This window comes from Cavia porcellus, unplaced genomic scaffold (assembly GCF_034190915.1).
Source record: "Cavia porcellus strain 051 isolate PalLab524CR breed Dunkin Hartley unplaced genomic scaffold, mCavPor4.1 scaffold_6, whole genome shotgun sequence".
Taxonomy (NCBI): Eukaryota; Metazoa; Chordata; class Mammalia; order Rodentia; family Caviidae; genus Cavia; species Cavia porcellus.
The window spans coordinates 72,584,633-72,728,811 of NW_026947489.1; the positions used below are offsets into that span (position 1 = coordinate 72,584,633).

At 39.5% G+C, this 144,179-nt stretch overlaps 1 protein-coding gene and 1 long non-coding RNA gene across 2 annotated transcripts; both read right to left on the reverse strand.

Moving 5' to 3' along the window:
- Positions 1–33,391: 33,391 nt before the first annotated feature.
- On the reverse strand, positions 33,392–66,718 carry Nlrp1 (NLR family pyrin domain containing 1). Its single transcript, XM_013152006.2, has 8 exons — positions 66,696–66,718; positions 63,097–63,196; positions 61,574–61,797; positions 41,493–41,755; positions 40,885–41,010; positions 36,372–36,513; positions 34,465–34,509; positions 33,392–34,063 (listed from the first exon to the last, which is right to left on the reverse strand). The coding sequence occupies exons 2-8, from the start codon at positions 63,183–63,185 to the stop codon at positions 33,741–33,743; spliced, it is 1,212 nt and encodes a 403-aa protein (XP_013007460.2). The 5' UTR covers positions 63,186–63,196; positions 66,696–66,718; the 3' UTR covers positions 33,392–33,740.
- Positions 66,719–82,738: 16,020 nt separating this feature from the next.
- On the reverse strand, positions 82,739–93,412 carry LOC134476489 (uncharacterized). The gene is made up of 3 exons (XR_010048191.1): positions 93,196–93,412; positions 91,160–91,254; positions 82,739–83,899 (listed from the first exon to the last, which is right to left on the reverse strand). It is a non-coding gene; the product is annotated as an uncharacterized LOC134476489 (long non-coding RNA).
- Between the last annotated feature and the right edge of the window lie 50,767 nt (positions 93,413–144,179).

Below are 144,179 nucleotides of genomic sequence, written 5' to 3' on the forward strand. Positions count from 1 at the left end.
CTACTATGTTCTGAGTGTTGACTTTGTATCCAGTATGCTACTGAATTTGTTTATTACATCTAGTAGTCTTTTAATGGAAATTTTTTGTATCTTCTATGTAAATTATCATATCATCTGCAAATAATGATGTTTTAACTTCTTCCTTTCCTATCTCTATTTCTTTTACTTCTCTCTCTTGTCTGATTGCTATGGATAATATTTTCAGAACTATGTTGAATAGGAATGGTGACAGTGGACATCCTTGTCTTGTTCCTGACTTTAGAGTGAAGGTTTTCAGTGTTTTTTTCCACTTAGTGTAATGTTGATTGTTGGTGTGTCGTGAATGGCCTTTATGAGATTGAGGTAGGTACCATTTATTGTGAGTTTCTGTAGGGTTTTTATTATGAACAAGTGTTCAACTTTATCAAAAGTTTTTCTGCATCTATTGAGGTGATAATGTGATTTTTATTTTGGCTCTGTTGATGTAGTGTATTATATTTATTGATTTGCATATTTTAAACAACATCTGCATTCCTGGAATAAATCCCACTGGTCATTGTGTGTAATCTCCCTGATGTTTTGCTGTATTCTATTTGCCATTATTTTATTGAGAATCTTTGCATCAATGTTCATTAGTGAGATTGGCCTATGGTTCTCCTTTTTGGTTGTCTCTTTCTCTGGTTTTAGTATCAGAGTGATAATTGCCTCTAGGAATGAGTTAGGGAGGATTGCTTCTTTTTCAATTTCATTGAAGAGTTTAAGGAGTATCAGAATCAAATCTTCTCTAAATTTCTTGTAGAATTCAGCCATGAATACATCAGGACTGGGCTTTTCTTTTTTAGTATGTTTTTAACCACATTTTCAATTTCAGTAGCTGATATTGGGTTATTCAAATTTGTTATATCTTCTTGATTGAAATTTGGTAGTTCAGATGTTTCTAGAAATCTGTCCATTTCCTCCATGGTTTCCATCCTATGTGAGTAGAGATTGTCAAAGTAGGTGTCGATGATCTTTTGAATTTCCATGGGATCTGTAGTAATTTCTTTCTTTTCTGTCTTTATTGAATAAACTGATGGTTTCTTTGTTTATCTTCTTGATAAGGCTGGCTAGAGGTTTATCAATTTTATTTATTCTCTCTAGAAACCAGCTCTTTGAGTCATTAATTCTTTTTTTAGTTCAATTGCATTAATTTCTGCTCTGATCTTTACAATTTCTCTCCTCTGTGCGCTCTGGGTTTGGCTTGCTCTTTCTTTTCTAGAAGCTTGAGATGTAACATTACGTTGTTTATTTGTGCTCATCCTGTTTTCTTGATGTGACAGTTTCTTGCTATATATTTCCTTCTTATGATTGCTTTCATTGTATCCCACAGGTTAAGGTACGAAGAGTTTAAGGAGTATCCAGTATGCTACTGAATTTGTTTATTACATCTAGTAGTCTTTTAATGGAAGTTCTTTGTATCTTCTATATAAATTATCATATCATCTGCAAATAGTGATGTTTTAACTTCTAAGGTATGTTATCTGCATTTTCATTGAATTGTAGATGTTGCTTTATTTCTTTAATATCACGTGTAGTTCACTGGTTGTTGATAAGGTTGTTATTTAATTTCTATACATTTATGCAGGTTTTGCAATTCCTTTTGTCATTAATTTCCAATATCAGTGTGCTATGGTCAGATATTACCATGGGATAATTTCAATCCTTTTGCATTTAGGTACAAATATTTTATGGGTTAACAGATGGCCTATTTTGGTGAATGTCCCATGTGCAGCAGAAAAGAATGTATATTCTTATGTGGTTGGGTGGAACACATTGTCAACATCTACTAAGTCCATTTGCTCACAGGTTCTATTATTTCTTTGCTGACCTTTGGTCTAGTTGATCTATCTCTTTGTGAAAATAGGACATTAAGGTCCCCTATTACAATTGTATTCATGTGTATTTGGTTTTCCATGTCCATTAGTATTTGTCTTATATAGTTGAGTGCTCCTGTATTTTGTGCATATGTATTTATAATGTTAGCTCTTCTTTTTTAATTTTTCCACTAATTAGTATCTCTTTTACTCATTTTAGGTTTGAAGCTCACATTGTCTGCAAACAGAATAGTTAGCTATCCCTGCCTTTTTCTGGGATCCTGTTGCATGAAATATTGTTTTGCATCCTTTGACTTTTAATCTGTAAATTTCTTTTAGAGTCAGATGTGTTTCTGGTGTACAGCATAGTGTGTGATCCTCTTTCTTGATGCACTCTGTCAACCAATTTCTTTCAATAGGTGAGGCCATTTACATTTATGGATATAACTGATATGTACTGGCTCGACTTTATCATGTTGTGTTCCTGTTGTTTGTTTTCTGCTTTCCCCCCTTGTTTAATTGCTTGCTCTGTCTGGTGGTTTCTGCCTGTTGTTGTTCTGGAGTTTGTGGTCATATTTATGTCTATCTTGCATGTCTTTCAATACTCTTTCTAGGGTTGGTTTGGTGGACATGAATTTCATCAATTGTTCTTTGTCATGGTGGTATCTTGTTTCTCCATTAAATTTGAAAGACAGTTTTTCTGGGTACATCTGTCTGGTTGAAAATTGTTTTCTTTCAGGGCTTGAAATACTTCATTCCAGGCTTGTATTAAGGGTTTGTGCTGAAAAGTCTGTCATGATTCTGATGGGTTTTCCTTGATAGGAGAATTGTGTCTTTTCTCTAATAGCTTTTAGTATTCTGTTTTTATGTTGTATGTCTGGGATCCTAACTATTATATGTCTGGTTGTAGACTTACGTTGGTTGTGACTGGCATCCTATATGCTTCATTTATCTCTATTTCTGACTTTTCCCCATGTTTGGGAAATTTTCTGCTATTATTTCTATGAATAGTTTACCTATGTCATTCACATTGACTCCTGCATCTTCATTGATGGCTATTAGTCTTACATTGTTTCTATTAGTGTCATCCTGAAGCTGCTAGATTGTCATTTCATGCTGCCTTGTTGTTTTTAAAATATCTATTCATTCATGGTCACTAACTGCATTCCTGTCTTCAAGGTCTGAAATTCTATCCTCAGCTTCATTTAAATGGTATTTCCATCTTTCAATCAAATTTTTTGTTTCTTAGATATCTCTTTGAATTTATTTCATGGATTCTGTTTGTTTTCTATATTATTGATTCAAGGTTTCCATCAATTTCCCATATTCCTGTATTTCTTTATCTATTTCTTCTCTGGTTATGTTGAGCAACTCCTTTACTAAGGTTGTTGTTTCCTTGAAGTGGGAAATTATTTCTAATTTGATTTCCTCTGTGGCTTCATGGACTTCTTTCTTTATTTCATTTGCTATCTTTTTGGAGATTTCTGGGGTATAACATTTACAGTTCTCTACTTCAGTGTTGCCTGTACTTGCTCCTGGTAGACTAGATGTTTGAGATTTTGTTTTGCTTTTTTGTTTTGTCATTTTCACCTTTTAAGCTAATATTTGGTCTTTCAATCCTGCTAGTCTCAACTGTCAATAGTTTGTATGTTAGAGTCTTGCTGTGTGGCTGATGTTTGTCCAATTGCTGGGTACCACAAAGAAGAGGAAGTCTGGCCCCAGAATTCCTCCTGAAGGGCCTGTTAGGAAAGTCCTATATTCTTCCTGGGCTGACTAGCATTGGAGTATTGGTGTAAGTCAACCCTTAGTTCCTTCTGTTACTATGCCTTTAGGTTGTATCTGGCCACCAAATCCCTCTGTCTGCAGTGTTTTTGCTAGATTGGTTTCTCATAAGCCCTTTTAATTTTCTTCAAGTTGAGGGAGGCATTCTTGGACACTCCTCAACCTGTCTGATGCTCTCTGTGTGGAGGCTGGGATCACTCACACTCTTGCCAAGCTCGCCAAGTCCTACAGCATGAAGGAGCATCACCACTGCTCCTATTTACCCACTGAAGACCTCTATTTTAGGGGAAAACTCGCCACACTGAATGGAGCCTGCTGGGCTCTTCTGTTTGGGTGAGAGGTTACTGAGTCTCCCATCAACACATTAATCCACTGCACCATTAATCCACTGCAATCCAAGGTTTTGGGAGAAGGGGTGTGAGCTGAAGCTCAACAGCAGTACTAGGTCTAGGAGGTGGGGTGTCCCCAGGGCTAACAGGCCAATGGCAGTCTGGTGGCAGCAGGGCACACAGGAAACATGCCACCTGAAAAAGCAAAGTATACTACAATTTCAGAAGAACATGCTGCACAATATAAAGCTATGTTAAGTTTAACCAGAGGTTCTCTCTCTATTCATGTGTGCTGTACACCATCTGCTGTTTTGTCTCTAAATTGGATGATGATGAACATCTATTAACTGCCTGATAATTGACTTGAACACTAAAAGTCATGACTACCACAAATCATCTATAGTTTTACATTTATGGAAGGGAAAATACAACAATCATAAATGTTACAGAATCTTTTTGTACTGGACCTGGACCTAGAGTCTTTCTTTAGGCAACTGTTTTGACAATGAGCTATGTCTTTAGGTTTATATTTCTTTTAATTTTATTTTGAGATGAAATGAAAAGAAAATTCATAGGATAACAAAAAATTTTAGTGAACAGTCCCTCAGACAAAAGACTTATTTCTAAACATATAAAGAATTGAAAAACATCAAGTTCCCCAAATTCAAAGACCCAATCCAAAAATGGGCATCTAAGAAGAAAATACATTTCTCAGATCAAGAAATACAAATGACAAATAAACACATGAAGAAATGTTCAACATCAATGGTCATTCAAGAAATTCATACTAAAATAACATTGAGATTTCATCTCACTTCATAAATAATGGTAGCCATCAAGAAATCACAAATAACAAAGGAATAACAAATGTTTTCAGGGCTGTGAGGTAAAAGGAACTCTTCTCCACTGTTGGTTGGAGTGTGGACTGGTATAGTCAGTGTGGAGATTCCTTAAAAAACTAGGATTGGAGATCCCATTCTGGAGATCCCTTCTGGGTATCATCCCAGAAGAATTGAAAACATTTGCCACATACCAAGAGTGCATCCCTGCCAGTCACATGGGTTCTGGAGGATCTGAACTCCACCCAACCAGGTTAAATGCCCCCATTCCATACTCTGAGGAAACATCCCAGGTAGTTGCATGGAGTAACCAAGCTCTACCCAGCCCAGAATCACAGCACAATCCACTGGGGAAAGGCTCAGATAACCACACAAGTCCAGAGATACTAAGCCTTACCCAAGCCAGAACCCCAGAGCCATTCATCAGGGAACAACCAGCCTAGGGAATTCTAGAGATTTTGAGCTCTGCATATTACAGAGTGTCTTAATCTGAGGGTCCACCATGGCTAGCCATGCAGGTTTTGGAAGTTCCAAATTCTGCCCAATTCAGCATCCTAGTATAATCCATTGATAAGGTGCATGGACAACTGTACAGGTCCCAGAGGTAAATAACAAACTGAAAGTGCAACATGCAGTCTCAGACTTCAAGCCCACTGAAATTAAACCTAGGAGACTCTGAAATGGAAGGCACTGGAAATCACACAACTAAACTTTCTGAAACAGCTACTGAAGTAAAGAAAGAACTTCATGAAGCTACAGAGGAATTAAGATCAGAAATAATCTCTCAGGTAAAAAAGGAAATGACAAATATTATGAAAGAAATGCTGATTATATTTAAAGAAGAGCTAGATTAAAAAAGGGAAACTTAAGAAAATGATGGAAATGAATGAACAATATAAGACAGAATGAGAATGCATGAAACAGATTCAAAGATATATTCAGGAAATTATATATTCAGGAAAATTTCATTGAAAGTTGACAAAACTGCTTAAATGAAGCTGAAGTGAGACTCAGACCTTGAAGACAGGATGGAAGCTAATAATAGGCTCTCAGACCTTGAAGACAGGATGGGAGCTAATGATCATGAAAGAAAAGATCTTTTAAAAATAACAGGCAACAAGAAAACAACAGTTCAACAACTGCAAGATGATGCAAAGAGAAACAATATGATTAATAGGTGTCAACGCAAAAAGCAGGAGGCAACACAAATGGTGTAAGAAGATTAAAGGAAAAATAGCCAAAAATTTTCCAAGCATGGGGAAAGAATCTGATATACAGGTAAGTGAGGCATATAAAAATCCAATTAGTAATAATCATAATAAATCTCACCAAAATATATAATTATGATTCCAGAAATTCAGCATAAGAACAGAATACTAAAAGCTGTCAGAGAAGAGAAACATATCACCTAGGAAGGAAAACCTATCAGAATCATGACAGACTTCTCAACAAAAAAGAGCTTGGAATGAAGTAGTTCAAGTCCTGAAAGAGAACAGCTTTCAAACCTGAAAACATGTCTTTCAAAATTAATGGAGAAATCATATACTTCCATCACAAAGGACAGCTGAAGAAATTAATAACTACTCAACCAACACTACAAGAGTACTGAAAGATACTCTGGAAAGTGATAAAGATGATTATAATTCCAAGAACAACAGCTGGAGGAAATCACCAATCAGGGCAAACAATTAAACAGAGAAAAAAGGAGAGAACAGCAACAGAAAGATAATATGACAAAGATACTTGAGTACATATGAGTTATATCCATTAATGCAAAAGGTCTCATCTAACCAATAAAAAGAAACAGGCTGGCAGAGTGAATTAAGAAACAAATCTAACAACATGCTGTATACAAAAAACACATTTAACTGAAACGAGTTTCATAGACTCAAAGTCAAAGGGTGGAAAACAATATTTTATGTGACAGGAACCACCCAAAAAGTGGGCATAGCTATTCTGTTTGCAGGCAACATGAACTTCAAACAAAGAATGATCAAAAGAGATAAAAGAAGGTCACTACATACTTGTTACGGGAAAACTTCAAGAGGAATACATTAAATCACAAATATATATGCATCAAATATGGGAGTACACAAATATATAAGACAAATCTTAACAGACATAAAAGAAACAAATAAGCCACAATACAGTTATAATGGGGGACCTTAACATTTCTTTGTCACAGACACAAATCAATCAAACCAAAATTAAGCAAAGAAGTAACAGAACTATATCAAGCCAATAATCAAATGGACCTAGTAAATGTGTACAGTGTTCCACCCAACAACATCAGAATGCACATGCTTTTTGGCTACACAAGGGTCATTCTCTAAAATAGACCACAGAATGTGCTTAAGTAAATGCAGTAGAACTGAAATAATCCCATAAACATTATGTGACCAATGTACAATAAAAATGGAAAGTAATGACAAAAGAAACCACAAAGATCACATAAACACATGGAAATTAAATAACTGTCTTCTAAACAATCAGTGGGTAACAGAAGAAACTAAGGAAGAAATGAAACAATATCTACAATTGAACAAAATGCAAATACACCTTCCTGGACACAGTAACAGTGGGACACAATAAAAACATTCCTCAGAGGGAAATTTATAGTAGTAAATTCCCACATCAGGGAAATGGAACCAATACAAATAACCTAATGGTGTATTTCAATCTTCTAGAAAAAGAAGAGTAAATCAAGCCAAAAGCCTAATGAAAGGAGGAAATAATAGAGGTCAGAGAATGTCAATGCAACTGAAACTAAGAAAACAATACAAAGAATTAATAAATCAAAAACTGGTTCTTTGAAAGACTAATTAAAATTGATAATATCCTAGCCAAAAATATCAAAAAGAGGGAAGAAAAAACTCAAATCCATGAAATAAGAAATGAAAAATGTGAAATGAGTTCAGACCACAGGAAAATACAGAAGATCATCAATATCTGCTTCAAAAACTTTCACTCCAATAGGATGAAAAACACAAAGAGATGAATAGATTTGTAGCAACATACAAATTGCCAGACCTGGATGAAGAAGCTGTAAAACTGCTGTACAACCCAATTTCATTTAATGAAGTTGAAAATGTAATTAGAATCTTAACAACAAAGAAAATGTAATTAGAATCTTAACAACATCAGTCCCGATGGATTTATTACTGAGTTCTACAAGAAATTTAGGGAAGATTTAATGCCAATGTTCCTCAAACACTTCATTGAAACTGGAAGGAAAGCAAGTCTCCCTAACTCATTCCTGGAAGCAAGCATTACTATAATACACAAACCAGAGAAAGACTTAACCAAAAAGGAGAATTACAAGACAATTTCCCTAATGAACTTAGATGCAAAAATCCTCAATAAAATACTGGCAATCAATGCAGCAAGTCATCAAGAAGACTATATACCATGAATAAGTGGGATTCGTCTCAGGAATGCCAGGTGGCTCAGAAAATCAATAAACATAATATACCATATCAACAGAGCCAAATATAAGAATCACATGATCATCTCATTAGATGCATAAAAAACTTTTGACAAAATCCAGCACTCATTCATGGTAAAAGTTCTACAGAAAATCAGAATAGATGATCTTTATCTCAATCTGATAAAAGCCACATATGATAAACAGCCAACATCTTACTAAATAGACAAAAATTTAAAACTTTCAACCAAAAATCACGAACAAGACATGGATGTCAATTATCACTACTCCTATTCAATATAGTTCTGGAAACATCAGATGAAGCAATTAGACAAGAAAAAAATAAAGGGAGTAAGAATAGGAAAGAAAGAAGTTCAATTATCATTATTTGCAGATGACGTGATACTCAACTTACAAGTCTCCTGAAACTACATTGAGAGATTTCTAGATGTAATAACAAAATTCATTAATGTAGTTAGATACACAGTCAACACTCAAAAATCAATAGCATGCCTTTGGAGAAAATAAGGGAAATCACACCTTTCACAATAGCATCCAGAAAATGAAATGCTTAGGAAGAAGCAATCTAATGAAGAAAGTGAGAGATCTATACATTGAAAATTACTGTACTCTGAAAAAAGAAATTGAAGAGGATTTCAGAAAATGTAGACATTCCTCTTTCATGGGTAGGAAGAACAAACACTGGGAAAATGGCCATTCTCCCAAATTTGTTACACAGAGTTAATACAATTCTAATCAAAATATAATTAGCGTCTCACAGATCTAGAGAAATCATTCCTTAAAGTCATTTAGAACCAGAAGAGACCTTGAATAGCAAAGGCAATTCTGGGCAGCAAAGACAAAAGAAGAGGTATCACAATCCCCAACTTGAAATTATACTACAAAGTTACTGTGATAAAATCAGCATAGTACTGGCATAAAATAGATATTTTATCTTTTAATATTAAAAGATATGACAACTAAAGAACACACTGAACCACCTTATGTTTAACAAAGGGGCCAAATATGTTCAATGGAAGAAAGATTGCCTCTTTTAAATGGTGCTGGAAAAACTACCTTCCCATGTACTCAAAATTAAACTAGGCCCATATCAATCATCATCCTCTAAATTGAAGTCAAAATGGATCAAAGATCTAAATATTAAAACAGAAATACTAAATTTGTGGAAGACAATGTACAAAAAATTCTTGATGATATAGGGGTAGGCAGAAAGTTCATGAACAAAAATCAAACTGCATGAGTTCCCAGAATCAACAACTGGCATCTCATCTTACTAAAAAGCTTTTGTATGTCAAAAGAAACCTCCAACAGAGTGAAAATAAAACCCACGAATTGAGAAACTATCTTAGTTAACTGTCCCTCAGAGAAAGTTTCTATCTAGAACATAGAAAGAAATTTTTTTCTAAAAACCAGGTTTCCCAAATTCAAAGATTCAATACAAAAATGGGCATGAGATGAATACATACCTCTCAGATGAAGACACAAAAATGGCAAATAAATATAAAAATGTTCAGCATCATTATTCTTTCAAGAAATGCAATTTTAAACACACTGAGATTCCATCTCACTGTGGAACAAATGGCCAGCATCAAGAATCAACCAATTACAAATGTTGGAAGGCTGTGTTGTAGTTAGGAGTTGCAAACAAAGAACAATTAGGATCAGGACATGGAGTTTATAATATAATTTTTATAATGGTCACCAGGAGTTATTGCAGGGAGTAATCCACAACACTAAAGACATAGAATATTTAGTCAAGGGCCTAAATCACACAGCAATGTCCCATATGAGTTCAGATAAAACCCAGAGCTCATGGCTATGCCTCCCACGAGTCCAACTGGAGGTCCAGAGCCAACAAGAAGGACTCACACCAGTCTCTTTTATGGATCCGTGCCGGGAAAGCCCAAGGGTCAGGGGTAGAAGCCAGAAAGTCTATGCCAAGAGGATGAAGGAGTTGTGATAGTGGGTTGAGGGTTCTACACTGGAGCCAAGAAGTCACACTCACAACAAAGACCAGGCCTGTCCTGAAAGGCACCACGCTCATCCTCAGCGACACAGAGGCCCCGAGCTCCTCCAATGACAAGCACAGTTGGGTACATGTCAGGAAGCAGCATGACAAGTTCATCCCGGAGACCAAGCGGCACATGTCTTTCCCTCTGGAGCCAGGAAGCCATGCTCAAGGACCAAAGCTTCTCTAGGAGAATCAACTGCTCACAGCAACATGTGGGAGAACCCACAATGCTACAACGCCTTTAGTGCCTCAACCCTCAACACCTCCCTTTTTCTCCACCTATTTATCCTGGCAACTTTCCTCAGGTGGAGCATCTTTGCTCAATGCCATGCTGCTTAATCCAGCTGGCATTAAATTGACCACCAGTTCTTAATCCATAACAGGCTGTGGGGAAAAGGGAACTCTTCTTGACTGATTTTGGGAGTGTATACTTGTGGAAATTAGTGTAGAGTTGCCTCAGAAAGCTAGGATTAGAGGTTCTATTTGACCCAGCTATCCTGCTTCTGGCCATATGCCCAGAAGAACTGAAAACATCACACCACAGTGACAAATGTACACCCATGCTTGTAACAGCACAGTTTGTAATAGCTAAATCTTGGAAACAACCCAAATGCCTATTAATTGAGGAGTGGATAAAAAAGTTGTAATATTTTTGTATGATGGAATACTACTCAGATACAAAGAAAGATTGCATTGAGGCTTTTATATATAATAGGATTTGATTAGAGACTATACTCATGAGTGAAATAAATTAAAACCACATGTGTAAATGCCATAATGTTTCCCTATTGAAAGAAATTGAAAAAGTAAATAAGATCAAAAACCTACAATACATATTGTATAAGAGTAAGAAACAGCTCAAAGAGGAAAAGCAACAGGCAAAAGGAGGAAAGACAAGGGAAAAATAAAAAGATACAAATTTGTATGTATACATAAGACAGCTAAGATTTACTATACTATGAATTCTATCATTTCTTGGAAAAGAACAGTTAATAATCATATGATCACATCAATTTTGCATGTCTACATTTGTAAAACAACTCTTTTGAAGATAACAATATGCAATATAACAACTATTGTTAAATTCCTGTCATTTTGTTTTGAAAACCTATATCATTATTGCTTTGGTATTGTTTATTTGTCCCTTTTGCTTTTTGTTTTTCTTTTCTGTTTTTCTCTTTTAAATAAAAATATTGCAAAAAAAAGAAAGCATCATGTCACAGTGATATATGTGCACCCATGTTTATAGCAACACAATTTGTAACAATTAAATCTTGGAAATAATCTAAACGCCTATCAACCATGGAATGGATAAAAAGATTGTGGTATTTTTATACAATAGCATGTTAGCTATAAAGAAGGACAAATTGGAGACATTTATAGGTAAGTTGATGCAACTTGAGATCATACTTGCAAGTGAAATAAATTAAACTCATTTATAAATATCATATTGTCTGTATAATAAAAGCTGAAAGAGAAATAAGATCCCAAATGTACAGTAGATATTGTGAAAGTGAAAGGGAAAGAAAATGTTCAAGAAGAAAGAATAATTGAAATAGGAGAAAAGATAAAAGGAAGAAAGGAAAAGATTGTATGTATACATATATATTATATATATACAAGATACATAACTATACTATTAATCTCTGTAAATTCATAATAAGGAACAGTTTGTGCTCTCATTGTTTGATCTTTTTTATGCCTAAGACTTGTAACCTGAACAGCTACTTCTAAGATAATAATATGTGATATATTGACTAGTGTTAATTTCTTATATTTTAACTTCTGTATCATTTCTACATTGTTTTTATTTTTAAAATTTAAAAAAATGTTTAAAAAACCAAAAAGAATAGAGAAAAAAATCTTTACAGTTGTGTATGTTGGTGAAGCAGGCTGGAACTTGAATTATCACCCAGAAGTTGGCAAGAATTTTACAACAAATATGTGATTTTCACAGACAGGAACCTTGGATATTCAAAATTGGGGTAATGTAGGAGAAAATTTAAAGTGATCTCAGGGCAGAGGAGAAACTGTTTCTCCTGAAATCTTCTCAGCTTGTATCTTGTTAAAATCCATTTTAGAATCATTAAGTACTAATACCCCTAGTGTTTCTGTTTTAGAATAGGACAAGGAAGAACAACAGAAAGAAAAAAAAATCTGCCCACTTTGTGGCTGGGTCCTGGGGAAGACCCAGAGCTGGGTGAGAATTTTAAAGAAACTCCTCACCTTGTGAATCCAAGCTACTGAAAGATAAAACATCCTGGACCTTGTATGTCTAAATATCATCAGGCTGTTAAAATGGCAGTGCAAGGAGTTGTTGTTGGACCTTATTGATTCCTAATGGTGATTAATGATCTTAATAATCAAAATCAGATGAACACTGGGTTTTGATTTGGAACTTCTATTTCACAACTAGAGTTGTATTGTAAAAAAGAGAAAAAATGATCAAATTTGCCTCATGTTCAAACTTTCTGTGCACTAAAGAACTAACCCTTACTTGTGTTCAAATGTAAATTTGAGTCACAGGATCAGGCACTAATAAAGTCATAATTAAAGCCTCCATGAGACTTAGCTGATTTTGTTCAAACTCATCAAGGACAGTATCCCTTATAGAATGTAAATAATGAACTAAAATCTATCCATGTATGTGTCTTTTTCTCTGTAATCTAATACAGACCAGGTGAGATCTAGGATCCTGATAAGTACATTTCTTTATTTTTTATTTAAAGAAAAAAAAACAGTATAGGGGTACAAGTAACACAGAATTTCAAAAAAAATGTAAGAAATCACTAGTTAATAGATTGCATATTGTCATCTTAGAAATAGTTGTTCAAGTTACAGGATTAAAGCATACAAAGTGGACATTCAAACAGTGAGACTGCAAACAGTTGTGTTCAATGATCCAACAAAAACTTAATAATATGGTCATCTATCTTAACACACCTAAACACATTTGCAGTTTTATCCTTTAGAACACTTTTTTTCCTCTCTTTTTTACAACAACATTTACACATTTTGGGTTTTATTACTCCCATAGTTCTTATTACTTTTTTGGAAGAAAATAAAACCAAATATGACAAAACAAAGCAGTCAGTCAAAACAAAGGATAGACATAGCACAAGATGTAAAAACAGAATACAAGATAATCAACCATGGTTACCATAATGCCTCTTGCTGCCTAAAAATTGCCTATATCATTAGGTATAATAAAATTGAACAAAACAGTACAGAACAAGACCAATAAAAGCTAAACATTAGAGACATTACAAGACTTCAAAAAAAGATATTAGTCAAACCAGAATGGGTGTCATAGTGAATCTTATTGCCTTCAAAGTAGTTGCCTATACCCTCAAACTTGATACTATCAAACAGAACAAAACAGAGTAAAATCAGTAAAAACAAGATGGTGGGAGCAATACAGGAGTACATTTCTTTCAGTCATTGAAATGAGACCACTTACACTGATGGTTATAACAGACACGTATATTTTCATATTATGTTCCCTGCTTTCTCCTCTGTTTATTTACTTGGCTTTCCCTTCTGTGTAATCGTTTGCCCTGCCTGGTGGCTTATTTTGTCACTGGTGTTCTTGTGCCTGTGACCTTCATTTTCTCTTACTAATATATCCTTCAGAGCATTCTTCAGGAGAACTTGTTTGGTGGGCATGAATTTTTCAGTTATTCTTTGCCATGGAAATACCTTATTTTCAACTGACTTTGAAACATAGTTTTGTTAGGTACATCAATCTGGTTTAGAGGTTGTTTTCTTTTTTGAAATACCTCATCTACCAACAGTGGAAAAGTGTTCCTTTTTCCCCGCAGCCTTGCCAACATTTGTTATCAGTTGATTTTCTTGATGGCAGCCATGCTTTCTGGGGTGAGATGAAATCTCAGTGCTGTTTTAATTTGCATTTCTCAAATGATCAGTGATGATGAACATTTCTTCAGGTATGTATTTGCCATTTGTATATCCTCATCTGAGAACTGTGTCCTCATCTCAGATGCCCATTTTTGGACTGGGTCTTTGAATTTGGGGGGCTTGATCTTTCTTTAATTCTTTATATATTCTGGATATAAGTCCTATGTCTGAAGGAATACTGGCTAAATTTTTTTTACCATTCTGTTGGCTTTCTTTTCACCTTGTTGGTGACTTTTTTGAAGTGCAAAAACTTTTTAATAAGATGAGATCCCAGTTGTTGATTCTTTGAAGTATTTCCCTTGCAGTTTGTGTTTTGTTCATGAATTTTTCCCTACCCCATGTTACCAAGATTTCTACCTACCTTGTCTTCCAGTAGATTTAGTGTTGCTGTTTTAATATTTAGGTCTTTAATCCATTTTGACTTTAGTGCATGATGATAGACATGGGTCTAGTTTCAGTCTTCAGCATGTGGAAAGCCAATTTTTCTAGCACAATTTATTAAAGAGACTTCTCCCAGTGAACATATGGCTGAGTGTCTTTGTAGTTGTGTTTGCATCTTCTAATATGTTCCATTGATTCTCATGTCTATTTTTTTGCCAATACTATACTGATTTTATCATTGTAGCTTTGTGTGTTTAAGAAATTGAGATGTCTCCTGCATTGCCTTTGCTATTCTAGGTTTCTTCTGTTTCCAAATGAATTTTCAGAATGTTTTCTCCACATCTGTAAGGTATGCTAATGGTGTTTTGATTGGGATTTCATTAAATTTGTACAACTGGTTCAACCACTGTGAAAATCAGTATAGAGATTCCTAAGAAAACTAGGCTTGGAAGTTCCATTCAATCCAGCTATTCTCCACCCCTGATATTTTCCCAGAACAATTCAAATGGTCATGTCACAGCAATATATGTGTATCCATGTTTATAGCAGCACAATTTGTAATAGCCAAATATCGAAAACAAACAAAATGTCCATCAACCACAGAATAGATGAAAAAGATGTGGTACTTTTATACAATTAAATATTACTCAGCTATAAAAAATGATGATCATAGGTAAGTGGAGGCAACTTGACCTGTCTTCGTAAGTGTAAGAAATCAGACTCACATTTATAAATATTGTGTCATCTCTCTAGGATAAAAAATAATAATAATAAATGGAAAGAGTAATAAGGCCAAAATGTATAATAGATATTATAGTAATATAAGGGAAAGAAAGTCCTCTAAAGGATGTAACTGTATGTATGTTTAAGTGTGTAAGATAGATAACCATATTACTAAATTGTTCTTAATTTATCCAAACAGAATAGTTTGTACTCTCATTGCTTGATTGTCTACTTTTTATGCTTTAATTTTGTAACTTGAAAAACTACTCCTAAGACAATAGGTGATTTATCAACTAGTGATTTCCTACTGTGATTTTTTTGAAATTCTGTATTATTTCTACCCTTTTTCTGTCCTGCTTTTTTTCGAAATAAAGAAAAATAAAGCAAAGGAAATAAATACTCAAATTCAAAAAAAAAACTTTATATAACTGATATGTAAAATCAAGACTCCTGAATAAAACTGAATTAAATCATTGATTGTCTGAAAAAAATGAAAAAAGAAAAAAATAGAAACACCTCACTCCAGTGTTCCTTGTTTTGAGGGTTTATGTTAAGAAGTTTGCTGTGATTTTAATGAGCTTTCCTTTAAGGGTGATCTATTTCTTTTATTTAATATTTTAAATATTCTTTTTTTGCACTGAATTTCTACAATCTTTATTATTATATACCTTGTGCAGATTTATTTTTGTTGTGGTTGTTTATGGTTGCTTCATGTATTTGTATGTCAAATTGTTTATCCACGTTTGGGAAATTTTCTGCCCTTATTTCTGTGAATAAATATTTTATGGCCTTTGTGTTGCCTCCAGCTTTCTTACTGATTCCAATTAATCAGTTGTTCTTTTAGCTTTATCTTATAGTTTTTGGATTGAGTTTTTCATAGTCTATTTAGACTTTTACGATATTGTTCTTTTCATGTTTGCAAGATGAAATCTTGTCTTGTAAATTTGAAATTCTATTCAATCTGTTGAACATAATTTTGATGGATTTCTGTTTAGATCTGTTTCATGGACTCAAATTATCTTCTATATTGGGCATCACTTCCTATGTTGTTCTTTCATTTTCCTAAATTATTTTATTTTTTAAATGTGTGTCTGCCTTATTATCTTTCATTTTGATTGTCATCTCTTTTTGTTCCTGAGATAGTATTTTTTTCTATGGCCTCTTCCATTTGTTTTTCCATTTTTGTTGCTGTAATTTCAGAAAGTTCCAGTGTTTGGACCCCTATTTCTTTTATCTCTTTGAGCTCTGCAGTTGTCCATTGTGGGCTGAGCATCTCAGTTGCATTTTGATCTTGTGTCTTGTCATTTTCTATTCTATTTTATTTCATTTCACTTTATATGTTTATGTTTGTGATTTCTCATTCAAGATAGCTTTATCACTAATATTGATTTTCTCTAGGAAATATCTGTTCCTCAGAGATGTTTTCTAGATATAGGTGGTTCTTATTCTTTATATTTATCCCAAGAACCTACTTCCCCATCTATTAAGGATGAAAAGCTGCTATTTAGCTCATTGTCAATTTTTTTGGTACTGTACTATCATGATGTTTATTATCCTATATAATCACAGTGTTATCATATGAGGAAGAAAATCAGACTATACTATATAAGACATTCTGAATAAAGTAGTACAGTTAGCAGCAACAAAACCATTAAGTACAGCCTAGCTACTGACAAACTTTGGTAACTATTAACTTGACAAATCTAAGCATAGGATCAAAGTCTACACTTGTATAACGAAGTCCAACATGTACCACAAACTAGTGTGTAAAGAATTTCCCCTTAGTGAAGTGATTTTCCCTGTTGCCAGGGTGATGGGCATTTAAGAGGGATAAGGCCACAAGATATAAAGTGAATGAAGTCAAATACAGTATAAGTAAGACTAGAGGTCAAAAGATGACCACACACATTTTGGGAAACTATAGGACACAGGAGAGAAAGAATGAAAGATAAAATGCAAGAGTAGTGAAGTGAACCAGAAAAAAAAGAGATAATGTTCATATAAAATACCTTAAAATCAAGAGATAGTTGAAGAAAGAGAGAAAGAATATGAGTAGGAGGAAAACAAGAAAAATAGGAAACCTAAATAGTGAAAAAAACAAAGAAGAAGAGGAAGAGGGAGGAGAAGGAAGAAAAAGGGAGGAAAAAAAGGAAGGAGGAGGAGGAGGGGGAGACAGAACAAAAATAACTACAAAATACAAGAGAAAACAAAGGAAAAATAACTCAAACAAGACAGACCAAAAAATAACTAATCAGACAAACAAAGAAAAATAAAAGTGGTAAAATTCCTCTTTTGTCCACAGTTTGTGGTATTGTCCGTATCAGATCCCTGAAATAGTCTGTGCTACAGCCAAGTTTGCAATGTGATTTATGCTGGTTATGAGGTTGATCTTGGCCTCTGTATTTGAATATTGGTCTTTTGTTGCTCATTTCTCCCAGAGCCCTTTGATATAGAATGGGAGCCCCACCTATTTCTGTTCCATGTGACTGGGTTTCACAGCACAAGGCTGTTCATCTAACTTACCAACTGCTGGCTCATATTGTTACTACTTCTTTGGAATTTTCCATGCTTCTGATCCCACAAAACTAGCATGAGTGCCTGTTCCTGCCATTTGTGGTCGTGCCTGAGCTGCCACGTGTGCCCATGCCTTGGCATTATTTTTATCCTTTATTGACTTAAAAACGTTGATATGTCAATCATTTAAGAAAAGTCAATAGCACAAATTTCATTAGCCTTAGATTTACCTATTTTACCTAATTCCCCTTCAAGATGAATAATACCAAGATAAGCGTAACTAAAGAGTAACTAAAGGAAGTTTTTGGATTCACAGGAACATCTGATTGTTGATTTTTACACTGTACAATTCCAAATCATGCCACATTAGAGCCAGCCCTAAACATCTCCAATCGTGAATTATTAGTCTCCCTGGGTTCCAGTAAAAATAGAACTGAAACTGCCACAAAGAGAGATGATCACTTAATGGGAATGGAATCACCCCAAAAGATGCAGATGAAATCAGGACTAAAATAATAATCGGCCAGACCCTACTCCACTGCAGTACATTATAAAATTTGTCCCTTCTCCTTGTTCAGGGGTCAGTGTGATCCTCATCTAAGAATGTGGTTCATTCAGCTACCACTTAAACTAGACTCCTTTCTTTATCTTCTGATATCCTTCATCTAAAGCTTGTGCCTATAAATTCATGCTGTCATTTTAGTTTTAATTTCCATTATCACTAAAGAAAAGTCCTGTGTTAGCCATACCCAGTGACACTTGGATTCTAGTCAAATCAGAGCTCGTCTGACAAACCTCCTCATGATGAACAATCTCACACTGAAACAGTTACTGAACAGTTACTTCAGAATGGAACTGACATGTCTTGCTAAGAAAGAGCAATTGTATCACAGAATGGATTACCTCACATGTGAAGGAATTTCTCTGTAATCACTTTGCAGAACCAATACTGACATAAAGATGAAGCAGAGTACAACCAGATTAAGACTGCATAGTTACACATACCTCTCAACCTCTTACCCAAATTCATCTGCTGTTTATGTGTTCAGCTCCTCATGGCAGTCCCAGATAGAACACTTGATCATCCTTCTGTTCATATTATACATGTATTGATGATATTTCTTTCCTCACTTGCAACATTACTTTTTTAAAAATTGTATTATAAAGAAAATAAAAACAATCAAAATAAAACAGAAAAGAAACAATAAAAATGAAACAATAAAAATGATGCAGGACTTCAAAATAGGATAATAGGAAATAAACAATAGTTACCATAATGCCACTTCTTATCCTCAAAATTGCCACCCATGTAATTGTACATAATAAAATCAAACAAAATAGAACAGAACAAATCTGATCAAACCAGAACACTGATGAAAACAAAACAATAAATGAACAAAATACAATGCTGAAAACAATACTAGATGTCTTAAACAAGACAGAAGGAAATTCCCCATAGTTTCTATATTGAATATTGTTACTCTCTAAATAGACACTCAGATTACCAACTTTAGACCTTAAAAGTCAATCAAAGAACACAAGAATTAGGGGCTGGGGGTTTATCTCAGTGGCCTAAGTGCCTGCCTTGCAAGCACGTGATTATGAGTTCAATCCCTGGTACTGTTAATAAAAAAAAACATAAGAATTAAATTATTTTTAGCTAGGTGTGGTGGTTCACTCCTGTAATCCCATTCCATGCTGCGCAACTCATGGAAGTTCCCCAAAAGTCATGACTAGAATACTTGATCATCCTTCTCTTTGTATTATAGCTATATTGATTATATTTCTTTCCTCACTTGCAACACTGCTTTTTAAAAAATCTTATTTTAAAGAAAATAAAAACATCCCTGCAATGTCATTCCCTGCCATGTGAGGCTGAGGCATCAGGATAATTATGAGTATGAGACCAGCCTGGACTACAAAGTGAGCTCAAGGCCAGACTGAACTGCATAGAGAGATCCTGCCTCAAAAATACCAGAAAGAAGGAAAGAAAGGAAAGAACAAAGAAAGAAAGAAAGAAAGAAAGAAAGAAAGAAAGAAAGAAAGAAAGAAAGATTAGGTTGTTTATTTACCTCAGTTGCTATTAACTTATCCTGTGATACTCCAAATCAGCCAGTTGATTATATTTGTGGGAGTGGAGGCACTTGTCCTCCATGCTGCATGCTGACAGGCTCACAGGAAGGATGAACTTGGTATTATTCTCATCCTGGCACTGCATGGCCACTGCTCAACACTACATTCTCTTTTTGCCTTCTGTAATGAGTGGCTGGACCAAATTTTTGGAGACTTAAAGTTAATTCTTATGGCTTTAAGACTCATCGGTGTTGTTTACTTACATTTGTCCTTGGAATCTCATTCAGCTCACTGAGATCCCAAGGCTGGTTGCAAGCTGGATGTTGGGAGGGAAATTTGGGAATGAAAATAGAAGGGACACAGATTTTATAGCTCATGTTTTTAGATATTCAATATTCTATAATATTTTGATTTGGGTAAACATTCTCTATTGATATGTAGATTTGCTCTCTGCACCTGTCATTTATATTTTGTTCTCCCATGAGTAAAGAATAATCAATGACTGATTAATGAGATCACAGAAAAAGATGTAATTTGTACTTGGAAATTATTTTCTTTTTTTAAGCTTTATTTTAAAGAGAGTAAAACTAAACATAATAAAGCAGGACAAAGCAGATCAGAACAAAACACTGTAAGTGGCACAGATTTCAAAGCAAGACAACAGGAGGTCTACAGTGGCTACCATAATATCTCTTGTTTTCTTGTAAATAGTTGTCCATATCTTCACACACAATGAATTCATACAAAACAGAATAGTATTAAACTGATCAGAACAGAATGATAAAGGCATTATAGGCCTTCAACAAAGCCAGACAATAGGAAAATCAACAATGACTGACGTAATGTCTCTTGTTCTCATTCAAATTAGCCATCCATACTTTCATGTATGTTGAAATTAAACAATACAAAACAGACTAAAATGACTCTGAACAAAGAATAATAGCATTACTGGATTTCACAACATGACAATACAGAATCAGCAATGGATACCGTAATGTCTCTTTTTTGTCAAAGTAGCTGTTCATTTCCTCATGCATTATGTAATCGATTCTCATAAACTGTTTAAGAGTTCTATGCATGTATATATCTCTACATATATAACTATCCTTTCTGTAGTAGAGGGAAAAAGTGAGACAAAAAACAAAACAAAATGGATTACTAGAAAAACATGAAACAAAAAAGACAAATAACAATAGCAAAGAGTCCAAAATGCTGATGATATAGGTCTTCAAAACATGGTGGTAGAAGCATGATTAGGGTTGTTATTTTACATAATGATCTTCAAGAGTTACTCAGATCACTGTACAATAATATGCACAATTGTTCCAGTCCTATGACTGTTAACTATTTTGTTCCAAGAACTTCTAGAGTTTATAGCGCAATCATCTTAGGTATCCTAAGTGTGTTTATGTAATTTAGATATTTTTCTTTTCCCTGCCTTTTTCTTTTCCTCATTTTCCCTGAGATATTTTCCCTTTTAAGCAGATTCTTAGCATTTCACTGTAAGTATTGAGTTTTTTGTATCTTATGTACTATTACCATTTCTTATACTAGGGAGACTCTACAGTATTCACACATGTGAGTTTGATTTATTTCACTTATGAATATGATCTGGAGTTGCATCCATTTACTTATAAATATCTCAATGTGATCATTCTTTATAGCAGAGTAGTACCCCATTGTATAAAACTACCACATCTTTTTCATCCATTCCTCACTTGATGGGCATTTAGGCTCTTCCTAAGATCTGGCTATTACAAATTGTGCTGCTATGAACATAGGTGCACACATATCACTGTGGTATGATGTTTTCAGTTCTTTTGGGAATATGTCCAGAAGTGGAATAGCTGGGTCAAATGGGACCTCCAGTCCCAGTTTTTTAAGGAGTCTCCAGACAGACCTCCATAGTGGTTGCACCAGTCTATACTCCCACTAACAGGGCAGAAGAGTTCCTTTTGTCCCACAACCTCTCCAGCATTTGTTGTTGGTAGTTTTCTTTATCCTGGCTATTCTTTCTAGAGTGAGATGGAATCTCAGTGTTGTTTTAATTTGCATTTCTCTAATGACCACTGATGCTGAACATTTTTTCATGTATTTATTTGCCATTTGTATTTCTTCACCTGAAAACTGTGTATTAATCTCAGATGCCCATTTTTGGAATGAGTCTTTGAATTTCAGGGATCTGATTTTTTTTTAATTCTTTATATGTTCTGGACAGAAATTCCTTTGGCTGAGAGATCATACACTAAGAATTTTTTTCCCAATTTGTGGGTTTTCTTTTCACTATGCTGGAGATTTCTTTGACATGCAGAAACTCTTTAATAAAACTTGTTCCCAGTTATTGGTTCTGTGAAATATATTGCATACAGTTTTATTCTTGTTCATGATTTCTCTACCTACCACTATGTCTTCAAGGTTTCTACCTACTTTTTCTTCTAACAGTTTTAGTGTTTCTGTTTTAATATTTAAATCTTTGATCCATTTATACTTTAGTTTATTACATGGTGATAGGCATGGGTCTAGTTTTGGTTTTCCACATATGGAGAGCCAATTTTTCCAGCACCATTTATTGAACAGATTATCTTTCTTCCAGTGGACAGGTTTGGCTTCATCAAAGATAAGGTGGCTGAATATTTGTAGTTGTATCTTCTAATCTATTACATTGATCTTCAGATCTGTTTTTATTTTAGTACCATGCAGATTTTATTACAATAGCTTTTATTACAACTTTAAGTCACAGATTGTGAAGCCTCTGTCTTGCCTTTGTTGCTTACAATTGCCTTTGGTATTCTAGGTCTCTTCTCGTTACAGGTGAATTTTAGAAATGAATTCTCTAGATCTGTGAGGTATCATAGTGGTATTTTGATTGGAATTGCATTAAATCTGTATAACAGTTTTTGGGAGAATGGCCATTTTCCCAATGTTTATTCTTCCTCTCCATGAACAAGGTATGTCTTTCCTTTTTCTGAGGTCCTCTTCAATTTCTTTTCTTAGGGTATTATAATTTTCCCTGAATAGATCTTTTACTTCTTTTGTTAGATTAATTCCTAAGTATTTCATTTTGTTGGATGCTATTGTAAAGGATGTGGCTTCTCTTACTTCTCTCTCACTGTTTTTGTTGTTAGTGTATAGGAATGCTATTGATTGTTGAGTATTGATTTTTTATCCAGCTACATTACTGAACTTACTTATTATACCTTAGTAGTCTTTAAATGGAGTTTGGGGGGTCTTCTATGTAGAGTATCATGTCATCTGCAAATAATGATACTTTAACTTCTTCTTTTCCTATCCTTACTCCTTTTATTTCTCTGTCTTGTCTAATTGCTCTTGCTAGTATTTCCAGTATTATGAATAGGAGTGGTGATTAGGGACATTCTTGTCTTGTTCCTGATTTTAAGGTAAAGGTTTTCAGTTTTTGGCCATTTAATATGATGCTGGTTGTTGGTTTGTCATAGAGGACTATTATCATATTGAAGTAAATACCAACTATTTCAATTTTCTGTAAGGTTTTTACCATGAATGAGTGTTAGATCTTATCAAAAGCTTTTTTTGCATCTTTAGAAATGATCATGTAGTTCTTGTTTTGGGCTCTATTGATATGGTGGATTACATTTATTGATTTGCATGTGGTGAGACATCCCTGCATTCCTGACATGAATCCCACTTGGTCATGGTGTTTAATCTTCTGGAAGATTTGCTGTATTCTGTTTGCCAAAATTTTATTGAGTATTTTTGCACCTATGTTCATTAGGGAGATTACCCTGAAGTTCTCTTTTTTGGTTGGACCTTTCTTAGGTTTTGGTATTAGAGTAATGTTTGCCTCCAGAAATGAGTTAGGGAGAATTTCTTCCCTTTCAATTTCATTGAAGACTCATTGACATTAAGCCTTTGAATTTCTTGTAGAATTCCAAAGAGGAACTAGACTCTAGTAGAATTCCACAGTGGACCTAGAATCTTGTAGAACCCTTCTGGATCTAGGCTTTTCTTTGCTGGTAAAGATTTAATTATATGTTCAGTTTCATTAATTGACATTAGGTTATTCAGCAGTTTCACATCTTCTTGACCCAGCTTTGTTAATTCATATGTTTCTAAGAAGCTGTTCATTTCAAGCCTGTGAAAGTATAGGTTTTTGAAATAGGTATTGATGATCTTCTGTATTTCCACAGGGTCTGTAGTAGATTTCTGTTGTACACTAGAAAAAAGAGTTTGTTATATTTGTATTATACCAAAATACCTGTAACTTGGCCATACTGTATATGTGTTTTCTTTCCCCCTCTAGGTGACCTAATTGATATGTTAATCAATGCTCTCCTCTGCCCAATTGATATGTTAACCATTGTTGCCCTCTAAAAATAACAGATGTGGTGGTAAAATAAGGCAACAGGGGTTGTTAATTACTGTTAGACTGCTCTGTTCTCTCCTAAGAAAAACAAAGGTCTTCCTCATTAACAGTTTTCCCAATCCATTGCCATGACCCCTTACTTTGTAAATTGTGGTATGTACTTAAAAGTGGCAACTATAGAGGAGCAACACACACAGCTTTTGCAATCTCCAATTACACTATGTTTCTGGGGCCAGGATAAAATAAATCAGTGCTGCTTTTTAAAATATGTTTTTGCCTCATTTTTTGAATTCAAGTTTGGGGGCTCGTTTGTAGATTACAAGATTTCCCCTTTTAATTCTTATTGCATGAATTTAAATTTTTTTCTTTCCTTTTTAAAATAAGGTTGGCTAGGGGATTATCAATTTTATTTATTCATTCAAAGAATCAACTTTTTGATTCATTGATTCTTTGTATTGTTTTCTTAATCTCTATTGCATTGATTTCTGCTCTGACCTTTATAATTTCCTTCCTTTTTTGGCTTTGGGCTTGCCTTGCTCTTCTTTTTCTAGATGTTTGAAGTGTAGCATCAGGTTGTTTATTTGTGTTTGTTCTGTCTTCCTGATGTGGGATTTCAGCACAATAAATTTTCCCCAAGAACTGCTTTCATTGTGTCCCACAGGTTCCAGTAAGATGTGTTTGTAATAGAATTGTGGTACAGCTGAAAAGATAAGAAGTATGAAATATAAATGACCTTTACTTTAAGAATGTGGGGAGAAACCCTCCCGACCCCCTGGGGTCTGGCATCTCCATGGGGTCATGGATCTCGCCATCAGACACGTGGAGTGGGGGCATACATGTATCTTAGGTTTGGGGTGGAGCCTGAGGGGCATTAGGGATGCACAGGTATCTCATTGGTATTCACTTCACAACAGACACAAATTCCTAAGGGTGGGAAAGATATAGCCACAGGTAAATTCCTAGGGGTGGGGGAGACAGAGCTCCTGGGTTCTGCCTCTAAGGCTTCACTGGCTACAGTGTCCTGTCTGGGCCAAAAGCCTTCCATTCCCATCTTATGATTATTATTATTAGGAAAAGAGGCAGAGATTTCTTTTTTTTTTTTTACTGATTTCTGCTGGAAAGGGGCACTGTACTGAGGTTTATGGGAGTCGATGGGATGACAGTTGATGCCCATGTAGAAGCTAGTGCCAGGTGTTTTAGCCAGGACAACTTTATCATTGATGAATGCAAGTATGTTAGACTGGAAAAACAAAGAGACAAGATGTTATGAGGAGGCATGGCACTGTCTTATTTAAGGACCCAGGTAAGGTAAAAAGAAAGGTGCCTTTGATTTTGATATGTCATTATGTCAGGACCACATTGAGGTAGAATCATTTCCACAGTAAGGTAGAATTCTAAAAATAAATGTGGGGTTAGGAGGAGTGAAGCTATGAGAGGTGATTACTCCCCTATCTGAAAGGGTAAAAGTTAAGAGGGTAGGTAAGGCTACGTAAGACTTGTCTCTGGTATGTATGATGTGGGAGTCTTTAGGAAATACTGTTGAGAGTCCTGCTGTAAAAAAGGATAAGAAATTAGAAACCAAATTGGATAACAAAAACATGACAGCCTGAGAGTTGTAGCTGTGAGGCCTTGGTAGGGTAGAGATGAGTAGGCAAAAGGATGGTTAGATCTAAGGCTGGAAGGGCACCACTTAGCCTGAGTTATGTGAAACCAGGATAGCAGTCTAGCAACTTTGATCACTGTTGAGGTTACCAAGAATATCAGGTATGGGTTGCTCTAACCTGGTTGTAATCTTTGTGATGATTTGCTGTAACAGGACTTTAGTAAGTATATCAGCAGTTACCCTGGTTATGGGAAAGGCTTTTATGTATCCTAAAAAAGTATAAACAAAGGTGAGAAGGCAAAATTTATCTGTGAGACTTGACCAGGGTTATGTCTGAGAAATTGGTGAGGAGGAAAGGAAGGGGGTGGTCTGTATCACTGAGGAGAGGTTATTTATGACTTTTAGTAATGACTTCCCATAAGGAGGACAAGGTCCAGAGAATTTTAGGAACTGACATGTTATTTATGTCATATTTACCTTTTTATTTAGGAAAGAAATCAGCTACAGTGTTGTTTAATATCAGTTGAATATCACCTTTGTTTATACTTTTTTAGGATACATAAAAGCCTTTCCCATAACCAGGGTAACTGCTGATATACTTACTAAAGTCCTGTTACAGCAAATCATCACAAGGACTACAACCAGGTTAGAGCAACCCATACCTGATATTCTTGGTAACCTCAACAGTGATCAAAGTTGCTAGACTGCTATCAGGCTGGGAAAGTTTTAAGTTTGGCTTCTGCCACAGTGTTGGTTTTGTTGTTTTGTACATATATAACACTTGTTTTGGAAAAGAGCTAGTGGTTTCCAGCAAAAGGAATTTTTAATTTCAGTTGTTAAACTGTTAGGAGATTGGTAACAGTACAGTATAATATGTACAGTAAAATATAAGCAGTAAACTTAACATGGAACGTTACTAGTGGTTTACAACAAAAGGAATTTATAATCATTTCTTAATTTTGGCTGTTAAACATTTAGGAGATTGGTAATAGTACAGTATAATATAGGCAGTAAGCTTAACATAAAACAAGAAATTTGTGAAACATCTCTAAGCATATATCTGTATCTGAAAGAAAACATTTGTCATGGCTGAACACAAGAAAAAGGCAGCAGAAACAATCTGAATTTTACATCTAAAAACACAAATACAGCATCAGATCAGCAACAATTAATTGTCTTAGTTATATGAACTTTAGTTGAGGTATCTCATATAAGGCTATGGAGATTAGTGAAGGCTTTAATTGACAAACAAGGCTGGTAAAATTAGCAGGTGGCCACTTCCCCTTTATCAGTCAAAGACTATTGCTGGCTCATTTAACCTAAATAAATCTTGATTAAATGGTTTGAGAATGTTAAAAAAAAAGGCTGGTGTGGACCAAGAAATAGCATCTCTGAGCCAAGCTGCCATGCTGAATGAGTGCTGGGACTGTTTGGGAGACGTGCATTGCCTAAGGTAGGAAGGAGCTCTGAGGGTGGGCAGGGCATGCCCAAGATGGGGGCAGTGCATGCAGAGTGGGTGAGGCGAATGCTGGAGCTTGCAGCGTGTGGGGCAGGGCGGGAACTGCCCTGGAAATGCATGCAGGGTGGGGGCAGAGTAAGCAGAGTGGGCCGGGTAGTGGGCCTGCAGCGATGGCACTGATGGCAGAAGCCAGAACTGTTGTGAAGACGGGCAGGGTAGGGGGTGGAGCACGGAAATGGGTTTACAGCAGGAAGCTGGGGCTGCTTGAGGAGGTGCAGCTGGTAGCAGGGACCGACACAGAGCTGGGCCACCACTTGGAGCTGGGACTGTTCGTGGGGTGCACAGAGTAGGGTGAGGCAGGAGAGCTGGACCCCGCATGGAGCCGGGGCATGGCATGAGAGCTTAAAGCAGCCCACACTACCTCTCAACACTGTTTGGGTGCACCTCCCCCATCTCGGTGGGGAATGTGTCGGCATGCATGGCAGGGCCGGGGAGGATGGAGGGGAAGCAGGGAGGAAAGGAGACACTGAGAAAGCTTTGAAAGGCTATAAAGATGCTATTATCTCTTTAAAGTGCAGGGAGGGGGAGGGATCCTGGAAGAAAAGGAAAGGACACACACTCCCAAAACAAAGGTTTAAAGACAGAGAGTTTTGTTAACTTGTCATCAGTGTGATAAGCTATAAATAGGTATGGTTTTGGGGGGGACAGGAAGTGTTCCCCAAAATAAAATCTGGTGTAGGACCTGGCCCACGGAGTTATAGCCAGATGAGGCAACAGACCGTGGTCTACCAAGTTTAAGTTGTCACCTATACTTGTTTTAGACAGAGCGGCAGTATTTTGGTTCCAAAGCTCATAATAACTGGCCATTACCAATATATATAAAGTGGATTTTTCTGTGGATTTTAGTAACAGCTCTGCCTGTGGGAACTTAAAAGCTCTAAAGGACATGAGAGTTTCTCAGTGTGGGGCTGGCCCAGAAAAACTCTGCCTTGGGCTGTCTAAGGATGTGAGAGCATCACGCGAATCCAGGGAAATGGGGAGAAAACCTGTGTGAGGCCTGGTCCAGCATCAATCTCTGGGGGTTGCTCACCTGTGATAAATTGGGCTGGTATTGTTTTTAAGCCAGCAGCCACAAGCTTAACAGTTCCCGTGTTGAGAAGTGAGTAATTAATCCAGCACACAATCCAGTCTGCAAACAGTGGGGGACTCAGACTGGGAAGGTCCCAGGAGTCTCTTGTCTGCCATTCCCAGTCAGGGAACCATATGATAGAATTGTGTCATGACTGAAAATATAAGAAATATGAAATATAAATGACCTTTACTTTAAGAATGTGGGGAGAAACCCTTCCGACCCCCTGGGGTCTGGCATCTCCTCAGGGTCAGTGATCTCCCTGTCAGACACGTGGAGTGGGGGCATACATGTATCTTAGGTTTGGGGTAGAGCCTGAGGGGCATTAGGGATGCACAGGTATCTCAATGGTATTCACTTCCCGACAGATGCAAATTCCTAGGGGTGGGGAAGATAGAGCCACAGGTAAATTCCTAGGGGTGGGGGAGATGGAGCTCCTTGGTTCTGCCTCTAAGGCTTCACTGGTTACAGTGTCCTGCCTGGGCCAAAAGCTTTTCAGTTTATATTTTTGTTTGCCGGTAAATATTGTTTAATTTCCTCTGTGAACCACTGATTGCTCAGGAGTGTATTATTCAATTTCTACATGTTTGTGGGGCTTTTGCAGTTTCTTTTGTCATTAATTACAAGTTTCATGGTCTATGATCTGATAGCATGCATGGGATAATTTCAATTCTTTTGCATTTACTTAGGTATGTTCTGTGGGCTAGTATATGACCTATTTTAGAGAACGTTCCATGTGCTGCTGAGAAGAATACATATTCTGATGTTGGGTGGAACACTCTATATACATCTATCAAGTCCATTTGTTCACAGATATGATTCACTTCTGTTATTTCTTTGCTGATTTTTCATGTAGTTGATCTGTCCCTTTGTGTCAATGGTGTGTTCATGTCTCTTGTTATAACTGTGTTATGGCTTATTTGATTTTTCATTTCTGAGATCTTTTATAGCTTCCCAGAGTCATTTCTTTACTTCAGTTACTATCATTTCAGGGGTTTCATGTCTCCTAGGCTTGCTTAGGATGGGCTAGAGGTTTGAGATTGCATTTTGCTCTTTCATTTTGTCATTTTCCTATATTTCTGGGTTTTGAGTGATGATTCTCAGCTTCCCTCATGCTGGGAATCACTTCATGCACTTTTGGCTTCTAGGGCAGAATGTAGACAACTCCTAGCCACTTGGATATTGCTGTGCCTGGCCCAGTTAGGCCTATGTGGACTTCCCACGTGCAGTCTCTGCTGATGCTGATTAGGATGCTGGGTAGGATCTTACTGGCTGGGTATGATGTTCCAAAGCTTCCCCGGTGTACTAGGAATCACCTAACACACCTTTGGCTTGCAGGGTGGAATGTGAGCAACTGTGATCTGCTTGGAGGTTGCTGGGCATGGCCCAGTTAGGCCTGCAGGGACCTGCCATGCATCCCTTGGTGATTTGTGGCACTATAAATGGTCTTACTGGCTGGGAGTGATGTTCCAAGGCTTCCTCCATTTACTGGCAATCACCTCACATACTTTTGGCTCCTGGGGAAATTATTTTCAAACATTATTAAGCGTCTTGAGGAATCTTATTGACACAATCAGAGACCATCATTGTAAAAGAGGACAAAACAAAATAAAATAAAATAAACACCACCACCCCCAACTCCTGGACCCTTAACCTGTCAGGAATTCAAAGCATGATTTGTGTTGCATGCTGAGGCAACCAGGAATTTAAAAGTGGATTGAGCAAAAGCAACACTAGGGCCACAGATATTTAATAAATAAGAAACTTTCACAAAATTTGTGTCATTCGTTGCCTTAAAGTTTTGGATATAAGTATATTAATAATTTAGAAAAAATTGGCAAACCAAGGTTTATGAACCCTAAATACCTAGTCTATTTCATTCCTCTTCAAGATTGAGGACATTGAGGTAAGGATATCCAAGGTAGCTCAGAATATTTGTGGCAATAGCCAGGTATGGTGGTGAACACTCAGGAGGCTGGGACAGGAGGATCAGAGTGAGTTCAAGGCCAAGATGGACTGTATAGTGAATTCAAGACAAGCCCAACCTATCATGTCTCAGAAACAGAAACAAGAAACAAGATTTGCAGGGCTATGAAGCGAACAGCTTTTTACAACATCCACTTGCAGATTACCTGGGCTCCAACCCCATTCCCACAATACTATCTGGCTGTGTGAGAGACTCCATACATTCTCTTATATCTATAGTCATATGGATTCTAAGAAAAGTAGGATTTCAGCGATTACCCCAAACTATGAGATCATATTTCCCAGCAAGAACAGTCAAGACTGTGATAATGATTAGCAGATGCCATCCTATCATGGCAACTCATGAAATAGATTCTTTTTCTTTTATTAGATGAGCCAGTCTGAGCCTCTTTATCAGAGTGTGCCCTCTTGAATTGGTCAAACTGGAATATTTTCCTTGTTTTCTCTTGCTTTCCATGTTAAGGGGTCAGGTCAGTCCTTTTCAGCTCCCTAAGCTGAAGTACCTTTCTATATTTTAAAAACTTAATTTTAGTCTAGTTTTATCACATGTGTGCAGTACATAATATATATATATATTCCTTGTGAGAAGGGCATAAATGTAAATAACACATTTTAATTCCTTTTTCATCTCCTTTCTCTTTCTTCCATCAGTCTTTCACTTGTGATTTGTAGCTTCTGATGAAGATAGATGTTATCTAAGGTTCATAAAATTATATGAATAATTATAGATATCAGCTTAGGAGGAGAAACAAAATCAGTTTAATGGAATGAGAAGAGAAACAGGAAGACAGATAGCCCCGTTTTTAAAGTAAGGTAGGAAGCCTGGATCTGGTGCTAGAGAGTTTTTGTTCTTAGCCTCTTTTGTTACATGCAAGGAAGGAATTCTCTCCTTTGAGAATCACTATAACTCGATTGGGTATTTTAGGTTCTAAGACCCCGATACAACCACTGCCCAGTTGTGCTGTCTAGGTGAACACTTTCGGATAAGCTTTATTTGGTCTCATTTTGTCAAGGTGGTATTTGTGAGAATCTCATGTTCAGGACTGAGTTAGCAAAAATATACATGTGCACATTAAGGTATTGATATGGTTAGAAAATAAGAAAATATATATTCATGATGGGAGTGTGAGTGTCCAGGTGTGAGTATGTATTATAAACTAAGTGAGCTTTCTATAATATAATCTTTCTCCTCACTTTGTCTTCTGTACTTGACTAGAGGATGAGAGGAGTGAATTTGGGCCCTGGCACCAAGGAAGAAGACATGTTTATCAATTCTTCCTCCTTTTTAGAATTGCTCTTTAGCAAGATTTTAAGACTTTGGAATCAGGATTTATGAGAAATCTCAGTAAGCCCCTTAACTTATCCTGCTGATGTCTCAACTTTTCCTACACCTTTTCTGTTACTTTCCAATTAACGCCATTTTACTTACAACTTTGTACCTCAGTTTTTACTGCCATTTTAATTGAAGCAAGGACTACTGTTCATCAGGGATACTTTATTGTGTTGAAATGTTTTTGTGCATTTGGGGACACTTCCTTGCACCATTCAAAGTGTTTGTTGTTCTACCGTGAAGAGGATATAGGAGGTAGGACTGTAGCTCTCCAGCTGTTCTTTGAAGAAAGCTTGTTTTGGAATCCTTGTGTTAAATTCTCACTTCCTGGCCACTTTGAAGAGTGGATCTAAGCAATGGATTTAGAAAGCCTGGGACATAGAGATGTTCTCTGTCCCCCCTGGGTCATGGGAGTGTCAGTGTCCCTCTTTTGTTTTTTCATACTCTGGAGTTCATCGGTGGGCTCTGGACTTTCTGTAGAATGACCCAGATCCCAGGATCCCATGGAGACTGAACACTATGACCCAGGATAAATTGGAGCTTTGTGACATTACATTACCCTCAGGATGAGCCAATGAGCCTCAGAGCAAGTATGGGATGAGGGAGGACTCAGTACACAGCAGGTATGACTTGAGTGCATGGCACAGTGAGTGGTTTTTGTTTAGGTGTCAGGATTAATTCCCAGATGTTTGGACTCGTGTAGGATTTCCAGGTGCAGAACTCCTTAGCTGTAAGCCGAGAGCCAGTGTGCTGAGCAGAATGAGACTCTGGGAGTCATGACTTGAGGCAATGGGAAGGCCATCCTGTAGGACTCTGGCAGCAAACATATAGGTACATGAGAAAGAGACTGGAGGCTGAAATCTGGGGAATTTGTTTCCCAGTAAAATAGTTCACATTAAAAGTGTTAAAGAAAGAGAATGACTATGCGCATGGAGTGGTAGATGCACCACATATCAAAAACAAGAGTGAGTGTGTGGGAGGATAGAGGTGGGGGACAACTTCAACAACTTTTAAAGACTATTGGCATTTAAGAATTCATGATTTTCAGCAAATATCTTTGAGCTTGTGGCTATAGTAGCATCAGATGCAAGCATGCACATGTACAGGTGTGTGTCTGCCTATATTAAAGTAATAGGAACATATTTGTTATGATTTGTGTTTAGCTGTACCCCTAAAGCCTCATGTGCTAAGGGGGTTGGGATTTCAGAGGTGGATGAATCTAGAGTTTGTGAGTGGCTCATGGTCTAGTGCTGAGACTGGAGTGCTGGAACTTGCCATTGGATAGGTAGGCTTGGTACAATATAAGGCAGAGAGAGAGGCTTGTTTCCTTGCTCTTTTTTGTTCTTGTTTCTTTTGCTATCTTCTAGTTCTTGAATGGTGACCTTTCTGCCATGTGCTACTCTACCTTGGAGCCATCAGATTATGGACTGAAACCTCCACAACGTGGGAGCTAAATCAACCAGTTCTTCTTGAACTTTGAGTGTCAGGTTACTTGTCCCAGATGAGAGAAAAGTAACTAATACACTTCTGTTTTGACCAGGATGGTGGATGTAGGGATACCAGAAGATGATCCCTTGAATAACTAATGGTGCTAAAGAGAATCCTCAATGAATACATGTGATACTGCTCCACTTAAGGTTTTCAGGCAAGTCCAGGTTTGATTTCATATTTTTCTCTTGTATATGTTTTTTAAATTTTATTTAAAGAAAAAAAAAAAACAAAACAGTAAAAGGGTACAAGTAATACAGAATTTCCAAAAAATAAACAGTAAGAAATCACTAGTTAATAGATTCTCTCCATGCAGATGAACACCTTCATATTCCTCTTACTCCTGTCTGCATCCACATGGGATGGGGAGGGTTCTGGCTTGGTGCTTGTGAAGCATCCCTGGGCATGGGCGAATAGTCACGAACAGGCATATCTAATGTTAGAGGTAGTGGGCAACTCAGATGGCAATTTTTGTAGGTGACGAAATGGAGGCCCACAGAAGAGTCATGCAGTCATGCAGTCAACCAGGGCCCAAAGGCACATGCTCAGACCTCAGCTACTGAGATGTTAAGTCACCTGACTGATTGCTACACCCTTCCCAGAGTTCCATGATCAGATGCGGATGGATCTCCTTAAGGGCTTCATAAAGTTTGTCTTTGCAGGCCGAATTCCAGGATGGGCTGAAGCTGAACAGCTGCCGCATCTGGTCTGGCTTGGTGACCTCAGCCCGCACACTTGCATACTGTTCTTCACTCAGCACGCGTCCACTCAGAAGCTTGTCTAAGACAGAGTCCACTAAAGTCACTCGGGACACCAGCTGCTCTCGATGCTGGTCCACAAAGTGCAAAAAGGCTGGAGCATTTGGAGGCAGTGCAGAGGCTGCAATGAGCAAAGAAAGGTTTCATCAGGGGCCCTCCTTCTGATCCCTTACATGTCTGTCTTTCCAGTTACCTCATCTGCATCTTTGATTCCCTTCTCTCTTTGGAAGAGCATTTAACCACCAAAAGGCACCAATATCTTTACTTACGGCAACATAGTCTTACACTTTCTTAGTGGGAATGGGGGGAGCATAATGGGGACATGAGGCAATGTATAGGGGACTATGTTCCCATGGGCGGATGTAAAGATCATGAAGAGGAATTCTACAAGAACTCCTCCAGCCTGACCTCTGTTGAGGTTTACAATGAGAGTGCTTCCTGTGTTTTTTCTTTCCTCCAGGACCAGGCAGAATGCCCCAGGAATGCCACTGTCACCTGTGTGCTCTGACAAATGTTACTGACCTGTGACAGGTGGAGGGAATGGAGAGACTGCAGGTCTCAAGTCTCCTGGAGGAAAGGAAAGATGAAGATATCAATGAGAGTGCTGGTTATGAGAATATCTGACATACCTTGAAATTCCACCCCTTCTGATTTTCTTGGTTCTGAATGCAAACAGCAAATTCTGACAGACTCTGGAATTAGGACTAAAAGACCATTTAGAATTTATCTAGACAAATGACTTGCTCCTGTATATGGGAAAAATTGAGGCACAGAGCCTATCATCATAAACTTATAAAGGGAGGGCACACATGAAAGTAACCCATAGTAATTTCTCACACAACTTCTGAGACATGTGTTTTTTTCTTTCTTGTTTTTTAACTGAATATTGGTGGAGAAATAACTGAATGCCTTGTCAAATACCTGAAACTGTTCCACATCTTATTCTGAGCAGAACTGATTTCCTTCTCCTTTTCTGTTCTTCCACATTAACAGAGCAAATATTTGTATTAAGGATTTGAATGTCAGAATCATGATCAAACAAATGTTAGCATGTGGGGATAATGAGTGAATTTAAAAAGAAATGATAACTTTTTAAATGATTGAATAATGAGTGAATCAGCAGTGATGAGAACAGCAACAACAAATGAAGGGTTTTAAACAACTATTTACATAGCAGAGGAGGGTTCTCAGCATCTCATTTGAACAAGGACTGAGACTGTGAGCAGACTTTAAGTTCACTATGACCTCATACTGTTATGTAGAGAAGGCAAAAGTATTCAGAAGATATTACTGTCACCACAGATACATGAAGAGAGCAGTGTTCCTCATGTTTCATTTTACTAAAAGGATTTGGGGAGAATACCAATTCAGGCATAGACTGGAACATCTGCTAAAGAAGGTAACTGGCCATGAAATTGTAAAAAACCAAATATGAGGAGAAATGAAAGAACTGGGGATGTTTGATTTGCAGCAGGAGAGACATAAGGGAAGCCATGATCCAAGTGTTGCAGTAAATGAAGGGGGAAAAATGAGACTTTCATAGACTTTAAGAGGTGGAACTACGATGGATAGGATTTGTAGGGTGGCTTCACACAAGGAAAATGAATATTTTTGGTACTATTTATCAAGAATCGTTGCATGAAGCATTTGCAGACATCATTTTATATAACAATCCCAATAATTATCCCCCTATTATGAACCCAGTCTTTCAGATGAGGAACCCCAGTCCTAAAGAAGAACAGTAATTTTCCTAGAACACCACCTAATGCTGGAGTGGATTTCAACCCCAAGTCTGATGGTGGCCTGGTCAGTTCATTTTCTGTGGTTGCTCCCAAGCCAAGGCTAAGGAGAGCTCATCCACCTTTGATCAAATGGTAAAAGCTGTCGAAACTAAGAAGCTGAAGTTCTTACAATCTAATCACTGAGTAGGCTGGTTGACTCTACTAGGGGACTGACCAGGGAATTTTGTTTTTGGGATGCTTTGATATTGGACTTAGAAAGGATAAAGTATTTCTACTCCCGAAATTTTATTGTTTTACTGTTGTATATCTTGAAAATAATAACTGATACAAGAGTGAATATATGATGTTGGCCAAACTAGTCTAATCCATTATACATACAAGCCTGTAGTACTTTCTCTTTCATTTCATACTCAAATCATGAGACACTGTGCCAATGAGCTTCTATATTAAAAAAATATGTTAACTGAAGGATAGTGTTGAGATACCACATTGCATAGGAGAAGAAATGGGGCTTAGAATCTACATAACGAGTTTAATCTCTGATCATATCAGCTGTTAAATAATTTGAAAAATCCATATATGTTGTCTACGGTTTTTGTTTTCATTACTAAATTGTCACAACCCATTTACACAGACACTTGCACATACACTTTCATTTTCCAAGTTCCAGACTTGTCCTGGTTTTACCTGGTTTTAACAAGGCCTCCCATACAACTGTCCCTTCTTGCTTGTTTCTCATTTCCAGCCGGATTCCTGACCCCAAGGAGCCAACATAGATCTCACAGAAGTGCTGATGTTCTCCTGGTCTTTGATAGCAGAGCTCTAGTTCCTGAATAGAAAAAGCAAGCTCTGTTTCTAGTAACTTGAGACCTTCTTGATGCACCTTCCACCCCCAATAAATTCTTGCCTTTCTTAACCTTATTTGGGCAGTGATCCTCTTCTTCATTGACATCAGTCACAAACTTCACATCACAAATAAAAACTCAGAAGTATAAGGACACAGTGAGTGCCCCACAGATGAGTCAGGGCTCTTATTAAAAGTGTTGTTCACATATCTTAAGGCAGCATTTTTCTTTCCATTTTCACCTATATCGCCTGTCTTCCAACTGCTTAGCTTGAAGTTCTCTTTTTTTTTTTTAACCCAATTTGTGGTTTCTAACTTCAATACATTTTTCTAATGGACAGAAAATTTACATTCATCTCTTTTCCCAAATAAAATCTAAAGCAGACCTCTCTCCAAACATGTTTATCTCCATTTTCTTCAATTTCAGTAAGTAACAATACTATCTATGGAGCAGTAAGTTTCCAAATTTAGGTATTATGTTATCTCCGCCTTTCTCTCCACCTGTACAACCAATTTAGCAAGTGCTGGTGTCTCTACCTCAAAGTAGATTTCATGACATGTTATACAGACTAATACTCCTGTTGGTTTTGCTAATTGCCTTCTTTCAGTTGTTGTGAATCCATCAGTTTTTCTCCATCTCTGTTGCTACTCTTAGTCACATCATCATGAACTTTCATCTGTGACATTGCAATACTCTTTGATTTATCTCTCTGCTTTCACTCTTGCCTGCTTATCATCACATCTTTATGAAAGTGTGTTATGAATTGTATCTCCACATGTCAGAAACTCCAAGGGCTTCTCATTGGCTTGGAAAAATTCCAAACTCCACATCAAGGCCAAGCTGACTGTGGGCACAGGCAGACTGATGCTGCTTTGATCTCACCTTTAGGTGCATGTACTGCTCTCTGTCATACTGGCCTGCTTTCCATCATTTGCTGGTGCCAAATTTGTGTGCACCTTGATGAATCTATATACATTCTTCTGTCTTGCACATGCCACATGCAATTTTGTCATTGAAGTCTTAACTCAGGTGGCATCTTGTTGGACATATTTTGTCTGATGATACATTCTAACGAATCCTGAGACAGTTTCATGGTGCTGTTTCCACACAGTAATTAATATTATTGTGCTTGTTCTCTATTTCTTTACTTCTTTCTACAGTTCTCATCTGCCAGGAAGATTCCCTTGAGAAACAATTTGTCTGTGAGATCCACTGAACTAACTATACTAAAGCATATACCCAATATTGGGTTAATATTTGTTGAGTAATCCAACAGTGTCTGTCTCTTTCACCCCAAACAGCAATTGATATGGCAGAAAAATGCAAAAGTGTTTATCATCAGAAACATGTTACTACAGAATGGAAGAAATGAATATTACTTGTTGTTAATTACGGGACATATGGTCTGTCCAGAAACTTTAAATAAGTTCATGAGGAACACTTCAGAGGTTGGTAGTGTCTGTCTAAGACATCACAACAAGTTGCTTTTCTGACTTTTCACTAAGCTTTTTCACCCTGTTACTTTCATATGAAATTTTATCTACCTTTCTTCTTTGACATTCTCTGAAACACAAATATGAAGTCTTTTATCTTTACTTTGTTTGCTTTGACTTTGTTTGTTTTCCTCCTATGACTTAAGAAAAAAAAAAAAACCCTTGCACAGTTTCCCACATTGTAGCTCTTCCCCTGATTGTTGCATCTATCATCCTTTACCTTCCTTGCATATAAAAATAAAATTTTGATGCAGGAAAATTTTCACTATAGCAAATATTTTCCCTTGTGGTTTTTACTTGGTGAAAATGTGACAATTTTTGACTTTAGAAAGGGAGAAAAGTAGATTATCATTTTGTCTTTAAAAATACCAGTTAAATTCTGCATGCCCTAATCTGGCCTTCTGTTTTGAGGCTTGTCCTGCCAGCTATCATAGTTTTCTGTGTTACTGTTGACTAATGCATCCTGTTCTGGGTCTTACATGATGCTATACAAGCATCGTCATACATATGACTCAAAGCATGCACCTCACACTCTTCTAACCTTATTCAAATGTGCAGAGCTATAGAGTGCCTATTTCTCTAATCTGAAGTAGCAAATATGGGTGATGATGACATTCAGATATCACAGATTATCAATGCCTCAGTCTATCTAACTCTGTCAAAAGAAGAAGACACTAAAAAGGGCCCAAGTGTGCTCCTGTATCAAGAAATGACTCTCAAGGTCACAGCTAGATACCAGTCTCAGTACGAACTGATCATGTTTTATAGGTAAGACATGTTCTTTAGCATCTGGTAAAGAGTCAAATATATCCCATTACCTCACTCTAAATGAGTGAGTACTGTATCTTGGAAAGTTCAGCTATATGCTTGGTTTAATCTGCTCTCTGTAGAGATCCGATTTTCCAAGTTTCCAAACAATCATAGAATTGTTTCTATTTACCTCTTTGAAGTCTTTCTTCCTCTTCCTCTTCTTTTCTTCTTCTTCTTCTCCTTCTCCTTTTCTTTCTCCTTCTCCTTCCCTTTCTCCTCTTCTTCTTTCTCCTTCTTCTTCTTTCTCCTTCTTCTTCTTCTTCTTCTTCTTCTTCTTCTTCTTCTTCTTCTGCTTCTTCTTCATCTTCTTCTTCTTCTTCTTCTTCTTTTTCTTTTTTTTTTTTTTGAGATAAGTTTCAGTATGTAATTCATGCAAGCCTTGAGCTCACTAAGTGGCTCAGGCTAATCTTGAACTCTTCATGATCCTCTTGCTTCAATCTCCTAAATGTTGGGATGCAGGTGTGTTCCACCATGCTTTGCTATTGCTGCATTCTTTTCTTTTCCTTTCTCTCTCTCTCTCTTTTTTTTTTTTATCTTTTTAAGACAGGGTCTCATTATGCAGTTCACATTGGCCATGAGCTCACTTTGTAGCCCAAAGTGGTCTCAAACTTGCAACAATCCTCCTAACTTAGCCTTCTGGGTGCTGGGATTATAGGCATGTCCCACCACGATCTGCTTTTTTTTTAAAGAGGGTAAAAGTAAACATAACAAAACAGAACAAAGCAGATCAGAAGAAAACAATGTAAGTGACACAGATTTCAAAGCAAGACAACAAGAGATCTACACTGGCTACCATAATGTCTCTTCTAATTAGTTTCTTCTAAGTAGTTGTCTATATCTTTACTCACAAAGAATTCATACAAAACAGAACAGTATAAAACATCAAAACAGAGTAATGTGTTAAAGGCCTTCGAAATCAGATAATAGGAAAATCAACAATGGCTGCCATAATGTCTCTTGTTCTCTTCAAAATAGCTGCCCATACCTTCATGTATGTTGAAATTAAATAATACAAAACAGACTAAAATCACTGTAAACAAAGAATAAAAGTATTACTGGACTTAATGGCTACCATAATATCTCTTTTGCTTCAAAGTAGCTGTTCATTTCATCATACATAATATAATAAATTCTCATAAACTGTTTAGGAAAAGTTCTAGACATCTTTAAGCCACTATTAGTATATTTATCCTTTATGTATTAGAGGGAAAAACAAAACAAAACAAAACAAAGCTGATGACTAGTAAACATGAAACACACACAAAAAAATAAATTACAATAGCAAAGAGCCCAAAACAATAACATGGGCCTTCAAAACAAGATGTTAAGAGCATAGATAGGATTGTTATTTTACATAATGATCTTCAAGACTTCCTCGGATCACCAGATACAAACTTGCCAGATTGTTCCAAACCTATGACTGTTAATTGTTTCATTCCAAGAACTTATAGAATTTATAGTACAATCATCTTAGCTATCTTAAGTGTGTTTATACAATTTTAGATATTTTTTATTTTCCCTCCCTTTCTCTTTTTCCTTCTTTTTCCTTTGATATTATATTTTTTCCTCTGCTAGTGCTACATTCTGAAAATACCCATTCTAGAGCAATTCTGTTTTCTTAGACCTTCCATGACATTGCCAAATAGGCCCAAATTCTACAGTGGTTTTTCCAACACCTTTTTCCTCCAATGACCCAAGATTCCCCATTTGTGGACTATTCTGCAATATGTGTTACGAATCCAGTGTGTTTGACTACAAGTACGTTGCTGATGCAATTTGACAGGAAGATATCAACAACCTTAGAACAAGCACTTCCCAGTTCTTTCAAATGAAATCCTATTATTCTCTCTATCCTCAGTGTGATTTTTCCTCTCCCTGACTGCCTTTGTTCTAACCTTTGAATCACTGCTGATCACCTGATCATTCCTGAGAGCCCAGTAGCTTTCTCCTTTCTCTAATTAATCCAGTCCCTAGGAATTATCTGAGGCCTTCCCCAGTTTTCTCTACGCACGACTTCTGACCAAGAGACTAGGCAGACATGCTGCTGCTCACCTGGGGCATGATCTCCAGTGTCTCTGAACCAGACACAGTATAACGGGTTCCCACGTAAAGAGGGCTGAGAGGAGGTGGCTTGTGTATTCGCACAAATTGAAACTTCTTTTCTTCATCATCTATGGCCTAAGGGACATAGAGAACAATGATTATTTGAAGCTTTTGTCCTTGGGAATCAGATCTGAGTAAGTTTGGATGATGTGTCTGTGTGGGTAAAGAGGCCTGCATCCCTCTCCCCTCATGTTCTGCCACACAAGATCCCTCACACTTGTACCCTGTTATGTGTGGGGTGGGAATAGGATCTCTTCAAGAGAAGGAAAAGTAATCAGGAAAAGCTACAGTTTGGTGTATGCTGTCATTCCATGCTTTTAACTACTGGCAAGAGGCTGCAAAAGCTTTTCTAGTGACCAGTGATGCAGCAGTGAATGCCTTTAAGAGAGATTTGGGTTGTCACAGGGGCCAGTCTCTAGATGACCACAGGGCACAATTCCTCATCAACACCAAGGTTTCCGTTTAAAGAGGCCCATCCTTATTTCCAGTTGAGAATCTCTTGAGATAGTTCCCTCTTGAGATGAGTTCTTTTGGATTTTCTGGTTCTTAGTGTTCACCTGCTGAATGGTGCAGTCACTGGGGATCAGGTAGAGGTGGAGTTTGATTTCCTCAGCATGGATGCAATGATAGAGCAATGTGGTGGAGTAGATGCGGATGAAGCGCTGGGCAGCAGGGACTACTTTTAGGAGAACTCCCATAAGGGAGAAGTTAGGGTTTTCCAGGACAGTGCAATGAGTCTCCACACTGGTTGGCTTCTCTAGGAGCATCCCCTTCTCTTTAAAGTGGGCCACTTGGAACAGAGATCTGTTCACATGTTTTCCTGTGAAAAAATAAATTTGAGAGGCATTGATTTAGTGTTTTCACTGGGTGAAGCTTGGATTGAGTAGTAGGATCTCAGGGATGAGGCTAAGAAATATCCCTGTGGAACCCAGTGTGATGATTTGAATGCTTGGGTCCACCCAAAATTTGTATGTTGAAATCTTCCCATTCTGAGTGATATCATTATGGGTGGAATTTTTTGACAGGTAATAAATCACTTTGGCTGAACCCTTATAAATAGCATTACTGCACTCATGAAACTGACCCCCAAAACTTGCTTCTTCCCTGGCAGAGCACAGCTGTAAGGTGAAATCTGGGGATAAGGGAATACTTACCATACAGTGAATGTAGTCTCACCTTAACCTTTGACCAGTCATAAGGAAAATAAGGAATACATTTGCTATTTATAGACTATTCAGTATACAGTATTTTATTATATTGGGTCCAATGGACTAAGACATTTAACAGGGAATGAGAACGCATATACTGTTGGCTGGATATTCTTCAGGGGCTGTAGGCATTACTCCCACTAGGGTAGGGGCACCACTCAAATCCTAAACCTTGTGCCAAACTTGGCCAAATCTAGCCCCGGCCCTAAAGCTGGGAAACATACTGAACCTATGGCTAGCTGTGCTGCTGCTGGCTATTTTCTCCCTGTGAGAACATTTTTAGTTCAGTTTAGTTAAGGTTATTGGTACACTCTAGGTACACATAGTGATTACAGTCATTACAGGAATTCATACCTGCACATGATATAACTTGATTGCTCTCTTTGTCCCCATTCCTATTCCCTGTCTTCAAATATTCTTCCCCTTTCCATTAATGAAGCTCTGTTTTTATTTTACCCTTCTTTTCTAATTTTTCTTTTCCTTCCTTTCTTTCTCTTCCCCTCTCTAATCCCTTTTGAACAGTTTTTTTTCCTATTTTACAGTATCTATTATACATTTTATTTCTTATTTACATTTTCAATTCCTCACAGTAGAGACATAATGTGGCATTTAGCCGTGTAAATCTGGTTTATTTCACTTATGATTATAGTCTCAAGACGTATCCATTTAGTTCTAAAGTCTCAATTTTATCTTTCTTTATGGTTGAGCAATAGTCTATTATATATATATATATATATTATATATATACTATTATATATATTATATATTTTAATATATATTATATATATATATATTAAAAACACATCTTTTATTCACTCATCTGTTTATGGGCATTTGGGTTGCTTCCAAATTTAGCTATTACAACCTGAGACACTACAAACATGGTGCATATATATCTCTAGGGTATGATGCTTTCCGTTCTTCCAGGAAGATATACAGAAGAGAAGTAACTATTTCAAATAGAACCTGTAGTTTTAGTTTTTCAAGGAATTTTCACACTGATTTTCACAGTGAATGCACTAGTCTACACTTCCACCATAGTGGAGAAGGGTTCCTTTTTCCCCACAATCCCTCCAGTATTTGATATTGGTTGATTACTTTATAATAGTCATTCTTTCTATGGAAAGATGGAATTTCAGTGTTTTAATTTGCATCTCTTGAATGACCAGTGATGTTGAACATTTTTTCACATATTTGCCATTTGTAGTTTTTATTCTGAGAAGTGTGTATTTATCTTAGATGCTCATTTTTGGATTGGGTCTTTCAATTTGGAGCTAACTTTTTTTCAGTTCTTTATATATTTCTGATATTAGTCCTTTGTTAAAGAATAGCTGGTAAAATTTTTTCTCACTCCTTGCATTGTCTTTTCACTTCATTGATGATTTTGTTTTTTTAAAGAACTAGTTTTAATTAATTTACTTATTCATTTATTGTCTTTTTGAAACAGGGTCTTAATATGCAATTCAGGCTGGCCTTGAGCTCACTTTGTAGCCCAGGCTGGTCTCAAACTCAAAACAATCCTCCTGCCTCAGGCTTCCAAGTGCCGGGATTATAGCCATGTACCACCATGCTGTTTATTGGTGGTTTCTTTGCTATGCAAAATTTTTAAATGAGATGGGATCTCCCTTGTTGATTCTTTCTGATAATTTCTGTGTGCTTGGAGTTTTGTTCATAAAGTCCTTGCCTACACCTATGACTTCCACAATTCTCTTTCTTCATTTTTTATATTATTTTAAAGAGGATAAAGCCAAGGAAAATAAAACAGAATAAAACCAATCAAAATAAACCATTATAAGTGATACAAGACTTCAAAACCTTATGAAACCAACAACAGTTACCATAATGCCTTTTGTTGTCTTCCAAATAGCTTCAGATACTTTCAGACATAGTAAAAATTGAACAGAAAACAACAGAATAGAAACAATAAAACCAAAATAGTGAATGCAATAAGGACTTTCAAAACACGCTATCAGTAAATCCAGAATGGCCACCATAATATGACTTGTTATTTTTCAAATAGCTGCTTGTGTCATCAGATTCAACATAGTCAAACAAAACAAAAAAGAATAAAACGGAACCCAACAAAACAATGAAAATGATACGATTTCCTGGCCGTGATCACTTTCTGGTGAGGCCTGGATCAGGACACTGTGCCCCCAGTTACGGAAATGGAACTGACTTGCTAGGCGTGAGTGTGGTTGTCTTCATTTTAGCACTGGTTTCTAAGTGGGGTCACCTCCTGGTGAGGCTCCTGGTTTGCTTCCGCTGCAGTCCATTAATGGCACAGATTCTATCTTCCACAGTTCTATATTCTAGTTGATTTAATATTTCTGTTTTAATATTTAGATCTTGGATCCATTTTAATTTTAGATTAGTGCATGGTGATAAATCTGGATCTAATTTTAGTGTTTGGCATGTGGAAATCCAGGTTTGCCAACACCATTTATTAAAAGAGACTTCTTCCAGTGAATATGTTTGGCTCTGTTGTAAAAGATAAAGTGTTTTAGTGTGTTTGGAATTGTTTTTGGGTCTTTTAATCTGTTCCATTGGTCCTCAGGTATGTTTTGTTCTGTTTTGTTCTGCTTTTTTCATTTGTTTTTTGCCCGTACAATCATGTTTTTATCACAGTTAATTTGCAGTAAACATTCAAGTCAGGAATTGTAACGTTCACTATCTCACATTTTTTGTATGCAATTGTTTTTGGTATTCTAGGTCTCTTCTGTTTCCAAATAAATTTTAGGAATGTCTTATATAGTTCTGTTAGGTATTCTGCTGGTATTTTGATTGCAATTGCATTAAATCGCTACAGCAATGGCCATTTTCAATATGTTGGTTCTACCTAAAGGGAAGGGATAATTTTCCATTTTCTGATGTCCTCTTTGATCTTTTTAGAGTACTATAGTTTTCACTGTAGACTTATTTTATTTCCTTTTTAGATTGATTCCTAAGTATTCATCTTTTTGAAGTAGTCATTTGTTGTGAAGAGTGGTGTTTTACTAAATCTCTCTGTGAATTCATGATTTTTGTACAGAATTACTATTGATTTCTGAGTGTGGACTTTGTATCCAGTTATGCTGCTGAATCTGTCTTTTGGTGGAGTTTTTGGGATCTCCCATGTAGAGTATCATGTCATATGCAAGTAATGACACTTTAAATTCTTCCTTTCCTGTCATTATTCCTTTTCATTCTTTCTCATATCTAATTGCTCTGAGTACCGTTTCCAGAACTGTATTGAATAGGAGTGATAGTGGACACTTTTGTTTTTTTCCTGATTTTAAAGTGAAAATTTGAGGACATTTTGAATGATGCAGGTAATTTAGACTATAAACATGTAGAGCAAAACTACAAGAAGTGGAGTGAAGGGAAGCATACACCGATTAAATGTTTGGTAGCACTTAAATTCTTCATTTGGAGAATAATTCCTTCCTATAACATTGCAGGCCCTTGTCAGGAGACAAACTGAACTTCCTTCTCAAGATGAGCTACTTCCTGGTAGCAATAACACATATGAGGAATCAAGATTTCGCTAAGAGGTACCACTAACTTTACCCTTCATCCTAGGGGACTGATCCTCAGATGAAGAGACAACTGGAGTTAATCTTGGCAGTAGCATGGCATTGCAGAGTCCAGTGGTCCCCATGGCAGTGGCAGCATCTGCATCAGGGGTCTCTCTGCCTCTTGGTTTGAACATGGCTATGTCCTTGGTGGTGCCAGCATTGTTTTACTGACTTGTTTTTTCTCCTTTATTTGTTGCACGTCTTTGGGTTATGTCTGTGACTACTCAAGAATATCTCAATATATTTCTCTTTGGTCTATATAAATCAGAATTAGTTTCTTTGATTGTAGTCTACAATTAGTGCTACAAGAGGAGACATTGAAGCCACAAAAAAGGGGCTAAGGAATGAATGCTAGTAGTGGAAAGGATGCTGACACCAAGACACCAGGACTCCTGGCTCCATTCCTGTGTTGCTGGGAAACCACTGCAACGCAGTTGGTTTCTAGGAAGCAAGACATCCATCTGCCAGGCAAGACTGTTAGGTAGCCTGGGCATTGATCAGAACACTACTGAGTGGCATTAATCCTATCACAGGCCATGAAGACCACTACGTAAGTGTTCTCACATTAATTGCATTTTTTCAGGGAGGGAATTATGTTAATATTGTATATGCCACCTGAAAAAATGAGGATCATTTCACCCATCAGTTGTAGTAATCGAAAACCAGACTATTATACCTATTATTCCATTTTCTGGTACTGTCATTCTCAGCAGCAACACATTTGCACATTTCCATACTAGTTTAGATAACATTTTCTCTTCTCTTTCTATATCCATTCAGATTGTGGTAAGTGAAATGGTTGTTGACCCAGACCGGACACTGTAGCCAGAAAAAGCCTCAGCCAGAATTAGGGAGCTCCTGTCTCCCCTACCCCTAGAGATTTACCTGTAACCCTATACCCCCCCCCACCCTTCAGAATCTGCCCCTGGTGCCAAACGTGTGCCAATGAAATACCTGTGCATCTCTAATGGCCTTAGGGCACTGCCCTAAGCTTAGGCTACTTATATTCCCCCACGCCACCTGTTTGCATGAGATCACCAGATTTCAGTGGCTGGCATGCCAGTCCTCTTTCTCCGTGTTCCCAGAATAAAGGCCTCTTTTGATTTATACTCCTCATCTTTTGGGAATGTTTTTCATCTTCTGGAAATAATCCTATCATTTGGTGCCATGTGACTCAATCAGCAGGCGATTGACTCTTGGGACATACACACCCAGTTGGGTCCCTGGCTGATTCATGAACCGGTAACATCCTGGCTTGATTCTGCACTTTTCTTTCTGCCAAGATGCATTTCACCTCTCACCGGCTGCCTCCACGCACCACCAACCAGATTGATTTAAGGTGAGCACACTCTGGAAGACTCGTGGCACTGGGCCAGGCCCCAGTGGACTGGTCTCCCCTGTTTGTGTGGGTCTCTAGCATTTTCACGTCCCTAGAACAGCCCTGAGTGTTTTTTTTTTTTTTCTGAGCTAGCCTGTGTCCACACTAAAATTTCTCACATTCTTTGGGTTCTGATAGTACAAAGCAGAAATTTTTGGACCGCCCACATTGAAAAATACCTCACTTTCCTTAAAAGCCTCGCACTTTCACTGGCAAAGCTGCTACTGACCTTGCGCAAACTCCACTTGTACATTTCTCAGTGATGACTAGAATCTACGAGTTTTGGAACCTTAGCCCTGCCATGTGGCACCATAGAATCAGTGATGGCTTATTCTCTGGGCCACCGGGTTTTACTTGCCTAAATCAACAATGGGAAATTTACTTCCTAACTCCCAAAAAATGCCATTACAATGCTTAATTTCCAATTTACGTACATTAAAAATTAAAAGTACCATAAAAACTAAATGATTAACTTTTTACTGCCAGGAAGTTTGGCCTACGTACCCACTCCTCGGCAAGCACTGGCCTAGGGAAGGGACATTTGATGTTTCCATTCTACAAACACTGCATGATTTCTGTCAAGCCAGTGACAGAGTGATAGAGCTCCCGTACATAGAAGTGTTTTTGGTTCTGAGAATGCGTCCGTCTCTCATTAAGTCTTGTAATCCCACTCAAATACTCCTAGCTAGCTCTCCTGTGACCCAACCTGTTTCATCCTGTCCCCAAGATATGCTTGAGGATGTTCCATCGATTTATCCTTGAGCTCCACCGTACCCCCAAATTAATTCTTCACCCTTATCTCTCTCGCCACTGGAGCCCCCTCTCCCCACTTCTGTTCCCTCTGCACCAAAATTACCTCTCACTGTGCGACCCTCTCTCCCTCTGCCTTCCGAGAGACAGGTCTCTCCCAGTGGCTCTGCTCTGCCCTCTGATACCTTCTCACTGCCCGCCTACCACACTAGGTCATGTTCATTGTGCCCTTCCGGCAAGCAGTGTGATTTTTCTAGCTTGCACCATAAACAGCTGCCATGCTCCCCATGTTCAGGCAGCTGCGGCGGCAATGCAGCACCATCATGTTCCAGCAGCTCAGGCGGGTCACATGGCGACGGAGCTCCACCATGTTCAGATAGCTGCTATGGAGAACGGCCATGCTCAGAGGGGTCACGTAGGGTGCCGCCATATTCCTTCGGTTACCATGGTGACAGGGTGCCGCCATGTTCATTCTGGTCTCGCAGTCAATGGACGCCCTCTTGTGGCTCCTCTTGTGAACAGAAACAGCCACCTTGCGGTCCACATGGTGACAGCCCACAACAATCCTCTCGTTTCAAGGCATGCAGTGCAATGCCAACTGCCTGTGTTTCCTTGTCCCAGGGTGTGTGATAGCCGCTCTATAGCCACTCTTCAGATAATTACTCACACGCATCTACCGGGCAGATAGCTGCCCAATGGCACTTTCCTCCACATTCTTCTCCTCAGGCTCTGCTGCCACTTCAGGAGCAAGCTGGCCCCGAAGGACTTGTTACTATACATGTGACATTTTCTCTTTCTGATCTGTCTCAGATTACCCATAAATTAGGCAGCTTCTCTGTTGACCCACAGAATTATATCAGGCAATTTGAATTTATCACCAGTTGTTATGATTTACATTTTAAAGATGTTTATGTGATTTTAAATACCATCCTTAGCTTGCAAGACTGAAATCAGCTGTGGCAAGCAGCCTAAGAAGAAGCTGACCGCAGGCACAGGGCAAATACTACTGACAATGACCCTGGGCCTGTAGCTGTGCCAGAGAAAGACCCTAACTGGAACTATCAAAATGGACAAGGTTCAACAAAATTACGTAAGATGATTGAGTGTCTGATTGTGGATCTTAATAAGATCGCTCACAAACACACTAATTATAACAAGCTTTTAGAACAGGTCCAGGAGGCTAATGAAAACCTGGCTGTGTTTCTAAATCGGCTTTGGGAAACCTTAATTAAATATACCAATGTAAATCCATACTCCCATGAAGGGATGATTGTTGTTAACTCCTATTTTATTTCACAGTCTGCTCCTGATATTCATGCAAAATTACAAAAGGTTGAACATGGCCCTTAAACTTCACAAGGAGATCTACTTAAATTAGCCTTCCATATCTTCAACAATAGAGAGAAGCTTCAGAAAGAGGAAAAGCAAGCTCAAAAATTAAAGTTTTCTAAATATCAGTCTGACCTCTTAGCAGTGGCACTCAGAGCTCCCAAGACAAAAAATACACAACAAGGTGTAGTTGCCCAAGTCCCACCCAGACTATGATTCAAATGCAGCAAACATGGACACTGGGCAAGAGACTGCCCTAACCCTGGCATTCCTCCTGAGCCCTGCCCATACTGCAAAGATAAAGGGCATTGGAAAAGTGACTGTCCTAAGCACCAGTGAGTGACTAGGCCATCCTCTAATCCCTTGCCCTCACAGGAGACTTTGTCAATGCCAGATTCATCACTGACTGACCTGCTCAGACTTGCTGCGGAAGATTGATGAGGCTTGGGACTCATAACCCCCACTCCAGTCACCTTGACAGAGCTCCGAGTCTCACTGGAAGTCTCAGGCAAAATAATATCTCTTCTTGTGGATATGGGGGCGACTTATAGTGTACTTCCGGAATTTTCAGGACCCTGTACTAAGTCTCTGATTTCTGTTGTGGGCATTGATGGCCAGCCAAATCAACCTTTGCAGACTGGGCCTGTCCATGCAGATTCCAGACTCTTTTCTTTACCCATAGCTTCCTAGTAATCCCAACATGTCCCACACCACTTTTAGGTAGAGACCTTCTTCAAAAGCTTAATTTTTCCTTCACTTTCTCTGTCCTCACAGCCCTAATCCTCCAAACAGCCTCACAATGCATGGCAAAGCCATTCCCCCCTCTTCCTCCTCCTCTGGTTGACCCCATGGTTTGGGACACATCCAATCCCACTCTGGCTACACATGCCACACCTGTTTTAATCTGTCTCAAGGATCCTTCAATTTTTCCCTGTGTTCACCAATACCCCATAGCTCCCCAACATTTAAGGAGACTTAAACCCATAATTAAGTGGCTTTTAGACAATGGTTTTCTTAAACCTACCCACTCACCCCACAATACTCCCATTCTCCCAGTACTCAAGACTGATGGGTCCTATCGCCTGGTACAGGACCTTAGGGTAATTAACAGTGCTGTTACCCCAACTTACCCAGTGGTACCAAACCCTTATACCATGCTCTCTCATATCCCTCCCTCCACTACTCACTTTACAGTTATAGATCTTAAAGATGCCTTCTTCACTATCCCCCTATACCCTGATTGCCAGAACCTCTTTGCGTTTATATGGACTGATGCAGACACTTTCAGGTATCAACAACTTACTTGGACAGTGCTCCCCCAGGGGTTCAGGGATAGTCCCCACTTCTTTCGTCAGGCTCTCGCTACCGACCTCACAGAACTTGATCTCAAACCTAGTGTTCTTCTTCAATACATAGACGACCTCTTATTATGTTCTCTATCCCATATGTTAGCCATACACCAATCAGCCAGTCTTCTTAATTTCCATGCTAAGTCATGGATACAGGGTGTCTCCTGCCAAAGCCCAGATAGCCTCCCCAAAAGTCAAATATCTAGGTCTCGCTCTCACCCCACCACTTGCTCCATCACCTCAGATCGTAAGGCAATTCTTCATGATCTCCGAGTGCCCACAACTAAACGGCAGGTTACATCTTTCTTAGGTTTAGCTAATTTCTTTCATCTCTGGATTCCTAACTTTGCAGCCCTAGCTTAACCCCTCTACAAGGCCACTAAGGGTCCCTTGTCAGAACCCCTGTACCTTACTATGCCCATACATGCCTCCTTTTAAAAATTAGAAGAGGCTCTCCTAAAAGCTCCAGCTCTTACCCTTCCTGATCCCACCCAACCTTTCATCCTATACACTACTTGTCAGGGCCACAGCACTATAGATGTACTAGGACACAAAAAAGGACCTTCTTTTCAAGCAGTAGCCTACTTGTCAAAACAGTTATATCACACAGTAAAAGGATGGGCTCCTTGTCTCCAAGCTCTTGCAGCTGCAGCCCTCCTGACACAGGAAGCTAAAAAGTTTACATTAGGACAATCTATTACAGTACACTCACCTCATCACCTCCATGACCTTATCTCACATAAGGTACTCCCTGCCCTAATGACCCCTTCTAACCTTCAACAGGTACATTTAGCTCTCTCTCAAGACCCTTGCATCTCTATTGCAACTAGTGGTCCTCTTAATATAGCCACCTTACTTCCCACCTCAGAGGGCCATCCTCACTATGACTGCGTAGAGTTTTTACGGATGACTCCCACTCCTTTCCCTCACATCAGTAGCACACCTCTCTCCTTGGCCTTTCACACATGGTTCATAGATGGCAGTTCAACAAACACAATCAAAAGAAGGCAGGATATGCAATAGTTAACCAGTCAAAAGTTATAGAGGCAAATCCACTGCCACCTGGGGCCTCTTCCCAGAGGGCAGAACTTATTGCCCTTACAAGGGCCCTTACACTAGCAAAAGACAAGATTATAAATATATACACTGACTCAAAGTATACATTTAGCATTTTACACTCTCATGCCTCTATCTGGCAAGAACAGGGTTTTATTTCCACTCAGGGAACCCCATTAATGCTCCCCTTATCCTTAAGCTTCTAGACGCAGCCCAACTTCCAAAGCAGGCAGCAGTTATCATTGCAGAGGACACCAAAACTCTACAGATGCTATTGCTCAAGGCAATGCCTTTGCAGACTCACAAGCCAAGTTAGCTGCACAAAGGCCCTGTCCTTCTCATCTTCTCCCGTTAGTCCCAAACAGTCTACCTCAGCCCAATTATTCACCAGCATAGTTACAGCTACTTCATAAACCAGGTTACACACAAAACACTCAGGGATGGATTTTTCAGGGGTCTAAACTTGTTCTCCCACATCAACAGGCCTCAGACATCATCACTGACTTACACAACTGTTTTCATATAGGATCACAGGCCCTATACAAACTCTTAGCCCCAATAGTCACATACCCTTCTCTAAAAGCTATGATTCTTAACATTACTCACACCTGTGATCTCTGTACCAGGACCTCTCCTCAGGGATGCATGGCACCCCCTTCCTTTCCTATCCATCAGTTTCGGGGACACACCCCTGGTCAGGACTGCCAGGTAGATTTTACACACATGCCCTGCCACAAGACTCTCAAATATCTTCTCACCTTTGTTTGTACCTTTTCAGGATGGATAGAAGCCTTTCCCACAACCAGGGAAACTGCTGATGTAGTTACCAAAATCATATTACAAGAAATCATTCCAAGGTTTGGTCTACCTCAGAATATTCAGTCAGATAATAGTCCCGCCTTTATTTCTCAGATCACTCAACAGGTATCCTCAAGCTTGCACATCACCTGGCACCTACACATCCCATACCATCTGCAATCCTCAGGAAAAGTAGAAAAGGCAAATGGCCTCATAAAGACACACCTTACAAAACTCACTTTAGAACTACACCAACCTTGGCCTCAACTTTTGCCCTTAGCCTTAGCCAAGCTCAGGGCACTTCCCGGGCTCCTACTTTCTTAAGTCCTTTTGAACTTATGTATGGCAGGCCATTCTTACTTCACAATCTTCCTGCTCCCCAAAATCTCCCTCCCCTGGCTGACTATGTCCCAGTCCTCTCCTTCCTCCAACACCTGTTGTGACATCTCTGCCTTCCACAACCCTCTGGAGAGCCAAACCAGATCCTCCCATGTCCCCAGGAGATCTAATTTATCTCAAATGTTCTAAATCCACATGACTACAACCACGGTGGAGTGGCCCTTACCTGGTCTACTTGGCTACCCCTACAGTGGTCAAAGTTGCTGGACTCCCATCCTGGTTTCACATCACTCAGGCTAAGAGGTGCCCTCCCAGCCCTAAATCTGATCACTCTGAGTGGTCATTTCATCTTCTGTCACCCACCCGTCTCCATTTTACGAAGGCCTCACAGCCACAGTTAACAGGCTGAGTCATGTTTTGTTATCCAATTTGGTTCCTAATCTCTTACATTCTATTAATGATCATTTTTACAGCAGGACTCTTGACAGTCTTTCCTAGAGACTCCCACATCATGCGTAAAATCATCTTCATAATGTTCTATGTGATAACTGTCATGGTTCTTTCTATCCTCTGCTGTCTGGTTAAAGGTGACATCCCTGAAAGCCTAAGCCCTTACCTTCCCTATACTGGTACAGCCACCGTCTCCCCTACTCCCCCTATTTTTTCCAGCTCAACCCTAGACCAGAGACAAGTTTTACACACCTACCCTCCTAAGTTTTATGCTTTCAGATGGGGGAGTAATCACCTCTCATAATTTCACTCCTTCTAACCTCACACTTATTTTTCAGAATTCTACCTCACCATGATAATGATCCTACCTCAACGTCATCCTAATAAAATAACATGTCTAAATCCTTTCTACCTCACCTGGTTCCTTAAATATGACAGTGCCATGTATCCTAATAACATCATGTCTCTTTGTTTTTCCAGTCTGACATACGTACATTCACCAGTGAAGTTGTCCTGGCTAAAACACCTGGCGTCAGCGTCTACCTGGGCATCAACCGTCATCCTGTCAACTCCCCTAGGCTCCAGTACAGTGCCCCCTGCCAGCAGGAAGTAGTTAAAGAGAGAAATCTTCACCCCTTTTCATAATAATCATATGATGGGATATGAAAGGGTTGTTGACCCAGACTGGACACTGTAGCCAGAAAAAGCCTCAGCCAGAATTAGGGAGCTCCTGTCTCCCCCACCCCTAGAGATTTACCTGTAACCCTATATGCCCCCCACCCTTCAGAATCTGCCCCTGGTGCCAAACGTGTGCCAATGAAATACCTGTGCATCTCTAATGGCCTTAGGGCACTGCCCTAAGCTTAGGCTACTCATATTCCCCAATGCCACATGTCCGTGTGAGAGAGATCGCCAGATTTCAGTGGCCGGCATGCCTGTCCTCTCTCTCCATGTTCTCAGAATAAAGGCCTCTTTTGATTTATACTCCTCATCTTTTGGGAATATTTTTCACCTTCTGGAAATAATCCTATCAGTAAGTATCTGATTATTCTCATGACTGTGGCATGCAATCTGTGGTAGTGTGTGTAGCATTCTGTATTTAGCATCCGCCACCATTTCAATGGTGTTTACTGCCAATTTTTCACCATGATAATATTGCTGAAATGCACTATTTCTGTAGACAGCTTTCCACTTCTCTAGGATTATTACATTGGGGCCATCAAGTACCAAGGAATGAGAAAACAATGTGAAAAATTATAACCTTTTAAACCCTTTCAAATTGCTTCTCTAAGATGTGGTACCTTTTGGTACTGCCTTCAGTAGCACAAGATAGAACACCTCACATGGACCTCCATAGTACTACATGGTTCTCAGCAAAACAGGTGGAGACCTGAAACTCTGGGGTTGGATAAGAGTGCTTGCTCCAGACACACAGCAGGAACAACACTAAAGTCAGATTCTGACACTTCAACAAGGTGTGTTGGTTTTATAGATTTTCTGTCATGCTAATTTTGGGTCAATTCTGGAAGGTTCTGTGCCTCTACATCATATCTTCTTGCTAGGGTGACCACCTTTACAGCTGCCGCAGGAATAAGAGCATTCCAAGATGCAAGAATTTCTGCCCTAAAACTTGAAAGACATTGGACTATCTAAGATGATTTGGTCACTCTTGTAATCAAAAATTGTCCTTAAATGTCTCATGTTTTTGGAAGATGACTGAATTATGGGGCATTATAGCTGGCCTACTGAGATTTTTGGGGTCAGATTGATAGAGGAAAGTCACTCTGGGCATGATATGAAAAGGTTTATCTCTCTTCCTGTTTCCTCCCTTGACATAGTCTGCTTCCTTCCTGCCATGACATGATTATCTTTCCTTTCTGCAGGCTTTTCCAACTTATGCCAGTCATGAAAGGACCAAAGCTTCTATAAAATGAGCCTATGAAAGCTCTCTTCCTTCAAGTTACAGATGTTAAGTGTTTGTCTCATTGAAAGGAAAATAATTAAGACATATTTTTCTATCAAAGAGATGAGGTAATTGATGTGATTCCCTAACCCTGCAGTTTAGAACTCTTTGGAACTGGTTCATGGAATGACTTTGGAAAGGTTTGAAGATGGCAGAGAAACAGTCCTGTAATGCTGTGAGTCAAGCTTGATATGACATTCTGGTCACAGATCAGATGATTGGTATGCTGATAAAAAGTAAATGGAAAAGCACAGGCTTGGGTATTTTCAGTTGGGAACAAGGATTCCATTGGCAGTTGGACTGAAGGTCAAGTTTGTTCCACTTTAGCAGAAAATTTGTCTCCATTTTGCACATGTCCTTAGACTTTTCAGAAGACTGAGATTAAGGGAGGCAAATTAGTTAATCTGGCAAAAAATTTCAAAGCAATTCAGGTTACAATAGGGGCTGTCAGGTTGTTCTTTATTAAGAATCAAAAGCAAATGACTCAGTTGGTTTATCTTAAAAGTCTTGAGGTTTACCAGAAATGAATCTACTAGAAATCCAGGTATGTAATGTTCCTGTCAAAGAGCAATTGTTGCTGAAAATATTTTTAAAAAATGAGCCAAGTACTTTTGACTTAGTAAAAAAAGAAAGATGCTCTTAGGGCATTCTGGAAACAGAAAGACACTTCCCTTCATCCTGCAAAAGTGAAACACAGTTTGGAGAAACAAGCCCCAATGCATCCTGCTCAAAAATAGCATCCTATGCAATTGGTTTTCTGAGAGTTGCTTCTCAGTGTTCAGACATCCAGGCACTTGGAGCCTCCTGCACCCACCATTGATGGGGTTAGCTGCAAAGTTTGAGCTGCAAAGAGATCTTCACATTTTGTATATGGTACTGATTTTACAGCTATCCAAAAATGCAAGAGTTGTGAGAACAGGGAGGCTTTTACTCAGATTTAAGAAGACTTGGCAGGCCAGTCACTGCCTCTGAGAAGGCATAGTGTGAACTTGTGAAAATGAAGCCAAAAGTACAGTGGAGAGCCCACGACATATGAGAAATGTGGAACATCTACTGAGCAAAGTGCACAGAGTGATCAAAGTCAGCCTACTAGAGGAAACGTAGCAGATGATGCAGTAGGGTCAGGGCTATCCAAAACACTGGATGCTTGAATTTCACCAAATCTTGTCCTATGTGATGGCCATGAAACTATGCAATGTGATTCTGCACTACGGGCCTTTGGTCTCGCTTTCAAGTAAAAGTCACTGTGAAGTTGTTTGATTTCTCCCTCTCTCTCAGTTCTCCCCTCTTCAAATGGGTTTACCCCATGGCATTACATCTCAGTAGCTTTAATTTCTTTTGTTTTTTTAAGTGCTCAAACCTTGGAGTTTGCCTTGTGTCTCAGAGGAGACTTTGGACTTGTACCTTTCATAGTGCTGAAACTTTTAGGACTCTGGAAATTCTTAAAGATGGACTAAACACATTTTGTTTGAAGAGATTTTCATAAGTGGGCCACGCAGAATGTTGTTGGTTTAGATCCAAAATTGCTCTCAAAGTCTCATGAGTTTGGAAGGTGACTGCATTATTGCAAATGTGCTGTTAGGTGGTGGTGTCTGGTAACAAGAGAAAGGTCAGTTGGGAGTGAATTGAAAAGGTTCATGTTCCTTCACAGCTTCATTCTCGGCTCTTTGATTCCTGGTCATCATTATAAGAGCATCTTTTCTCCACCCAATCTCTTGCACCATTCTGAGTGCCATGCAAGGTCTGAAACTTCCAAAGTGTCAAGTCCTTCTTCAAGCGGTAGATGTTGGTCATTTTCCCCAGAAACAAGGAAAGTAACTATGACAGTCACTTTCCCCTATTGATCTTTCTATAGACTGTGGTAGAATCACCTTCTGCTAGTCTCCTAACACTGTAAGCTGATGGAATGGCAAGAACAGAAAAGCAGCAGGGAATACCAGAGTCTAAAGGGGAAGAAGTTTTACTGGTGACTAGGACAAAAATCACTGGCAGGAAGTCCAGGACCTTGTCTCAGAATTGCCTTTATCTGAACTCATTAGACATATTTAGAAAACCGAAAGGGCATAGTGTGTTTATGTGGTTGTGTCTTCATTGTGGAATCTCATATGTGTTTATGGGTGCCCTGTGGACATAGCTGTCACCTTGGATACACAAGCATGGCTTATGGCCAAGAGAGAAAACAGCCATTGAGCTGAACACAGCCCAGAGCACTGTGAGTGTTCTGAGTCAGGAAAGCCTCTTGGCTGCCCCCCTTCTGAGCTTGGGTGCCCAATCTTTTCTCCAATCTTTTCTTTGGCTTTTTTTCCTCTTATCTCTAAGAGAACAGTCTCCTTTGGATACTGCTCTTGTGCCTATGGCTGATTCTAACCTGGCCCTGGTCTCCTACTGAGTGACCTGGCAGTGTGTTCTAGGTTCTGGTCCAAGAGGGACAATGGGACCCACATCATACACGAGTGAGGCTCTGACAAATCACAAAGGGTGGGAACTACCTGGCCTTGATTATTCATTGAAATTCCTTGCCAGCTGCACAACTCTGAACAAGTTACTTAACCTCTTTGTGAATCACCAACAAGCATGTGCATACCTCCTCTTGCCGTTGTGAAGACTGAGTTTCTCACAGTAAAGCACTCTGTAGCATAGGCTCTCCCTTATCAGGCATGAAACACAGCTTGACCAACCACATTAACACTTGTGTCTTCTTCAAACACTTGGCTCAGTCTTCCTGGTAACCCTTGTGGTCTGTGAAGAAAAATGTGGCTGAACCTGAGTGTTTTCAGGTCTCTTTATGATGCACTCAGAAGAAGTAGGTTCCAAAGAATGAACAGCTTCATATCATGTGTGACATCATTGTGGTTCCTGGCAATCTAGTATGGGTTCAGCTCCTGGACTGGTTATAGACCAGTGAATACAATAGCAATGAGGGGATCCCTGCTGGGTCCTAGCACAGGCCCTTTACTGTTATCCTGATGCCATGGAGTCGGTCCAAATCAATTCAGATGAGAAAACTAAGGTCCTCAGACATACAGTAAATTACACAAGGTCACATCATCTGGGGAGTGATGAGGCAAGATGTGGACCTGGGCATTTTGGCTTCCACGACTGTGCACTTAACCTCAGTGCTGTAATGCTGCTCTGGACCTCAGTTCCTTTATTTGCAGAAGGAACTTTTCTCATGATGTTGACATGGAGAAGCCTCACTCACCGTGGTCATAGAGATACAGGCCACAGAGACCAAGTCCCCTGCCCATGGGTACAAGCTCTGTGACTGTTGCTGTAAGTGTCTGTCCTGAACCAAGACATTTCTAAATTCCCCTAAGGCTGTGCACCACACTGCCCTGTAAGTGCCTGCAGACCATGCAGAGGAAGAGGTAGAGGTGAAGCCAAAGCAGGAAACTGAAGCCAAGGGAGAAGAAACCAGTGGGGATAAAGTGTTGGGCTCAGCGGCAAAGCCTAGGCCCTAATGTGCTCACTGTGCCCCCAAGCCTGCAAGTTAACACCCGAGCTCTGCAGCCACCAGAGCAATCACATGGGAGAGAAGCCCTTCCCTTCTTCACACTACAGTCGCCGCTTCATGTAGCCCATGTGCCTGTGAGTACTCTTGGCCTCACATGTGGGAGAGTTGTCCTAGTGTGCACTGCCCCAACCCCTCTCCCCAAGCTCAGGATCCACAGGGGTGGGCAGTCATATGGGCACGGGTTCTGTCCCTACACTGACTGTAGCAAGAGCTTCGCAGATCTTTTGGTGTATGGCAGGCATCGGAGCGTGATGTGGAACTGTGGCCCTAAGGCTCCACGCGAGTGCTGCGGCAAGGTAAGCAAAGTGTCGAGCTCTAGGACCTGTGAAACCACTAGCAGTCCCACACCTGGGAGTGCCCCTTCCTCTCCTCTGAGTGCAAGAAGAGCTTCATCTGCTCTTCATCCCTCACCTGCCACCAGCCCATCCATGTAGCACAGAAGCCCTATCACTGCCCAGCCTGAGGTAAGGGCTTCACACAGCTCAGCTCCTACTGTAGCCACAGTTGCATGCATTCCATGGAGAAGCCTCTCCTGTGCACTCTCCTATATGAGTGTTCTCTGAGCCCTGTAGCTTCCGGTGCACTAGCATGCACACAAGAACATAAAACCCTAGTGCTGTGACAAGGGCAGCAAGGACCTCCATCAGTCAGTGGACCTGGTCATGCACTGGCATTTGCACATGGGCAACCAGTTCTTCAAGTACCTGCAGTGCAACAAGACATGTGTGGCATCCTAGGACCCCAAGTGGTATGCCCTGGTGCACTCGAGTCAGTGACCCTTCTGCTCTAGAAGTGTGGGTGTGCCTTTGCTGAGTGTGCCAGCCTGACCAAACATATCCAAGTGCATTTCGGCCAGTGCCTGTTCCATTGTGGCACCTACTGAGGGTCTTTAGTGATGTCGTCCAGCCTCTGGAAGCATGAGTGGACACACTGGAGCAGCGAGGCTGCCCCACCAGAGCTGATGGTCAGGTTGGCACTTCCAGTGCCAGTGAGACAGGTGAGAGTCCACCCATCCCAAGTACAGCTATGGGCCTCAGGGACCCTCTGGCTGGGCTGCTGGCGCTGCCCACCAAGTCCAGCCTGATGATGGTCACACAGTGGCAAGTGGTAGGAATGCCAATGGAGCATGTGGAGTGCCAGGCTCCAGGCATCAGGATGGATCCAGATCCCTTAGGATTGACTGGGTTGAGGAGGTCGATGAGAAGCCATCAGAGTTTACTTGTAGTGAGTTCCAAGAGACCTTCCTCACACTGCCCTTAATATGCTGACACTAACACGAAAGCTCACAGCCTGAGTGATAGCTTTCCCTACATGCAGTGTGGCGAGAGTTTCTCAGGCAGCGCAAGCTATGCAAACATAGCTGCACTCAGCTTCATGCGCCCACATGCCTGTCCTCACTGCCTCAAGGCTTTCCTAAGTACCAGTGACCTGTACAAGCAGGAGCACACTCACCCTGTGCCTGTAGGGACCTCATACAGCTGGAGCTGCTGTGGCTTTGCCAGGAGTACCTGAAGAGGGGCCAGCCTCAACTTTTCCTTTTTCCTGCTTTGGATTTTGGGGATTTCTCATTCCAAAAAGTCTCATATTTTTCAGCAATTCTAGAAATGTCTCAGCAGCTATCTCTTTGAATATTTATCCTTTCTGTTGTATCTTTCATATTGTTCTATAAGTCCAATGAGATGTAGATGAGGCTTATATGTTAATTAAGCTTTTGAAAAATGCTTTTTCGTGTATTCTGCCAGGTTAATTTGTTCAAAATTTATCATTTTAATGATCTTTTGCTTCTTACTCATATTTTTAAGAGCACACATTTATCTCAGTGTATTATACACTGTTAGGGAGCACAAATTATTAACTGAGGCTAAAGAATGGAGGACTTAATGGCCGGCAAGGCCATGGAGCTCTTAGAGAAGGATGAGGTCTGCTGAGAAAGACAGAGGGAGGCCAAGTACAGAGGTGATGGGATGGAGCTTAGCTTGTTTCTTTGTGATGCAAAACTCATTTCTCTTTCTACTTCATTGCTATTTCAGGAAAAGTACCCTCCCTTTCCCCCTGCACTTCTTCTTGGAAAAAAGAACAGTGGGTCTATGAAATAGGTCTTTTGTCCTTGCACATGTGGAAGCACTGACCTTATAGCCCACCTTCTCTAAATTATTAAATTTATCTCTGTTTCTAGTTCATCCTTCACTGTACCCCTCATCCAGGCAGTTGAAGATCTGCCTCATATAGCAGTCAGGTCTCTGAGAATACACTTTTCAGCCCTGTTTCTGATAATTCAGTCTCTGAAGCTTTTAAGGGGCTCATATGATATGTGAGATTCCCACTGGCTGTCATGTATGGTACACTATATAAGCTTTCTGAGATTTATGGTTGTAAGCTTATGTTTTCTGAACTTTATCTATGGTATTTCTTTGGAAGTAACAGATGCTGGGCTACTTCATGATTACTCTCTTGTGCTACGGAGCCCATTTTGCTGGTTGCAGCACAAAATGGAGTGTGATAATTTGTTCTCACTCTTTGCCTTTAAGAGCTATAAAGCCTTCTTATTTGTGAATGACTCATGATACTAAAATTCACTGTTAGTTCTCTTATCCTTGTTTTGTATATAGTCCTGTCTGAAAATCCATCCAAATATCTCAGTGAGCCTATCACTTGTTTCCTGATGGGTTCCTGAGAGACAGTATGTTGCTTAATTGTGTTATTAAGGTCACTTTCCACTTAGGGAAATTTTCAAGTAAGCTCAGGGGAAAAAGCAATTATAAGAACTAGAAGCATGTGCTTTAGAAAAGATATGTGCAGAAAGAAAACCAAAAACATTTTTAGTGTCCACATCCAAAACTCTCTCTGTCTTTCTAAAGAAGCTACGATGTCTCTCCCCACCCTCCCATACCCTATACCTCTTTCATGCCTGTTTCATCAGTACCCTTCCCTTCCTTTTATGATTTACCTTTGACAACCACAAAATGAGGGAGGTGCACAGCAGCTATAGTTCCCTGCTCAGCCTTGATGTCGAAGAGAGGTCCTGCCACCATCCAGGTGTCCTGTAGATTATGTGTGCTCAGAAAGTGATCCCACGCACAGAATCCAATCTCAACAGTCACTTCCTTTCTCACCACAAAGCCAAGATGAGTTTTGGACCAGTGGTAGTGGCCAGCGACAGGGAAGTGAACACTGGAGGAAAAGAAAGAGGTAGACGCTGAGATTTTTCAGACTCACTGTAGGGATTTGTGGATCAGTGGGGAGGTTTCAGTCCAACTACAGAGCCACAAGATTTGGATTTAGGTCCTGGCTCCTGTTCGCAAATGTGAATCCTGGGGGAAGTGATTGCACATCCTTAATCTTAGTTTTGTTGTAGGTAAACAGGAGTAACATCAGCACTCATATCACAGAGTTTTAAATTGTGAGTGAACCAATGTAAAGTGACAGCTTAATGTATGTTGGTAGTAGTGAGTTATTACTAGTGTGATGACAATTAAAAGAAGGATATGGAATACGAAAGGTTATGAATTTGAGTCCTGATACCAAAATAAATAGAAAAAAGCACTTGTTTATCCTTGCAATATTAGTGGTATTCCTTGGAGTTGAAAACAATGCTTTTCAGAGTTATTAAGGAGGTGAGGTAGATAGATTTTGATTTCTGCAAGTAGTCAGTAAGAGTATGCTTATCTCCTGGAGGAGACAGGGGCTGTGATAGCCTGGTATGTGGTAATGTGTTACATAAGAAATTGTGATTATAATTATGGAAATGTATCACTTAGAAACTGATCCCTTGTGGGGTAGATCTACCACATACATGTTAGTGTTCCCAATTATTATGAGGGTTTTGTGAACTAGTAGGGTTCATAGTAGCTGTTACTGAATCAAAGGCATATTCATTTTGGGAAATTTAAATGAGAGTTAAGAGACAAAGTAAATATAACAATGAACTTCATTGTACATGAGTACAATGGATCATTAAGCAGAGCACATTACTTAGAATTGAACAAATGTGAACAGACAGTAGGTTTAGAAGATATGAAAAATATCAGCCTTTTTAGTTGTCAAATTAAGTATGTATATAAGAAAACCTATTTTTATATTTTGAGATGCATAATAAACTATTTAAGTATAAACTCATCTGATACCATGGGCTGAAACAAAATACTGTTAAAAGAAGGAAGAAGGCCAGAGAACAGTTGAAATGAATTGAGTGGTATCATGGCTAAATCTGGTTATGGGGAGTTCCTTATACTTTCTGTGTATACTTAAAATTTTTTATTAGAAAACATAGTTCTCAATATTAAAAGCACCAAGCCAGTATCTCACTTTTGTCTGTTCTTCCTGATTTGTCATCTCACTTTTGTCTGTTCTTACTGATTTGTCAAGAGGAGAGGAACAACGGGAGGGATTGTGGGTAGTTGTCTGTGGGGACCCAATGTGGGGAATGTGGAGGGTGAGGCCAAGTTTGGGCAGGCAAAACCTCACACTTACCGCCACAATCTCCTTCCTTTGTTAACTATCTCCTTGGCGAGACACTTTTGAGGGCCCCAGAAGTCATTTTCAATGTCCAGAGTCTCCATGTGCAGGTCACCTAGAGAGTCAGGAAAAGACATATGGAAAGATTCCTCCTGAGTTATCTGAGGAGATGCTCTCTGGGACAGATAGGGACAAGGTCAGTTCTGAGTTCTCCTGCCTGGTCTCCCACATTACATCCATGGCGAGACTTGTCCTGAGGCTGGCCAGCCTGACCATGGCAAAGTGTATGCCTACATCCTCTGACTCTGCTCCTGAGGCAGCAGGCTGTCTGCAAACATCCTTTGCTCATCCACAATTCATTCCCACAAGGTCCAGAAGTGTCATTCTTCTCAGCATGTGCCAAGTTAATGAGTTGAGAGGAGAACTTGGCTCAGAAGCAAATGGTCATCCAGGTGAAGTGATACATGCAAGTCTATAATCCCAGAACTCAGAAGGCTGAGGCAGGAGGATTACTGTGAGTTTGAGGCAAGTCTACATAGTGAGCTCAGACCAGCCTGAACTGCATAGCCAGACTCTGTCTCAAAAGAGCAAATAAAATGAGAGAGAGAGAGAGAGAGAGAGAGAGAGAGAGAGAGAGAGAGACAGACAGACAGACACAGACAGAAAGGAAGGAAGAGACACAGTGAGAAAAAGGGAGAGAGGCAGACAGATATAGAAGGGGATCGTCAGGCCTCAGCAGCCCAGAAGGGAAGAACAAGATCATGGTGCAGTCTGGTACAAGCCACAGACATAAGCTTGGTCAGCACCTTCAGCTCCTGTGGCAGGAAGAGAGAGCCAGAAATCCTTCTGAGGTAAGTGAGAAGTAATAAAGTACAGGCAGTAAGGAGAAAAGAAAATCATACTAAAAACTGTTCTTTCAAAAACACTGAAAATTCCATGACTCAGTTAAAAGCACTCGAGGTGATCCATAACAGCATTCGTTTGATTAAACTCAGGATCTACTCCTTCCAGACCCATCACACCTAGAATTTCTCAGGAATACTGAAAATCCATACTTTGGCTTGAGAAAGTACAGAACAAGAATTCAATTTTAAGATAAAATAACAAGTGGAAAAAATTCAAAAAATGGCTACACTGTCCTTCTAGAAAAAAGAAACTGGAGCTATGTCTATAGCATGCGCTGGTACTCTTTTCCAATGGCACACTTTCCTCGTGTTTCCACTCTCTCAAGGGAAGGAACAGTGACACCAGCACCACACAGACACAATGCAGACCACCAGCCCTACCCAGACTGACCTCAAACCATGGTAGCACAGGGGCTGTGCTCATTAGAGAGTGTGACAAACACTCAAGCCAAGGCAAGTACCTGAGTGCCTCAGAGAGTGAAGCCCGCAGACTTCTATGCTTCTGACTGAGTTCAGTACAGAGTTGTAGACTGGAGGGAGTGGCTGTTACAACCAAGCAGCCTGCTGCTGGCATGTCTCTGCATGCTCTTCAGACCTGACCCTTTAAGCAAACCACCACTGATGGGTCTGAGTTCTGGCCACAGAGCACACAACTGCCAGCCACACTGCCTTCCCTAGCCAGAGCTCCTGGAGTTCCCTGCTGTATAAACTTCTCAGTAGGCCTGTGACGTACCCTCTCTCTTTTTACTGTGGTAACCCCAGCCTGTCTTCTACACAGTCACTGCAGCAGGGTATCCTAAGGGACCTACAATTATGATTGTTCCATGTTTTCTGATCTCTAGAATCACCAGGTCTCAAATAAGAGGCACCCTCTCAAGATGGCTCCTGGTTATAGTCATCCAAAATACAGCAAATGCTGCAATTGATTTTTTTTTCCAAAGCTAGCTTGCCATCAAGGATGAATCACTGTTCAAGTAAATCTCAGTGAAACTAAAGCATCTAAGAACCAGGGCTTTACTTCTGAAGCTAGGTTTGCCAGTCTGTTATCATAGGGCTCACCTTGAACTTGTAGAATAGGCTTCCACTCCTCCTGAGAAGTGAGTTTGAAGATGCAATTCACTTTGTACTTTTTTTTCTATTTATTTGTGCTTGTATCTCTCCCACCACCTATTTCTAAATTCTGAGGTCTTATGATGGACACTTTTATTCCATCATCTTACCATGAAGCCAGACACTTAAACCATTCATTTCAGAGCCAAGTCTACATATGCCAAAGTGTAATCAAAAACAGGATAAAGCTTGGTGTATATGTATGTATCTTCATTTATATCTGCCTTCTTTATTACCTTAAAACTTTGAGTCATATCTCTACATGTAGGCATATTAATCAATTGAGGAATCTGTAAGGTTCAACTTGGACCTGACTCACAACCCCTAACCTGCTTGCCAGCACAAACACTACTCTCCATAGAATTCAGCTCAGCACAGGAGACTGTCATTGGCAAGCACAGGACCTGTAATGCTTTCATTCTCTTGAGAGGTTTTACACTGTCTTGTTATGTTTGATCTATCGTATATGAAGGTATACTCAAATATTTCAAGAAAAAAGACACTATGGTAACTAATGTTATGTCAGGTTATCTTGTGGTGAAACACTATGTTGCTTAAGTTGTTCTAACCTGTGTTGTTATGTTCTCTTTTATCTTAGTCTCTTTTTTTAAAAAAATAAAAATTAAAAAAAAAGAAAGTAGATAGGACAGGAGAAGAAATTTTGCAGATCTTGGGAACATCTGGGGAGAATTTACTTCGGACACATCAAGGACTTTTCCCGCTGAGGCATTAGACTGCCAGAGAACTTTGACTACAGATTTCACTGGGATCTTTCTGCCTAATACCCTCTGCTTTCTCTTCATCCCTATAAAAGTTACACACTTCTCTTTGTTTGGGGCAGCAGGTCTTATGATCTTATGAAGATTTCTACCTACATCCAGGCACAATAAATTCCAGGCCACGTTGCCTTTATGCAAGCCTGATCCCTCTGCTGGTCCTCTGACATCATCTATTATATATGATACAAAATCTCTAACTAAAAATGGATAATAAACTTCATATTAGTGCTAATTTTACCTAACCTATCTTGTCCCTTTTGAAGAAGGAAGACACTAAGATAAAATTAATATTTTTTCAAAATTTTTAGGGACATTAATTTGCAAAGCAGTCAGCTCATAGAAACTAGATTGCCCTTGAAGTAACAAGTATGGTAACTACCCATTGGCAACAAAGGAGTTAAAATACTTAGCAGCACTACTCCTCCCCTGAGCTCACCCTGCCCAGCAAATATAGAGGAATCATAGGAAAATACAATACCTTCCCTAAAAGTTTATAGACATAGAGTTTATAAGTATCCCTATCTAAAACTAAAAGTCTCTCTGTGAGTCTGGAGGAAATTGTCTTGTTAAATTTCAACTGTCAAAATAAAACTTTAGATACAGTGCTTGAATTATTGGTAAATCTACAAGGATGACACATTCTTGGTATAATTAAATTTGCTGTTCAAATCTCTTCCCAAGTCTTCACAACTTAATTAAAACTGCATAGTGAGAGCCCTGGTAGAATGATTGTTTCCTTTAAACCTCAACCACAGTCTTCCTTGAAAGTGTTTTTTAAGTCTAATAGTCTTATCTTTTACTCATATTCTTGGTACCTTACCTTTCTTGGTCTCTCTTCTCTCAGGAGGTTGTGACTTTTTGGGAGACCAGTCCAATGGCAGCTAAAGTTTCTTGCCTGGGGTTGCTTACTGTGGGATCCAAAAGCCTCTGAGCTTACATCCAAGCCACCTTATTGGGTATGAGCTAAGCAACCACTTTCAGTTCCCTGTGGAAATCTCTACTTCCTGTTCTACTTCTTTAGTTCCCTGTGGAAATCTCTACTTCTTGTTGTTCTACTTCTTCAGTTCCCTGTGGAAATCGCTACTGACAGATTCTGCTCTGGGCCACTCATCTGTGGGACTTCAAGGCAGACAAAAAACAGGAAGGTGGGCATGGCCTTTATGACTACAGGGCTACTTTTCTTTTCTAAGTCTCTGTGCACTGTACAACTGGAGCAGAAACTCATCAAGGAGGTATTTACTTATATTGTAAGCACTTCCCCTTAACAATGTCAATGCCCTTTGCTGACTGTAGCTTTCCTCTGGCAACTGAATTTCCAGATACAGATGACTCCTTAGTGACCAGATATCCCATCTCTGGAGGATAGTAAGGACCCCCCCCCCCATCCATTTCTTCTTGTATCTATCAGTGAATAGGATCTGTTCACAAGTTCTTCTCTTTGGTCCCATTCAATCCTACCAATGGGACATAGTGGTGTATGCACCACTCAATGCAGACTGTGAAATACGTCACTTTCACGGATCAGAGGTAGTCTTTTCCAGGGAAACAGCTCCGATAAGAGCACATCTGGAGTGCCCCTGGGAGGGTGGTTTGTCACCATTAAAGGGCACTTTCTGGTGGATGCAGCATTTCAATGGGACACACGATGAAGGCCTTGTGTCCTTAATTTTTCTGACTAAACCTTTGGCTCTATTATTTTTTTAAAATTTTTAATTCTGAAGGGGAAAAAAAACAATAAAAAAGAACTAACAAAACAGTGAGGACAATACTGGATTTCAAAAACAAGACAGAAAGAAACCCCCGTAGTTGCTAATTGCATATTGTTATCCTCTAAACAGACGCTCAGCCTACTGGTCCCAGCTTGCAAGGTCCATCAATCAAATCCAGCATTAAGGTGTTTTTGTACATTTGCTGTAGTCCTATCCAGTTCTCTTCCAAATCAACCAGTTGCCTACAGAAGCAGGGAGGGGGTGGATAACTCTTCTTGTCTCCCAGCCCCTGTGCTGGCTGGCTCATGGGAAGGGCAAGCTGACTTTCTGGTTTTCTTCCTGGCCCATGGCTGCCATGGGCTCACAGGAAGGGTGGGCTGACTTCTTTGCCTTTAAATCAGTTCTATTCTTAAGAACTGATCAAAAATTTTCATCCTCCAGTCCTCAAGAAAAAAAGTCTTACTGTCCTATGTGACATTATCTGCTTTCAGAGTAAATTTCCAGAATGAGAATATTAATCCTATAAATCAGAGAACCAGATTACAGCTGCAAGTCTTTTCTTATGATCAGGGCAGTGATACCAAAGTTTTATCTGCCTAGGCCTGTATGGCTCTGTCAAAGGACTCTGAATTGTGAGAGAAATGCTACATATGCCTTCCTACATGCTTGCCTAATAATTTAAAATTAATATCTTTGGCAATCCTTATTTCAACTTTTTGAAGATTCCAGGATTTCTTCATTGAATAATCTACCTTCTACTGTTCCCTTTTCATACCTTGATGCCCTTTCCTCCTTTTCCATATTTTTATTGTAATCCTTTGATATAAAAAGAATGAAAATATTGTTATGGAAAACAGGACACCAGACTTCTTCAGATGGCATAAAGAATCACATACATACTAGAAGAGGTAGAGAAAGCTAGATCTTTATTTGGCTAGCTTGGCTCAGGAAAGCTTGAGCTTAGAAACTTCTGAGCAGAGGAGACAGAGTTACAAAGGTTTTGATAGAGTTTGTGGTTGAAAGGAGTGAGTTCAAATAGAGACAGTTACTTAAAAATCACCTGTTTATAATTTTGACCACGTGGTCAGCCTCAGTCCACTAGAGTATGCAACCAGGGACTTGCCAGCCTGACATGGGCACCACAAATTAGGAAGTGAAATCCTGTAAGGACAGGTAATGTAGGAGGATGAAGGCACTGGGTTCCAGCAAGTTAGAGAGTTGGGAACCCACTGTTTCCCCAAAGTGAGGCTGGGCAGGAAGAGGGCACAGGGCTGTGCTCAGAGGGCAGAAGCTGCTACTTTCAGACAATATAGAGAACTGATTTTTAAAATGAGTCTTTTTTTCTTCAGCATTACAAAAAAAAAAACTGTGTTAAGATTTACTTAAAATAAATAAAAAGATTTAATTGTATCCCCTAAGGAAAATTCTGACTAGTTTATTTACAGTTAGAAGCCTAGACCTAGGAGACAATGAATTATTATATTCCAACATGGCCAAGGTATCTAAAAGTATACTACAGTGAACCTGAATCACTTTCAGATTAAAGCTTTGCTGAGACTGAAAGCTTCCGAGAACCATGAGTTTCTCCTGCAATGTAATTTGGTGTCTTGTTTGTCTGTTAATCTGCGTTTATTATAATTCATTTTAAAATAGGGGATACAAGGTGAATGTAATAATTTATTACAACAAATATATATTAACAAAATTTTTTAAAAAGAGGGGAAATATTTTCCATTGATTGGCTGTTTGGGCCTAGCGTATTGCTGACTGCATCTCCTTCTTTGGCTGACAAAGCTCATACCTGAAATCTATTTGTTTCTGTTTTCTCCACAATGAGTGGCTTCTTCACTATTTTCTAGTGTCTGTTGTGCCTCAACCCAAACCAAAGCATTATAGGAAATATTGGCATTTGTTAATAAATAATACTACTAAAAGAAAAACATCTGTGAAAGTCCAAAATATTTAAAGCAATAGCAAGAGTGGCTGAGATCCAAGCTCAAGCCAATGACAAGCAAATACAGTGGAAAGAAATCTAGGATAAATTTACAGCTCTAGTACTAGTGGACACTGGTAGAAAAATGCAAATGGCAGGCTTTCAAGTATGCTTTTTCTAATGGGCACAGTGAAGGGACCAATGTCAATGTTGACTGCACATCTGACTGAGTGGTCAGCAACTACAGGGTGACACCTTTCAGGGTTACATCTTTCAGTTTCCTGAACCTCAGGCATGAATGGGAAGTATTTTCATCTGATCAAAGTTTGTTCTTCTTGTGAGTTATCAGGAATTCCAACTTTGAGCATCTCCATGCCTCCAATTTTGTTGTGCAGAATCCAAAGAAGAAAAGGCCTTTCTGATATTTGTGTTGCTTGGCATTTTTCTTCTTACCAAAGGGGGACCATCTTTTTTATTAACTAGAAAAATGATGACACAAAGTTTCAAAAAAAATAATAGGAGAGTAAAAATAGCTAATATATTGCATATTGTTACCTTCAAAGTAGTTGCTCAGATTACAAACTGTTGGTATGAAAAATGGATTAAACAATATAAACACAAACCTTCCTTTTCAATGAACTAATAGAAATTAGTTCATTAGAACTAATTTTATTTTAAGAGAAGGATATATATATATATATATATATATATATCCTTTTCTTCTTTTCTTGTTTCCCCATCCCAGTTTCTCTCTTCTTTTGAACAGTTTCTTCCCATTTTACAATATCTACTATACATTTTGGATTTTATTTACACTTCTCTGGGCAGCTTACATTTATTTGATTTTCAAAGAAAGGAAAGGGATACTGAGGTAAGCAAGGGAACTGAGCTGGACTTGGGAGTCAGTTCAAAGACTTTCCCAAGTAGTAAATTATGCTAATTAGGGGAACTGTCTTATCTCCAGGTTGACATTCAAGGCAGGAGTGAGACACCTGCAGCTACAGTCTCTATTGAATTAATTGTGGCCTTCTCTTGTCCTTGAGTCTTCACGACATCACAGACCACTCTATAGGTCTTAACAGGGACCAAACTGATGAAGTTCACTTAGTGTGAATCCACTTGCTTAGGCCTGGGACAGACTCCTAATTAAACTTAGAAAGCCAACTGATAAACTCTAACTCTCTCTTACAGCTGCTTTATAGTGGTCTCCATTTATTTATCATCTTTAATATACTTTTAAAATTATTTTTTTGATACATAGTGCTCACATTCATCATGAGGCATTTGTATTGTGCATGGTATGTCTTGGTTCTTCTTTTTTGCCCACTTGACTACTCTTCTTTCAACCCCTCTACTCCTCTTCATTTACAAAAGCTTTGTTTCCTTGTTGCCTTCTAGTCACACTTTTCTTATTCCCTTTCTTCCTTTCCCCTTCCACCCACCATGGTTCCCCTTTCCATTCACTTTCTTCCTATTTTTATGTTACACTTTTTCTTCTTCATTTGCCTTTTCAGTTTCTCACACTAGAGAAACCATGTGATATTTACGCATGTTTGTCAAATTTATCTCATTTAGGAACATGGTCTCAAAGTGGATCCATTTAGCTAGAAATGTTTCAAGTTTATTCAACTTCAGGGCAGAGCAGTATTCCATTGCATTAAAAAAAAGCACAATATTTTTTATTCATTCATTAGTCCATGAGCATTTGGGCTGTTTCCAGGATTTAGTTACTATAAACTGTATTGCTATAACATGGGAATGCATGTATTTCTTTGGTATGATGCTTTTCATTCTTTCAGGAAGTTACCAAGAAGGGGAAAAGCTGTATCAAATGGAACCTCTTTTTTAACTTTCTTTTTTTATTTTAAACATAGTAAAGTACAACAAAACAAGACAGAACAAAGCCAATCAAAACAGTGCAGCAAAATTGGTACAGAACATCAAAGCAGAATACCAGGAAAGTAACAATATCTACCACAGAGTATCTTGTTATCTGTACAATAGTTGTCTATGTCTTCAGGTATAGCAAAATCAAATAAAAAATGAAACACAATAAACCAATCAAAATAGAGTATTGAATAAAGAAAAACAATCAGAAAAAGGCAAAACAATGAAAACAATATTTGACTTCAAAGACAAGACAGAATAAAATCCCCAGTATTTGCATTATTGCATACTGCAATCCTCCCAAGAGATGCTCAGACCTCTGCCCCCACCCCTGCCTGCATAATTACCAAACAATACAAGAATTTAGTTGCTTTATGTACCTTAGTTGCTGTCAACTCAGTCTGTGCTCTGAACCATTCTGTTGCTTGTGGCAGGTGGGGGTGTGTGGGGAGCAACACAGATGGTGTTTGATTTTCAGTCTGGATGCCGGCCACTCACAGGAAGTACTGACGCTTCGCTCTGTGGAACCCACGTGGCTGGTGTGGCTTACCAGAAGGCTGGCTGGTTAACTTCTTGGTTGGTCCCTCAAGTCCCCGCATGGCCAATTCTCAGGAGATGCTCTTTTCTTTCCCTGGAACCCACATGGCTTGCATAGCTTTTATTTTTCTTAGTTATTTTGATGAATCTCTACACTTCCCTAACTTTCCCAGGGATTGGAGCAGTCTACACTCCCACCAACAATGGAGCAGGATTACTTTTTCTGTACAGCCCACTCAGCGTTTGTTATTGGTTGATTTCTTGAATAATAGCCATTTTGTCTGGAGTGAGATGGAATGCCATTGTTGTTTTAATTTGCATCTCTTGAATGACCAGTAATTTTGAAATTTTTGTTCATGTACTTATTTGCCATTTGTAATTTGTCATCTGAGAAGTATGTATTCATTTAAGATGCCTATTTGTGGATTGGGTCTTTAAATTGAAGGGGTACAGTGTTTTTGAGTTCTTTATATATTCTACATATTAGATTTTAAAAATTCACAAACTTCTAGCCAATCTTATCAAAAAAGGGAAAGAAAGATTCAATTTAAAGCAAATAACAATGAAAGGGGTAAAATCACAATGGATTCTGCAAAAGTCCAGAAGATCATCAATATTTACTTCAAGAACATAATAAGATGAAAAACACAGATGAAATGGACAGATTCCTAGCCTTATATAAATTACCAAAATTGAAACAAGAAGGCATAAAAATTCTAAAAAACCTGATGTCAGCCAATGAAATTAAAAGCTTACCAATAACAACAACCAAAAACCCCAGACTCTGATGGATTCAATGTTGAATTTTACAAAAAATTTAGAGACTCTCTAGTTGCACTAACGCTGAATTTTTCAAGGTATAGATATAAGTGAAATAACTGTTCTAATCAGTTGTTCTTCCTGGCATACCAAGATAGAGATTGCCTCAGGCTCATAAAAAATACCACTAGCCAGTGGCAAAAAACCAAAGGCTGGGCCCAGAAGGCAGCAACTTCTCTTAGCCAATGAATTGAAGAGGTGAGATCTTGCAACAGACTCAAAAGCCAACTACCCCAGGAAGACACCTCTTACAAGTAGCCATTTCCTAACGGCTGTTCTAAATACTAGCAATAAAGGTACTGCCACAGGTAATTATAGAACCATCAGCCCAGAAATTAAACTAAGAACAAATGAGGAGAAAACTAAACAAGATGCAAATTCCAATACTTTCAGCTCACCCAAGGCAAACCCAGAGGGCAATGAGGTGAAACAACATGAAAACCGCCCACCTGGGGTCTCTGAAGTGCTAGCAGTGGATGTAATGAGGCAGATGAACAAGACTAGAAAAAGTGAAATAAAAAAATAGCTTCTCAGCTAACTACAGAGATGGTGACCATAATGAAAAATATGCTTAGTGACAGTAGAGTATATACAGGTTTTAAAAAATAGTGGAATTTAGGAAAATGACAGAAATTGTAAGCACTGGACATAGGAAAGAAATGGAGTCCATAAACAGATTCAAACTGATGAACAAATTAAAAATTCCATTGAAAGTATATGAGATAGAATGGTTCAATATGAGCACAGAATTTCACATATAAAAGACAGGAATGCAGTTAGGGATAATGAAAAAAGATATTTCTTAAAAAATAGTAAATAGTTATAAGAAATCAATTCAATATCTCCTAGATGATGCAAAGAATAACGTAACATTGATCAGAGTCAATGAAAATGCAGGAGACAGCACAAATGATCAAAAAAAAATGTTCACAGAATTAATTGCAGAAAACTTCCCAGGCTGGAAAAATAATCTGACATACAAATAAGTGAGGCATATGGAACTCCAATTAGTCTAGATAAAAAAGAAATCTACACCAAGGGATATAACAATCAAGATTCCAGAAATTCAATACAAGAACACAGTACTAAAAACTGCTAGAGAAAAGGAACAAATCACTTAAAAAGAAAAACTCATGAGAAGTTAGACTTCTTAATTCAAATCCTCAATTAAAGCAGAGTTTGGAGTGAAGTATTGCAAGCCATAAAATAAAATAATCAACCCAGATTAATATACTTTGCAAAAGTGTGTTTCAAAAGTGAGGAAGAAGTAAGATACTCCCATGACAAAGAACACCTAAGGAAAGTCATGACCACCCAACCAGCATTCCAAATGTTCTGAAGTATATTCTAGAAATAGGTAACAAGGATTAAAAGTCTATGAATGCAAACAGAAAGACTGCATTAGGCAAGGCAAGGAAGTAGAGGGAAAAAGGGACCAATAACAGGAAAGTAACATAAGGGTAAGTCAGTATACATGAGTTATAACCATCAGTGCAAATTGGTGTCAATTCACCAGTCAAACAAATTAGGATACCAGAATGAATAAAAAGACAAGATCCAACAATGCACTGCAGACAAGAAACATGTATAATTCAAAAAGAAATTCACAAACTGAAAATCAAAGGATGAAAAGCAACACCCTATAGGTCCAAAAAAACTGGAAAAAAAAAAACAAACCAAGAGTAGATATTCTATTTGCAGAGAAACTGGATTTCAAGCCAAAACTGATTAAGATAGATAAAGTTATCCTTGGAAGCAAACAATCTAAGAGGTAACCATTGTAAATATGTGCACCAATACCTGAGCACCCAACTATATAAAACAAACATTTAAGTGTCAGAGACCTGGCCAAGATCCCCAACTGCCTGAATCAGAAGTACAGTAAAGAAAAAAAACAGAAACAATTTTAGTAATTTATAAAAGGAGGGCTGAAAGGCCAATGCCTCAGGACAGTCAGAGACAATGACACTCTGAGTTGGCCACTTTTTACATTTTTTTTACTTGAAAGTCAAATAAAATAAAACAGAATAAAGCAAATCAAAACAAAAAGTGAAAGTGATACAAAATTTCAAAACAGAACAATAGGACATCAACAGTGGTTACCATAATGCCTCATGTTATCTTTGAAATTGCTGCTCATACCATCAGACATAATAAAACCAAACAAAACAGAACATAATAAAATCAATTAAAGCAGAACATTGAATGAAACAAAAAACAACGGAACAAAAAGAAAATAGGAAATCTCAAAGTGAAACAAAAAATGTGAGCAATATTGTGTTTCAAAAACAAGACAGAAGGAAAATTCCCATAGTTGCTATATTTCTTTTTCTTTTCTTTTCTTTTCTTTTTTTTTTTTTTTTTTTGGTCTTTTGTGCTTATGCCGCTGAGCTAAATCCCCAGCCCAGTTGCTGTATTTCATATCGTTATCCTCTAAACAGATGCTTAGACTACTGGTTTTAGGCCCTAAAGTCAATTAAACAGTACAAACAGTAGGTTATTTTTGTACCTCAGTTACTATCAGCTCAGCCCATGTCCCTCTAAAATAGCTGGTTGCTTACTGGGGTGGGGATTTGTGTGTTGGGTCTTTTTGATTCCCAGCCTGTGTGTCAGTTGGCTCACGGGAAGGACAAACTGGCTTCTTGCTTATCCTCCTGGGCCCCATATGGCTGCCACTGGCTCATAGGAAGGCTGAAAGGTGAGCTAGTCGCACTTTATTGGTTGCACACAATAGTCAGAAGGAATATCAGTTACTGTGGAGGTCAGTGGTGATCTTAACATAATGAATATCTTGCCCTGGAACATCTTTAATGTTGGTAGTCTTAGTCTTAGACTTAATCTTAGCCTCAGTCTTAATCTTAGTTTTAGTCTTACATTTAGATTTAGTCCGAGTCTTAATCTTAGTCTTAGTAGGTGGGAGAAGATATGTCACCCCCTAATGAGATAATAGGAAATCTCAAAAGTGTGATACCAATAACATCAAGTCTCTATTTATCCATCAGGGAAGTATGTAAAACTATCCACTGTGAATTTGTGCTTTCCAACATTATAGCATTATATTATAGCAGCACAATTTACAATAGCTAAATTTTGGAAACAAGTTAAATGCCTGTCAATCAAGGAATGAATAAAAAAGATGTATTTTTATACAATGTAGTACTAGTCAGCTATAAAAATGATTGCATGGAGACTTTTATAAGTAAATGGAGGTGACTTGAGACCATACTCATAAGTGAAATAAATCAAAATCACATGTGTAAACATCATATTGTCTCCCTAGTATAAAAAACTGAAACAGTAAATTTGACCCAAAATGTATAGTAGATATTGTGAAAGAGGAGAAACAACTCAAAAGAAAAAAACAACTGGGATTGAGGAAAAGAGATTGGAAGAAAGGGGTGTATATATACATATACACACACTCACACACATGCAAGATAGGTAACATAATTATACTACTAATTTCTATTAGTTCATTAAATGGAATTCTTTGTGCTTATATTGTTTGATCATTTTGGAACCCTATATCTTATAACCTGAACAACTACTCTGAAGATAACAATATGTAATATATTAACCATTGTTAATTTTCAATTATCTTGTTTTGAAATTCTGTAACATTTTTATTGCTTTTTTTTTTCTTTCAAAGAAGAAGAATTAGAGATGTCAGTTTAAAAGGAGAATTCCTTCAAAATCACTTTATTGGTAAAAGGAGAGAATTAAGGACATAGGTAGCTACAATTTTGAAGAAAGGTAGGGAGCCCATACCTGGTCCTCAAGAAGTTTTGTTCTCAGCCACTTTTATTACATGGTAAGAAAGGAACTGTTTCCCTTGAGAATTGCTGTAACTTGATTGGCTATTTTAAGCTCTGAGACCCCTGATTTGGTCACTGTTCTATTGTGCTGCCTAGACGCCCATTTTTGGATAAGCTTTCTTTGGTCTTTGTTTTGGTCAAGGTGGTACTTTTGAGAATTATACCAGAGCCTCATATTCATGACCGAGTTAGCAAAAAGGATACATGTACATGTTAGAATATTAATATGGTGAGAGAATAAGAAAATATATGTTCATGTATGGGTGTGTGAGTGTCGAGGAGCATGTATCTGTTCTGTAAACTAAGCAAGCTTCGTATGATCCAGCTGCCCTCCCCACTCTGTCTTCTATTATGAGACTGGAGGAGAAAAGGAATGAATGGGGTCCCTGGCACCCTAGAAGCTGGGCTGTTTATCAGTTGTTAATGCTTTTCAGAATCATCCTCTTTTGCAGGGATTTAAGTATTTGGAGTCAGGATTTGTCAGAAACTTCACTAAGCCATTACCTTTTCCTGCCTCTCCTTCAATTTTCCCCACATCTTTTCCATTATTTTTCAATTAAAGCCTTTTTACTTGCAAATTTGTGCCTCGGTTTTTATTTACATTGTAATTGAAGCAAGGACCCATGTTACTCAGTGACACTTTATTGTGTGCTGAAATGTTTTGGCACATTTAAGTACGTGTCTCTGTACCATTTAGAATGTTTGTTTCTCTACCAGGAAAAGGATATATGAGGTGGGGCTCTAGCTCTCCTTTTAAGGAAAAGTTGTTTACATATCCTTGGGCTAACTTCTCACTTCCTGGCCACTTTGATGAGTGGCCTAGTGGAACCTGGGGCATAGAGATGCTCACTATTTTCGTAGGGTCATAGGAGTGTCTGTGTCCCCCTTCTGTATTTTCATACTCCAGAGCTCATCAGTGGGCTCTGGTGTGTCCTTAGAATGAGCCAGATCCCAGGACCCAGGGGAGGTTGAATACTATGTCCCAAGCTGAACTGGAGTCCTGTGATGCTACATTGGCCTCAAGATGAGCCGATGAGCCTCAGAGCAGGTATGGGATTAGGGAGGACTCAGTGCACTGCAAGTATGACTTGAGTACATGGCACAGTGAGTGGTTTTTGTCTTGGTGTCAGGATTAATTCCCAGGTGTTTGGGCTGGCATGGGATTTCCAGGTGCAGAACTCCTTAGATGTAAGCCTAGAGCCAGTGTGCTAAGCAGAGTGAGACTCTGGGAGTCATGGTGTGAGGCAATGGGAAGGCCACCCTATAGGACTCTGGCAGCAAACCTATAGGCACATGAGAAAGAGACTGGAGGCTGAAATCTGGAGGTTTGGTTCACAGTAAAATAGTTCAGGTTAAAAATGCTAAATAAATAGAATGACTATGAATTTGGAGTAATGAATGGGCCACATATCAAAAACAAGGGTCAGTGTGTAGAAGGATAGAGGTGAGGGACAACTTCAACAACTTTTAAAGACTATTGGAATTTGAGAATTCATTCATTGCTTTCAGCAAACATCCTTGAGCCTGTGACTATAGTGGCACCAATTGCAAGTATGCACACGTGCTGATGTGTGTTTGACCACACAAAGTAACAGAAACCTTTCGTTTTGCCCATGATGGTGGGTGTGGGGATACTAGTAACTGATCTTTTGATTATTTAATTGTGCTAAAGGGAATCTTCAATGCATATATGTGATTGCTCCACTTAGAGGCTTTCAGCTAAGTCTAGGTTTGATTTTGGCTTCATGAAATAACTTTTCAATAAATATTTTTCTCTTGTATTTATAGCCAAGGACCACCCCCAAGAACATATTTTTTTCATTGTTTTCCCTAGGCAGAAATGAACACTCCCATGTTTCTCCTACTCCTGTCTGCATCTGCATGGCTGGGGAAGGTGCTGGCTTGGTGCTCTGGGCAGTAGTCCCAGCTCCACAATGTCTGCAAGAGTCTCATCCACTCCTGTTGAATATTCTTGGAGATGCTGTTATTGCACCAGGACTTATAGTCTGTGAAAGCCTGGTGAGACATCCCTGGGTTGGACATAGCGTAGGCATCTTCCCAACTTCAGAGCTAGTGGGCAACTCAGACAGCAACTTTTGTAGGTGAAGAAATGGAGGCCCAGAGAAATGACATGCAGAGCCAAGACTCAAGGGCACATGCTCACACCTCAGCTCCAGAGATATTAGAGGCCCCCTTGACTGCCTGGCACATGCTTCCCAGAGATTCATGATCAGATGAGGATGGATCTCCTTTAAGGCTTGGTAAATTTGTCTTTGCAGGCCAGGTTCTAGGATGGGCTGAAGCTGAACAGCTTCCATATCTGGCTTGAGGTGGTGACCTCAGCCCACATACTCACATACTGGTCTTCATACAGCACCTGCCCACTCAGCAGCTTGTCTAAGACAGAGTCCACCAAAGCCACTCAGGCCTCCAGCTGCTCTTAATGCAGGTCTAAAAAATGCAGCAAGCCTGGAGCATTTGGAGGTAAAGCTGAGGCTGGAATGAGCGAAACAAGGTTTCTATGATGGGCCCTACTTCTGATCCCTTACATGTCTATAGTTTCAATCACCTCACCTGCATCTTTGACTTCCTTCTTTCTTTGGAAAGGCATTTAACTCCCCCCCACCCATGGAAGCACGTAGTCTGATACTGCCTGAGTAGAGAGGAAGAGTCCATGATGGACCTTGAGGCAGTATATCTGGTCTAGGGCCCTCGTGGGCAGAGGCAAGGGCCATGAGGAGGATTCTTTGGTGAGGTTTGCAGTGAGAGTCTTCCCTTTCCTCCAAGACCAGGTAGAATGCCCCAGGAATGCCACTGTCACCTGTGACCTCTGACAACTGTTACTGACCTCTGGCAGATGGAAGTAATAGAGATGCTGTAGGTCTCAGGTCTCTTAAAGAAAACAGAGATGAAGACATGTGAGTTACAGTGCTGGTTATGAGTGTGTCTGACATGCCTTGAAACTTCCATCCACTTCTGAATTTCTTGGTTAAGAGACAAAGCTACAAATTCTGATACTCTGGAGTTTGGGCTAGAAATGATTTGCTTATATGTACGGGGAAATTGAAGCACAGAGCCTATGGTTATGACCATAGGCTGAACGAATAAAGGAGCCAGCTTGCAGATAAGTCATAACAATTTCTCGCAAATCTTCTAAAATGCACGTTTTTTCTCTCTTGTTCTGAACTGAATCATTGTGGAAAACTAACCAGAAGTCTCAAGAGATAACTGAAATTTTTCTACATCTTGTTGGGGAGCCAACATACATCTCACGGAAGAGCTAAGCTTCTGTGGACTTCAAAAGTACAGCTCTAGTTGCTGAAAAGAAAAATGAGAAGCTGCATTTCTAGTCACAGGAGACCATCCTGATGCATATGTCATGGCCTTGCTTGGCCTTATTTGGGCACTGATCCTCTTCCATAGTGACATCAGTCACCAACTTCACATCACAAATAAAAGCTCAGGAGGCTAAGGACATAGTGAGTCCCCCACAGATGAGCAGGCCTCATATTAAAACTAATGCTTATTTATCCTAAGTCACCAATTTTATTTCCATTTTCACCTGTATCCTTTGTCTTTCCACTGCTTATCTTCAAGTTCTCTTTTTGCCAGCCCAACATTTGTGGTTTCTAACATCAATATCCTGTTCCAATGAACAGAAAATTTATATTCAACTCCAAATAAAATCTAAGACAGACCTCTTTCCCCACATGCACGTCTCCATTTTCTTCAATTTCAGTAAGTAACAGTACTACCTATGGAGCAGTCATATTCCACATTTAGGTATCATGTTATCCCTTCCTTCTCTCTACTTGTACAGCCAAGTTAGGAAGATATATTTACCTCAAAGTAGATTTCAAGATATGTTACACAGAGTAATACTGCTTTTAGTTTGGGTATTTTCTTTCAGTTCTTGTGACTTTTTCAGTTTTTCTTCATCTCTTTTGCTACTGTCTTAGTCATGCCTCTGTGAACTTTTATCTGGGATATTATAATAATCTTTGATTTGTCTCTCTGCTTTCACTTTTCCTGCTGACCATCCATTCACCCAAACCCAGGAGCATCTTTATGACAGTAATTCAGGTACTGTATTACTGTATTTGAGATCCTTTGAGGGCTTGCCACTGATCTTGGAAAATTTCCCAACTCCTCATCATGGCCGTACTATGCTGTACTATGGGCCCAGGACAGCTCTGATTCTGCTTTGACTGTCTTTCGGGCTCTATCACATAGGCCTTCTTTCTGTCATTTGGTGGTATCAAGTTTGCAATCTCCTTGACGACCCTATATACATCTTTCTATCCTGCACATGCCTGAAGCAGTCTTGTCACTGAAGTCTCAACTCAAGTGGCATCTTGACAGAGATATCTTGTCTGATAATACAGCCTAAAAAAACCCAAGGTCATGGTGCAGTTTACATCACAGTGCTGGTGTGCTTGCTCACTGCTTATTAAATTATTTATGCAAATTCCATCAGCCAGAAAGCAATATTCCATGAGAAGGAGATTTCTGTGATGTCTACTGAATACCACTACTAATGCTTCTACCCAATATTGGGCTAATATTTGTTGAATAACTCAGTCATGTCACTCTTTCTCTTACCCTTATCAGCAATTGATGTGGGAGAAAAACACCAAAGCATTTATAATGGATCTGTGTTTCTCAAAAGAAAAACTCCACATCACTCACTGATGAGCACTGGACATAAGGCCCAACTGTAGACATTAACTATGATCATGAGGTGGGCAGTATCTGCCTGAAATGTCGTAAGAAGTCGCTTTGTGATTCTTCATCAATCTTTCCCATTCTTTTTATTACTATTTTTCATCTATATTTCTGTTTTGATATTTTCTAAAACACTAATGTGAGGTCTCTTATCTTCACTTTGTTGGTTTGACTCCTATAACTTCTTTTTATCACTTAATGCAAAAGGAAACTCTCATGCAGTTTTCTAGACTGGACTCTAGCTGACCATTGGGTCTCATCCTCCACCCTGTTTGCATATTAAAATCTAATTTTTTGTTACAGGAGTTTTCACTGTAGCAAATATTTTTTCTTGTACCTATTACTTAGTGTAAATCTGACAATTTGTAACTAGAAAGCAAAAAATAGACTATAATTCTTTCTTTAAAATTCTCAGTTGGCTTCTGTATTTTCTGCTCTGGCTCCCTTATTGAGACCTGTTATAAAGATAGTGATCCTTTTGGGTTTAGTAGCTGCCTATATTATTATTGTCACGTACCCTGTCCTGAGTCTTAAATGCTGCTGCAAAACCAGTCATCATGTCAGGTGAGTCAAAATTTTATCACACACTCATTTAAACCCCATCTCAAATACACACTACTATTCAACATATGTTTCTCTAACTGGAAGGAGCCAATACGGGCAATGCTGACATTCAGTTATCATGCATTAATGACCAGGGGCTCTATTTGTCTTATGCTGTCCAAAGGAGGAGCTACTGAGAAAGACCAGAAAGTATGCTCTTATTTCCAGAAATGGTTATCTCTGTCTATATCTAGTGTGTCTAGCTAGATTTAAGTGTCATTACAAACTGATTTGAGCTAAGACAGGTGTTCTTTATTGCACATACATAGGATGTGACCAGGCATATAGCAAAAAGGTCAACACACCCCATACTCACAGTCTAAAGGAATGATTATTGTAGCTTAGAAATTAAACCTCTATTCTTGCTTCAATCTGCTTTTTCTAGAGATAAGATCTTCTGTGTTTCCAAACAATAATAGAATTGTTCCAGCTCTCTCTCTCTCTCTCTCTCTCTCTCTCTCTCTCTCTCTCTCTCTTCTCTCTCTCCCTTTTTGATAATTTTGAGATAAGGTTTCAGTATGTAGTTCATCCTGGCCTTGATTTCACTATGTAGCCCAGGCTGGTCTTGAACTCCTTATCATCCTCCTGTTTCAGCCTCCTGAGTGTCAGGATTACAGGCATGTCCCACCAATCCCTGATATCCATGATTTCTGAGAATATCCAATCTAGAGCAGATCTGTGTCCTTACACCTTCCATGAAATTACCCAAATAAAACCTAAATCCTACAGTGGTTTTTTTCCACCACTCTTTTCCTCAGACAATCCAAAATTTCTCATTGTGTGGAATGCTGCAATGCGTGTCATAAATCCAACATATTTGACTATAGATATGTTGCAAGTACAATTTGACAAGAAACTATTGACACCATACACCAAACACTTCCAAATGAAATTCCATGATTCTTCCCATACTGATGTGATCTTTCCTCTCCCTAACTGCCTTTTCTCTACCTTTGAAGTATTCTTGATCACCTTTAAGACCCTTGCTTTCTCCCCAATTCAATTCATTTGAATTGAATTCATCCAGTCCCTAGGAATTACTTGAGGCCTGCCCCAGTTTTGTCTAGGCACGCCTTCTGACTGAGAGACTAGGCAGACATGCTGCTGCTCACCTGGGGCCTGATCTCCAGTGTCTCTCAACCAGACACAGTATAGCAGCTTCCCATGTGAAGGGAGCTGAGTGGAGGTGGCTTGTGTATTCTCACAAATTGAAACTTCTTTTCTTCATCATCTATGGGCTAAGGGACATAGAGAACAGTGGTTATGGGAGTTTTGTCCTTTGGAATCATATCTGAACAAGTTTGGATGATGTACCTGTATGGGTAAAGAGGCCTGCATCACCTCTATATCCCTCTCCCCTCATGTTCTGCCACACAAGATCCCTCACACTTGTACCCTGTTATGTGTGGGGTGGGAATAGGATCTCTTCAAGAGAAGGAAAAGTAATCAGGAAAAGCTACAGTTTGGGGTATGCTGTCATTGCATGCTTTTAACTACTGGCAAGAGGCTGCAAAAGCTTTTCTAGTGACCAGTGATGCAGCAGTGAATGCCTTTAAGAGAGATTTGGGTTGTCACAGGGGCCAGTCTCTAGATGACCACAGGGCACAATTCCTCATCAACACCAAGGTTTCTGTTTAAAGAGGCCAGTCCTTATTTCCAGTTGAGAATCTCTTGAGACAGTCCCTGGCTGTACTTTATGAGTTCCTTTGGATTTTCTGGTTCTTAGTGTTCACCTGCCGAATGGTGCAGTCACTGAGGATCAGGTAGAGGTGGAGTTTGATTTCCTCAGCATGGATGTGACAGTAGAACAGTGTGGTGGGGGTGATGGAGATGAAGTGCCAGGCAGCAGGGACTACTTTTAGGAGAACTCCTATGAGGGCGAAGGTGGGGTTTTCCAGGACTGTGTGACCTGGCTCCACACTGGTTGGCTTCTCTAGGAGCATCCCCTTCTCTTTAAAGTGGGCCACTTGGAACAGAGACCTGTCCACATCTTCTCCTGTGAAAGAACAGATTTGAAAGGTATGGATTTAGTGCTTCATTGAGTCAGGCTTGGCTGAAGCAGAAGGATCTCAGGTTTAGGCTGAGAGACATGGGAACACTGTGTGATGGTCTGAATGCTTGGGTCCACCCAATATTTATTTTGAAATCTCCCTGTGCTGGTTGTTATGTTTGAAGCTTTTGGGGATGTGGTAAATCATGGTGCTAGAGCTCTTATGAATGGGATTAATTCACATACAAAAGTGACCCAAAAGACCTCCCTGTTCCCTGGGAGGACACTGCTAGAAGGTGCTATCTGTGAGGAAGGAGACATTTGGCAAAAACTGAATGCAGCGTTACTATGGTCTTGGGCTTTTCAGTCACCAGAGTAGATAGAAATATTTGCTGTTTACAGGATATTCAGTGTATAGTATTTTATTATAGTAGACAAAATGGACTAAGATGTTCAGGACACACACATCTTTGGTTGGGGATCTTTCAGAGGCTGTGGGTATTACTCTCTCTAGGGTAGGACCACCATGGAAATCTTAATCGTTGAGCCAAACTCAGACTGAAACCCAGCTCTGATCCTAGAGCTGGGAAACATACTGGACTATGGTTGCCTGTGTTGCTGGGGATTCTCTCACTTTGCTGTGTTGAGTGATGCTTGCATTTTTCGTCCTAAACAAAGAAAAAGGGAGAACCAGTTGCACAGTGACAAAGAGGAGCCTACACTGGCCAAATATTTGGAAGCACTCAGGTTCTTCGTTTTGGGTAGAACCCACTGTGGGATATTTTAGGAGGCAAGCTGAGCTTTCCTCTCAGTAAGCAGCTACTTCCTGGTAGCTACATCACATGTGTGGGATCAAGATTTAACCATGTGGGTGCCACTGACCTTAACCTTGATCCTAGAGGACTGATACCCAGAGGAAGAGACAGCTCCATGTAATTCTGGAAGTAACAGTGTTTTTCAGAATCTGGTATCTCCATGGCAAGAGAGTTACAAAATGGCTGCATCTGTAGCAGAGACTTTTTATTTGACCTTGATCTCAGCATCATTGTCACATTGCTTTATTTTTCTCCTTTGACATTTTGCATATCCTTTGGTTATGTCTTTGACTCCTCAAGAATCTCTCAGTGTATTCCTTTTCTGTGTATCTTAACCAGAATTACAGTCTATGATTAATGCTCCAGATGGAAACACTGAAACCACAAAAGAGGGCTTATGGTATGAATGCTAGTAATGAAATGACATTGAACAAGAGACTAGGACTCCTGGGTCCATTCATGTATTTCTGGGAAATAACTGCCATGCAGTTCATTTCTGAGCAGGAAGGCATTCATCTCCCAGGCAAGGATGTTAGATGGCTTGGGTACCAATTAGAACACCACTAAGTGGTGTTAACTTTAGCAGGGGTCACAAAGAACATTAATTAAGTGTTCCCACTTATTAATTGCATTTTCGGGGGGAAATTATGTCAACATTATGTATGCCATTTGAAAAAATTAAAACCATTTGACCCATGAGCTCATAGGTCAAAACTAAAACTTTAGTAATCAAAAAGCATAACTACTATAACCATCATTCCATTTTCTGTTACTGTCATTCTCTGCAGCAACATATTTGCACATTTTCATCCTTGTTATGATAGCTTTGTCTCTTGTTTTTCTATGTCCATTTAAATCATGGCAAGCATCTGTCTGATTATTCTCACGATTGCTGTCTCTTGTTGTGGATACAGCATTCTGCTATTCAGCATCTGCCTCCATTTCATTGGTGTTTACTGTCAACTTTTCTCCATGATAATATTACTGAAATGTACATATTTCTACAGACAGCTTTTCTATATCTCTAGGATTATTACCTGTGAGTATGAAGTACCAAGAGACAAGAAAACAATGTCAATAAATATGACCTTTTCCCCTCCTCCCAAATTACATCTTTAAGATGTCGTACCTTTTGGCACTGCCATCGATAACACTAGGTGAATGGACTCAGGTGGACCTCCACAGCACTGGAAGGTCCTTAGTGAACCAGGTGATATACCAGAAACCCTGGGAGGAAAGTGCATTCTTCAGACACACAGGAAGCCACATCACTAGTGACAGATGCTGACAACCCAACAAGGTATGCGGCTCTTACAGATTCTCTGTGTCATTCTAATTTTGAGTGAATTCTGGAAGGTTCTGTGCCTCTTTAACTTCTTTCTAGTGCAATCATCTTTCCAAGGAATGGGAAGGTTCCAAGATATAAGAATTTATTTCCTAAGACTTGAAAGGTCTTGGGCTATCTAAGATGATTTAATCATGATTATGATCCACAATTGCCCCCACAAACCCTCCTGTTTTTGGAACATGACTGGATTATGGAGCATTGAAGCTGATTTGTTAGGAGTGGGGGTCTAATTGGAAGAAGCAAGTCACTGTGGACATGAAGACAGGTTTATCTCTCTTCCTGGCTCTTCCTTTGACATACTCTACTTCTTGCGTGCCAAGACATATGCAGCTTTCCACCCTGTAGGCTCTTCCATCTTGCTACCAACTATACAAAGAATGAAGCATCTAAAATAGGAGCCTATGTAAACCTCTCTTCTTTAAGTTGCAGATGTCGGGTACTTTGTCACACTGGAATGACAATAACTAAGACAGAGTTTTGTATCAGAGAATCATTGTTGTGATTATCTAACCCTGTAGTTTAGAAGTCTTTAGAACTGGTTTGTGGGATAAGTTTAGAAAGGTTTGAGGATGGCAGAGAAACAGACCTACTATGCCATGAATTGAGCTTAATGAGATGTTCTAGTCACAGGTCAGAAAATCAATATGTTTGTAAAAAATAAAAAAAAATATAAAGCATATAGAAAAACCCAGGCTTAAGATATTTCAATTGGAATAAGGACTTCACTGGGACTCTAGACCAAGTGTGCCATGCTCTGGTTGAAAATTTGTCTATATTTTTCTCATGTCCTTAGATTTTGCAGGAAGCTTAGAGTAAACATAGTCAAGTAATGTGGCAAAGGAAATCACAAGGAAACCCAATGTGGAGGCTATGGTACGGGTTTTGTCAGCCAATTCTTCATTAAGAATCAAAAGTAAATACCACAACTGAGTGATTTAAGTGCTTTGAAGTTTACCAGAAATAAATCTACTGGAAATCTGGCCATATGATGTTTTGGTCAAGGAGTGGTTGTTGCTGAAAAGATTTTAAAAAATCAAATACTTTGATTTAGGACCAAAAAACAAAAAACAAAAAAAAAAAAAAACAAAAAAAAAGATGTCTCATGGCGTCCTGAAAACAGCAAGACTCTATGCTTCTCTATGCTTTCCCCTATGAAGTGAAAGACTGTTTTGGGAAGTGAGCCCCAAAACATCCAGCTCAAGCCTGGGGAATTAGTTCCCTAGGAGTTGCTTTACCACATATCCAGGTACGTGGGACCTTTTACAGCCACTATTTAAGGGGGCCTGGCCAGTGCTTGAGCTGAAAACAGAGCTTGACATTTTCCACATGGTACTGATTTTAGAGGCAGGTGGAATGCAAGAGTTGTGGGACCGGGGAGCCTTCCACCCAAATTTCAGAAAAAGATCTGGAGGCCAGTTAGTGTTCCTCTGAGAGAGCAGACTGTGAAGTTGTGAAAGTGAAGATAAAAGTACAGTAACACCCCCGGAAGTTGGAGATGCCAGGAACGTGAATATCTGCTGAAGAAAGCTGCACACAATGATTCAATTATACTTACTATGTACTTTGTTTGATTTCTTTCTATCCTTTTGTTCCTCTCTTTTGAAAAGGGAAGGTTTATCTGTGTGTGTCAGAGGCTTTTAATTTCTTTTTGATTATTAAAAGATATCAATTCTAGGAGTTTGCATTAAATCTTGAAGGAGACTTTTGATGCACTGTTCATGAAGAGATATGCATAAGTCTTTAGTGGACCAGGTGCAGAATGTTGTGGTTTAGGCCCAAAATAATCCCCATAACCTCATGTTTCAATGGCAACTGGATTATGGGGCATTGTAGCTGACTTGCTATTAGGAGCTGGAAGTCTGGTGAGAAGAGGCAGACTACTTAGGAGTGATTTGGAAAGGCACATATCCTTTCCCAGGCCCTCCCCTGACTTTCTGCTTCCTGGCTGTCAGTATAAGAATACCTTCCAGTCCCTTCCACCATGCTGCATACCACTAAGGGCTGAAACTCCTAAGGTGTCAGCCCAATAAACCTCTTCTCCTTCAAGTTGTGAATGTTAGGCATTTTATTGCAACAACAAGGAAAGTTTCTAAAACAAGCAGTTTCCTTCTGAAATATATTGACTTTTCCAGAGACTGGGAGGGGTTACAAGTCTTTCAGTATTCCCAAGGGTCCTGGTATTTGGCCCCTGTTTCCCCAATCCTGGGCTTTACTTCTGATTCACAGTTTCAAATGTTTACTGAGCTTCTGTGGCCTCAATAAATGAAACTTACTTCCTTGGACCTAGATAGTAGACTGTTCTTGCTTTTTATTTTTCTCATTCCATTTTCACCACTTTCTACTAATTTGTAAGTTATTCTTCCTACATATATTCTTTGTTTTTAAGGGCAATACTTAAACTTGATCAAGATCATTATTTCAAGGTGACACTAAGTATATAGAATTACTACAGTGGCACTTTAATTCATGTATCAGTCAGTATAAAGTAATAGAAAATATATCACTTCATTAACTAATATGGGCACATCATAACAGTACATGTACCTGATGTAAGCTAAAGCATAAGTTGCTGCTTACTATTCTCTAATTAAGTGAAATACCTGATAGAGTCATCATTCGATATGGAAAACTGCATTAGATTATTTTAATTGTTTCATTAAATTCATAAATACATGATGCCAGCTCCACACACATGGCCTGGTGTGGAGGGTTTGCAATGCATGATAAATTCATCCTTTCAGTTTAGCCTGAGCTGGCCTAGAACAGTGCTGCCACATTAGCTTGTCACCCCATCCATGCTGCACCACACTGGGGCCCCATTCCCCACCTCTGTGACCAACAGTGAGCAGTAGAGAAACATTTTATCATTTTAACCTGGATGGCAGCACTTGTCTCCCATCTGGATGTCAGTCTTGTCTTTAGTTTCTTCTGGATTATCAAAGGCCTTAGAAAACTTTAACATTCTTGTCTACTATTATTGTTGGTATTTCTTTAATTTTTTTCTCTCTTCTTTCCAGTAATTTTATCTCTTTATGTTTTATTAAAATCTATTAGAGGGAACCTGTATAACTCAGGGGTAGAATATTGTACTCACTGTGAAAGAGGCCCTAGGTTCCATTTTTAGAAGCACCAGAAAATTAAAAGTAAACAAATCAAATAAAACTTTTAAGGTTTTTTGAGAGGCATATGTGAGGAAAAGTATTTCACACTATTTTAGACAGATATGAAAAAGTACAGCTCATATAAAGTCTGTCATTTAAGTTATCAATATTTATTTCCCTTAATTCTCCTTAATGCAGAAATATTATTAAATAGTAATAGCTATTAATAATGCATCTGCTGTTTGGCCCCAGTTATCTGTCACCGACTGTAGCGTTTTTTTCCTATAATATTTGCTACATTTACTGTATTTCAGTAAATATGCAGACACCTTGGAAATGCATTTAAACATCAGTGATCATGCTCTGTATGCCAAAACTGGTAAATGAATTTTTAAACTCTAGAAGACTCTTCTTTTCCATTTTAAACAGTCTCTTCCTATTTGTTTTGATGTATTTCTTTTTCATATCTAGTTAGTTCTTTGAGAATAACATCATGAGCTCCTCTTATTGTAATATTACAGTTTCTTTTTCTGTCCTGTCAGTTTGGGAAGTTTATATTTGTAATTCCATTAAGAAGTCACTGGAATCCCAGTGAGATAATTTCAATCTATCACGTACATTGCAAACCATGACAAGGATAAAGACACTAAGACATATTTATAGATATGGACAGCCAAAGGGTCCTAATTCTGGTCCAGGTGAGGATTCATAGAACAAAGTTCTCACCCCTTTACCTAACACAGAATTTACTAACTTGTAAAGAAGAAAGTGGCATAAAAATGAGTGATAGTGAGAATGGTGGAATTATGAGTCTGTGAACAGGCTTAGCTGGGAGTCTGAAGAGCATCTCTGAATTATGCAGAGAAAAGAGTAGGCAGAAAGACCAATCTACATAACTCAGCTGAAGTAGCATTTACACATTTAAGAGGCTGTTGCTTTAGTTTTTGATATATAAATTTTTGTGCCCTGGGAAGTCAGAGATTTTGTTTTTTGCACCAAGGATTGAACTCAGGACCTCAAGTTTATGAGGCAAGTGCTTGAGCCACTGAGCTAAATCTTGGGCATAGCCTTTCAATTTTAAGAATCAAACCCAGTGGACTTTCCTGGAGCTATGTGGCTCTGGAATACTGCTGTGCTTAATTGTTTATAGGGAGACACAAGGTGAAAAAACTGTTGGTGGGCTTCAAAGATTACGCATTAATACCTCAGCTAGCCCCTTTTACACTGCATAGAGCCAACTAAAGGGAAAAAATAACTTAGCCAGATATACACATTTCAGTATATGGAGATAGGGTTCAGTTTAACTAATGGGGAGGCAATTGTTTTGTATTCCAGAAAAGCCATCCGAATGGTCTTCTACACCTTTTATCTTTCCTCATATATTTTATTTTTTAATTATTGACCATGCAGTCACCTTCCTTGTGAGTTGCTCAAGTTTAGGTCTGAGTCTGGATTGACCCCAAGACATTTAATAAACTGGAGCATGATAAACACGTAGTGTACCCCATTACTGTACTGAGGTGGACCAGCACTCCCAGGATTCTCACCTGTGTGCTTCTGTCCCCTTCCTTGCACTGTAGGGTCATACTAAACTTAGGGTCTGTTCACACCATCCGGCATTATTCACCTCACCTGCTTTGAACTCCCTCTTTCTCCACTATGTAAGTAATGTTTTCAACCCTTGTCTTCTTGTTGCTATTGTTGCTTTGTTCCTATTAAAATTTATTCATTATTCCCAAATGTTAAGCTTTATTTGATTCTGACTGTGACATCCAAGCCAGGACACATATATGAGATGTGATCAAAATACATGGTGAAAGCCCAAATTTAAAAATTTACAGTAGGGGCCAGGGATTTAGCTCAACAGTTTAAGTGCCTGCCTGGCAAGCATGAGGTTGTGAGTTCAATCCCTAGTACACACACACACACACACACACACACACACACACACACACAGAGTTACAAAGACACATTTGCATTTATTCTCCTCAAACACACTTACCTCAAAATTATTGCTACTTTCAGAAGCAGTTTTGATTGTATCATTAGAAGATGTGATAAAAAATGGCGGTGAATGCTGCTGTTGAGTGTCCTTCCCTAGAAAAGCAAATTGATAAAAACAGTAAGGTGTCCTTGCCCACTTTTTTCAGTGGCTTTGTTATTATGTGGCAATTGGTTCTTATTAAGGTAAAAAATGACTGTGAAAGGCTTTATGTTTGGAATCAATTCAAGAGACTGAGTCAGCCACAAAAGCATAGCTAAAGACACTCATGCAAGGACATCTGAACTGTTTCAGACCATGGCGAGAGATGAAATAGGTGTGCCTGAAGTTAAGGGAAGTATTTTGAGTGGAATTAAAGGCAAGCAATCATTTACTGTGGGGCTGGGGATTTAGCTCAGCAGCATAAGCACCTGCCCTGCAAGCAGGCAGTTGCGAGTTCGATCCCTGGTACCGATAAAAAGGAAAAAAAGACAAAAAAAAATCATTTACTATTAAAATTTTAAAAAATATAAATACTGTAGTTTCCAATCACAACTTGTGGGTCTAAATCATTCTGTGAATCTCTGTTTAGAAAATCCCCACATTTCAGACTTTCATATTGTAGCTGTATCCTGCCAGTGTTCTGTTAGACTTACTCTATGTATCTCTGTGTCTTTGTCTATCAATACTTTACGCACCTCAGGATCATTTTCAATTGGCTTGAGATACATTCTTTAGAATTTCATTCAGTAAGCAATTGCTTATGCAAATGCTCCTATTTAGGTTTGATCTTAAATGTGTATTTTATCATCCTCTTAAAAGTACTTTTCTCTGTTTACAACTCTTGATGGACACTTATCTTCTGAGGACATGAGGAAGACATTTCACTGTCTCTACCTTCTGCTCTTGCTTCTCTGAGGTCAGTCACCAGCACCCTGCTGCACTTGCTGGGGAATTTTGTTTTGGCTGCTGTCAAGTCGCTCCATTTGGTTTTTATTAAGGTTTAACTACAGTGATGATTTCTCTCATCTCCTTCTCTGTCTTCTTCTTGCTTTGGATTTTGGGGATTTCTCATTCTGAAAAGTCTCATATCTCTCAGCAGTTCTAGAAATTTCTCAGCAATCATCTCTTCAAACATTTGTCTTTTCTATTGTCTCTTTCACGTTTTTCTGTAATTCCAATGAGCTGTAGATGAGACTGACTCATAGTTTCCTCTATATTACTTAAATTTTTTTAAAAAATATTTTTCATATCTTCTGCCAGCTGAATTTTTTTCTAATTTATTGTTTTTAACAGTGCCTTTCTTCTTACTCATATTTTTAAGGTTGCAAATTTCACTGTCTATTATACACTTTTATTTTATGCCCTTTTCCTGATAATTTAATCTCTGGTGTATTCAAGGGTCCCTGACGGTCCCTCTGGTCCCATATATGGTGTTCTACATATTTTGAGCTTTGTATGTGGGAAGTCTTTGGAAGTAACAGATACCAAAATACATTGTGACTACTCTCTTATGTAAGGGAGTCTTACTTTTGTGGCTAATGCTCTGAAATGAAATCTGGTGATGTCTGTCTACTTCATGCCAGCAAGTGTTATAAAGGACTCTTATTTTTTTAAAAACTCACAGTACTAAAACTCATTGTGAGTTTCCTTAGCCTTGTTTTGTACATAGTCTTTTCTGGCCAAACACTTCAACTGAGCATATCACCTGTTTCCTGCTGGGTGCCTGAGAGACAGCATGTATGTAAAGTGCCTTAATAAAAATCACTTAATCATGTTACTGAGATCACTTTCCACTTAGAGAAATTTTCAGATAACTTCAAGGTAAAAAAAAAAAAAAAAAAAAAAAAAAAACTATAGGGATGAGAGGCATGTGCTTCAAAAAAGATATGTGCAGAGAGAAGAGCAAAACACTTTCAGTGCCCACATTCATTATTCCATTATTCTGTCTTGCTGAAGAAGCTGAGATGTCTCTCCCCACCACTCCCACACTCCCACACCCCATACTCTTTTCCAGCACATTTTATCAGCACCCTCTTGCCTTCCTTCTGTCTTACCTTGGACAACCACAAAATGAGGGAGGCGCACAAAACCACAGCTCCATGCTCAGTCTTGTTGTCCAAGAGAGGTCCTGCCACCATCCAGGTGTCCTGTAGTTCATTTGTGCTCAGGAACTGGTCCAAGGCATAGACTCCAATCTCAACAGTCACCTTCCTGTTCACCACAAAGCTGAGACCCGGCTTGGGCCAGTGATAGTTGGCCACTGCAGGGAAGTAAACCCTGGGAGAGAAAGAAGACATTGAGTTATGCAAGCTAACTGAGTGCCTGCTGGATGCCTGACCCAGTGCAAGGACTTTTGGATCAGTGGCGAGGCTGCAATCCAACTACTGAGCAAGAAAGGTTTGGATTTGTGTCTTGGCTCCCATGCTCTCTGATAAGGATCCTGGAGGAGATGAATTCACTTCCCTAATCTCAGTTTTGTCGTATGTAAACAGAAGAAATATCAGCACCCATGTCAGCTTAATGACATCTTAATGCATGTTTGTGGCAGTGTGCCATTCCTAGTTTGGTGACAGTAAAGAGAAGATGAAATAGTATTTTTTGGAATGGTATATTTACCATTGTAATATTTGTTATAACATATGGAGCTGAATATAGTGCTTTTCAGAGATATTAAAGTAGTTTCTCAAGACTCCTTGTGGTAAGTGTTGAGGGAGACATGCTAGTTTCTGTTTGTAGACAGTGGAAGTGATTATCTTCCAGATGACACAAGAATTGCGATAGTGTAAGAAATTGTGATAATGGAAATGCATTACTTAGAAGACTGAATGCTTAGAGGTTTAGGTCTTTCACATACACTTCAGTGTTTCCAGTTAGTGTTAACGAACTAATGGGGTTAACAGTAGCTATTACTTAAACAGAAGCATATAGCATATGAAAAGTTTAAATGAGACTTAAGAGAAAAAAGCAATATTACAAGTGGATTTTGTTTGTATCATGAGTTGAATGAAACATTAAGAAGAACACATACTATACCACAAAGCCACAGTGATAAAATCAGCATGGTACTGGCAAAGAAATAGACCTAAGGATCAATGTAACACATTAGAAGTACAAACACAACTACAGAGACACTCAGCCACCTGACATTTGACACAGGGGTTAAACATGTTCACTGCAAGAAGGACAGCCTCCTTAATAAATGGTGTTGGAAAAATTGGCTTTGCACATACTGAAGACTGAAACTATCATGAATATCACCATGCACCAAACTAAAGTCTAAATGGATCAAAGATCTAAGTATTAAAATAGCAACACTAAATCTACTGGGAGACAAGGTAGGTAGAAGTTTTGCAGACATGGGATAGGCAGAGAATTCATGAACAAAAAGGAAACTACATGTGCAACACTTCAAAAATCAATAAAGGGGATCTCATATTATTGAAAAGTTTCTGCACTTCAAAAAAAATAATCGAGTAAAAAGAAAACCCACAGAATGGGAAAGAATTATAGCCAACAACCCCTCAGACAAAGGACTTATATCCATAACATATAAAGAATTGAAAAACATCAAGCCCCCAAATTCAAAGACCCCCTACAAAAATTGGCATCAGAGATGAATACACATTTCTCAGATACAAATGGCAAATAAATACATAAAGAAGTGTTCACCATCACTGGTCATTCGAGAAATGAAAATTAAAACAGCATTGAGATTTCATCTCACTCTGGAAAGAACATCTGCCATCAAGAAATCAAATGAAAACAAATGTTGGCAAGGATGCGGGGGGCGGGGGGACTTCTCCTCTATTGGCAGAGTGTAGATTGGTGCAACTACTATGGAAATCACTATGGAGATTTCTCAGAAGCCTAGGATTGGAAGTTCCATTCAACCCAGCTATTCCCCTTCGGGGTATTTTCCCAGAAAACCTGAAAAGGCCATGTCACAGAGAGATATGTGCACCTATGTTCATAGAAGCACAATTTGTGATAGCTAAATTTTGGAAGCACCCAAAATGCCCATCAACTGCAATGTGGATGAAAAAGGCGTGGTATTTTTATACAATAAAAATAGAATAAATAAATTTTATACAATGCCTATTCAGCTATAAAAAAGGATGATCTTGAGGCCTTCATAACTGAAATGGAGGCAACTTGAGACTATCCTCATGAGTGAAATAAACAAGAATCATATTTATAAATATCACAGTGTGTCTCTGTTGTAAAAAGTAATAAGAACTGTAGGAGTAATAAAACCTAAAATGTGTAATTGCTATTGTAAAACAGAGGAAAAGAAATTGCTCTAAAGGGTATAACTGCATGTACGTTTAAGTGTGTAAGATAGATGATCATATTATGAAGTTTTTGTTGGATCTTTGAGAAGAACTGTTTGCAGTCTCACTGTTTGAATGCTTTAACTTTGTAGCTTGAACAACTATTTCTAAAATGACAGTATGTAATTTATCAACTAGTATTTCTTATTGTTTATTTTATTTATTTTTTGGAATTCTGTATTGTTGCTAACCTTTTTTCTGTTTTGCTTTTTTTCTCTTTAAGTAAATTTTTTTAAAAGGAACACATGTAGAGAATTGAACAAAAGTGAATAAACAGTAGATTTAGATAATATGAAACAAGATCAACCTTGCTAGATGTCATCATGGAATAGTGTGTATAGAAGGAAAAATATTTTCATTTTTTTGAGATGTATAATGAAAAATTTAAGGCTGAAATCATCTGAAATAATGGATTGAAAATACCATAAATACAGGAAAAGGGGAGAGAACAGTTGAAGTGAATCAAACAACACTGGCTGAATATGGGTTATAGGAGTTCCCTAATTTTAGTGTATATTTGAATATTTTTATTCAAAACATCTTTTTTCTTTGTTAAAAGCACTCAGTCAGTATCTTACTCTTGTTCATTCACACTGATTTTCCAAAAAGAGAATAGCAAGTAGAGATGGTGTGGGGCCCTGTCTGGGGGACCCAGTGTGGGGAGTTTGGAGGGCGAGGCCAGGCCTGGACAGCCAGAACCTCTCACTCACCACCACAGGCTCCTCTCTGAGTCAACCACTTCCTTGTGTGGGGCAATGGAACTAATCTGAAGTGTCCAGAGTCTCTGTTTGCTGGGGTCTTAGAGTCAGGGAAAGACACATGGAAGGGTTCCCCTGAGCTACCTGGAGGAAACTCTGGGACAGACAGGGAACGGTCTGTTCTGGGTTCTCCTGCCTGGTATCCCCATTAGGTTCCTGGTGGGGCTTGTACTGAGGCTGGGCAGCCTGACCATGGCAGAGAGAGTGCTGCAGCCTCTGTCCCTGATCCTGAGGCCGCCTGCTGTCTGCAGTCATCCTTTACCCATCGCCACTTCCCCACTCAGCTGGAATTGTCTCTCTTCCCAGCATGTGCCAGGTTGGTGACTTGAGAGAGCATTGACGGAAAAGGTAGATGGGCAGACAGAAGTGAGGAGGAAACAGTCAAGCCTCAGCATCTCGGGATAAAAGATCAACGCCCTGGCCCAGAGACTGGTACGTGCCATAGACATAGGAAAATGCAGCATCAACTCTTGAAGGAATCAGTAATCCTTCTAAGCTAAGAAAGAATAAGTAAATGATGGGTAAAGAGGAGACAAGAAAATCGTAACTAAATAGGTAAAAAGGAGCCAATAAAATGATAACAACAATGTGGTACTATTAACAATACAGCAACATCCATACCCAGGTGAAAACACCCAAGGCGTTCCATATCATCATTCCTTTAGTGAAATTTAGGCTTCTTTCCTCCCAAATCCATCATACTCAAAGTTACTCAAAGTCCATAATTTGGCTTAGTTGGGAAAGTGCAGGAATTATATCCTGAAATGGAGGAACAGGTTGAGAAAATTCAAAGAATGCTTAAAGTATTTGTTGGGAGAAAAGACTGGGCTAATACCTGTAATATGGGCCCATACACTCCCCCAGAGCAGGCCCCATTTTCTTCAGTTTCCACTTCCTCAAAAGAAGCACAAATGTTCCATATTACAGGAAATAAGGTGCTCCTTTCTCTTCAGGGCCCATATTGTATTTCTTTGAATACATACCATTTAATTATTGCCTAATGCAACTCTTCATGTGCCTCTTATTAAATAGTCCTAAAACTTATTCTTTTGGGGGGAGGAATATGGGTATTAGGAAACCTGCAAGGTTATATTATATAAGTAGAGTGGGTTGGGATCCTAAACTCTGCTTCAGGAACGTCTTCCAATCCAGTCCACTAACAGTAGTAGACAGTAGACAATCTTGCATGGAGTGGGGCCCATGTAGGTGGTTAAGCTGCCCCTTCCCACTTCAAAGGCAGGGACTTGGAGGCCATGACTTCCTACAGTGTACCCCCCCACCCCATCCTGATATTCCCAGCATAGACCAGTTAAATACTTGACTGTGATCTCTGCAGCGTCAGTGTAGGCATGACAGTATTCCTCTCCCCTCCTTCTGGTTCTTCAGTACAGATCCTTGTACCTGAATTTCTACACATAGGAATGTTAATTCTTTCTCAGATGAAAGTTCATACATTTGAAAGTTACTCCCCAGTTCAACTGTGTAAAGCTCTGGGAACTCTGACAGGTGAATTTCTAGAGGCTTTGCCCTTATGAAGAGATTATTATTATTAGCATGGAATGGATTTGTTTTGGGAAGAATTGATGTGTCATAAAATGAATTGGGGCCCCACTCTCTTCCTCTTCTGCCATGAAATGACCTATAGAAAAGGCCACTCCAGATTTCAGCTCTTCAACCTTGGCCTTCCTAGCCTCCATAAAAGTAGAAATGATCTCTTTTTCTGATTAATCACTCAGGCTCAGTTATTATGTTATAATTACCAAGTAAATTAAAATGTTTGCCATCTTGACAGTTGGCCATCTTGGCAATACCTCCCAAGCTCTGATTTTATTCTACAGTCTCCACTTCCATGGCTGCCATCATAGTCACAGATGCTGGCATCTGTGACCTGAACCACTGTAGTATTTTCCAAAAGGTTTTATTCTCGGTCCCTCTACTGACCATTTTCTACACAGTAGGTGATCTTAAAACATGCATTCAACATATCACTTTGTTGGGACTGTTGAGATGGATATATTTCACATGTGTGGAGCCAAAAGCTCAAGGGCCTGGGCAGCAGTGCCTGAGGGCACGCGACACTGGAATGAACAGCTGTTCTAGCCCTGGGAACACAGGAGAACACAGGGTGTGGGAAGCCAGCTGGTTAAGCAAAGCAATATGGTGTGGAAAGGTATAAACACATCACAGTGATTGAGCAGTCTCTTCCTCCCATCTGGAGAACGGCTCACCTGACCTCACCTTTCTGTTTTTATCTTTTATTTCTTCATCTTCTCATCATTCTTCCCCCTGGGAACTTAGAGAGCTCTTGTGGACAGCTAATTCCTACAACATATCTCCATTGCTGTGGAGGAAACAGAAAATTGGACCTTACCATGGGTCTTGTCACCTGCTACATATGTATTCCACCTTTTCTCTGCTCACTGACTTCTAAACTAGTAGTTCCCAAACTCAAACGCTTAAAAACCACCAGGACATATTGTTTAAAAAGACTCCCCTTAAGGACCTTGGCCTCATCACAGAGACTCTTCCTGGGTAGTTCTGAATGGGATTTGAAAATGTGCTCTTGGATGCTGCTGCTACTGCTGATGCTGCTGGACAGTGCATCACACTGTGAACAGTGCTACGCCACACACTTGACCTTATCCTGATCCTCAAAAGAGCTAAGATTTCTTCTCCTTCAGAATCTCTCTTTCTGCCTGGAATCAAATCATTCTCATCCAAGTTAATAATTCCAACTTTCAGAGCTTGGTTTGACTCCTTGGGGCAAGGTTCATCAGGCCCATCAATGAATGCACACTGACCCCAGGTACAATTACACAAGGCTGTGTGAGAACTTACGAATCCCCAGTGGACCTAGCTCCTGGGAGTTGAGTCTCATCTGCCTTTTTCATTATTGTTTTTGAGATTCCCGGATAGTGCTTGATGCACAGTAATTTGCAGGAAATGCTTCCTCAATGAATCAATGACATTTTTAAGGCTAGGAACATAGTCTCATTCACTGAAGCGAGGTACACCAGCCAGGAACTAGAAGACAGATGAATTTTAAGGCTATGGGCCAAATTACATCAAACAGGAAGCACAGGAGGGCATCATCCCCTTCCTTGGGAGTTAGAGATGGACTTTACTGCTCTGAAGCTCTGTTTCAGTCCTAGAAGATGTGACAGTGTGTACATGGATGGAAGAGGTGACAGTGGTTATTGTGACATGATGGTAGTTTTTCCTCCAACATTTCTCTGTGGCTTTGCCTTTGTCTCCCTGTGCAATTACTGCTTTCATTGTTCCAAATTTCTGTGTTCATTGGAGTAAACTGTACTAGTGACCACTGTTCATGACATCATGGTGAGCCTAGAGCATGCACTAACTTCTAAGGAAGGGTTTTATCAGGCAGGTGATGTGGTCTAATTTTTACAAAGTCACCCAAATGCCTACATCTGGCTGTGCTTTCTTGGGTTTATGCTGGCTCTGTCTCTCCCATACCCCAAGACTCCTTCCCCATCTTTCAGCTCCAAACCAGACCCAGAAGCTCATCCCTAGGCTTCTGTTGTCCACAAGGAGTTCCACTTCCAGCTTCTACAGTGCACTGGTGATGAGCAGCTGGGGAACCTTCAGCTCCTCCTCACTTAGAAGGGTGATGTCCACCCTGCAAGAACAAGAGAAATCTGATTCTCCTGTAAATCTCCTCATGACTCCAAAGTGTGCAGGGCACACCTTACTGTTCTCTACCAACTGCTGAAGGAATCTGGCAGCTACTGAAAGAACTGTCAATATTAGGTTCCCTAGATGTTGGCCTCTGAGATGGAGGTAGAGTGAGGTGGTTCACTAGCAATCTTCTTGTGCAAATGTACATGTGTGGGCTGACAGGTGATCACAATGCAGCTCTTTCCCACTTGGGTAAACCTCATTCAGGAGTAAGGACTTGTATCTGCTCGCCATCATATTGAAAGTGCCTGGACCAGTGCTTGCATATTAGAGGCCTGTCACAAATAGATGAAAGTGAGTAAATGAAGTGTTGCTCCAGAGTGAAGTGAACATGGAAACTCTCTTGAACACACATTTCATAAATACTATCATTTGGTCATATCCTTGTGTTTGTGGCACACTGTTTTTCAGTGCTGGATTAGAATGCAAAACCATACACATGGTAGGCAAGTCGTATGCTACTGAGCTACACCCATATTTTACATTCTTTTTATTTCACTATGATGCAAAAATGAGTCTGAAAGTCCCATTACATTGACCGGGAAACTGAGTTTTTTTTTTTTTTTTGTCTTTTTCCTTTTTATCGGTACCAGGGATTGAACTCACAACTGCCTGCTTGTAAGGCAGGCACTTATGCCCCTGAGCTAAATCTCCAGCCACAGGAAACTGACTCTTACAGAAGACTATGACTTGCTGGAGCCACACAGTGTAAGTGTCACACCTAAGTAGAATCCTAGGATAACTATACCTTTGTCTGTTCTTCCCTTACATCATCCCAGGGGGCCTTATAGCTTTATTACAGTAGTGTAAGTTGGCAGGTGGGGTTCCTGAGACCCTCACCAAGCAGCAGCCCACCATAGATTCACAAGTCATTCTGCTTCAGGTCCAACTCTTTGAGGCTGGGGCTGGGGCTAAGCATAGCAGCCAGATCCAGGCAGCAGTTTGATGTGAGGCCGCCGCCGACCAGCCTGCAGGAGAGATGCACATGGGGCCATGGTCTTTGTCTTCAGCATTCATTACCCAGGTTATCTGGGGCCTGTTTACCTTTCTAGTAGCTGTAGTCCTTTGGAATCCTGTGATGACATTGGAGAAAGACATACTTTCTCGGTGTTGAGTGGCCTGGAAGTGTTTGTTTTCCTCTTGCAGCCTGAAGGTTTTCAGGATGTAGGCACCGTCCCTTTTACATTTGTGTGGGACTCACATAAATCTGGCCCATATACTGCATCAGCCTTATATGGGTAACTTACTTAGATCCTATTTGGATACCTGGGCTGTCAATCACTGTCACCCTGCCATGTACCCAGAGTCAGTGGAAATATGATGTCCAGGTATGTTTCAATATTAAGTGCATTTCTCATTCTAGGAGTAAATCAGATGAGCTGGTGTTTTAAGAACAGAGCTGATTGGCAATATAATAGCTTCAATCAGAAGTGGAGTGTGGACTATGCACTGTACCACAGCATGCATGCCATGCTGAGCAGTGGTAAGCTCTCTAGCCCGTCTTGACTTATCTGGGTGGATAACTCCATGTGTACTAGAGCTATAATCACAAATGAGTTGAGGCCTGTTGGTTTGCTGCTAGGCAGGCAGAGCCTAAACTCCATTCTATGTAGGACAGTGTGAATTCTCAGTGTTAATGGGCCAACAATCACATGCCTCAAATAACATAGTTTATTTTGCATGAAATACAAGTATGGAAGGGCAGATTTCCAGATAAAATCATACTCCTGTCTGTTAGTGTCTCCCATTCTGCTGTGTGGGTGGCTACAGAGGGAAGGGCTCACACTGGGAGTGGTTAAGAAGGAGATTTATCATGTTCTATTCATTCCTGTTAAACACTGTTCAGTTTGATAGCACAACTACATTAGAGAGCAAAATTAGGATTACACATAGTTATTACTTAAAGAATGCTCAGAATTTAGGCTACAGATAATATACCCTGTCCCTGGATACATGGAGGGTTATTAGCATACACTGGAGATAACCCAGATATCCATAATGGAGAATGATTAACAAATTAATGGAAAATCCATAAAGTGAAGTTCCATGTTGCCATTAAAAGGAATGAAACAACTTTGAATGTACTGACATAGACCGTCGCTAAATATACTATAAATTAAGGTTACAGTGGTGTTTGTAGTACATTATTTATGAAAAAAAGGGCTGTGTATGGGGTATACATACTTGATATGTGTGGAAATTCTGTCTTGGGTCTCTACTTTGAGACCTCAACTCAACTTCTCCTATCCTTTTTTCCCACAGTTTCATCTGCTTAGGTTCCAACAAAACATTCAGGCCATCACTCACAGACCAAGATGCAAGCTTGTCATCTACTACTTAAAAGGTCTTGGCTAAAAGAAGACACAGTACACTTTTGGAAGATCTAAAAGGATGAAAAAGAACATTCTTGATGTCATTAAATTTGCTATCTTGATCTCTTCCCATGTCCTCAAACCTTAGTAAAAACACCAAGGTGAGAACCTTGATGGAATGATTGTTTTTTAAACATCGCCCACTGTCTCCCTTAGAAGTGTTGTCTAACTTAGGTCATTTTGTCTCTATTCTTGATAAATACAGTGGTTTGATTGCCTGTATCACACCTCTGACCCAAGCCCACCCTAGTCCTGCACAGCACTTTGCTAACCCGAATGGGGAATCTCTCCTTACCTCTCAGGCTGACTCTGGTGCTTCTGCCTGGTTGGGAAACCAGCCTATGGGTGATTGAAGTTCCCTGGCTGAGAGTATGTACTATGGGATATGAAGGACTCTAAGTTTAGACCCAAACCATCATAGTCCACCAGGATATAAGCTAAGAAGTTCCTTTCAGTCCCTTGCTGAAAGCTCTGTTTCCTGTTAACTACTGACAGGCCCTGCACTGGGCCACTCATTGGTGGGACCCCAAGTCAGTCAAAAAACAGGAGGGCCTGCCTTGTTCTTAAGGGTAGTGGGCCACTTGATTTTTCTTACTCTCTGTGCACTGTATGATTGGTAGCAGAAATTCATCCAGGAGTATCTGTTTATACTGCAAGTACTTCCTCTTAACTGCTTCACTGTCCTTTGCTGAGTCTTTGCTCCTGCTGGCCTCTAGCTTTCCCTCTCAACTGAATTGATACAGATGACTTGCAAGTGACCAGGTTTTCCATCATTCCATCAGCAATAATAATTCAATCAGAAAACTCGTAGTATAAGACTCGTATTGTAAGAATTCTTGTGCCCATCAGTGAACAGGATCTGTTCACAAGTTTTTCTCTCTGGTCCTGTTCAATATGACCAATGGGACATAACGGTGCATGCCCCACTCAGAACAGAGTGTGAAATATTTCACTCTCAAGGATCAAAGGTAGTTTTTCCTCAGCAGACACCTCAGAAAAGAGCACACCTGGAGCGCCCTGAGACGAGTTTGGTCACAAGAAAACCCTCTAAGTGGTTTTCTTTATTGGACATTATGATGGCAGTCTTATATCCTTCCCCCTTTAACTTATCCTTTTGTTCTATTTTAAGAATTGCTCCAAAACTTTCATCATCTAGCTTTCAAAAAGAAAAAGTGTCATTTTTATATGCAACCTTGCCTGACTTCATTGTAGATTCCCAGAATGGAAACATTAAGTCTCTAAATTAGAGAACCATACATAACTGTAATATATGGAGGAAGTGGGGGAGACCAGCAGAGACGCCAGGCTTTGTAAAGGTGACATGGTGTGGAATTTATTGTGCCTGGGTGCAGGCAGCAGAGAGATAAGGCCATCTGCCCCAACAAAGAGAAATGTGTTCCTTTTATAGGAGTGGAAAGAAAGTAGGGGAAATTAGGCAAGAAAATTTTAATAAACATCTGTGATCAAAGTTCTCTGGCAGTTTTACACCTCAATGGGCATGGGTTTTGAAGTATCCAGTGTTTCTGGATGGCCCCAGATGTGCCCAGGACCTGCAAAATTTCTTGTCTTATCTTACCTCCTTTATGACATCCTTTGCTGGCTGGTGAGTTCCTTGCTGAGAGCAGTGCTTCTGCTGGCAGATAGGTTGGGGCTGGGAGAGTCAGGTTGAATTCAAACCTTACATTTCTGTCTCTTAGTCATTATAAAAAAAGAAAAGAAGACGAAGAAAAGAAGAAAAAGAAAATGGGCTCTGCTTTTTATGACTTTTTCCTGCATAATACATGGGCTGATTGGGCAACCTAGTGGGAGAGATATTTTGAGGAGCAGAGCTGTATCAAAAAGAAGACAGCACCAGCATCTGTCTGCTGGTAAATGATTGCATACAATCCTATAAAAACTGAGAGCAAAGTCTGAAAGGACTTGAAAATAAATCCAGACCTGGGAGGGACCGGAATGTTGCTGCTAACATGGAAATGTGGATCCAGCATGTTTGGCTAGGGTAGGACTAGAGCAGTTTCAGCAAGGAATGAGTTAGTATTAGGGTTTTTTTTTAAATTTTTTGTAATGGTGATTTGGCCTGATTGAAACTGTCAGTCATGTGAATTGGGCTAAAGGTTATAGGTAAGGGGATGTGAGTTTAATTAGGGCTGTGGTAAACACAAGCATGGGGGGAAAGAATTTTATTTTGAGGTCAAAGACAATAAAATTGGAATTTTAGTAAAATTTTAGAGTAAGGAAAAAAGGCATTCAGAGGTGGGGAAGATTATTTATGACTTTTATGAAGAGAAGAAGTCAGGCAAGAGATAATTTGCTCCATTCCCCTTTAAGCCTGACTGGAGACTGAATATTGACACCAGGAGGGATCAGGTGATCTAGTTTTAGTGAGGTGGTGAGAGATGTCTGACCCTAATTCTAACCCTAACCCTGACTGAGAGGCAGGGAAGGGGAGGAGGTATCCCCAGATCCTATGATTTAGATCATGGGAGCTGACTGGGCTTTGGGCCAGGCAGGAGAAGGGAGGAAGAGAAAAGCTACACTGACAGAAGGAGGTCTCATGAACTGTTAAGGTAATATTGTTTTAGTTGAAGTAAGTCATATAGTTAGTGGGCATGGAAGGATTAAAGATCTTTTCCGGGTAGGCGATGATTGGGGTTTTATTTGTTTATTGAGATGACTCACGTTTGTCTAGACTTTTATTTACCTTTCCCCTTAAGGAGTACATCTGCCTGTGTTTTTAACTGGTGGCCACTATTGTGGTATGGAAAAGGCCAAAGAACAGCTAAGTATGGGCCAAACAATAAAATGAACAAGACTATTTATGAATATAACTAACAAATGTTTACTAGGAAGACTCTTTTATAAAGAGAATAAAGAGAAGATTCAGAGAATTTTAGAGTCTGATATGATCCTAACGTCCAATATTTTGTATAACCATAGAGACATTAGAAGGATCAGAAATGTATACACAGCATTTACCTTTTATAATAGCACAAGTGTTTTGTTAGAATGTCTAATGTTATCTGATTTTAGGGTATAACCTGTCTTTTTTTTTTAATTTTTTTTTTTGTCTTTTTCATTTTTCATTTTTACCGGTACCAGGGATCGAACTCACGACCGCCTGCTTGCAAGGCAGGTGCTTATGCCGCTGAGCTAAATCCCCAGCCCCAACCTGTCTTATTAATACAGACACACACACACACACACACACACACACACACACACACACACATATATATATATATATATATATATATATATATATATATATAATATAAATTTAAGAAAGGGGGAGAGCAGCCATGGTGTCTCTTAGAGTCAAGAGCTACTATTTCAGAGGGCAGATGATAGAAGTTTATTTACATTTTTGATTACACTCTTTTGCTGGCTATTTAAGGTCAAGTTAAAATAGGACCTGTGTTAATTAAACTTTACCTCTTGCTGTCTTTAAGGTCAGGTAAGCCTCTCTGTGCACTGTTTTTAGAACCATGCACAGAGCTTTTCAGCTCTTCCATCAGTGTTAGCTGCCAGGATGGGTTGTGGTCTTGTTTGGTTGTGTTTTGGTGATCCTCCTTAGGCACACTGCACATTTTATTGATCCCTGCATTTTGAGTTTATCGTATTTCTCTGATTAGGAAATTGGGTAACTAGCCAGAGATGTAGGGTCTCACTATGCATCTCAGGCTGGCCTTGAACTCCCTTTGTAACCCAGGCTGGTCTCAGACTCACAACAATCCTCCTGCTCAACCTTCTGAGTGCTGAGATTACAGGTGTGCACTGCCACACCCGGCTCTTCTCTCTTTACTTCAGAGAGCCAGAACCAAAATGTTGGCTCTCCACTTAGCCCAGTTATCTGTCTAGTTTTGCCCTCTATATTTTAGTTGTTGAACACGCAGAAGAGAAGAGAACACACCAGTTTTAATTAGCAGACACAGAGCATAACTGTAATGTATTTGGATGGCTGTTGTCCCTTGTTAAAGACAAACAGTTGCCAAGCTTTAGAGTTCAAACTTTTAGATGATAGAGCTTTTTAGACAAGGGCCTAAAGTTAAATTTTGGTAAGTGGGAGAAAAATTGGAGTTTTAAGAGTCTGAAGAGAACAAGCTCCAATACTAGCTGACCTGGAAGGGATCTGACAGCGAGGGAGTAGCAGGAGAAGGGAGTAAGTAGTTTGGACAGGATGCCTGGCAGAGTGGTGAGTGGGAGTTGGGAGAGTGAGGAGTAGGTTAGAGGAACAGCAGGTAGGTTGAGCCTTGCACCTGGGTGGGTCTTGGAAGGGAGCTTTGGGTGGACATGGGCTGGATCTGGATTAGTTCGCTAGTGGAGGCAGACAGCTACAGTTTGGCTGTGGCAGGGAGGGGGTGTGGCATAGTGCAGTCCAGTGCAGGCCAGCCAAGGGCATGCCATGGCAGGTGCAGCTAGGGTTGTATCCTGCTGTGCTCTGGGTCCTTTGGCAAGGAATGGGACGTGGGGTGGGAAAGCCTTGCGTTTTTGTTGTTGTTATTGTTATTGTTGTCGTTGTTTTTGTTTTTACCCTGCTGGGCTCCCATGTGGGTACAGACTCTAGGCTGTATGCACAAGTACTGTAGTTCTGCTGTGTTGGACACTGATTTTTCATGGCTGTGTGTGTTTGTTATGTCATTTTGCAGGCTGTGAGGGCAGCAGGCTCTGGGCAGCGCAGGCTGGGCATACCAGGAGCAGGTATTTTGTACTGGGCTCCTGCGGCCTGACTCAGGGTGAAACTGGAATACAAGCAGGTGGTGCATGGTGTGCATAGTCTTAGCAGGGCCCCTAGGGGTGTCTCAAGGTGAATGGCGGTGTTGGGGGGGCGCGGATTTGGCAAGGAAAAGGAACAGTCAGGAAGTAACTGGCAGCAAATTTATTACCTAGTGTTTTACAAGTTTTAGTAAATGGTTTTTTGAATCTTTCATACCTCCAAGAAAAGGAAAGTACACAACTGGCAGGAAAAGATCAGAAATGAGACCAGAAAAAGGAAGTCTTTTGTACTCACGCTCATGGTGAGTTATTGAAACAGCTGGCCCATGAGTCATTACTCTGTCTGGGAAGGCAAGAATGGAGACTCTTAAGAGCTACGATTGTTTCCTTACCAGTATAAGATCAGACCGGACAGGAAAATGAGGCAAAAGAGGCTCAACATTTCCTCTAGAGTGTGGAGGACGATCAGGCTAGTTTGTCTTAGTGAAATCAGTCCTCCAAGTCTTGAGAAAGGACACACCCTGGTGTCTTTTAACTGGTGGAAAAAGTTCCGTGGTTTGTTAATAAGCATGTATATATTTTATTTTTGGCACATCTAAAATAAGATTAAAACTTATAGTATAAGAATGTCTAAATATAACATATATAAAACAGGAATGCAAGACCTTGTCTGCAAGAGTAAAACATTCTTTAAAGAAGCGTCATAAAGTGCTTTATAAATGATGCAAACATTGGCAAACAAAATGACAGTTTTGATTACTTAATATAATTTAGCAATCAAAAAATAAAAGCAAACTCTTATCTCCTCTTAATTATTGGTTATGGGAAAATAAAATGTACTGTGTTCTGGTCACTGAAAGCCAACTGGGCATTGGATTAAGAGGTAGAAGTTGAAGCCTGATACTCTATAGAAGACAGACCAGCAGAGGTGGGGGAGAGGGACAGTTTCTTTTACTGGAGTGCAGAAAGAGGTGTAGGAAAAGGAGAAGGAAGGAGAATTTTCCACTGGGAGCCAAGAAAGGTAATTGTCACACCTGATGTGATTAAAGGGGAGTGGCAGCAGGGCCTCTGCTGACTGTCTTCAGTTAGAGCCAAAACCATAAGGAAATGTGGCTGTGTGAACACGGGCAGTCACTGTTGCAACTGGTCCATCACCAAGGAGAGCCAGTCTCCACAGGGGAGCGTCTGTCTGAGACTAGTGCTAGGCTGATAGGCACAGAGGAAAAGGGAGCCTTTTGCTGTTGCAAGGGTTGAGAAGGAAGCAGAACTGGGAAGCAGCTGACTGAAGAGAAGAAGAAAGTTTGGGGCAGAAGGCATTAATGTTTAGAGGGGGAGAAAACCCAAGGATCCAGAGGCTGCAGCCTTAAGGGCTGAAAGTGGTGCCTGCTGCAGTGGCAGGGGAGGAGGTGGTAAGGATGCAATGTTAGAAGCAGGGAAGGGGAGTGAGCTTGCCTGGTCTGAAGCAGTCAGTGCGGTGGAACCTGGGGAGCTACCCACTTTGGAGCATTTTGGAGGTGGGCTTAACAGGATGAGGAACTATGAAAAGAAAGATGGAGGGACTCACCTATCTGAAACACCCAATGAGACAGGACATGGCAGAAGCAGCAGGAGTTGTAGAGGACATGATTTCAGGATGCTGCTGGGCGCTCTCAGCGGAGGTGGAGGTTCAAGAGAACTCAAAGCCTTCTAAAGAGAGCTTGCTTCCTCCCCTGGTTTTGGCTCTACAAGCACCATATGGTATGTATGTGGCAGAGAGCTGTGGAGACCACCAGGCTCTGGGGCGGGGAGTACAAAAGACAAGTTAATATCCCAGTGCCCCAGGGCTTGTGATAGAAGGAAACCAGTAAGTAGAGAGGATCACATATTAAAAGTCAGAGGCATGAGGATATCTTCGTTGAAAAACGATATTATATGGTAAGATTCTTTTTCTACTAAAATGACAAAAGAAGTATCAAGAGAAGAATGGAAAGTGAAAATAAAGTAACAGAATATTAGGGTAAAAGATTTTTTGAAGGGTGAGATTTATGAAAAGATTTAAAAGAGTAATTTAAGTATAGTAGATTATTTAATGTGTTTTCTAAAACTAAACTTTGATACACTGATGTAAAACTAAATCTAAGTATCTATGCTTAATATTCATTTGCCTTTAATAAAATTTCCTAAACTGGTTTAGAAAGGTGAACAACTTCATTTCTTTGCTTTGAGATGATTCTTCAGCCTTCTGAGTCAGACTAATCTATTTGGGACATTTAACCCTCTAGTTCTAATAGTCAGCAAGATACCCCTTCTTAGCAGGCATGGCCAAAATGCCATGATGCCCCAATGCTCTAAATGATTTAAGGATTCCAAGCCTTGAGGGAAAAATGTAAGGCAGGTAGATAGCTGTCAGTGGGCCCAAGGAAAAAGAGCAGAGAAACAATATGCTTGGTCAATTATGAAACAAAGACATCCCAATTGCCAGAAAAAAAAAAAAAGTAGATCACCGATTTTCATCTTTCCTGCTGTTGTTAGATTTACTTACTTAGAAAAATCTGCCAGTTGGACTACTGTAGCATCTAAAGCCTGGTTTATGTCTTTCTGTTTGTACTGTGTCAATTCTCTCCTATCTTATCTGTTAAGTCTATTTGTACTCATTGATAACAAATATATGTTCATTGTTTCTAGCCATTAAAGAAATGCAAATTAAAACAATGCTGAGATTCTATTTTACTCTGGAAAGAATTACAATCAACCAATAATAAATGTTGGCAAAACTGTCGTGAAAAGGAACACTCCTTCATTGTTGATGGGAATGCAAACTAGTACAACCATTATGGAAATCAACATGGCAACTTCTCGAAGAACTAAAATTAGAAATTCCATAAGGTCCAGCTATCTGTCTGCTGAGTATCTTCCCCAAGGAGCTTAACACATCATACCATAGCAATATGTTAATACCAGTGTTTATATGAGCAAAATTCATAATACCTAAATCCTGTAGAAAGAGACAAGACTATCTGCTCCAACAAACAGCCTAATATCAGAAGATTGCATAAGGAAACTCTGATATACATATATAATGGAACACTACTTGGTATAAGGAATGACACATTTTAGATATTTTTAGGAAAATATGAGTGAATAAACACAAGTTTAAATTCCATATGATATCTCTCATGTGAGTGAGACAAAGAATAAACAAAGACTATGATAAAGGATGGATAGAAAGGTACCAGGGAATGGATCTCTTGCAATAGGGAAGTGATCCAACCCCCAAAAGGGAGAGGGATAAGGTGGAGGGAATGAAGATGTGTTACATACAAGAATGCAGTAACGTCATTAATGTGAGCAATACAGGCCATAATATGAGCTGTAACACATAATATCAACAGAAATGAAAAATGGGATTAGGGAACTGGAGGAGCAAGAAAAGGAGTGGGAGGGAAGGGGGAGGAGATTAAAATAAAAGAAAGAAATCTGCTGTAATAGGGACATGTAACCATTCCCCCAGACAACTGTACACTACATGAACTGGAAACATGTACAAATAAAGTAAAAAATTCAAAAAGAGACTCTACAGACAAATTATATCTTTCTTTGCATATCTCTGTTAAAGCTCAGTAAAACAGAAACATTTCTTGGACTAAATACAAAACAAGTTTATTTTGCTGTGGTTGTTTTATATTTCATTTTTCAACTTTGCAGCTGTTATCTCTAAAATTCTTCAAAATGCATTGCTAATGTGGAGATCTTATCTGATGTCTTCAGATGTCATTCATCACCTGTAGGATAGACAAATTTAAATCTAACAGTGGACACCAGATAAACCTAACCCATGATCTACTCATTTCAAACCTTTTTATTGTTCAAATAAAGCTAAAAGTGTCACAACAGCAACTCTGGATCACTTCTCACACAATGCAAGGCCAAATAAAACCAACAACTCTTCAGGTGATGAGAGCCAATTAAACAATGCACAATTGAACAATATCTTCAGAGAAAAATCTCATAAAAACAAGAGGGGTTACCGAAAGGCATAAATGTCACGATGGAGTCCCTTGTGTCAAACCTACTAAAAATAAGAGTCAAGAGGTTGTAAGGAAGGGAACTATAATTAAGTACCCAATAGTAACTATCACAAAGGACCCTCCCAAAATGCTGAGTTTGTGCTGTATCATCTAAGAGATGCCAGAAATACTCTACCTCAGTATATGATAAGAAAAGGTGCAGGACCACCCTTTCTTGTCATATATTGTGTTTTATTTTGGCCAGAGGATAGTTCTTCACATTATAGCTGATGATCCAACACACAGTACTTCCTGCTTTACCCATTTTTAGAGTAAAATGCCCAAAGATTTTACTCTTGTGAATGCTCAACAAACTCAGTCGGGGTCCCCTCCGCCCACATTCAGCCTAATGCAACTACCGAAAATGCCTGTCATCTTCTTCAGATGCACAACTTTTTATGTTTGCTAAGATCTGTAGATGAGATAGCTATTCTCAGTCAAAGTTTTGTCTCTCTATTGTTGTTCCAGGGTTTGGAGGATAGGAACAAACCTAGGTTGCCCTCGTAAAACAGTGTATGGACCACCCTACCTACTATGGACTTGTGATGTATTCTTCTTTTATCTGTAAAGACAAGATTCCCTAATGACTAGTTTTCACAATTCGTCAATTTTTTGACACATGAAAAATATGCAGAGATAGAAAGATTAAGTATTCCTACCTTATGTGTTAAGTTTTTCCATGCTTCATGTTTGATTCGTATAAATGAATTCACTGTGATAGCGTTTTGTATTTCTTATTTGTATGATTCTCTATTGCTTTTCATTTGGATTACTCACATCAGTAGAGAGATTCTCTGCAGGGTCGCCTGTCTTGCTTGCACTACCTTTCCTTCTGGTTTCTATGTAGTCAATTATTTGCTCAGTGCTTCCTCAGAACTTCTTGTAACTGTATCTGTGTCTCTCACTAACAGTGGACATCCATCGCTAGTTAGTGACTATGAGGAAACTGGGATAGAGTCTCCTGTCAGGTACTTCCCAAAGTAAAAGATAGCATATCTTTGGATTCCTGCCCATAGGATCATGGTTTGAATCAGAGTTGGGTAAGGAGAAATACACACCTCTTTCCGCAAATCTAGATAGGATGAAGTATTGTATAAGTTCCATATGTTTTACACTGTGGCAAGAAGTGGACAGATATTTTTTTAATTTTACAAAGCAAAACAGAAAAACAGTGATACAGAATTTTTTAAAAGGATATTAAACTAGCTAATATATTGCATAGTGTTATCTTAGAAGTAGTTGTTCAGGTTACAAGATCTAGGCACAAAAATGATCAAACAATGATAGCACAAACTGTTCTTTTTGATGAATTAACAGAGGTTAATAGTGTAGTTATCTATCTAGCACACATACACATACATACATTTATGTATGATTACCAACAAACATGTAATCCTTTCCTTTTTTCCTTTTCTCCTTTCCCTATCCCAGTTATTCTTTCCTTTTGATCACTTTCTCTCCCTTTCATTATTACAATATCTATTGTACATTTTGGATCTTATTACTCTTTCAGGTTTTTTTAATTATTTTTATAGTAGGTAGACAATTTGATATTTATAAATGTGAGTTTGATTTATTTCACTTATCAGTATGGTCTCAAGTTGTCTCCATTTACCTATAAAATCCTCAAGACTATTCTTTTATTTAGCTAAGTAATATTCTATTATATAAAAAAATACCACATCTATTTATACATTGTATGGTTGATGGGCATTTTGGTTGTTTCCAAGAGTTAGCTATTACAAATCGTGCTACTATAAACATGGGTGACATACATTGCTGTGCCAAGATATTTTCTATTTTTCTGGGAAAATACCCAGAAGAGGAATAGCTAGATTGAACAGCACTTTCAATCCTAGTTTTCTGAGGAACCTCCAGACGGATTTCCGCGGTGGCTACACAAGTCTACACTCCCACCAGCAGTGAAGAAAAGTACCTTTTTCTCCGCAGCCCTGCCAATATTTGCTATTGGTTGATTTCTCCATCTTGGACTCTTTCTCTTAGTAAGATGGGATCTCAGTGCTGTTTTAATTTGCATTTCTTGAATGGCCAGTGATGCTGAACATTTCCTGGTATATTTGTCATTTGTATTTCTTCATCTGAGAAGTGCATGTTCATCTCAAACGCACATTTTTTTTGGATTAGGTTTTTGAAATTTGAAGGCCTGATGTTTTTCAATTCTTTATAAGTTCTGGTGTAAGTCCTTTGTCTGAGGGGTTGCTGGCTAAAATTCTTTCCCATTCTGCGGGTTTTATTTTTACCCTGTTGGTGATTTCTTTTGAAGTGTGGAAACTTCTTAATAAGATGAAATCCCAGTTGCTGATTCTTTGAAATACTTGCCATGCAGTTTGCATTTTGTTCATGAATTCTTTGCCTGTCCCTATGTCTTCAAGATTTGTACCTACCTTTTCTTCCAGAAGACTTAGTGTTTCTATTTTAATATTTAGATTTTTGATCCACTTTGACTTTAGTTTTGGGCCATGGTGATAGATATGGATCTGGTTTCAGTATTCGGCATGTGCAAAGTCAATTTTTTTTTTAATTAAAGATGCTATCCTTCCAGTGAACATGTTTAGCCTCTTTGTCAAATATGAGGTGACTAAGTGTCTTTGTAGTTGTGTCTACATCTTCTAATCTGTTCCATAGATCCTCTGGGATATTTCTTTGCAATATCATGCTAATTTTAGTGCTGTATCTTTGTAGTATAATTTCAAGTCAGGGTTTATGATGCCTCCTGCCTTTCCTTTGTTGCCCAGGATTGCCTTTACTATTCTAGGTATCTTCTGTTTCCAAATGAAATTTTGGAATGTTTTCTGTAGATCTATAAGGTATGTTCATGGCATTGTGATCAGAATTGCATTAAATCTATATAACAGTTTTGGGAGTATGGCCATTTTCACAGTGTTCATTATTTCTAACCAAGAGCAAAAAATACCTTTCTATTTCCTGACATCCTCTTCAATTTCCTTTTATAGAGTACTACAGTTTTAAATGTATAGGTTTTTTGCATCCATTTTTAGGTTGATTTCTAAGTATTTCATTTTTTTTTTGGAAGCTATTGTGAAAGTTATAATTTCCATAGTTTCTCCTTCAGTGAATTTGTTGTTTGTGTACAGGAATAGAATCGATTTTTAGTGTTAACTTTGTATCCAGCTACACTGCTGAATTTGCTTATTAACTTTAGTAGTCTTTTGATAGATCTTTTGGGATCTTCTATGTAGAGAATCGTTATCTGCAAATAGTGATAATTTAACTCCTTCCTTCCCTATCTTTGTCCCTATTATTTCTCTCTCTTGTCCAATTGCTCTGGCTAACAATTCCAGAACTATATTGAATAGGAGTGGTGATAGTGGGCATCCTTGTTTTGTTTCTGATTTTAGATATAAAGCTTTCAGTTTTTGTTCAGTTAGTATAATGTTGGTTGTTGGCTTATCATACATGGTTTTTTAGAGATTGAGGTAGATACCATCTATCTGAGTTTCTATAGGGTTTTATCACGAACAAGTGTTGGACTTTATGATAAGTTTTTCTGTGTCTATTGAGATGATTATGTGATTTTTGTCTTTGGCTCTTTTGATGTGGCGCATTACATTTATTCATTTGCATATATTAAACCATCCCTGAACTCCTGAGATAAATCCCATTTGGTCATGATGTGTAACCTTCTTAATGATTTGCTGCATTATGTTTGCTAGTATTTCATTGAGAATTTTTGCATTTATGTTCATTAAGGAGATTGGCCTACAGTTTTCCTTTTTGTTTGGGTCTTTCTCTGGTTTTGGTACCAGTGTAATACTTTCTTCCAGGAATGAGTTAGGGAGGATTGCTTCCCTTTTAGTTTCACTGAAGAGTTTGAGGAGTATTGGCATTAAATCCTCTCTAAATTTATTGTAGAATTCAGCCCTGAATCCATCAGAACCTGGGCTTTGTTGGTAAGTTTTTAATCACATTTTCAATTTCAGTGCCTGATACTGGATTGTTCAAAATTATTATACCTTCCTGATTGTGCTTTGGTAATTCATACATTTCTAGAAATCTATTTCCTCTGTGTTTTCCACCCTATATGAGTAAAGAGTTTCAAACAGATATTCATGATCTTCTAAATTGCCAAGGGATCTGTAGTAATTTGATCCTTTCATTCCTTATTGCATGAATTTGAGTTTTTTCTTTCCCTTTTTGACTAGGTAAGCTAGGGGTGTATCAATTTTGTTCATTCTCTCAAAGAACCAGTTCTTTGATTAGCTAATTCTTTGTATTGTTTTCTTAGTCTCAGTTGCATTAATTTCTTCAATGAGCTTTATAGTTTCTTCTCTTCTATGAGCTTTGGGCTGACTTGTTCTTCATTTTCTAGAAGCTTGAGATGTAGTATTAGGTTGTTTATTTATGCTCATTTGTGCTTTCCTGATGTGACAATTCATTCCTATGTATTTCTTTCTTAGGACCAATTTCATTGTGTCCTATAGGTTTTGGTATGTTGTGTGTACATTTTCATTGAATTGTAGGTATTGTTTAATTTCTTCTTTAATTTCACCTGTAACTCATTAGTTTTTTCAAGAAGCTGACATATAATTTTCATATGTTTAGGTAGGTTTTGCAGTTTCTTTTGCCATTAATTTCCAATATGTCAGATAATACACATGGAATAATTTCAGTTTCTTTGCATTGACTTAAGAATGTTCTATGGCTATTATATGGTCTATTTTGGAAAATGTTTCATGTGCAGCTGAGAAGAATGTGTATTCTGATGCACTTGGGTGGAACACTCTGTAAACATCTACTAAGTCTATTTGTTCACATTTATGACTCGATTCTGTTATTTCTTTGTGAATCTTTTGCCTAGTTGATCTATCTTTTTGTGACAATGGGGTATTAAGATCTTCTGTTACAATTGTGTTATTGTTTAAATTTGGTTTTACATGTCTATTAGTATTTGTCTTATATAGTTGGGTGCTCCTGTATTTGGTGCATAAATATTTATGATTGTTCACTCTTCCTTTTCCCTAACAAGAATATAGAGACCTTCTATATATGTTTTGATCATTTCTGGCTTGAAGTTCACATTGTCTGCAAGTAGAATAACTGTTCTTGCTTTTTACTGGGTTCGTGTTGCACTGAATATCGTTTTCCATCCTTTGTCTTTTAGTCTATGAGTTTTCTTTTAAGTCAGATGTGTCCTTTATATACAGCAGATTGTTGGATCCTGTTTCTTGATTTATGCTGTCAATATATTTCTCTTAATTGGTGAATTGAGGCCATTTACAATGACAAATATAATTGATATGTACTGGCTCAATTTTGTCCTGTTATTTTCTGTTGTTGGTTTCCTGCTTTTCTCCCATGTTTAATTGCTCATTCTGTCTGGTGGTTTCTTTCTGTTGTTCTTGGAAATGTGATCACTTTTATCTTTCTCAGTACTCTTTCTAGAGTTGGTTTGCTGGACATGAATTTCTCGAGTTATCCTTTGACTCAAAAATATCTTATTTCTCCATTAAATTTCAAAGAAAGTTTCACAGGATACATCAGTCTGAGTTGAAATTTGTTTTCTTTAGGGCTTGAAACACTTCAAGCTCATATTCACTTGAGAGTTTGGGCTGAAATATCTGCTGTGATTCTAATAGACTATCTTTGATAGGTAAGTTTTGTCTTTTCTCAAGAGCCTTTAGTATTCTGCTTTTATGCAGAACTTCTGGGAGCTTAATTATTATATGTCTGCATATAAATTTATTTTGGTTATGAGAATTTAGCATTCTATATGCCCCATTTATCTGTAAATCTGATTCTTCTCACATGTTTGGGAAATTTTCTGCTATTACTACTGCAAATAGTTTTTCTATTTCACTTGCGTTGACTTCTGAATCTTCACTGATGCCTATTAATCTTATATTTTCTCTTTGAATCATCTTGAAGCTGTTGAATTTTGTCATTTCATGCTGCCTTATTATTTTTAAAAGTTCTTTCTTTTCATGATCACTAGCTATGATCCTGTCCTCAAGGTCGGAAATTCTATTCGCTTCATTCAAAAAGTTGGCCAGCTTTCAATAGAATTTTTTGTTTTCTGGATGTCTCTTTGAATTTGTTTCATGCCTTCTACTTCTTTACTATTTTGTTCATTCAAAGTTTCCATCATTTTCCTATGCTTCTCTATTTTTTAATCTATGTCTTTTCTAGGTTTGCTGAGCAACTCCTTTATTAAGGTTGTTATTTCTTTCTTTATATGAGAGATTATTTCTAATCTGATTTCCTCTGTAGCTGTATGGATTTGTTTATTTTACTTGCTATCTTTTCAGAAATTTTAGGTGCATGACATGTAAAATCCTCTATTCTGATGTCTCTTACACTTATTCCTGATGGACTGGATGTTTGAGCCTGCATTGTACTTTTTCATGGTGTCATTTTCACCTCTTGGTTTATTATTTTGGTCTCTTCAATCTTACTAATCTCAACTGTCCAGCATGTGTATTTTAGGGTCCTATTATGTGGCTGACATTTGTCCAATAGCTGGACCCCAAAATGAAGGGGAGGGGCTAGTCACTTGAATTCCTTCTGCAGGGCTGGTTGTGTGAGTCCTATATTCTTCCTAGGCTTACTGGCCTAAGAGTACCCATGTAAGTCAATGCTTAATTCCTTTTGATACTTTGGCTTCAGGCTGTTCCAGGCTGCCAAATTTACCTGGCTATAAAAGTGGATATTTAAATTTTTATTTATTTATTTTTCAACATTTGTGGCATATTTATAAATTCTAGCTGGCACCGTTCTCCAAGACCATAATTTTTTCAGTCAATGTATTTTGTTCTGTCAAGCACTGTGGAATGTTCTTTTCCCCTTACAGAATCAACGTTGTAAACCACTGTATGCATAGCAACCTACAAATACAAGAACATGGTAAAGTGTTTGTCGGAAAGTTTTGAATCACTTCCCAACTGGTCACTTCTGTGGCAAAGCAGACACCTTCCGGCTTCATGTGTGTCATTTTAGGTTAATTTTAATCTGGGTTTGCTAGTGAAAGTATTTTGGTAGAGAAGTGGGATGTCACAAGTTCAGCAAGGACTTTGAAGAACAGAACAGATTTTGGTGGATGATTCTTGATTTTCCTTCTAAAAATTACTTTTGGGAGATAGAACTTTCTTTTTAGCTATTGTTCGACTTTTTTTCCTGGTCTTACACCTCTGTTTTTGTTGCTGTTCATTTATGTGTGTTGCTTCTTGCCTTTCCCCTCAAATGATCCACACTTACTAAAAATCATGTAGAAGCGAGAATGTCTTTTTTCTTTTTGCCACACAGTTCACCATGCCACTTTTTTTTTTTTTTTTTTTTTTTTTTTTTTTAGGATTCATGATCTAAGCACACTTGACCATCCCTCTTTTCCTTTCATTGTTCAATTTAAGAAATTCTCAAGTAACAAGTAACAAATAACAAATAACAAAGTGCTGGTGCTTATAATTTGGGACAGATTTTCCTAACAAAAGAAGACTCCAAGTGTTTACAATTCCCAGTTTTACAACAGTTTACTCTGCATACTGCATATTTGCTAAGTGTTGGTGATTGAGAATTTTGGGTTTATCAGATTGCCCTTCATTACGTGATGTTTGAATTAAACTGTTTATTCTCCTCATATATTCTTCTTATTCTGATAAACATATGATCTTTAGCATTAGCTTTGCAAATTTGCCATCTCCACACAGTTAATCTGCAATGCACCATCATAATTTTCTGAACTACCAGAGGAAGCAACAATTACTTGCCAGCTCTGATCAAACTTTAGTCACAGCCTGGGAAGGTTTCAGGCACACTAGGCCTGTCTCAGCCAGTAGAATGAAATCGGCTATGTAGCAGATATAACAGTTTTAGAACACTGTATTCAGACAGAGCAGAATGTCTCTGATGGTAGAGGTTCAGTGTGTCACAGGTTTTCTAGGATGTATTTCCTCCTGGGCATACAGAAGGCCCCAGTATCAGTGTTTACTTCATAACAAATGAATGACAGAATGGCAGAGGGCTACTGGAAGACACTTAGGCACATCCCTCAAGGTTTCCCGGGTTGTAGGCAAGGAATTGAAGGATTTTCATCTCGTGGTGTCTTGCCACTTTTATGAGTTACCAGAGAGGTCCAACTTTGAGCATTTCTGTTACTTTTTTTTTTTGGTACCTTCCAGAGAACAAGCCCTTCTGACATTTGCATTACTTGATACCTTTCTTCTTACCAAAGGTATGTCAGCTTTCAAGAAGAATATGTCCAAGATTATTTACTCAGGAAGCCAAGAAACCTCTCACAAGAAGCTTAAATGTGCTTGATATGCTATATGACTTCAAAAAGAGAACAGGAAGGTCAGATAGGTCCCAGGTCAGAAAAACGTGCACCTCCTTGGCCTCTGAAAGTGTGAGAGCTTGAATTTTAAAGTCTTTGGTCTGGGCCTGGCAACAACTCTGCCTCCCACAGGGAGAAATTTTTCTACATTAGGCCAAATATTATAAAATTCTACTAATCTAACACTCAAGGATGTTTCTATTCTTGCCCTTTATGCATGTATACGCATCTCCTCTAGCATTTAGAAACTTGACATCTACTATGTTTAGTATTTTTACTTTTTTTTTTTTTTTTGGAGTAGTCAGTTTCCTGTCCTTAAGGCCATTGTGCCTGCTCTCTGCTCCTACTTCCCACATAACGCATTCTCAGTCATGTGTTGCAGGCTATACTTGGAGGGAGAAAAGAAAAGGGAAAGGAGGAAGAAGATGGACATAGAAGGAAAGCAAAGATAAGAAGAGTATGCACTTTTCTAAGCCTTTTGATATACATTGCCAAATTGCCCTCCCAAAAATTTCAGTTTACATTTTGCAGCATGTTATGAAAATGTAACTTTCTGCCCTCCAGAGGCATGTGTGTGCCTCTGTGCCTGGGACTTGGCTGCTTGGGGTTCTGGTTAGTCCGCCCACCAAAGGCTTATGTCCTTACACTCTTCTCACAGGTCCCATTGTCAGGTAAAGGATGAGGCACAGGGCACTGACTCATAGGCACAGACCCTGCCCTCTGAGGGGCAGTGGAGGAAGTGCACAGCGTGGACTCAAACTCTTTCAGGCACCACCATCCCGGGGAGTAATTCAAGAGACCAGAAGCATGGAATCCTCTGGAGCAGTAGCAAGGAGCTTGGACTCTGGAGAACTCCACCGACAGGAGACCAGTTCCAGCCCCAACATCCAGAGCCCAAGATCAGTCCCATACCATGCATTCTGGGCTCTACCATTTACAAAGCTGTAAATACTAGAGGTGTTTTACTACTTTAATTCTCTCTTGTTTGTCTGATTGGTTATCCCTTTCCTGTCTGGTTGGATGTCATCTCGTTTGTTTTGTATTCTGTGGTTATTTTTGCATTGTTTTGTTTTCCATCTCTCCTTCCTCTTATGTCCTTTCTCTTGCTTTCTTTTCTTTTTTCTTTTTCATTCTTTCTCCTTCTTCCTTCTCTTTTCACTGTTAAAGTTTCTTACTTTTTTTTCATTTTCTTCTATTGATCTTCTTTCCCTTTTTCCTCAACTATTCCTTGACTTTAAACTTTTGAGTGAGTAATCAATGTCTTTGTTCTTTGTGATTACTCCTCCACATCCTGTTTCATTCTTCGTCTTCTGTATCCTCCAGTATCCCACAACATGGTTGATCAACCTTTGACCTCCAGACTCTACTATATCTGACCTTATTCATCACTTTACCCTGTCTCCTACCCATCTTAACTCCCATCTGATCCCTGCAGAAGGGTAAAATCATCCCACTAATGGGAGAGTCACTGCATACAAATGCAAGGTACATATTTGGTTTTGTTATATAACCTTAGAGTTTGCTCTTGTGGAAGGAGGTAGCAGGTTAATGATTATCATAGTTTGTCAGTAGTTAAGCTGTACTTGAAACTATTGTTACTATTAATTGTACTACTTTAGCCAGGATGTCATACATGTTACAGTTTTCCTTCTCTGTATGATAATACTGTGATTGTATGGGGTCATAATCTTCACCATAGCCCAGTGCCAAAGAATTGGGAACTGAGCCAAGTAGTAATTTTTCATCCTTTACAAATTGAGAAGGAAGGTCTTTGGGGTAGTGTTAAAGAACCAACCACATCTAGAGGACACCTAGAGAAGCCTAAGTGCTAGCGACAAATCTACAAATAGCTGGCAGGCTTTCAACAAAATAAAATTTAAAAGACAAAATAGACAATGACAAGATGTAGAAGTAAAAACAAAATGAGTCTCAGACCCCCCAGCCCACCCAGGACAAACCTTGAACTCAATAAGATAAATGAACTTGTAAGCCAAACACTGGAACTTTCTGAAATGATAACATAAATGAAAAAAAAAAGTGGAAAAGGCTATGGAGAAAATGATCTCCCAGGTACAAAACGAAGTGATGCTAAAAATCACAGGTATTAGAGAAAACACTGATAAAAGAAAGAATGAGCTTAGAAAAGTAATGGAAACAAAAAGTGTCCAACATAGAAAAGAAACAGATTCCATGAAACAGAACCAAATAGAAATCCAAGAGATTAATAGCTCTATTGAAAAATATATCCAGCAGATTGAAAGAAGGATAGGACAGAATTTCAGATTTGAAGACAGAATTGTAGCTAGTGATCATGAAGTGAAAGATACCTTAAAAATAGCTAAAGAGCATGAAAACTCAATCCAACGGCTGAAGCAAAGAATATTGTAAGACTGACTGGGGTAAAAAAAAAAATTGGGGTCAATGAGAAGGCTAGAGCTACCACAAATGCATTAAAAGAAAAGAAACTCTGCACAGAGATAATGTCAGAAAACTTCCCAAGTGTGGTTACAGAATTTAACATACAAATAAATGAAGCATATTGAATAGCAAACAGCCACGACCACAATAAAAATACACCAAGACATATAATAATCAAGATTCCAGAAATTCAGTGCAAGAATAGAATATTAAAAATTATTACAGCAAAGAAACAGATCACCTATAAAGAAAAATCCATCAGAATCATGGAAGACTTCTCAACACAAACTTTTAGTCAAGAAGAGGTTGGAGCAAAGTATGTCAATTAATGAAAGAAAACAATTTCCAACTCAGACTCTTGTACCCTGCAAACTATCTTTCAAAATTAATGGAGAAATAAGATACTTCCATGACAAAGAACAACGCAAGAAATTTATGACCACCAAACCAACCCTATAAAGATACTGAAAGATATTCTACACAGAGATAAAAATGACCATATTTCTGAGAACAGTAATAGAAATAAACCACAAGGCAGGGCAAGCAATTAAACAGAGAGGAAAATCAGAGATCCAACAGCAAGAAAATACTATGATACAGATAAACCAGTACATATCAGTTATAACCATTAGTGTAAATGGCCTCAATTGACTGATCAAAAGAAACAGATTGGCAGAATGGATCCAGAAACATATCCAACAGTATGTTGTATCCAAAAAACACGTCACTCATAAAGAAATTCATGGAATGAAATTGCAAGAATGGAAAACAACCTTCTATGCAACAGGAACCCAGAGAAAACCTCAGAATTGGATTTGGAGTTCTCAGTAATCCAAGCACTAGACCCCTACAACCAAAAGAGGGGAAAGACTATCTATTGCTCCAGTTGGCAGCAGACTGTGGCAGCATCCACATGGTGCTGGTTTTAAGTGCATGCAGAATGCATGAGTTTTGAGGTTAAAAAGGCTTCCATCCCAATTTCAGGGGACAATGTGTGAAACTGTGAGTGTAAAGCCAAAAGTGCAATGGAGAAACCAGAAGTTTGGAAAAGCCAGAGGATGGGTTATCTAAGGAAAAGCAAGAACTGAGCACAGCGGGCCTAAGAGAGGACCCCTGGGAGCTAAAACCACTGAAAATGCCGTGGAAGTGGAGTCACTCAAGCCTTTTGGAACTCACAACCAGATTGCTTCAGATGCTGAGTAAGAAACTCCAGGACTTAATGTTTGCCTTCTGGATTTTGGACTTCCTTTGGTCCCATTCCTTTGTAGCCTCCTGTTTCTACCCTTTGGAATAGTAATGTTTATATTGTACCACTGTATGTTGGTAGTTTTTAACTTCGTTTTCGTTTGTACCAGGGTTTACACTTTTAAATCTTGGAGGAGACTTGCGACAGACTTTTCAGCAATGCTGAAATTGTTAGGGTTTTGGCAACTCTTGGAGATGGATTAAATGTCTTTTGCATAAAGTATGTACATGAATCTTTGAGGGGCCAGGAGTAGAATGCTATGATTTGTATTCTGATCCCCTCCCCTAGCCTCATGCTATCATGGAGGCAGCTGACTGTAGCATTTGTGATTGGTTTGCTGTCTAGTGCTGGGATTGGCGGTGTAAGAACTGTACCCATCTAGGGGTGGGTGGCCAGCATACAATGTGAGGAAGGAAACGAGGAATGCTTTCTTTCTCTTTTGCCTTTTTCACTCTTCCCACTTGTGGCTGCCATGAGCGGGTACCCCTCAGCCATGCCAGCCTGCCTTGGAGCCAGCTGAGTATGGGCTGAAACCTCCAACCTGTAAGATAAATAGACTTTTCCTTCCTTCATTTTGGGCATTGGGGTATTTTGTCTCAAGAATGAGAGTAAAGCAACCAAAACATTCATGTTGGCCTTGAACTATGTAGCCCATGTTGACTATGAACTCATGACAGTCTTCCAGCTTCAGCCTCCTGGGATTACAGGTACTTACCACCACACATGACTCTTAATAAATTCTTTGAAGAGATCAACCATGAAAGTTAGTGTTTTTTTCCTTTAGAATCCTCCAGCCTCATCTTGAAATGACTTGGTGGAGAATTTCCCCAGCACCACTTCTGGGGAAACTATAGGTATGGTTTTGGCTATACAGAATAACTGAGAAAGAAATCTTTTTTTCTTTCTAGTCAACAGCATTTCATATCTCTCTAGGTGTATCACTCCTGAGAAAAACTAGAGCATTTAGCACCACATCCTTTTGCAGTCTCAAAAGACTCACCAAGTCAAGAGCATATGGGAAGCAGACAGGGCCCAAATTTCTGGATAAATATTAACTAAAGAACACTGGTATTGGGCAAGCTGGTGCTATCTATAGCATTTGCCTTTTTGTCCGTATGCTAAGTCATGTGTTCCTTAGAATGCTAGCTATACAGCAGAACCAAGCAATGTCACTGCTGATGCAGCCACACCTATAAAAATCCCATATGTTCATTAACTGAGGGCTGAACAGAAAGAACACCATAGAAAAGTATAGTCCAGTGGAATAATATAGTCCAGCTTGCCACCACTGGCCACTCGCTTTCTCATGAAATCTTGTCCAGCCTCTCACCACTGGACCAGCTGAGTAGTGCTATTCTTAAGTACACACCTCTGGTGGATTTGATGAAGCCTGCTCTTGCAGAGCACATGCCCTTCTTGGATTTTGCCAAGTGGTGGTGTTGAGTACAAACTCCTTATGGGATTTTGCCTAGTGCTGCTGTTGAAGGGTAGGGCCCCCTTGTGGACCTTCTGTGTAGATCTGTGGAAGTCCTGGGTGATTTATATGGTCTCTACCCTGTTAGTATTAATTCTAGCTTCCATTATTAGTGAGTCTTTTCTTTTAACCAAAGCCAAATATTTATTTGTACAACTGTATAAATGTGATCCAAATCTGCACACCACTAGTTTTTCCAAAATAAATATGCTATAAATAGGCAAACCACATCTGCTCACTGATGTGTGTATGGACTCCCTACAGGACTCACTGGGATTAATTATAAAATGTTATCACTCTTATTCACATTCCCCTTGGGGGAAATGTGTTTGGGTATTTTTTTCAGGCTCTTGGCACCTACTCTGATGCCCATTACAGCTTCGTTGTGAATAAGACACAAGAATTCAATCCGTTTCCTCAGTGTATCTCAGCCAGAAGCCAGGAATCTCACATTCCTGTACTCCTGCCTGCATCTGGATGGACAAGGAGGCCTCTAGGCTTTTTGATGTGGGCAGAAGAATGGGCTCTATGTGTTTTGGGTGAGTCTTCCCAAATCAAATGGACATCCTCTGCGATGCTGTTATCACACCCAGAGAGCTGGTCTGTGAAAGCCAAAAAAGGAAGTGTGGATACCAGGCAGCATCCTCAGCAAGGACCTATAGTACACATCACAGGCATCTTCCCTAACTGAACAACTGGTAAGCAACTCATGTGGCAACCTGTTAATGGATGAAGAAACTAAGGTCCCTCCAAAAGGTGAACAAGGCTAGAGTTCAAAGCTGAGCTGTCAAACGTCTTTGATTTTCTACCCCAGTGTTCTCAGAGGCACATAATCAGTGGGTGATGGGTTTCTTTCAGCGCTTGGTAGAAATGACATTTGAATTCCCTGCTCCAGGACTGGCTGAAGCTGAATAGCTTCCTCATCTGGTCTGACTTGTTGACCTCAGCACATATACTTTCATACTGCTCTTCACTCAGCACCTATCCATGCAGCTTGTCCAAGACAGAGTCCACTGAGGACACTCAGGCCACCAGCTGCTCCTGATACTGGTCCACAAAATGTGTTATGGATGAAGCATACGATGACAAAGGTAAGCCTGAAGTGAACAAAGAAATATTCACATCATGTGTTCTATATTCCATCTACCACTTCTGTCCCTTTCCACTTACTTTGTCTGCCTCCCTGACTTCCTTCTCACTGTATGTAGACATTTGACCGCCAGAAAGTAACTGTAGTGCCTTGTGCTGGCCTGTGTCTTGATAATTTTCTGTTTAGGATCATGATGGTATTTTGAGGCTGTGAGTGGGGAAGCTAGGGACTCCGTGAGCTGGTTTAAGGTGGCTGGGGGAAAACTAACCCTGAACAGGTGCTCTTCCAATCCCTTGATCTTTGTTGAAATTTACTACAAGAGACTCATGTCTGTTTTTGCTCACCTGTGCAAGATGGAGAGACCAGAGTCATTGCAGGTTTGAGGTCTCTTGGAAGAAAAGAGATTAAATGTCCTCATTATGAATGTATCTGAAATACTTCAAAAGTCTCACTTATGTTTGATTTTCTTGGATTCTGAGAAAAATTTATAGACTACTTCTAACACAGTCTTGAGTAAGGACCTATTTCCCCTTCACAAACTGTACAGGCAAAAATTTACTTCTATATATGGAAACTAAGGTTCAGAGGCTATGGCCATAGAAAAATATAGAGAAGGGAACAGAATAAGCAGCATAAATTTCTCCTACAATTTTCTAAAATTGGTTTTATCTTGCCTTTGTCCTAATGGAGCTGCTAACAGAGAACTATGTGAGTTCCCTGAGAGACAGTGAAATTATTCAACATTATCCCCCGCCCCCCCCCCACACACACACTTTCTTTTCTGAGCAGAAATTGACTTCTTTGTACTGTTAGGTCTTTCATGCTCACAAAACAAATATTCATGTTGTGGATACAGATATCAAAATCAAGGTTTTTCATATAAGAATGGATTAGGAGATTTTGTTGTGGTAAAGGTCTTCACACTGGGCAAAGATAAAGTAAGATTTCTTTACTTCTCAAAGTTTATTATTTGACTTTCTCATGTGTACCTTAAAAAGCTGTTGATCTAGGACAAAAGTTAATCCATAAACCATAAAACCTCCACTGATTGCTCCTTCATTTCACAGCCAGCTCATGATGAGACACTGGCCAAAGACGTTGCAAAAGCCAAAATCTCTTAATTCAAGGCAAGTGTGAAGATACCAGGGTGCACAGGAGAGAATAAGAGACTCAGCGTGACACTAATTTTGGTTTAAATTGTAGTGATATCAACTATGAGGCAACTTGACACAGCCACATAACTTATCTGGACACCCTCTTAAATTGTGACAATATACAATAACACGTACATGTTCGCATAGGCTTATACACACACACACACACACACACACACACACACACACACACACACACACAATTATGGATTCTTTCTTCCAATTCTGAGCTTTTTGGACTTGTCTCAGTTTTCTCTGGTGTCAACAAGGCCTTCCAACCCTTTTCTCAACCCTGTTTTCAATTTGTAGTTGGATTCTTGACTCAAAGCTGTCAACATAAACCTCAGAGAAGAGCTGAGACTCTGATAGCAGAGCTCTAGCTTCTGAAGACAGAAAGAGATACTATTTGAGAAATCAATGCTTTATTACAAGTCTAGTCTTCCTTTCGTGCTTCTATCACAGCTTCTTGGTCTTGCTCAGCTTTATAAGGACACTGATTATCTCCTGGTGCCAGAGTTATTCACAACCTTTAGACAGCTGGGGACACAGGGCGTATCCCATATGTAAGTCAGGCCCTATTCTCTAGTGCTCACATGTCTTAAGTGTCATCTTTTCTCTTCTATTTTGAAGTGGACATTTTGTCCTCCATACTTCCTATCTTGATCTCAATCGTCATATCTCAGTTCCAAAACCTGTCTTCCTGTTGGATCCTGAACCAAGAACCGGAAACCTTGTTTATTTCTTTTACCTAATCACATCCAAGAGAGAACTCTGACACTCTAGCCATCTCCTAAATTACTCCATTCCTACTTTCTTCAAGCTCAGTAACTGACATGACTGCTTCCTGAGCATTTGGGGTCCACATTAAGATGACACTCTGATTCTTTCCTTTCTTTGCCCACATCTAGTCAATCTACTAAGTCCCATTACTGCAACTTCCAAACTCTAGTCCTGTTGCAGAGAATCTAATAAGTGTCCTTGTTTTTGAAAGTTGCTTGTGTTTAGCTTTCCTGAGTCTATCAACTTTTCTTTCTCTCTGTTTCTATTTTCCTCATCAAGCCAACATGAATCTCACCTACTACCTTGCAATAGCCATTAGGCTTGTGTGACTGCTTCCAATTTGTCTGCTTCTCACCCAGCAGCAAGAGGTGTCTTTATGACAGTAAATCAAGTCTTGCATTGCCAGGTTTCAGAGCCTTTGGTGGCTTACCATTGTACATAGGAAAAATCCAAATTCCACATTGAGGCCGTCTTCTACCGTGGTATCTGGCTCTCCCCCTTTGGTTTGATCCCATCTTTTGCTGCATTCACAATCCCTGTCACACTAGCCTTCTCTCTGTCAGGCAGAGGTGCCAAGCTGACTCTGCCTCTGTGTCTCTGCTCGTGCTTCTTTTTCCTGAATCACTCTGCCACAAATCTCCAGATGCCTGCGCTCCTTCTGTCACTGAGCCCATGACTCAAGTGGCATCTCCTCAGAGCTGCCTTGTCTGACAGCCAGTCCAAAGCAGCCCAAGTCATTTTCTCATGATCTTTATCTGTTGCACAGCACAACACAGCACTTGGTCACTACTTCTTTACTTATTTACGCAGGCCCAGTGTACCAGGATGCAAACTCCTAAGGAGAGTGATTTTTCTGTCAACCGCTGAATGCTGTCTTACTGAAGCATGCACCAAACATTAGGTTAGTATCTGTTGAATACCCAAATCACGTCTCTCCCTAATCTTTTATTAACAACCACAATGCAACAAAACTCTAAAATATTTATGTTGGATTTATGATTCCTACTTTTAAAAATAAACTACTTCCCACTAACAACTGGAGCTTGGATTCATCAGGAAATATTAAACAGGATTATGAGAAATCCTTCAGAGTCCACTGCCTTCACAACTGGGCAGCTTCTAGTTGGTGTTAAAACAGCATAAGTGGGATATATGGGTATGGTAGTGCATTACTGTAATTCCAGCACTTACGAAACCGAGGCAAGTGGATCACTGTGAGATCTAGTTCAGCCTGGGCCACCTATGCAAGTTCTGGGTCAATATGCACTACATAGTGAGACCTTGCCTCAAAAACAAACAAACAAATAATCCAAAACAAAAACAGGATAATTTGTTTCATTTTTAAAATCTTTCCTATTCCTGTATTCTACAAGTAGCTTTTTCTATTATTCCATGTTATCTTTCCACAATTTAAGGAAAAATAAAATTCTCTTATATATTTTCTATAGACTGTAGCTAGTATTCTAGAGTTAACTGACTATGCTATTATTCTTTGCTTTACCTGGAAATGATTATTTTCCACTTTACCTAGATGAAAATCTAAAAATTAGACAAGAATTTTTATTATAGCAAATACTTGGTTTTATACTGTTTCAAGTAGGACAATTTTTAACCGAAAGGAAAAAAGGAGGAACTATTGGGCTTCCTTCAACCAACACAAGTAGATTCTGGATATGCTTATTTCAGCCGGTTTCCAAAAGCTGTAACTGTGATTATAGACCTGTAACAAGAACTAGCAGCTATACGTGCTTTGTAATTGCTTAGGTTACCACTGTCTGACACAAGCTGTCCTGAGCATGAAATGCTGCTGCACAAGCACTGCCATGTCAAATGAACCCTTCATATCCCGCTGGATCACCTACGAACTACTACTCTGTTTGCTACTCTGATCCTACCTAGCAAGTCTGTGTAATGTTGAAAATTTGTTACATGTATTAATTTCCAGTGGCCCAAACTCATCTGCCTGTGGCCAAGGGGGAGTGGATACCAAGAAAGAACAAAAAGTAACCCGTGGTAGTCAGAAACTGACCTGAGGCCCATGAGTGGAGTTCCCTGTCATTGCTAACTGACTGAAAGTAAAAAGTTAGGACTCAGTTCCATTATAAAACAATCTAAGGATTACAGATAAGCCATGCTGTCCCTTGTTGAATGTGCAGATCTGTGTTACACAGGTTACCATCCATGCACCCTACAAAATGCTAAATATTCCCTTCACCACACTCTAAATGAGTGCCTGGTATGTGTCTAGCAATCTAGCAGATTTATGCTTGTTTTAGTCTGCGTTACCTAGATGTAAGATTTTTCTTAGTATCTCAAAGTGAACAACTATAGGTGTATTTTGACGGGAAGGCATAGACACCCTACAGACTCACCCCTTCTCATTTCCCCAAGACAAGGCTTTTATCACAGATGTGATGCTCACCCATTGTAACTTCCTCTCCTGCAATCTTTGAAGCATTCAGCTTCCAGTCTTTGAGCATTCCCATTCACCCTGAGTCCCTTACTTTCTGCCCCACCCCAATCACCTGTGTCTGGAAAAGCCTCAAGACCATCCCATTCACATTTTCCCCCCAAGCATGTGTTCTGATCCTGAGGAGGGCACACACATCTGGGCTGTTTACCTTGGGAATTATTTCCAGGTTCTGTGAAGAAGACACGATATGGTGGCTGCCTATGTAAAGGGGGTCTGTGAAGATGGCTTGCATATTTGTGTAAACTGGAGCTTCTTTTCTTCATCATCTGTGGCCTAAGAAACATAAAGAACATGATTAAGGTAGATTCTGCCTCTTTGATACTGATCTGAACAAGGCAAGAAATCGTTCAGTGTGTTGGTTTCAGTGTGTGCAAGGGCCCACACCGTCTCTTCACCTCCCTTCTGAGGTGTTCTTTCATAGAAACAACCCCACACTTGGTCTCTGCTATGTTAAGCGAAAAGAGTCACTGCTACAGGAGAGAAACTCCAGAAAGACTACATTTTGAAGTAGCAGCCTTCTCATCATTTTGAATGCGAGAGAAATGTTGCAAATAGCTGACCACATGGGCCAGCAAACAGGTTTGGCAAGACTTGGGAGGTTTTGAATAACAATCCATGGCTAAGCAGAGTGAAGGATTAAACACCTATGTTTAGGTTCCCACATTGTAACTGGCCCATGTTTTATCCCAAAGGAGGGTCCTCCAAAAGGTTCTCTTGCTGCATTTTACACACATCATCCCTGCACCATGGCCCACTCATTCTGGTTCTTAGCATCACCTTCTGAATGGTATCATCATGAGAGGCAAGGTAAAGGTGAAGTCTGACTTCTTCAGAATGGAATTGATGGCAGAGCAACGTGATGAATTTGATTGGAATGAAGCGCTGTACAGCAGGGATCGCTCTCAGGAGAATTCCCCTGTGGGAGAAGCTGGGGTTTTCCAGGACTGTGTAATGTGGCTCCACTCTGGATGGCTTCTCCAGGAGCATCCTCTCCTCTTTAAAGTGGGCCACATGGAATAAGGATGTGTCCACACATCACCCTGTGAAAGAATGGATTTGAAGTGTGTTCATGTAGCTTCCTCACCATATAGACTTTCCCAAGAGATCATCCTAGGGGAATCTATTGCTAACCGTCGTGTGAAAGTTTGGGTCCCCCCGAAATTTTTGTGTTGAAACCTCAAAGTGAGGACATTCTAAAGTGAAGCATTTTGAGGTTAATGAGACAGAGAGGTAGAACCTTTGTGAATAGAACCAGTTCTCTTATGAAAGAGAACCAAGGGAATCCTTTTGCCCTGTAAAGCACAGATAACAGGTGGCACAGATGGGGATGTGCACCCTTGCAGACACTAAATGTAACCTTAGCTTAATTTTAGATCATTCCCCCTCCAAAACTGTGAGAAATAATTTTTTATTCAGAAGCAACTGTAGAATCACCTTTAGATCACTGGGATAAAATAACTGACATACACAATTTAAAGGAGAAAAATTCTATTTCAGCTTGCATCCCAAAATGGATTGTTTTGTTTGTTGCTCCTATTTTTAAGCTTATTCACTTCTTTGAGCATAGTATAAAAGGTCCTTTTCATGTTCTATTTTGGCTAACTTGAATCTCTGAAGTTTCTAAGGTACCTAGTATTCTGCTAGATCTCCTCCTTTATGCCTTGCTTATCCTTTGCAAGATATTTGACTGTGAGTTTGTACATCTCAAAGTTTTATCCGGGGGAAGTAATTGGAAATAATAGCTATCAGTACACTTTCTGACCATTCTTTTCTATTACGGAGATTCTCTTCTGTGTCTGTGGCTCTCAAATGGAATCTGGTGATGTGTAACTTCGCTGTGCCCGGAGGGGTTATAATCACTTCCCATGTTTGGATAGACACTGGGTTCTAAACACTCCTTGATAGTTCACTAAGCCTTACTTTGTATAAGTCCTGTCTTTTAAAATATCCTCTGGATCCAGGATGAAGCTCAGTGGCACAGTGCCTGCCCGGCAAGAGAGAAGCCCTGGGTTTGGTTTCTGGTACAAAAAAAGTCCTCAAAACTGTCAGTTGATCATGTCACTTGTTTCCTGTAGGGATCTTGAATGATACAATCTAGATAATGTGCCTTAATAAATGCTTGTTAATATTGTTATGAGGAATTGAATTTATGTTTAGGGAGATTTTCAAATAAACTCAGCTAAAAAGCATTGTCAGTCTGAGGTACATATGCTTCAAAAAACATGGAGAGAAGTGGGGAAGAGAAACAGCTCTTCTCCACCTCCATAACTCTCTGGCTTTGTAAGGAAGCTACAGTATTTCTACCTGACTTCCATTCTTACACGTCTCTTTTCAGGTGTGTTTTTACCAGCTGCCTCCTCCCTGATCTTCCTTTACTTACTATAGACAGCCACAATGTGAGGCAGGTGCACAACAGCCACAGCTCCCGGCTCAGCCTCCGTGTCAAACAGGGGCCCTGCTATCATCCAGGTGGGTTGCAACTCATTCTCACCCAGAAAGTGCTCCCAGGCATAGAATTCAATTCCTATTGTCACCTTCCTTCTTACCACAAAGCTGAGACCCATGCTGTGGCACTTGTAGAAGCCTTTCATCAAGCAGTGAACTCTGGGAAGAACAGAAAAATTCAGGCATGAAAGTGCTTGCAGGGATGTCAAAACAGGTACAGGGACTTATGGATCCATGGAAATGCTACGATCTGACTTCAGGGTCTGAGGGATTTAAATTTGTGTCCTGGATCCTCTTTTCTCTGACACTGTGTCCCTGAGCAAGTAACTTCACTTTCTTAATCTCAGTTCCTGCTTCTTCAAATAGAAGTAATAACGACACCCACCTGGTAGGGCTGCCAGTAATGACTGACTCATGCATGCCAAGAGAGTGGTGCATACATTGGAGCAGTTAACTGTGATGAGGAGGATGCCATAGGCAAGTGTTTTTCTGTTTAAAGGATCAATTTACCAGTACTTAATAATAACCTACATACTAATGTTAGTGATAACCTTTAGAGCCGAAAACAATGCATTTTGGAGATTTTAAATGACTTTCTTAAAGCTCCTCTCACAGTAAATGGTGGGGACGGCAAATGCTGGTTGTTCTAGGTGGACATCAGGAATGACCTTATTTCCCAGCTAAGAAAGGGACTGCACCTGTGTTTGGTGCATGGTAATACAGAAATCTTTACCCGATACAGCCTGCTGTAACCTGGAGCCTAGATGACAGTGAAGATAGGACCATTTTCTTAGTGGGGCGCTACTGCAGTAAGAATGTGTTTCCCCAAAGTGAATGGCCAACAGCAGGAGGGGAGCATGGCAGAGATGAGTCAGTGCATGCCAGTTGTAACTGCTCATGTAGATGGCCTCAACTTAAAAGGAAACACAGGGAGAGTCGATCAAGAAACAAAACCATCAATGTGCTGTATACAAAAAACACATTTAAATCCAAAGGAAATCCATAGATGAAAGTCAAAGGGAAGAAAACAATGTTCTATGTGATAAGAAGCCAGAAGGAAAACAGGAGTAGCTTGCCCATGAACCACAGAATGGATAAGAAAGGTACGATATTTTCATACAGTGGAAAGATACTCAGCTATAAAGAAGGATAATCCTGAGGCTCTTATTGGTAAATGGATGCAGCTTGAAATCATGCTTATGAGTGAAATGGTTCAAAATCATGTGGGTGAACATTATGTTACTTCCTAGTGTGAAAAACTGAAAGAGTTAGTGGGATCCAAAATGTACAATGGATATTGTGAAAGTGATAAGGGAGAAAACACCTAAAAAAGGGAAGTTGGTAACCACTGTTAATTACCTATTATAATGTTTTGATCTCTTGTATTGTTTTCATAGTTTTGTTAGGTTTATCTTTATTCTGTCTTGTTCTGTTTGATTTTACTGTGCCTGATGATATGGGCAGCTGTTTTGAAGATAACTGGAGGATGCGAAAGAAGCTGAGTGGTGCATACAGCACAAATAAAGTCCTTTACCTCTGCTCCAATATGTAGGAAGAGAGAAAAGCAAGCTGTGAGGACACCAGGCATCACTTTCTGGTAGAAGGGCACCCGGATCCAGATGCATTTGTGTGAATGTATTTGTAAAAATACCCCCAATTTACTACAGAAGCACAAAAGAAAACTGAAACTGTATGAATCCAAATGTGCAGCATGGTTAGGTTATTGGTTTCCCAGAGCATGCTACTTTTTGTGTGAGCAGCAATCTGCTGAACATGGGTTTTCTTGTCGACATTGGACTGTTTCAGCTTCCCTTGGAATGGGGAGCAGATCATGCTGATTCCCCTCAATGGTGTCGTATTTTCATTGCTTAGAAATGGGGCTTATCATAAAATTTTGCAGAGTTTAGTTTTGCATAAGCTGATTCTTAATTTTTTTTAAAAAATCTTCATTCCAAAAACATAAGAGAAAACTAAGAACATTTAAAAACAAATGGGTCTAGGAGTGTAGCTTAATGCAGAACTCATGCTTTGAATGCTGGCATCCCCCTAGGTTCAATTGTCAGCACCAAAAATTTAAAGAGAAAAGATAAGATTAGGCAACTTAATATGCTGGAGAGTTTGGTAAAACACAATAAGAATTCAGTGTGGCAATTTATAAAGATTATATCTTATTTCTCGAGACAAGATAAATCATTGAAGGCAGTGAGACCAGAGCAACCACTAATTTTTACCAATTCTCATCAAAGTTTATACTGACATTATGTGCTATGGTTTGAGTCAAGGTGTCCCCCAAAGCGTCAGGTGATCACAGAGTTTTCTCAGAGGTGAGAGGATCTAGTTTGTGATTGATTTGTTGTACAATGCTGGGATTAAAGTTGGGTCACTCCACTGATTGGATTAGCACTGCCCTAATCACAGTAGACTGGACACAATATATGGGACAGAAGTAGGCTTGTCTCTTCTTCTCTTGTTACTTTTGCTGTCTCTCACCGCCATGAACTGTTACCCCTCTTCCATGTGCCACCCTGCCTTGGACCAGTCACTTATGATCTGAAATCTCTACAAATTGTGAGCTAAAGAAACCTTTAACTTTGGGTGTTGGTTATTTTGTCTCAACAAGCAGAAAGTTAACTAAGACAATATGTTTGAAGATACACCTGTGCCTTTTTAAAATTGTAGCCCCGAGTGTTAGCAAGCAGCAAACTTTGCCTGCATTTGCACATTTTAAAAAGTTCTTACCACAAATTAGGTGCAGTTGCTTCCATGTCTATTTATTTGTAAAGAAGATAAAGTTTGGTCTGTGAGAAAATTATAATTGTGAGATCGAGTTAACTGATTATTTTTACTTCTTAAAAGGACATTTGAAAGCACTGTTCTTATCAATGAACCATGATATGGTTCCATTATGCAAATATTTCACATATTTAAAGTGTATATTTTTGGCAAAAGAGATTTTGATTATGATTATGGACATGCATGAGACTATGAACCCTTGAAGTAGAGGTTCTTCATCCTCATTGCAGGGTTCTCAGATTCTAGCACAAGTACTTAGCTTATGGGAGCTTGTAATAAAACAGAAGCACATACATCAAAAGAGACTTAAACAAAGTTTAAGTAACATGAGCCACATATGACCACCAATGAACATTCTCTGCATTGAGTTAGAACAGATCACCATAAGGAACATATTTTAGACAGCCTGAGCAAACTGGAATTGGCACTGGGTTTAGATGACAGCAAAACCTTAATATCAGCCTCGTCAGGTATCATGGCATGAGTTATGGAAGAAAAGTTCTTTATTTTGATTTTTGAAATGCATGATGAAGTATTTAAGGATACGGTCACTCACTGTCTTAGACTGAAAATACTGGAACAATTAGAAAACAGGAAAAAAGAGAATAGATGAAACAAATTTAGCAAAATCGTCCCTGAAACTGGGTAACAGGATATAGAAGTTCCCTGAACCCTCTATTTCTGTGTATATTTGGAATTTTTCTTAATAAAAAAGTAATTTCCATAATAAAAGCACATAGGTTGGGGGTCTAGCTCAGTGGTACAGAGCCTGCCTGGCAAGTACAAGGTCCTAAGTTTGATTGCTGGTACAAACACACACACACACACACACACACACACACACACACACACACACACCCACACACACACACATATAGCCAATATCATCTGCTGCTTTGGCAAAAGGGAGGGATCCAGTGGTGGGGTGCTCTCTGTGGGGATTTAATGTAGGCACTGGGGATGGGTAGCCATGCTGGATAGGCAGAGCGCCTCACTCGTCAGTATAAACTCTCTTGGTCAACCACCTCTGTAGGTGCAAGCCGTATGGGACCCCAGGAGTCATTTTAATTCCCAAGAGGCTCAGTGGGGTGGGTTCCTCAAAAGGCAGGAGAAAATACAGTTAGATGGGCTCCATTTGAGCCCTCTGGGAGCCTCCCACTTGAACAGGCAGGGCTATGGTCAGCCCAGTGCTCTACTGCTTGATCTCCCCAGGCCCTTACCACGGCCAGCAGTGGAATTCTCCCTGTGCCTGGCTGCTGACCACAACAGGGAGTACGCCAGAAGATGCTGTTACTGCTCCTGGTTCTGCTCCCTAACCCACCCTATGTCTGTCTCGCTTTCCACAGGACAAGGAGTGTCTCCTTGCCCATGGGCAGGTTAAGAGAGGAGCCTGTCTCAGAAGGTGAATAGACAGACAGGGCTGAGGAATTCCCAGGCTTTGGTAGCCAGAACTGGAGCCCAGGCCACAATGCAGCATCTGACATATGCTGTGGATGCTGGAGGGAGATAGTAGTAGGTCCTGCAATGACGGAAAGGGATGCAAACATTCCTCTAGGTTGCAGGTGTGGGGAATCTTGCATGGGAAAAGACTGCCTAGGTGAGGAATCTGTACCATCCTAAAATGGTGGTGGGATGCAGTGGATGACCTCCTGGTCATGCCCCCTCAGCGGGATGCTTTTATCTGGCCCGTGAATTACCTGATTGCGATCTCTGCTGGAGTGAGGATGTGTTGTCCATGTTTGAGTCCTCAGGAGAGATTGTCATGCTTGGTTCCTATAGAAAGAGATGTTTACTTTCTTTCTGATCTTAGAGGAAGGGAGAGCTGTCTGTACACTATCCCAATTAAAGTTCACTTAATCAGAATCTGAATGGAGGCCCTGCCTCTTACAGGGTTCTTGCCTCTGTGAAAGTCCCTCATCCATTCATGAGTCCCTGTCAGAAGTGGGACATTAGTTTGACTCTTCCCTTGCTGCTATGTCTTCAATGTGTCTCCCAAAGTGTGTGCACTGGAGCTTTAACAGCCAGTGCAGCCGTGTTGGGAGCTGGAACCCACAGAAGGCACTAAGCTCTTAAGTGCTCATGAAGAGATTAACATCACAATCGCAGGATGGATTTGGAGCAGTGAGACTCTGCTTCCCACTTAAGTGAGCTCTCTGGCTTATCTTCATTTTGCCATAGGGTGATGCTTCAAGAAAAGCCTCACCAGGCGTGAGATCCCCAATACAGAGTTTTCCAGCCTTAAAAACTGTAAGCAATAATCACTGTTTTTAAAAAAAAAAAAAATAAACTATACACTTAGGAACACAAAATAGCAACGCTTGCCCAACCTTACAAGTGGAGACCTTGAAAATCCTTTCCCAATTGCATTCTTTTTTGTTCTCTCATTTCCATGTGCACAGTCTCCATCCTATGCCCACGTCCTGGCATCAGAGGCCTGAATCCCTGCAGCATCCTACAAAAGGCTTCCTGCTTCTATTTGGATTCCTCCTGCCCTGTTCTATATATAGAAGGTGATCTTGAAATATGAATCCAACACACCATTTCACCACCGACCCCTGTAATATTTCTCTACTGCTTCTGGAGGAAAGAAAGGTTTTAACACGGTGATCCTTGCTAAGAAACTTACACCCCTAATTCCAGCTGTGCCATCTTCTCCCTGTTCACCAACCTGTAGCCCAGTGGCTTGCAAACTCATTGTGCTTGGAAAACAGCTGTACTACTTGTTCCAACACACAGTCCACTGAAGGCACCTAAAGTCATGCTAGAGGTTCAGATTCATCAGGTCTGACTGGAGTTGGAGAATTTTCTCCTGTGTAATAGTGATGGTGCTGCTGCTGACCATAGACCATACTTTGAGCAGTGCTGCTCCACACAGCTGGAACTCAAATCTTTTTCTTCTGAACCTCTCCCTCTGCCTGGAATGGACCTTTTCTGTCCAGTTAACCCTCCTTATCTTTTGAAGTTCAGCTTAGTTCATTTGAATAAGGTCAAACAGGTCTCCATACTTGCACACCAACGCTGAGTGAAATTTCACAGGGTTGTAGGAGACTCTGTGCCTCTATTTCTGCTGGACTGAACTGTTGGTGGCTAGGTAATATCTGTCTTATTCTTTGGTGTATTGTCATAGCTCCAAATAGTGCCTGTCACGTAGTGGGTCTACTACAGGGAATGTTTGTTCAATAAATTAACTCCTCCTAAGCCTACAAGCCCTTTATTTGCCATAGCAGTGGAGGTATAGCAGCCAGGACCTGAAAGACAGCTGGACATCAAAATCATGGTCTTGCAACATGCCAAACTGAGAGTACCTGACAGCTGCAGCCTGTTTCCTGTAAGTGAAAGACGGGCTCTCCTGCTCAGAGTGCCCTCTCAAGCCCAGGTTACATGTGCATCTGAATGTGATGGAGGTGGTGATGGGGTGATTTGATATGTGGAGGTATTTCTCTGCAAATGTGTCTCTGGGACTTTGCTTTTATTTTCTCCTGTGCTCACTGTGTTTTAATTGTTCTAAACATTCTTTGTTCACTGAAGGATCCAGTTTGAGAGGCCACTGCTTTTCAGAGTCTGCGGAGCCCAGAGGATTCACTCACTCACTCCTGACTGGCTCTCTCATCTCCTTATTTGCCTAAAGGAAATTTTCAGGGAGGCGTCCAATGAAATAACTTTAAAACAAATACCTACCTCCTTCTAACTACTCTGGCTTCATGGTTCCTTTCTGGTCTCTCTTTCCCACCACACTAAGATTCTTTTCCTACCTCTCAGCCTTGCCCCAGCCTGAGATGGGGCCGAGTCCCTGGAATCTGCTGCAGGTTTGTAATTGAGCTTTTTCTTTCTTTAGGGCATTCAGTTTCTTGCTCACCTCCTCACTCTGAAAGATATAGTCCAGCCCGCAGGCATAAAGAAAATTTGGTTGTCCTTGGATGCCCTAAAGCGGCCTATGTGGCTTGGGGCCCACTTCTTAATGAAGGAATTTATCCCAGTTGTTTCTCTGGAACTTGATTTTGTGCTGGAGCTAGCGTGATAAGGTTCGTTAGGGCAGCAACCAACTTGAATGCGTGCTCACGTGGATCCCGGAGAGTGCTGAGGCCAGAGTGACCCTCGAGAACTATGTGGACTTGTGGCGAGGGGCTGGGGTTTTCTATCCCAGCCCAGGTCAGTAATTGAGTGAAGGTTGTCCTAGGACAGGGACATGACCTTGGTGAGACGAATTTCACTGGTGGGTGAAAGCAGTGTTCCCAGTGACTGTGTGTCTTCTTAGTTCCTTTAGTGGGTCTCCTGCAGAATGGCTACTCATAATGACTTCCCAAATCCTGGGTCCTGGGGTTTTCTCACTAGTGCTGGAAGGTCTGCTGGAATAAAATATCCTCACAAGCCTTATATCCTGCACTATTTATCATGTTTGGGACAATTACTGCTCCCTCTGTTCATAATCTGGAAAACATCACTGTGCTCTCCCCATCTTGAGGCATGAACAAGCTAGGATGTGAAAAGACCTTGCATCTGTAGAAGGCTGTGCAATTTTCTCAGCACTGCTCAGTTGGTCTTTTGAGGTGGAGAATGGAAGCCTTGAAGTTAAAACCTGTTCCTATTCACCAGGTTCTGGGAAGGAAGGAGGCCTTTATGATTTCAGAGAGTGAACTCACTTCTGTGCTGGCCCAGATTTGACAAGTAATTGTGGAGCTGGAGTCTGAAACTAAGTCTGTCCTCAGGAGCCAGTTCTCCTTAGTAAGTGGGAGAATAAAATGGCTAGGGATGTTCAGTGGGAGCAGAGGGGGAGGCAAAGTTACTGGATCCTTGTTAGTTTTGAAAAAGGAAAGGGCTGAGAGACAGTGCTCAGAGAAGGGCGCACATCTCCAGAGGTGGAGGCCCCCTCCATTTTAGTCAGACAGGGCCTGCCTGGCCTAGTGCTCTTGCCCCTCTTTGTACCAGAGCCTCCTTGCACACTGTGGCTTTTTCTGGACCACACTCACTGACGTCGTCTTATGAGTTCCTATTTCTCCTTCAGGCCTCAGAGAAACACTCCCTGATCCTATATCTAATGATTTCCCAGTATTTCCCAGTATCCCACATCCTTGTCATTCAGTATACTTGTGTTTGTATCACTCAGTGGAGCTTATAAACACTAACGTGCTTACAGACAGGTGATCAGTGTCCATCTCCTTTCCACTAGAGTATAGGCTCAGGAAGGCCAGGCCTATATCTGTTGGCACACTATTGTATCCCTAGACCCTGGGATGAAGGACACAGAAAGCACACTATGAATAAATGAATGAATGAATGAATGAATGAATGAATGAATGAATGAGAGGTTTGTTGCTTTGGGATAAAGTAAGCCTTGGAGTTCCTCACAGCATGTACCTCTCTAATACATATAGTTCTGTCATGTCCTTATTTTATATATGTTGTTTTCTCTTTTCTTTGGTTGTCTTTTGTTTTCTTTTTCTATTTTTCTCTTTGCAGTGCTTGAAATTGAACTCAGGATCCCATGTATGGCAGGCAAGTGCTCTACAACTGAGCTATATCCTGCTTACATCCATTTTCATTATGTTTCATTATGATACATAATGTTTCATTCCATTCTGTTTCATTACGCTCCATAAATGGTTATTATATTCCCACCACACAAATGAGGAAACTGAGTCTTGTAGCACAGTGACTAGTCTGAGTCATGCAGAATACGTGACGAAGCTAGGAAGGAGCCTGGCCGATTATGTATTTATCTGCCCATTTTCTTTCCTGTTATATCTGCTGACACCGCATTTCTAGTGTTTCCCTGTCTCTGTGCAGAGGGGGCCTCATCCTTACCACAGGAGTGTGAAGTGGCAGCTGGGGTGCCTGAGCCTCTCCAAGAGCTGCTGCGTGCCTTGGTTGCCCAGGTCATTCTGCTGCAGGTCTAGCTCAACCAGGCTGGAGCTGCCTCTGAGCAGAGAGGCCAGGTCCTGGCATCAGCTAGATGTGAGGCCACAGCCAGCCAGCCTGCAGGAGACAAGCACATGGGCTCATGGTCATGGTCCAGAGGCTCCCTCCTCGCGGTAACTGAGGCCTGCCTTTCTAGTAGCTGTAGTATTTTCTGAATATAGGCCTATAGTAAAATGAGAAATTTTAATTTTCTTCTTGCATCCAGACCTCCTGTCCCCCGGAGGAAGCAGCCCATTTCCATGTAGGATTCACATGAATCCTGCCAATGCACCACATCAAACTTATGTCAGTTATTCACTCATGCCTCAGTTTACACCTAGGTTAACTGCTAACTACATTCTTCCTGTCATGGGACCAGACATAGGCTCCTCTTGTGTGAGCCAATATTAAGAGCATCTAAGTCCAGGAGAAAAAAGTCAGTGACGTTCTGATATAAGAACTAAAGTTGAAGGGCCTGTGATAGAGTCACAGGACTTGAAGGCCTATCTGCTCTCCTGTACATATTAGTGTTTGACTCAAGTACTGGCCCAGGTCAGGGCTACATCTGGCACCCTGCATGCTTCTCTGAGCAATGCTGAGCTCTGTAACTTGCTCTGTTATATTTGGGTGGCTCATTTTATGTTTACTGTAGCCAAAGTCAGAATGGCATCAAAGTAGAGGTCCACTGGTCTGCTGCTGCCTGGCCCAAAGAGGATTGGAGCTCCATGACAGCCAGGACAGACTGAATCCTCACTGGACAGCAATAGCAGACTAAAGGTGAACCTAGGTACTGAAATGTCATGCTGTCACTAAAAAAAATACATCAAGCTGGGTGCAGTGGCGCATGCCTATAATCCCAGCACTCTAGAGGCTGAGGCAGAAGGATTGTTGCCTGGGTGAGACCAGCCTGGGCTTCAAGGTGAGCTCAAGGCAGAGCAAGACTCGATCTCAAAATGAAAAACTGCATAGTAAGACCCGATCTCAAAATGAAAAAAAAAATGAATAAATTAATTTTGTACGTACAAATGTATTTTCAATGACAAAACAAGGAGCATGACAATGTTTGTGGTATGTTACTGTTCATATAAGAAAATGGCTGAGTCTGTGCTGTTGAGTGCACAGGCTTTCCCTGAGGGAATTCTGCCTCTGGTCTTCTGCTCTTGATGTCTCTGCTCAATTTGTGCCACCTTTGATACTCCCAGCTCCCAGCTAACCTTATTCTCAGACTAAGCACAGAGCAGGCAGCGCATCATTTAGTGCTTCAATGTATTGGCTAAGACAAGGCACCTAAAGTGGAAAATTACCTCTGATCCTGCTGCTGGGGCTTCCTGGCTGTGTAACTTTGAGAAGTAATTTAATCTTTGGCTCATATTTGTTGTCTGTAGATATAATATGGATTAAATATTATAGAGTGACAGATACTCTAGCTTTCTGAGGATTGGTGGGCCCTAAATTTAGGGTATCCCTGGTGGCTTTCTCTCCTTTCCTGCCTTTTCTCTCACCCTCCCCTTTGCTTGAGATTATTAAATGGGGAAATGAGTGGGCGATGTCTCTGTGAAGGAGAAGTTCTGATCTTGAGAAGAAGGAAGGCAATGAAAGTAGAAACAGACATGCCCTCTCCAAGACTGTGCAGGAGTCTGAAGAAACCACCGACTGAAAGCTCTCTGAGTAAGAGTATATAGCACAAGGTGAGGTCCAGAGTGACCAGGGACAGCTGAAGAGTCCAGTCTTGTTTTTCTTTAATATGGGGCATGGCTGTCTTCCCTAGGTGGATATACAAGTAGAAGACTGAATTAACTGGACAATAGTGGACTCGGCTTTCTATGGCTGAGTCCCCATTAGACAGAGGGCTTCTTGCTATGGTGACCATGGCTGGTGAGGATAAGAATCAGAGCACTAACTGTTCTGAGTACTTCTCTCATTTAGTCATCACAGCCATCTTGTGAAGTTGGTACTTTCACAGTCCTTCTGTGTGGTACACTGACAATGGCCACAAACACTACCCCCTCATTCCAGTCTCATACCCATGCCCCTTACTTGTGTCCTCCCATCAAAAGCTACAATCTGTACCCCAGCTCACATACATATATTGTACTTATTTGTGGGGTTTTTGATCTTCTTTCCTCTTCAGAATATAAATTCCAGGAGGAGTGAGTTTTGCCTGTTTTTGTCATTTATAAGACGTTAGGGTCTTGCTTAGGTGGACACTTGCTTAGTGATGAGCCATGACAGTCCTGGAAGACAGATGTAGAATCATATTTGCATTCATTTGGAAGATGCCCCAAGAGTAAATTATGCCCCTGGTGGGGCAGGGCAGGAGGCAGGTGGTTCTGGCAGAAGAACACCTGCATCAGAGCCATGGCTGTGTGGAGAGGTCTTGGGACATACAATGGTACTCAGCTCTTTCCATGTGTGGGCCAGGGAAGCTTGTAGATTGGGTAGACAATGGAGTTGAAGCTGCTGCCACTAACTCAGGAAGTGAGTTTGAGAGGAAGCAAAGTCAGCTTCCTAAGCTTAAGACCAGTGTGGTTGTCACTCAGGGTCTGTTCTTTCTTTCTTTCTTTTTTGCTTTAAAGAGAATTAGAAAGAAACAAAACAGATCAGAACGAAACAATGCAAGCAACACAGGATTTCAAAACAAGACAATAGGAAATCAACAGTGGCCTTCACAATGTCTCCTGTTCTCCCCAAAATAGTTGTCCATATTGTCACACACAATTAATTTAAACAAAACAAAGCAGTACAAAACTGATAGAAGCAAAAGAATGAAAACATTACCAGCCTTAAAAACCAAACAATAAGAAAATCAACAATGGCTACTATAATGTCTCTTGTATTCCTCAAAATAGCTGCTCATACCTTCATAGATATTGAAATCAAATAATAGAAAACAGACTAAAACCAATCAAAGAATAAAAGCATGAGTGAACTTCAAAACAAGATGCCAGAAAATCAGCAATGGCTACCATAATGTCTCATTTTCTTAAAAGTAGCTGTTCATACTACTACACCTAATAAAATCAATTCTTATAAACTCTTCAGGAGA

What these genes read in the sequence shown, in the direction of transcription:
- Nlrp1 (XM_013152006.2), bottom strand. Translation starts at nt 63,185, where the DNA reads ATGGAGACTCTGGACATTGAAAATGACTTCTGGGGCCCTCAAAAGTGT. An exon ending in TCATTTTGTGGTTGTCAAAG is followed by an intron (nt 41,756 to 61,573) that starts GTAAATCATAAA and finishes ATTTTTTCACAG; the next exon opens with GAAAACATGTGAACAGATCT. An exon ending in CACTGGAGATCATGCCCCAG is followed by an intron (nt 36,514 to 40,884) that starts GTGAGCAGCAGC and finishes TTTTCTATTCAG; the next exon opens with GAACTAGAGCTCTGCTATCA.